The following is a 144,179-nucleotide window of genomic DNA, read 5'->3' on the forward strand; positions in this document are numbered from 1 at the left end:
GGATGCTATCAGCCTGTGGCACTGATGAGGTATTATGGAAGACCAGGATGCTTCATTACCGGCCTTCAGCAGTTCTGCATTGTTTGGTCTCATGTCTCTCATCCTTCTCTTGGCAATGCCCCATAGATTCTCTATGGGGTCAGGTCAGGCGAGTTTGCTGGCCAATCAAGCACAGTACACTGTATACTTTTCAGAGGTCCGATATTGTTCTTTTCTACAATCCTTGTCTTCTTGGTTCCATGTAATATTCTAATTTTCTGAGATTGTGGATTTGGGGTTTTCATGAGCTGTACGCCATGATCATCACAATTATAACAAATTAAGGCTTGACTTATCTCGCTTTGCATGTAATGCGTCTGTCTCATATATCAGTTTCACCTTTTAATTTGCATTACTGAAATTAATGGACTTTTGCACGATATTCTAATTTTCCAAGTTTCACCTGTATGCTTTGCTCATGTTTCACCATGCTCGTTGATGTTAGAAATTCAGAATATTCTTCCTATATTTTTAAAGGGGGTTGTCTTAAATTCAGAGTTGTCTTCTATTCAGATAAAGCCGGTATGTTTACACATACATAATCCAACAGAAGCCTGAGCTCAAATCTGTGAGTCAAGTTCAGGTATCTATATGTTGTGCAGCTCCTTCAGTTATCTGGATCAAGGCCCCAGTATATCTGTGGTCATTTGGATCACCAGTGATCTGTCCATGGAGTCCTTGACACAACTTGGAACCTAATCTGCACCTCATGCAATCTAATCTAGTACAGTTTGATGACTATCTCTAATCTAATTCTGCTCTGCCCAAAGACACAGAAGCTTCTCATTCAGGAAACTAGACATGATTACGGTCTCTGCTAAAGAGTGTGTTAGACTCAACATGCATTAAGCAAATTAAGACACTGGAGTGCAAATAAAAATACAACTCTCCCAGTACCTTTTGGCTTTTGCACCCCAGCCTTTGCTCTCCCTTGTCCTTTTTCTTAACAAACCATCTGAAGAAGAGTTCCAGAGAACAAAATGCAGGCATGCAACATAGTGACATGGTAGCCAATTTGCATTACTCTAGTACTACCTTGGGATTTTTTTTTCCAACCATGTGTGTCAGCTGGTCCTGTATGGAAGGATGGGAACCACCTGCAGCATTTGATGATCCTGCACCATGTACACTAACACTCGTGCGTACACACACACACACACACACACACACACACACACACACACACACACAGAGCAAAATCCATAACTGGTGGATCACCTGTTGTCAGCGGCGGCCGGGGGTGTGTGTGTCAGTTTTTTAGCTCCCAGCTTCTAGGCCATGAATTCCCAACTGGAGGTACTCCAGATGTTGATGAACTACAACTCCCATTACCCCCAGCCACAATAAATTATAGCTGGGGATGACGGGAGTTGTAGTTCATCAACATCTGGAGTACTACCCGTTAGGAACCCTTGTTGTAGGTGATCAGAGCTGCCAAAGCCTGTTTGGGAAAGAAGTGAGAGGAAGAGAACATGCAAGAAGTGAGAGGAAGAGAACATGCAAGCATGAACATGGTGGGTGGATTCTGATGACTGCCAGCCAGGCTATAAGCCAGTAACAACTTGGTAAATTGTTGAGACACAAAAACACCAACTCCTGGAGGATATGGCATCTGAACTCAGCCAAATCTGATTGCTGTGGTTTCCACTTGACATTTTGCAGAGATTCTCCAGCAGACTTCCAGATCTGGATGTCAGTAAAATGTTGGGTGGAAAATCTTGGAAACTAGATTGGGGCAGGCTCAGACGTTCCGCCCACAGAGATGTTAAAGGCTGCCAGCCGGCAGTTGTCTGAATCCGCCCTGTATGTTACAAAATGCAGAATGACAATTAAGTACCAAAACTTAAATTATAATTTAAATATTATTGGCAAACACTGGTGGGGGGGGGAGGAATAAGATTACACAGTTTTAGCACAATGCTCAAGTTCAGCTTCTCAGCCACAAAACAGCACTGAAGTCCCAGCTCTCTGCTATTTATAGTTCTGAATAAATTCTTTAAATCCACATTTACAGTATACTGCAAGAACTGACAATTCTGTGTTCTTGCAAGGTTCTTTCCAGTGAGTTCTTTTACAAGTGTTCCCTCTATGGCGCAGTAGGACAGTGCCATTTAAACAACTTGTGGGAAAACGTGCTGTGCTTCTCCTGCTAAAAATACCGGAAGTCTAAAACAGGAAGCATTTTTAAAATTCTCATTGTTTATACAGTTACTAGATAAAGATATAGCTGCATCTGCTAAGCCGGCTTTCGCTAATACTAGAAGCTGATCTTAGCAGATCAAAAAGGAACCAGGACTGGGCTCTGATATGGTTTGGTTTTTTGTCACACAGTTGACACATTTGGCTGCGACCATTAGAACAAGTATGATGATTTTCTATATGTGCATATGTGATCCAGCCACCTAATGGTGCAGAGGGGAAATGACTTGATTATCAAGCCAGAGGTTGCCAGTTCGAATCCCCGCTGGTATGTTTCTGAGACTATGGGAAACACCTATATCGGGCAGCAGTGATATAGGAAGATGCTGAAAGGCATCATCTCATACTGAGTGGGAGGAGGCAATGGGAAACCCCTCCTGTATTCTACCAAAGACAATCACAGGGATCTGTGGTTGCCAGGAGTCGAAATCGACTTGATGGCACACTTTACCTTTATATGGTGTTGGACTAGGATCAGAGAGAATCGGACTAGGATCAGGGAGACAGGAGTTCAAATCCCCATTCAGCCATGAAATTCACTGGGTGATTCTGGCCAGTCGCATATCTCTTAGCCTAACCTACCTCACAGGGTTGTTGTGAGGACAAACATAATCATGTACATGGCTCTGGACTCGTTGGAGGAAGAGCAGGATATAAATGTTTTTTTAAAAAAAGAAGATAGACAGACAGACAGACAGACACACACACGAAAGTGCTGAGTTGCCTACACATGTTGCTTGGCTTCCCTCTTTTGTAGCCCTAGTGGTCTAGTAGTCCTTTGCAGCTAGAAAGGTGAGTAAACTGCCACTTTAGTGCTCACCCAGGGGAAATGGCTATACTCAGTGCAAAGGAGCAGGTGAATTGCAAATTACAAGCCAGTTATTACAGATTCTCAAGATATGGCATAGTTGTATTAGTAGACAGAACTATTCTCAAGATCAGTTCGGAGATACATCCAACGGTCCCCTCCATCACATGAGGTACAGCATGTGTGCAAGGACCTGGTGTGATGTCCCATTGCCACATAATCATGTGTGTGGGACAAGGTCTGAACTGCTCCTCACAGTATGATTTAAATGCTACCTAAATCCCACTGTGAAGGATGCCTTGGATAATCCCCTGAGATTTCCTCCCTGGATATAAGAATTGCTGAATAGTGTCTCACTTTGGTGGATATTGTGAACTAGCCTTTCATATAGTTTTTATTTTGGATAGAAGCCACTGAAGAAGGCTGCAATATGCCAAAATGTGTCTGGCAATCAAGCGCTGTGGCGATGTAGTGAATATAGAAATTCCTTGGAAGACCTTCATCTTTGCTAGTCCCTGCAGAATGCATCAACAGACTGCTTGGGAAACAACAGTGAGGTCATTCACACAATTGAAAACTGGGTAGAGCAAGTGTCCTATCCAGGTTTGGGAGCTGTGTGTGCTCCCAATTTTCGGTTGTGTGGAAGCAAACAACTAGGTAGGAGGATGGAAAAGAAATTGTGTTGGAGATAGCAGCTGGGTAGGACAGCTTTTCCTCCTACCTTGGTCAAATGCTGGTTATGAAAGCTGGGTAGGACAGTGCAGATTCTCCTCCTACCTTGAGCTTCCACACCATCAAAAATCTGGAGCACACACAGCTCCCAAACTTGGGTAGGACATTTGCCTTACCCTGTTTTCAGTTGTGTGAACAGCCTTAGTGAATACTATTTTCAGCGTGTTGTATATTAAGACTTTTTGACCACTCTTTGGATATAGATCAGTTCTTGAGAACAGAATCTTGTGTATCCAGTGGGCATATCGAAGTCTATGACTGTATAATGAATAAGTTACTGATTGCATTTATTGGGTTATTTGTATTCATCTTTACTTATATTAATATACATTTGTAATTTTACAAACTGAAGGTTTTTTGGATTTTGTTTTGATTGAGAACAACCTAGATATAAGTCTTTTTCTGGTTCATTGTATACCCCATTCCCACAAAAACACTTATGTGACAGTGGGACATAGTGCCAGATGCTCCTCCCCATGATTCATGCTCCTCCCCATGATTCGGTGGGTTGGTCTAGTGGTAATTTTTGCATCGGCCCTCATGTTACAGCAGCAACCTGTGCAAGGCAGATGGGATAAATGCACTGTTCTATACTGCTTGTCAATTATGATTAGAGCCCCAGTGGACAGGTTGGATCCCATTGTATTGTATTGTATTTATTGTATTGTATCGTATCGTATCGTATTTATATCATGCTCTTCCTATGAGGAGCTGCGAGTGATGTACATATTTTTATTTTTATCCTCACAACAACTCTGTGAGGTAGGCAGGCTAAGAGATAAGTGACTGGTCAGTTATTCAGTGAGTTTCATGGCTGAACAGACATTTGAATTTGGGTCTCCCCAGTTAGTATGGCTGCCTTCGGACATAATGTTAAACTGGAGGCAACCGTGCCAGAGGTTCAAGATGTTGGTCATCTGAATATGTGAACCCATGGTTTTGTCACTGAACCACAGGTCAGTTTTAGCCCCCAAACCTGAATCTGAACCTTTGGTTGCAATTTGGTTTCTCTGCCGAAACCTCGGGTCCAAAAGTCACATTGTGTCATCTGAATGCTGCCAGTGGGGCCTTTAGTTTGTGCAAGCTGCACAAACCAGAGTTGAGGGTAGGAAGTTTCTCCCTCCCTCCTACTCGATTGACTGCCATGACTTTCCTTCAAAAGAAGGAGGAAACCCGCACAGCCAGTGCCTCCCTCTTTGCATTCTCCCAGACTGTAGACCGGGATCATCTGGGAGTACGCGGGGCTGGGGGATGGAGGCAAACTGTTGGACCTTCAGCTTGCCGTTATGTCTGATGGCGGCTTTTGTGTGTTCCTGTGCCTGGAACTGTGGTTGCCAAAATGACACCATGAGGTTTCATTCCCAGTTCTTAACCTTCTTAAGAACATAAGAACAGCCCTGCTGGACCAGGCCCAAGACCCATCTAGTCCAGCATCCTCTTTCACACAGTGGCCCACCAGATGCCGCTGGAAGCCTACAGCAGGAGTTGAGGGCATGCCCTCTCTCCTGCTGTTACTCCCCTGCAACTCCTACTCAGAGGCATCTTAGAGCATCTCTGTAGCAAACTATGGTTATTTTTTGCAGCACAGGATTGTACTGTGGGTGCAATAGCACAGCCCCAAATGTCAGGTTCTGATCTGACCCAATCGGACGAGACAACAAGACTAGTGGGAGGTGCTACATTGGCCGCTCCCAACGGTTGTGTTGTCTCTGTTGGGTTGGGGTTGATCAAAGTCTTTATATGTTTGATGGAAACCCCCACCCCACCCCACTGCTTTCTTCTTCCCCTTTACCTGGGACCTAGCTGGGGATAAGAAATAGATCCTGAACCTTCTCTTCACTCCATATATAGAGCACTCAGCCAGCTGCTCTGCTTTCTGGCACAGTGTCTGTTAAAAAAAGCACTTTTGTTGGTCCTTAAAATCCCTTTTAGGTCCTTGAGTGGTGTGGGTGAGGGGTTTAGGTCCCTTGGGGTTTGTAGTATTGTCTGAGGACGACTGACCCAAAGCCATGGCTGAATGGAGGAGATTTTAATCCCTAACATTCAATTTTTAAAAATACCAAGTAGTCAGTGGCCATACTGAAAATATCTGAATTAACTGGTGGTCTCTAACAGTGCATCCTTCTCTCCAGTGGAATCCTACAGCCCAGGGCTTTTCACACTTGCATCCCCATATGTTGTTGAGCTAAAACTGTCCCATCATCCCCAGCCACTGGGGCAGCGGATGATGGGAGTTGTAGTCCAGCAACATCTGAGGGCCCAAGTTTGAGAACCCCTGCAAGCAATCAGTCTTGTCTTCATCAGTTCTCATGCTAATGTCCCATTTTCAACACACTCTTGTCATCTTTACAACCTTTCAAACACCACATTTTTGTCATACCAAGTACCAAAACGTTGAAGAGGCATCTTGGATTCCCCCCACCCCACCCCCAGCTGTATTTTTCACACAGGAGAAAAACAGCATGAAAGACGAGGCAAGTCCAACCAAGTGAAAGGAGAAAGAAAGAAGAGTAAGACTCTAGTTTCAAAAGATAAAAGGAAACTGATTCTTGGAGCATTCTCTTTTGACTCAAACTCTGGGCAGCAAGAATGTTGAATCCTCTTGAGGACAATGTGAGAGGCGCTGTGTCACTGAAGAACGCCTTAATACTACCGACTGGCAATTTCTATGGCTTTTAGCTGCACTCCAGAACCATAAAGTGGCTTAAAATTATACCAGTGCCTGTATTGTTTTTAGATTTTACATCTAACCTCTGTAGTCTAACATGGTTTCTCAGATATTAGACAACACCCTTTTTGCTTGGTAATATAGCTGACTTCAAAATGAAGGACTCCATAGATGTATCTCAGAACATTTCTCTTGTGTTTTAAAAATCCACAGCCACAGTCAAAGGTATTGGAACACAGCCCAAATCAGATTACCTTCTCATCACACTTGCTTGGCAAGAAACTCCACTGAGTGCAGTGGGGGTTTAGTCCCAAGTAAATGTGTTAAGGGTTGAGGTGACAAATAGCTTAAAGCCCGACACTTTAACTCAGGGGTTTTCAAACATGATCTGGCCATTGTGGCTGGGGATGATGGGAGTTGTAGTCTGGGGGCCCAGGTTTGAGAACCCCTCCTTTAATTGAACTGGGTTGTGAGTTAAGTTCTATACTCTCAGACCACTGTCAATTAATTAAAAGAGGATTTATTATTATGTCCAATGCATGCATGCATGCATATTTGTTGTTTGTTTGTTTGTTGTTGCTGATCAGTGAAGGAGATGAGGGTGAAGGGGATTTTCCACTTTGTGGGGGTGTATTGATATTGATCTAAAAGCCACAATGGGGGTAATAACTTATAATTTGAGCAGGACCAACAGATATTCCAAAAACTAATGTGCAAGGTTTTGATTTTTCCAGAACTCTTCTTCAGACTAGGTGCTAAGCAAACAAGGGAGTAGAGAGAGACAGAAAGCTAAAGCATTATGTTGAAGCCCCAAGTCTGCAGCTTATAACTGTCTTATTATGGACTAAAGGAGCTGTTATGTAGACTTGACTCCATCTAGTATTTCCTCTCCACACCATATCCAATCTGAAGAAGAGTTACATTAGAGCATAGGAACAGCCCTGCTGGATCAGGCCTAAGGTCCATCTAGTCCAGCAAACTCTTTCACACAGTGGCCCACCAGATGCTGCTGGGAAGCCCACAAGCAAGAGGTGAGGCATGCCCTCCTGCTGTTACTCCCCTGTAACTGGTATTTAGAGGCATCTTGCATCTGAGGCTGGAGGTGGCCTTAGACTAGTAGCCATTGACAGACCTGTCTTCCATGAATGTATCTAAACCATCCTTAAAGTCATCCTGGTTGTTGGCTATCACCACATCTTGTGGCAGATAATTCCATAGGTTAATTATGAGTTGCGTGAAAAAGTACTTCCTTTTGTTGGTCTTAAATTTCTTAGCAATCAGTTTCATGGGATGACCTCTAGTTCTAAAGCAAGCTTTTGTGTTCTGGTGAACTCAAAAGCTTGCTCACTACTTTGGGACAATTTAGCCACTCTAATCAGAAGTGGCTAAACGTAGCTTTGTTGATTTATTTTGAATGGACACAACTTGGCTACCTAGAATTCTTATTGATCTTGATGTTTCTTATAGGCTGAAGGATGCTTCATTCTTGAATCAAACCTCCTGAAAAGGCATAATAAACTTTTAAAAATAACTACAGGCAATATTGTAGGAGTTTTAATTTTCTGTTTTAATTTTCAATAAGTTCCTATTATGTAGAATAAAACAGAAACACTCTTTGGGCTTCCCAGCCTCACCCTATAATACTGTCAGTGGCTGATTAACACATGAATATCAATATACACATTTTTGCTAAACTTGAAACAAGTAATTTGGTACAAATTTGGTAAGCAATAATCTGCTTCTCATACAGTATTACATTTTTAAAAAGCAAATAAATACTTCCTTATCTTGGAAAGGGTGTGTTTGGTACTAAATCTGTTCTCATGGCTCTTTTAAATGAGTTTTTATGAGGCATTCTCAGAACAGGTATTCTGATTCCCTCTGACAGTTACCTGTAAACGATACCGGCTAAAATCTGGAAAGGTGACCTAATTTTATCAAGAGATGGTCAGGAAACAAGAAACTGGGTGATATATGAACTAGAAAGCCATGATCTATTTGTTTCTTCTTATGCAACTACTGTTCTTCACCTTAGCCTTCCTTCCCCTTTATGTTCGATGCACCAAGTTGATTCACAAGCTGTTTTTAACCTCAGTACAAACAAAACAGGTTTGGGATTTCTGCATGAAGCAATCAGTGCTCAGAAATTTGCCTAGCTTAAAAAAAAAATGCAAACGGTTACCTTCCAACACTATATCTGGATAAACACGAGCCTGTTTCCTGGTTACTTATAAAGCTATGGAAGAGGGAGAGAAGAAGGGATGATTTTACCACTCATTTCAATTTGCATCATGGAAATGTTCAATTAATCTTGATACAAATGCATCCAAGGTCTTGGTTGCTCCAATATGGGATTACAAGAATGGACCGGCAACGGAACGGTGCAGTATATCCGCGGTGTGCAAGTGTTACCTGACCTTTGCCCGTGCATGGTAAACACACACACAAGTTAGCAACAAAGACAGGAGCACCTGCTGTAACTTAGGTCTTCCTTCATATGCAACTTGGTACCGTCCCCCTCCTCGCCCACTGTTTTGCTGGTGTTTTTTGTGGGGGCAGGGAGAAACTGGTGCTCTGTTCCCAGCTCCTTTTCAAATTGTTTCAAATTGTTTTTTAAATAGTGAAATTATTTTACAATTGTTTTAATAGCTGTTTGGGGTGTGTGTGTGTATTTATTTGCCCTGAACCGCCTAGAGCCTTTGGAGTCAGGCACTATATAAATTAAATGAATAAATAAATAACATTTAAAAAACCTCTTTCCCCTCAGAAACACAAAGCAGTGAAATAGCTGGTGAGAAAACAAGAGTTTTCCACACTTTCCCCCTCACAAGCAGTCACAAGCGTGACTGTCTTGAGGCAGTATTATTCAGACTGAGAAATTCCTTACTCTTTCTTGTTCAAGCCCTCCTTCTCCCCATGTCACAGAGTGCCATGACCTCTGTCCACCTGCTTGTCTGATGACTGTTAACTGTCTGAGCTCAAGAACATTCCATCCCATTGACTAACATGGGATGGAGTGTGTGTGTGTGTGTGTGTGTGTGTGTGTGTGTGTGTGTGTGTGTTTTGGTCCCATTCGGTTTTTTCCCTTCAGATTTTTTGAACACTGGCATATCTGCAGGTCACCCCAAGGCTGGTACCTCCCCCTTGCCTACATGTACTCCACTTATCCATCCATTAGGATCCTAAATTTCAACATTTTAAGAAATAGTATATTCAGATGATCAGACTCTGGTTATATGAAATATACAGAAATCTAGCAGTTGTTTGTAAAAATGCATTTTCAACTTGAGCTACAGTCTTTGTTTCAGTAGACTACACCGTCACACTGGTGCAGATGTACTAGAGCGGTGTATAGTTTTATCAGCGCTGAAGAAATAGAAACAATCCCATCCCTGCCCAGCAGTCATAACTCATGGACTGGATTGTACTGTAAGTCTTTGCAAGTACACTTTTCTTGTGTTAGCTAACTAGCTTGGGAACACTATCTAGCTTGTCTCAATAAGGACTGAACATTCCTTATTGCCTAGAATAAACATGGACACACCCCATATTCCACAAACACATGAAGAACTTTAGTGTGCACAACAGCAAAGCTAATCCAAATCTTTCACAAGCTTTCCCCTTAACTATAAAGGATCTCTTTTGCACAGTTCTGTGAGAAACTATTTGCTCAGTCATGGGCAGCATACATCATGCATTGTGGTGTAAAGAATGTGCGTGTAATCACAAACTTAGCTGTATACCTAGTTCATTTGGTCCTAGACCAAGTAAAGCTATGGAGAAAATAAAGTTCCAGTATTTCACACACAAGACACCTAAAGGCACAGTGGGGAAATGCTTGACTAACAAGCCTAAGGTGGCTGGTTCGGATCCCCGCTGGTACTATATTGGGCAGCAATGATATAGGAAGCTGCTGAAAGGCATCATCTCATACTGTGTGGGAGGAGGCAATGGTAAACCCCTCCTGTATTCTACCAAAAGAAAACCACAGGGTTCTGTGGGCACCAGGAGTTGAAATCGACTTGACGGCACACTTTACCTATTACACACACACACACACTCTAACCTCAGTAAGATAAGGATTTCATCTTGGCCTGGAAAAAACCAATGAGGCTATTCACACGACTGCATCAGGGAAGGCTTTGCCAGCTTACCTCCCCCCCAGACAATCAACTGAAAGCTGCTGGGAGCGCGACTCGTCCTTCTGCTCCCGAACGATCCACGCTGCTCCAAGCAGCATGCATCTCCAGAGGCCGACACAATGCGTCCCGGGCTCTGGATATCCCACAATGCACTGCGCAATAAGCACAATGCATTGGTGGACTTCCCCAGGTGTTGGGCGCTCTAAGTACCTGACTCTGTGTGTGCTCTGGCTGCATGCACCCACATGACCCTGGCGCTGCGGTTAAGGGCACCCTTTAGCACCCTGGCTAAAGAGTGGGGTTAAAAGTAGGGCTAGACAGGCAGCCCGTGCTGGGATCCAAGCAGATCCACTGCACACAAGCAGGCTAACCCAGGCTGGTCTGCCCTAACCTGGGTTAGGCTACTTGTGAGAATAGGCTTTAGGTGTTACATGAAGGGTATGACTATACTTCTGTGCTCCTCCCCTCCAGTAAATAGCATGGCGGAGGGGGGGGCATTAATCCTAAAGGGAGACTCTTCCTAAAACATATTGGGATTATTATTATAATATTTTATTTTATTACATTTATACCCCACTCTTCCTCCTAGAAGCCCATAGGTACATGGTTATGTTTATGTGTATCCTCACAACAACCCTGTGAGGTAGGTTAGGCTGAGAGATATGTGACTGGCCCAGAGTCACCTAGTGCATTTCATGGCTGAATGGGGATTTCAACTCAGGTCTCCGTGGTCCTAGTCCAACACTCTAACCAATACACCACCCTGGCCAGCATTTAATCCCTGCACACCACTGTGGTGCCAATCCAGATCAGGGACCCTATGGCTATTGTTTCCCTAAGGGAGGAAAGCTTCCATTGGTGCCATTAAATAAACTCATATCATCTGTAGACTCTGATATCCAGTTCCCCTGCTGAGCAAAGAGGCACCTTTTAAAATGGGGGAACTTTTGTCTTTTTGTTTCTTGGATTGTGAGCCCTTTTAGGACAGAGAACCATTTTCTTATACTGCTTGCTATGTAAGCTGCTCTAAAAACTGTTGTCATTCAAGAACAGTACAGCAATATTTTATAGAAGGATGATAATTCATGAGGATGTTGAGCATATTCTGTCCAATACTGACAGCAATTTCATTTTGGAATGCTTGTTTTTTGGTGAATTAATCTGCTATATTATCTTTCTGAACAGAACAACAGAGCAGCAGGAGAATAGTGTATGGGTGCTGAGCCTGGGATGATTACCAAAGTTCAGAATCTTTTGCTTTTTATGTTTTTAAAACACAATGTTTTTAAAAGCTTTCCAGTCCTTTTTAACCCAATACACTGGCAGGAAAACATTTTGACCAAAAGAGATTCTTTCTCAACACCTTCTTTGCGTTGGGCTCCACTGTGATACGCAAATAAGGAAGCTGACCTGAAGTGATTCAAATCAGTGAAGAGCAGAGAACACGTGATAATAATTAAACCTAGAGTAGAATAAAGCATTTATTGTAATGGGCAGAGCAGAATCAAGCATAGGATCGCTTCATCCTTGTGATGTGGGTAGCCTGATTGTGGGGGGGGGGAGGGGAGAGACTTCCCCCTGCACCTGACATGAAAAATGTACATGTTTTGTAAGAGGCACAAGTGATGCACATGAATTTGAAAAGAAGCAGTCCAGGAGCAATTTTCATCTATCTTCACATTCCTTAGTAGCCCACCATGACTCCAGAAAAATATGTCCCCGAGGGCTGTGCTCACGGTTCTCAGGGACATATGTCTGGGAGTCACAGTTGGCTTTAGAGGGAAGGGGAGAGCAATGAAATTGCCCCTTCTTTGTAGCAACAGCACAGTACTTCATTAGTCTGCATGTTGGCCCCTAATTCCAAAAGCAAAAAAGCAACCTGCTATGGGCTGGATGCACTGGGCAATACTTGGCTCCTGAACCACTGTGGTTGTACACAATGGGAGTTGTACTCCAACAATATCTGGGGACTCCACACAGCCTCCCCCTCTGCGCAACCACCCATGTGCATAGCCTTAGCATCTGCACACTTCCTACATGGGGTCAATGAGGCGGGGTTGGTATGCTGGGTGTGTGGATAGGGGAGGCACACTCACACTGATGAACTGAATTAGGGGTGAAATTTTGTTCAGTCTGACCGATAAGCTATAGGATAAACCAGTAGGAGAGGGTGCGGCGGGGTGGGGAGAGAGATGCAGTAGTTAGAGCTGAAGTTAGACCAATGAGAGGCAGATATGAATCTCTGTTCTGCCTTGAAGCTCGTAATGATGAACCAATCTCTGCCTAATCTACCTCACAGAGTTGTTGTAAAGATAGCCTGGCTACAGTCACCCATGCTCTGGTAACGTCTGATGACTGCAATGCACTGTTTGTGGAGCTGCCCTTGAAGACGGTACAAAAACTGCAATTAGATCAGAATATGGTGGCTAGGATACTAACTGGGACTAGGCACACAGAGTTATATCTTCCTAGTGTTAACACAACTTCATTCATCTCCATTTCCTGTCCCATTTCAAGGTCCTGGTTCTCTTGGGACCAGGTGCTTCAAGGACTGACTCCCTCCATAGCAACCTGCCTGGACCTTAATATCAGCCTCAGATGCCCTCCTCTGTGTTCTCACCCCATCTAAAGCTGTGTCACGTGAGGATCTGATAGAGAGCCTGTACACATTTTGGTGCCCTGTGAAAAACTTTTCAATGTATTGTGTTTTTATTTGTCCTTGTTTTTATGCTGCTGAGTTTACTTCTTAAATTATTGTGTTTAGATTGATTAGAGGTGTGCACAGAGCGTGATTTGAAATACATCCCTGGTACCTTTAAATCGGGAGAAGAGCAGGTGCATACCTGCTCCTCCACCACTCACTCACTGCCTTTTCCTGTATTGGCTCTCCACCCCAGCTATCACCGCCAGCGGTGCTCTCCCCAGCTGCTCTCGCAAGATGGCGGGACGCACATGGCTTCCGTGCATGTGGTCAATGCTGACCATGCGAATGGCCATCATGCATGCATGGAGGCCATATGCATGCCGGCATCATGCGGGAGCAGCTGGGAAGAGTGCTGCCAGCATACGGTGATACAGGAAGTGGCAGTAAGCAGCATTTTAAAGGTGCCAGGGAAGTGTTTCGAATCGTGCCGCGGATCGCGATCGGTGCACATCCCAAAGACTGTTATGTTTATTGTTGTTGTGTGATGTGATTATTGTTGGGAAACATGCCTGAAAGGTGGGACAGAAATCCCATTGGCTTCCAATTAATTAATTAAGTTACTGTGCACAACATCCTGAACTCTTTGGAGGATGTACAGTATATGGTCCAATTGTCTCTATTTTTACCAGGGACAAATTTTTGTCCCTAATATTGCCTTTTGGGAATGCCTTGTTAACATGTTGCTCGTGTTGCCATTCTTCAGGGTTCACCTCCCACTCCAGGGTCTCTGAGACATCTTGTCTCCAGCACACATCCAAGCCGCATAAGCATGTGTGTGGTGCAATAGGCACCATGCAATGAACAGCCTGCCATTTAACATCATGCTGAGGTACATTCTGAACTGCTGGTAACCTAAGGTCAAACTGTGTGTCTTTAATCATGTCATTAGCCCTGCCATGCTTCCTTCATTTCGATAAACAGCACACCTGGAGAGAGGTAGATCTGGATTGGGACCATGCAGGAGGGTAGGGACTTTACCCCTATTCTCTGCCACACTCCTAATCCAGATTGAGCTCACCATGCATGCTACTGATCTGGGGCGAAAGCTACCATTATAACCAGTGTTCCCTAAGGCATGCGCGCGTGCACGCACTCACACATTTTTTAATGTCCGCTCAGTCAATTATAGTTCCTACTCAGGTTGAATCAGAAAGGTCTCAGTCTTAATGCATATGTGCACACACTGCCTTGATACTGCTGCCCAGAACAAAACTCATTCCCCTCACAAATGAAAAAAAATTAGAGAGAACACTAATTACAACCACTGGAAGCTTTTTTGCAGAGCAAATATTGCACATGTGGTAGGAGCGGGAGGAAACTGGATTGGCACTGCAACAGAGTGAGGAGGAGGCATCGACCCTACTCTCTGCTTCTGTACAGAATACAAACAGTACAACGTGTGCCATTATTGATTTATTTACAATATTTATACCCCAACTGGCCCTCCAGTACACCACTACTTGGGGAGGCTCATTACATTAATAAAATAGATACCATATAAAACAATAAAAATTAATAAAGTTTAAAAATTTAAAGGTCCAAGCTAAAGCCACATGTAACCCTATTTGATAACTAAAAAGATAGAGCTTAAAAAGCAGTTACTGTGCCATTTGCAGATGGCTGAAGAATGCAAGGACCCGAGTCTCTCTCACCAGAGTTTCTGTACATGTAATCATGTGAGTACATTAGTCAAATCAGCTACCACATCAAGACTACCAAACTGTCTGCATAGCAAGCACTTCCTGTAAACATACTACTGTGTATACAGAAGTCAACTGATATGTGTGCTTGAATTTACTTGTACTGCTTGCTGTTGACCGAACAATGAAAAAGTCCTAAATATTCCAGTTTTCCCAGGCATCTGAGAACTAGAGAAAGGAGATCAGAGAAGGAAGCACTTGAGAAAGAAGATCAGAAGAAGATGAAAGGAAAACCTCATTTTACCTGGTGGATTTTAAAACACAAGTTTTAATCCAAACAGAATAAACATGTTCATATCTTCTGGCCATAATTATAAACAGCTGAGATTAAACACATCTAAAATGCAAGACCATGAAAATTCTTGGCTCAGATTCCATTGTTTTGAGTGGGATTGCAGAATCTTGAACAGTACTTTTTCTGGGACTGAGATCTTCCAGAATAAGAAGTGTAGATTCACAATAATACTACTTTTAAAAATAGAGCACACACAGACACACAGCACAATCACATAGTTTGACATCTAGTGTTCATATATTAAGGGTCATACAATCTGTCACATAGGAGATCCATGACTGGGTTGCCCATTTAATGCTTCTTCTCCCAGAACCAGCTGTATGTGCGTGTGGGTCCAATTTAGATTGGGGATGCAGCACTGAGAGAGAGGTAGCAGGGAGTTCCACATTCTGGAACTCCCACATCTCCCTGCCATCAGAACTTCTGCAGACAGAGGGACACACAAAGTAGCCAAATCAAATGGCAAATGGGTAGATTCGTATGGGATGAGATGGTCCTGTTGGTATTCTGACCACATGCAGTTTAGGGCTTTAAAGGTGAGGCCAATGTGGTGCAGTCATTAGAGGGTTGGACTAGGAGTGGGGGAGACCCAAGTTCAAATCAGCCATGAAATTTACTGGGCGACTCTGGGCCAGTCACTCACTCAACCATGAAATTTACTGGGCGACTCTGGGCCAGTCACTTCTCTCTCTCAACCTAACCTACCTTACAGGGTTGTTGTGACAAAAACCATAACCATGTATACCACTCTGGGCTCCTTGGAAGATGAATATGTCCCTCCTTGGGGATATAAATGCAAACAAACAAATGAATAAATAACCAGCATTTTGAACTGAGCTTGGAAATTCATCAGTCACCAATGCAGTTGGTACAAGGAACAGGTGAACTACATGATCAGAAACAGGCCTAGTCTATTCCAAGCAAGAGAATGGGGTGGTACAATGCTGAGGCTTTACAATGGATTGCACCACTTCAGACTGTGTGGATTCTAGCAAAGTAAAACCTCTACAAGCAGGAAACCAGCACAGCAGTAAGAAAAATTCTGTCCCAGCTTTTTGCCTGCCGTGCTGTTTTTAACATGGGGGGAACAATTTAAAAATGCAACCACCCACCCGCAGTCTAAAGTGGTACAGTCCATGTTACCACCTCGGCATTCTACCACTGCATTCCACTGCAGGGGTAAATCAGGCCACACAGTTATATATACCTGTTTCAGAAGTTTCGCTCTGGGGCATTAGCTGCCTCAGAACCTCCATAAAACCAACACTTTAAAGGTTTTCTGCTTTTTCTTAAGGACAGCAGTAATATTATGTAAGCTCATTTTAAATGGCCTCAAGCCCACACTATTTAAGAGCAAATTGGATGAGGAGTCAGGGCGAAAACAAATATTACTCAACCACAATGAAGGGCTGTCCTTGAATCACAAACTTCATCATCTGTTGACTTACAATTTAGGCTTATCCTGAAGGAAAAAAAAACCCTTTAGTCTCATTGGTCTTTTGCTGTGGGCACTCTAAAAACAGATACATTACAAGACAATTTACAAATTATAAGAAAAACATGGTAAAGTACAAGATCTTTATGCTTGTACCAAAGTTGTTAGTGAACCACTGTATCTCTTTAGAACATCCACATCAAAAAGCATTTCTTTAGGAGACCCATGAAAATGCCCTGTAATTTAATCTTTTTGGAAATATGTCATTGTCAAAATTAATTGGATCTTGTCTTTAAACCTAAATCTCTCATTCAACCAGCTCATTTTGAGATACATTTCTGTGATTTGGAAATTTCCAAAAACTGCCATATGCTGGAGTCAGCTTCACTGGTAGGAAGCATATTATTTTGCAGTTTGGTAAATCTCATTCTGCACCTATAATTGAAAATTGGATTTAAGACCTTTGAAATTTGTCAATTAAAGAACAAATGTTGTATTACAGGAGAGAGAAACTAGGAACAATTTATGCATTCTGACAACCTTTACAGAAATGTTCTCTATTTCTATGTGCAAACCCCCCTTTTCCCTCTTTTCTTTTTCTCATCTATGCATTTCTCATCCTGAGTTAAAATCCTCATTATTCTTTTCAAAATCATTTCATTGGGTGATATTTGCTAATTTAGGAGATATGAAATCTCTTTCTAATGGTGAATATTTTTGTTAATATTTTGTTAATATTTAAAATGTTAACAAGAATGAGTTATTGCTGAAAGTTATACAAATTATTGGGAATTTAATGGCACATTAATATTAGATCTTGTTTTTATTTTAAGTGGTTATCATCAAAGATCATGTCCTTGCCATCAATTTATTAAAAACATTTTGTTAACTGCAAATACGTTAGTGGTTTCACAACAGAAGTTCTCACAGATCCTATCACTCAAGGAACAACGTAATAAACTCTGAAATCATACTAACATGATCAGGTAGAAATACCTCAAAAAATTTCAATTTGTACCAAACAGATGCATTGATCAGATATTAGTTTAGACCCTAATCCATGACCAGATCCCACTAAAATCAGTTAAACAAGTTAGGACTTGTTACCACACATAGGAGTTAAACAAGTTACCACAACTAAATTAAATTCCATTTAATCAAAGTTCCAATTTAATTTGCCGTAACTATATTTAGCTGGATTGGGACCTTAAAGAATTTGATATAGGTTTGCTTTGAAGATGTCCCTGAGAGACACCATCTGGAATCTGCCCGAGAGGTAAGAGTGGAACTACTGCAAAGCAGTGCCTCCCGCTCCCAGGCACCTCAGACATTCTAGAAGGATACTATGGTCAATAGTATCAAAAGCAGCCAAGAGTTCCAAAGGGACCAACAGAGTCACACTTCCTCTGTCAATTCCCAATTGGAGATCATCTGTCAGGCCGACCAAGGCAGTCTCCACCCTGTAGCCCACCCAAAAGCCGGTCTGAAACGGGTCTAGATAATCAGTTTCATCCAAGACTGCCTGGAGTTGGGAGGCCACCACCCTCTCAATTACCTTGCCCAGCCACGGAAGGTTGGAGACAGGCCTATAATTGCTCAACTCTGAGGAATCCAAGGCAGGCTTCTTCAGAAGTGGTCTAATAATTGCCTCCTTAAGATAAGGAAGCATCCTGCCCTCCCTCAGAGAAGCATTTATGAACTCTACTAGGCCTTCTACAACAGCCTCCCTGCCAGATACTATTAGCCATGTTGGGCAAGGGGCAAGAGAACAGCTGGTAGGCCGCATCACTCCAAGCAGCTTGTCCATATCCTCACGAGTCACAAACTGAAACTGAACCAGCCTAACCACATAAGAGGACTCGCTGGACACCTCTGATTCGGACACTGCAGTAATTGTGGGGTTTAAATCCAAGTCGGCCTGAATATGAGATATTTTATCCACAAATCAATCATTAAAGACATCACAGTGGGTAATAGATGGTTCCAAATTCTGATTCAAGGGAGGAGGGGCACTCATTAACCCTCTCCCAACCCTGAATAACTTCTCCGGACATCAACTTGCGGATGCAATAAGGGCAGAAAAGAATCGCTTCTTTGCCGCCCATATTGCCAGAGCATAGATCTTGAAATGTGATCTATGTTCTAATCTGTCAGATTCAAGTCAAGTCTTCCTCCACTTGCGCTCCAGTCATCAACCTTGCTGCTTCTGCCCCCGTAGTTCTTCTGTATACCAAGGGGCGAATTTTAAACGGGTTGGAGAGGACGCTTAGGTGCAATCATGCCTACTGGTCATTTGTTTACTGCCAGTTGCAGCTAATTGCATAGTGAACAAAGTAAGGGTGCACTTACTTCTTGTGTCAGGAATGTGTAACAGTGCACATTAGATACCACTGCATACTTGAATTAAGCTTTCTGTGGATGCACTCCCACATTTTCAGTCATTTTTTCCATTGTGACTGACAAAAGGAACATTTTACTTCCTTTTGTCGGTCCTAGATTTCTTGGCAATCAATGGTGGACATACTTCCGCATCTAGAATGTAAGACTAAGAGTATATTTTCATGGAAGTAAGAGCCTATCTAGACATTATGGGTTTATACCCAGGTCTTGCAGGTTGCAATTAATAGCTAGCTATAAGATAGCTAGCACAGGGGCCGACTTATTGCAGAGAAACTTATTGCAGAGAAACTTATTGCAGAGAAACTGGGCTGCTGACCCCTTCCCTGTCTGTTGATTTTCCCTGCAACTCTTTCCCCAACCTGCTTTACAGCTGATCAGTATGGCCTGCATTCTGTGGACCAAACGTGATGAAATGAGAAATGCATCACTGCATATCCATATTTTTGAGCTTTGAAAGAGAATTCTAGCCCGTCTGGATCAGAACCGTGAGGCCGTTTAACTCCTTTCCCAAGGACAGTTTTTCCAACGAAAATCGCCTCTCTGTTCCTCCTGTTTGCTCTGGGCAAAAATGTCTAAGTTTTATGCTGTAATGTCTAGTCAGGTTCTTTATTTCTATGCAAATACTCTCCGAGTCTTGGGTTACTAGTTGGTCCCATAAGAGAAGAAATAAACACAGCTGGAGGAGGGGGATTACTGGGAAAGGGGTTTCACCCACTGGTTTTAAACAGTAGCGCCTATTCTTTACATTGCTTCTTCCGAACACCCATCTTGCCACTTTCCAGCTGTTCTAATCAATTTAAATGGAACCTTTTACTTCTAAATGTTTAGGATAGGGGTGTACATCTATCTTTGGCCCTCCAGCTGTTGTTGAACTACAACTCCCATCAATCCTAACTATAGGACACTGTGGCTGGGGACGATGGGAGTTATAGTCCCACAACAGCTGGAGAGCTGAAGTTCTGTAGTCCTGGCTTAGGAGTACAGACCTATCCAATGGGTGTTTACAGACACAGCTGTTCCAACAGCATTTGCATTCTTGTAAGTAGCCAGACAGATGGTGCCAGACAAACCCTGTGCCCTGTGAGATCAGTGCTGCATTGGTACAAGAGGTTCCCTGGTTATATAGACAGAATTGCACAGAGTGTCACTTCACTCCCCCATCCTATCCCATCCAGGCTCCCCTCTCTGCCAGTATCTAACCCTTGCAAAGCCTTGCATAGCACAATTAGACTGTCCTTAATTGCTTCATGGATGCAACACGTTGAGGAGATTCTCACGATCAGCAAAAAGCGGGCTAAGGGAGCCTAGCCTGCTTTTTGCCGATCTCGTCTGCTGCCAAGGGAGCCCCCGCAGCTCTCGGCAGCAAACCTCCCACAGTACCTCTCCCCTTAGCCCAGGTTAATGGAGCGAGCGTTCCGTTAACCTCCTCTTTCTGATTGTGTATTGCTGCAGGATGGCTCCGCGCCGTGGCAACACATGAGGAGACCCCCGCCGGGAGGCTGAAACAAGCCTCCTGGCCCCGAGGGTCTCTCCAGAATGCCCCGCGCACTCGCACGGGGCATCCTGGAACATCCGGGGGCCATGTGGGCCCTGATCCCCGCAGCCCCCGCCAGCTCCGTAACGGAGCCAGCAGTCGTGTGGGCAGCCGATCCAGCCACCCAGGGCTGCCGGAGTGCTCGTCTGTGGGGAGAGCCGGCTAAGCCCACTCTCCCCGCTAACCCCATTCAGGCGAGTCTCACCGATCGTGAGACTTGCCTCTCTCAGTGTTTTGGTGTCTGCAAACAGAGGTGCACCTTGGTAATTTTGGAGCCTAGACCTAAAGGCTTTTGGAGAGCCCCCCACCCCCAGTATTTTTAACACATTTCTAATGCCACCACACCATCCAGAACAGACTTAAAATGATTTGGGGGGTCCCCCAGGGGGTGTGGAGGCCCTGGACTTTCTTACCCCGAAAGGCCAGGGGTAAGAGCACCTCTGTCTGCAAAATATCTGCAACCAATCAAGTCATTTTATATACATCAGTATCCAAGTACCAAATGAATGAATATGCTGTCACCATGGGGGAAGTCACAATGCAAACATTCCAGAAACCAGGAAATGTGTCACCCCCTTCCCAAAATAGGTGCTAAACATCCAGATTGTAATTGTTTCCTAGATGGATGCCCAAGTAGTGAATTAATGAGCCCCTTTTCACGAGCTGTAAGAAATGGCAAGAAGGCTAGTGGGGAGGAAGCCTTAAAAAGCTTACCGCCCCGCAGACGATCCGGTTCTTTCCTTTGTTGGGCGGATTGCCCGCCCAGATCATGACCGGCTGCTGCCAATAACAACTAGTGTCAGGGTGCTGGATGCATCGCCCCTCATCACCCCTCAGAGCTCCCATAATGCACCGCAAGAGTGCACAATGAATTATGGGGATCCCCTCTCCCCTCCCCAAAGCCGACCAGGAGCCGTGCAGTTGGCCAGCCCTGGCTGCTTGACTATCACAGAAACGGGGTTAGGAGAGCACTTGCTCTCCTAAACTCATTTTGGAGGGTCTGTCCATAGGCGGGTTTGCTGCTGTGGCACTGCTGGGATCGGGCCCGCTCCTGGCGGTACACACACATGTGCAAAACTGGGATGGGCTTCCTTGGCCCGTTTTTGCACACTCGTGTGAATAGCTTCCATGAATATGCCTTAACTGTGGGAAAGATAACCAGTGATGTAGTTGCAAATTCAGAAGTGCAGGGGCTCTCCATGACAGCCCTCCTAGCCATACACACCCTGACAGCCACACCCCCATGGCCACACCCATCCCAATGGCCACACCCCTCACTTAGATAGATGCAATAATTTGGAGGGCTCTGTTACAAGAAATCAAGAATCATGTAGACTCTTGGGAATGTACTAGAATGAATGACAGGGAAGCAATTCCCACGAGAAGAGCTTCTTCCGGGTCTGTGGGAAGAGCGGGGACCCTGCAAATGATCAAAGGGCAGCCCTGGGCAGCCAGATGGGTCACCCACACAGCTGCCGGCTCCATCACAGAGCTGGTGGGGGCTGCGGGGATCGGGGGCTGTGTGGCCCCCAGAAGTTCCAGGATGTCCCGTGCGAGTGCGTGGGGCATCCTGGAGAGACCCCCCCCCCAAGCCCAGGAGGCTGCTTGCAGCCTCCCAGTCAGGGGTCTACTCGTGTGTTGCTGCATGCCGTGGCGACACACGAGCAAAAAAATTTGGTTAACGGAGCGCTCATTATGTTATCCTTACTTAAGGGGAGGGGGAATTAGGCTCACCTGTGAGCCTGGTGGTTCCCACAATCCCTTAGCCCATTTTCCAGGGATTGTGGGAATAGCCTCAGGGAATGCCCACTGAAATGCACTGGTTCCTTCCAAATGGCCATAGAAATGCCATAGGAATGGCCATTTGGAAATTCAATGCATTTCATAGCTATTTGGAAGGAACCAGTTCATTTCAGTGGGCATTCCCTGACATTCATTTTAGGATGTCCCGACACTAGTCCAGCATAGGATTTGCATATGACGGTCCCTGATTCAATCCCTGGCAGCCTATCCCGGAGGGGTTGGAAAGACTTGTATGAAACCATGGAGAGCCACGGCCAGAATAGTGGCAGACAATAGTGTAGACAACACTGAGCTAGATGACCCAAGGGTCTGACTGAGTATAAGGCAGCTTCCTATGTTCAGGAAGAATGGTAATAAATGGTTGGAATAGCAAAGTAAAGGTAAAGTTGTGCTGTCGAGTCAGTGTTGACTCCTGGCGACGACAGAACAATGTGGTTTACCATTGCCATCTCCCGCTCAGTATGAGATGATGCCTTTCAGTGAGGGTTAAGTGGGGAGAATGGGCTTAGCCCACTCTCCCCGCAGATGAGCACCCGCAGAGCCGTCCGGATTGGCTGCCCACACGATTGCAAGCTCCATCATGGAGCCGGTGGGGGCTGCGGGCATCAGGGGCCGTGCAGCCCCCGGAAGTTCCAGCATGCCCTGCATGAGTACACAGGGCATGCTGGAGAGACCCCCGAGCTAGGAGGCTGCTTTTTAGCCTCCCAGTTGGGGGTCTACTCGTGAGTTGCTGCGGTGCGAAGCTGCGCCACAGCAACACACGATCCAAAAGCCCAGGTTACTGGAGTGCTTGCTCCACTAACCTGGGCTTAGGGGAGGGTAACTTTAGTGGGTTACCTGCTTTGGTGAGACTGGGCTCAGCTGCGAGCCTTGTGGTTCTCATGTGCGGGCAAAATCGGGCTAGGCTCCCTTAGCCCAATTTCGCCCGATCGTGAGAATTGCCTCAGCATCTTCCTATACTGTTGCTGCCTTATATGGGTGTTTCCCATAGTCTGGGAAACATACCAGAGGGGATTCGAACCAGCAACCTCTTCCTTCCTAGGCAAGTTACTTCCCCACTGTGCCATTAGGTGGCACTGGAATAGCAAGAGCACCACATTATTTCCATGTGGAAAGTTGAAGGCTTTGTATCCCTGCTGAGACCCTGGAGGGGAAAAAACACCAGGACTGTGTCCTGTCCCGTCCCTGCAGCACTACACCACTGGTAACAATACCAAACATTCAAAACCAACGAAAAATGCTACCTCCTCTCCAAAATACATACTTAAATTCAGATTTTAAACTGTTTAAATAATATTATGATTTGCATTTAATTGTTAACCATATCTTTCTTCAAGCAGGAATGCTTAACTCCTGATGTCTTTTTAAAATGAAAGCCAAGGATCTAAGAGCTGGCGCTTGAAGGAAGAAGACTGATTAAATCCTATGCACCCTTCTCTGGGAGCCCATCCCATTGAATTCAGCGGGAGTGACTTCTGAGTAAACATAATTAGGATTGCTCTACAGGATTCATAGTAGAATCGTGGGGTTTGACATGGAAATTACATTTCCTTCCTGTTGACCACTGTGTGGGAACAGCACCTGAGAGCAGAAGATGACCTTCCCAAACTGGGTTTTAATCCCCAATTTACAAAATATTCCACTGGCATAATAATATTAATTGCAGAATTCAGTTATACTAGACTTTGCTCGTCAACAAAATTATGGATGTCTGTGAGTTCTGAGCCCATACAAAAGTCCACAATCATAAACAAGCTTTCCATGGTGCAATCTGCAGTACGCCCAGCCACAACATTGACAAAGAATCATTCTGTAGCTTCTGGACTCTGCCTCAACTCATGTTTACTGTTGCTTCTTAACCTCCAAAAGGAAAACCATGCAGTGTTTGGTTGTTACTAGCTACATTGATGGTGCTATGACAAACTGTATTTGCTGGAACACTGTGGAAATTACTGCATAGCAGTTTCAAGAGTGATTGCTGTGCTGGTTTCAAAGCTCAGGATACAAAATGGTTCTTTTCTTATCAGGTCACAGGGACTCATCTAAAGCCCCAGCCGGTATCCTGCAAAGCTTCCCACCCATGCATGAGTACCATGGGTCCAAGGCATTCTTCCTAAGTTCCAGAAGAAAACCAGCTGAAGTGGAACATGGCTATCTATCTATATAATAGCTTTCCCCAGCAACCTCTCTTTTTCATGCTCTTATCAGCCCAAGTCACACTGTAGCATTACACCAAGGAAGAAGGTTGCCAGATTATTGATTTGGAATCTTCCGGCCAGAGACTCAAAAGCTTTGTCCTATATTTATTTATCGTATTTATATACCGCCTGATATGTACATCTCTAGGTGGTGTGCAATTTAAATAAACAAAAAAAACCAAAACCCACAGATTAAAATACACATGACACAATAAAAGTATACAACAGTTATTAAAACAAATTATTAAAATTATTAAAATTAATTCTAATTAAAAGTTTGCAAGAACAGAAGAGTCTTGAGGGTCTTCCTGAAAACAGAGGGAGATGCTCTTATTTCAACAGGAGGCATATTCCAAAGCCCTGGGGCAGCCACAGGGAAAGCCCAGTCTTGAGTTGCCACCAAATGAGCCGGTGGCAACCGTAACCAGACCTCTCCAGAAGATCGTAGCAGGCAGCAGGATTCATGACAAAGGAGGCACTCTCTTAAATAGCCTGGACTTAAGCAGTTAAGGGTTTTATAGGTAATAACCAGCACTTTGTATTTCACCCAGAAACTTATTGAGGTCATTCACACAATCGAAAACTCTGTTCTACCCTGGTTTGGGATCTGTGTGTACTCCCAATTTTGGATTGTGTGGAAGCAAGGTTAGAGGAAAACCTGGGTAGAAGTGATTGTGTGGAAGCAAGGTAGGAGAAAAAGCTACCCAGGTTTTCCTCTAACCTTGCTTCCACACTATCACTTCTACCCAGGTTTCCCTCTAACCTTGCTTCCACACAATCAAAAATTGGGAGTACACACAATTCCCAAATCCAGGTAAAACACAGTTTTCAATTGTGTGAATGACCTCATTGGCAGTCAGTGCAGTTCTTTCAAAACCAGTGTTATATGGTCCCTTCGTGTTTTCCAGGAGACCAATCTGGCTGCCACATTCTGTACCAATTGTAGTTTCTGGACTATGTACAAAGGCAGCCCCATGTAGAGAGCATTACAGTAGTCAAGTCTGGAGGTTACCAGCATATGTACAACTGTTTTAAGGTCATTTATATTCAGAACCTTCTTGCAAGGGAAGGGGAGAGAGAAACTCCAACCTTTGCTTCCTCCTGCAGCTCTCTCCTTCCTCTTCCTCTTAAAAAGCAGTGGGTTTTTTTTTTAACGTTTCAGCTGCTCCTGTCATCTAAAGTACTTTAAGGCATTGTGGGGTTGCCCCCACTTTCTTCTGCGCACCTTCTCCCTTGCAAAACACTTTAAGACTTTTGCACTCCATTCAGCACTGCTTAAAATCCTGGAAGACAAACTGCATGAAGAGAAAGGACAAGATTTCTCCTTTCCCACACTCTGCAGCTGTAGAAGATTCCCTGGTCACTGAAAGCTCTCCATCTTTTTTGGGAGAGTTGATTAGCATCTGCTAGGAGCAGGTATGTTTAGGCGGTGACCCCAGAACATTATATTGCCCACCGCTGAATCTATCTTCTTCCCTAAGCTACAGCAGGTAAGGCAGGTAAAGACAATTTTATTCTGCTAAGACCTTGAGCCTTAGCATTTTAGAGATTTTGTTTCTTGCTGTTTAAATTTGTTTAAGCTGAATCCTGATTCTGTATGAACTTTTAAAGGAGGTTATTAACTGATGCTCATTTTGATTCAGATCAAAAGTGGGGATTAACACTTTGCCCTGAGCCATTTCCTCTGTTTGAATCAATTCCACTCCTGAAACTGCTACTTGCCCAACAGGGAAAACCTCCAGTTGCAGAAGCCCATGTAACGTGTAGTTTGATTTTTAGAAACAGAACTTAGACTAGGGATTTGCAGGTGAAAAGGTGGAGCTATGGTTCCTTTGAATTTTGTGGTATAAAATGGGCTTTAATACAGGATTCAGTCAAGGGAGCAGAAAAACCTCACTACCCCAACAGTGACTTTGAATGTACCCTCTCTCCCATTTAAATGAATGGCTGGCATTCATTTATTGCTGGGGGGGGGGATTATGCATTTGGGAACAACAATGCAGTACAGAAAAAGTATGTCCCAACCACCCACCTAGCAACAGTGGTTTGGCTTGCTCTGACAGAGACCTTCATGAGCGCAATGTGTCTGTGTATGTAGAATGCAGAAGTGCTTTGCAACACACCCACCCACACACTTCTGCCACACAGAGGCATTCTCTCCAGGGTAGGGAATGTGTACCCTCATTTGTAATTGCATTGTGGGCTGGCCCAGTGGCTATTATCATCTAATCCATCCAGCTCCTTGGGTCTTCTCAAATCACATCCAGCTTTGAGATCAGAGGCCATTAAGTCATAAGCAAGATGTCTGCTATACTTCTTCTGTTTCATCCCCAACACAGGCAGAAAAGTGTCATTATTCTATTCTAAAACAAAGTGTTGCTATGATTTACAGAACCTCATGAATATGAAACATGGGGTGGGAGGTGCTATAGCTCTCCAGAAATGCTCAAATGCTATTTGTTTAGCTCCCCTTAAAAACTACTAGCCCAGGTTGTTGATCAAAACAAAGCAATTTCTATTTTTTCAGGTCTGCAGAATGCTGAAGTGCTTTGTGCCCATATTTTTCTGAACTGTGTACAAAGGAAGAAAAAGAAACAAAATATAACTTACTCTAAGTTTTTTCATTGTTTAAGGAAGAGATGTAAACACACATGCATCTAGACATACACTGGAAGAGTTCTCTCAGAATGCACATAGGAGTATAAAGAAATAACTCAAGTGATGTTAATAGCTCCCTATTCCAAAGCTACATTAAAGGCTATCACTTTAATTCCCAGAAATACTGGGTCCCTTTTCACATCCATTGGGAATACAGTAGCTCAGGTTCTATGAAACTCAGTCTAATCTTAATGGCAGGCATTAGACAAGGGTTTCTTAACTTTGGGTCCCCAGATGTTGTTGGACTACAACTCCTATCATCCCCAGCCATGGCCTTTGTGGCTGGGGATGCTGGGGGTTGTAGTCCAACAACATCTGGGGATCCAAGGTTAAGAAACCCTGCATTAGACACCAGTTAACTCTTAAATGGTCTGCTCTATCCCAATGCTTAAAGTATCTGAGTGGAAAATATAACTTTCACCACCACAGTTGCTACCATTATTTCTCATTGTTTCTTCAGGCCCCTCATTCTCTTCCACTGCTTTAAAAAACAAACAACCCCCCAAAACCTTCCCTATTCCTATCTCCACCTTTCTTCAAAATTCTTGGGTAGCCCCTTTAGTCTGGGAATGGGTAGTCTTTTGTGTCCCTTCTCTGATGCCTCTTAATCTAATTCCTGCTTCACTTGCTCTGGATCTGATGAAGTGAGCTCTAGTCCACAAAAGCTTATGCTCTTAGATATGTGAGTTGTTAAGGTATCACAAGCCTTGTTTTTGCTGCGCCAGACTAAATTGCTATCCATCTGGGAAGCTGGTACCCTCTTGTTCCACTAACTCCAGCATCACCCTCTATTCCAGAGTACTTTTTAGCACCCATTGTCAATCTTGTCAGCTCATTGGCCCTTTTGTGATTTGGGGTAGATTATTATTATTCCTGGTGGCGCATTATTATTCCTGGTGGCGCCCCTGGTGGCGCAGTGGTAAAACTGCCGCCCTGTAACCAGAAGGTTACAAGTTCGATCCTGACCAGGGGCTCAAGGTTGACTCAGTCTTCCATCCTTCCGAGGTCGGTCAAATGAGTACCCAGAATGTTGGGGGCAATATGCTAAATCATTGTAAACCGCTTAGAGAGCTTCCAGCTATAGAGCGGTATATAAATGTAAGTGCTATTGCTATTGCTATTATTACATTTATATCCTGCTCTTCCTCCAAGGAGCCCAGAGCGGTGTACTACATACTTGAGTTTCTCTTTCACAACAACCCTGTGAAGTAGGTTAGGCTGAGAGAGAAGTGACTGGCCCAGAGTCACCCAGCTAGTTTCATGGCTGAATGGGGATTTGAACTCGGGTCTCCCCGGTCCTAGTCCAGCACTCTACCCACTATACCACACTGGCTCCTGACTGATAGGTGAGAAGTGGAAGTGGGGAGCTCCTTCCCTGTTCCAAATTGTTCCACTCAACTTTAAAAACAATAATGCCATCAGTAGCCGGGAGTGCCTTTTTCAAGCTTTGGCTGGTGCACCAGCTGCAACCTTATCTAGAAAAAGCAGACCCCACCTCAGTCATCCATGCCTTGCTCACATTTGGATTACACCTAAGCTCTATATGGAATGCTTTTGAAGATGCTTCATCTGGTTCTGTGAGGGTGCTTGAAGGAGTACTGCATCCTATTAGTGTGACACCTATTTTGCACCAATTAATAATAATAACAATAATCGTTATTTTATTATTATTTTAGTATACAACACTGGTTACTGGTGCACTTCCAAGCTCAGTTAAAAGTGCTGGTATCAACCTTTAAAGCCCTACATAGTCCAGGACCAGTGTATCTGGAGGATTGCCTGTCTGGACAATCATATGAAGCTGTCTGGACATTATGATCAATTTCATAAGTCCTGCTTCCTGGCCTGCCGAAGTCACACTCTTGGTTGGTGATAATTAGAAGCAGGGCCTTTTCTGTTATGGCACCAAAACTGTGGAAAGCTCTCTCTAGGGAGATTCGGCAGGCTACCTCACTGGCAATATTTAAGAAGGCCATCAAGACCCTCTTCTCTAAGTCCTTTAACTGAAACTTTCTAACAATTGCAGGTTTTATTTGCTGCTATTATCATTTTAAGGCTTTACTGTAGTGCAGTTTGATGTTTTAAGCTCTGTGTTTGGCTGTATTTTATTATGACACTCTGTCACTTTTGAGGTCTTTGTACTTAAAAGCGGGAGATATCAAATCCCTTTAATAAATCATATAATAAATAATTACAATGTGAAACAAGTGTGAGCTAGAATATCCAAGTGCAAATCTCATTTCAGCGATGTTTTTAGGCAAGCTTCTATAGCTCCTTCACTGGCAATTTGGAGATAACACTGACCTACCTTTCAGGGCTGTTGTAAGGATTATTCAATAATATAAGCAACACATTTCAAACGCTCCCAAAAAAGTGCTCTACAAATGTTATTTGTGTGTGTCGGACAGTCAGGGGAGCAGAAAGCGTGGAGAATGTGGGTTCAGCTCCCCTCTCGATGCAATAAGCAACCCACACCCAGCCACTTGCTCCCTCTAACTTCTCTCACAAGGTTATTTGTGAGGCAATAATGGAACAAAGCCATGTATACCCCTGCCAGCTCCTTGGAGGAAGGACCAGATGCAAATGTGAACAAAACAGCCAGTCAATCAATAGAAATGGATTGAGACCAACTACCATCAAATCTTCTGCTTATCCCTCAAAGCTAAGCCCTTGCTGAAGCAGAAAGCCCCTACCTTGGCCCCAGAACTATCTCATCTGCTTCCCTGTTTCTCATTCCACTTTCCATGCCTGAAACCCATCCTCCCCACAACCCCCCCCCCGTTCCTTTGGGGAGAGACCGAAAGAGAGACCGAAAAAGACGGTCATCAACCTTACGTCAGGACTTTCAAAAATATTATTATTATTATTTACATTTTATATCCCGCTCTTCCTCCAAGGAGCCCAGAGCGGTGTACTACATACTTAAGTTTCTCCTCACAACAACCCTGTGAAGTAGGTTAGGCTGAGAGAGAAGTGACTGGCCCAGAGTCACCCAGCAAGTACCATGACTCAATGGGGATTTGAACTCGGGTCTCTCCGGTCCTAGTCCAGCATTCTAACCACTGCACCACGCTGGCTCTTTTTAAATGGACTTTCTTTAAATGATTCTTTTAAAATGAGCTCTTTGTAACGCACTGAAGCCCCCACTGACTGTACCAATGACACCCCCCCCTCCGCCCCTTATGACCAGGTACACCACCCCAGCGCCTCCTATCCCACCATTTTGACCCCATCATGTTCCCGGGCATGTTTCCAACGCAGCGACGACCACCCCCGCCCCCCGCCCCATAGAGATGTATATATCGGCTTCGGCTTTTCTGGTTCCCGCCTCTAGGCTGTTGCTGGAGCGCCGTGAAGCGGCGGGGCAGGCGGAGAGGGAGGAGCCCCGCGGGGCAGAGAAGGAGGGACAGGGCAGGGGGCACAGGAGGGCAGGCCGGGCGGCGGCAGCAGCAGGAGCTGCGTGGGAACCATCTTGGCCCCCTTGGACCCGCCTCCTCCCATCCCTCATGGCGGCAAGTTGCTCCCCAGGTAGGGCAAGCTCTTCTGGAGGGGGCTGCTTAGAGGCACAGGGAAGTCTCCCCTAGAGGCAGGAGAAAGGGAATGTATGGAAATGTGTGTGCTGTTGCCCTCCTTGGGGGGCGCGGTTTCTGGAGGGCGGGGAGTGAGCCTCTGCCCCCCAGAATGAGGGTATTTCTTATGCCTTCCTTCTGGAGCTGGCATAAAGGTGGGGGGAGGCTGTGGGGGCAAACAATAGCCCCCCTCCCCAGCACCGAGGGCATGGAGGAGTCCTAAGCACACTCCGAGGGGGTGCGGGCTCGGTCCCCCTCCTCCTTTTCTGGGATGATCCTTCTTCTTGTGGCTTTATCATCCCACTTCCTTTTCTCTCCCCCCCCCCGCAAAGAGTGCCTTGAGGAGGTATTGCTGCCTTTTGGTAAACAGTGGGGGTGGGGAGGCGTGGAAGAGAGGTTGCCTCACACTCTTCAGTGGGTCCCGGCCAGAGGAGGGGGAGAGAGTGACTCCGAGAACGCACCCAGCGCCCTCCGTGTGCATGCCATGCAAGCGGGCAGGTCCCTGCCCCAAGAAGCTTGCAGCCTCAAAACAGACAATGGAGGAGTGGGAAACGAGACGGGAGGGGCGAATGCGAACCAATGCACGGATACTTGGAAATCGGTTGTGAAGGGGCCCTGATCCCACCCTGAAGTTGGGGAGGGGGCGGCCCTTGGGGACACACGTGTGTGTGTGGGGGGGGGGCATCCTGTTGTTTTATGCTCCTATTCCTAGTTGTTATTGTTTTGATACTTTTGTAAGTTGCCTTGGAAACTCTTTCCCAGTGTCTGTGTGCGTGTTTTAATATTAAAAAAGCGGGGCAGAAATTACTTGCAATAAATAAAACGTTGACTGGATCGACCCTCTCAGGCCCACCCCCAGTAAAAAGAATAGACAGGTGTGTGTACTTGTGTGTACAGAAGGGACATATTACACCTCCCCTGTTCAAAATGAATCGCCTTTCGTGCCCCCATCATAGCATCCCTGTGTGTTCTTTTTGGTTGGGGACTTATTGGGAAATGCCCTTGTCTTCCTTCCATCCAAATCCTCCCCCCGCACACCCCCGTGTAAGGAGGAGAGGAGCGAAAAGGATCAGGTGTGTCTGTGTGTGGCAGTAGCTCACGCAACCGGCCTCAAAAACTCCCCACAGCCCTCCTCCTCCCTCCTCCTTCCTCCCCCTCCCTTAAGAATCCCTCCTCCCTCTTTTCTTCTCTTCTTTCTCATTCAAACGAAGCAACTCCTGTTGTGTCAGTTTTATCTTCTTCCTCTCCACCACTAACCACCACCGAGCCATGGCAGAGGAGGATCAGCAGCAGGTAAAGAACCCCTTTGCACAATATCCCCTCTCTTTACGGAGCCCTGCTTAATGCTAGATTTTTTTTCCCCCCTCCGCCTCCAAAAAAAAAAAAAAGAAAGAAAGAAAAAAGGGGGAGGAAGATAGATGAGGAAGACCAAGGTTAGCTTCTCTGTTTCCTCTAAACTTCTTGCTGTGTGTGTGATTTCTGCCTGCAGCCTCGCTCCCTCCCCTTTCCCTGCCATCCAAGGAGATGTTTGAAACTTCCATTATAGACGGAGGTATTTAGCTTAAATATTCAATATGTTGATTTTGGTTGGGGAGGAGGGAAGGATTTCTTTGTGAGTCAGGGATGTTCCTGGAAGAAAGGTTTGTAATGTTATGTTGGGCTAGAACGGGCTGGTGAGGATGCGGGCGGGGGGGGGCTGGATTTGATAATGAAAAGTTTATTGATCTATTTTTGTCAGTTTCATTTTGAGTGTTTTTAATGCGGAAATTAATCTGCCCCCGAGCGTTTGTTGTGTTAGTTTAAAAAAAATCAAAAAAATCTATAAAGCCACTAGAGGTTGGGGGGGGGGGGCGAGAGCTCTTTAAAAATAAACATCCTCCTTGGTTCTTGGAACAACAATAGACCTTGCTAGGAGAGGGGCCAGAATAAAAATTCACAAGTGTGTTTGGCGATGTGATTTTTCACTTCCGTATGCTGATACCTCACCTATATATGGAGAGACATTAATTCTTAGCTAATCGGCTTCACTTAGGGGGAGTGTTTAGTTTTTGTTTATTTCAGCTGCAGAAATCCTATCGCCAAAAGCAGCCTTCCTAATGCAATCTCGTGAGCCCACCCCCACCTCCCTATAATGTGCTGTGTGTGAATTCCCTTGTGAGTTGCTGAATTGAAGTGTAAGAGTTTTTGAAGTAGTGGCCAGCAAAAATTCTGTGCTGAACTGCTTGCCGAAGGGCGTCTGGATTTGAAAACAACTTAGGTTTGGTTGTTCAGAAGGACTATTTAAAAGGGTTGGGGGTGGGGAGGGACAAGTGTAGGTGTTTGGATTTTTTAAAAGTCCCTTTTAAAATGACCTTGAAAGCTCTCAAATGTACACCATTTCTGCTGATCGGTGGGGGCGGGGGCGTGTGTTTGCAAGGAGAAGAAAGAATCTAGTGCAAAGTGAAAAGCAGAAATAGGAACTTGAGTGTATAGATAAAGTGAAATGTTTTAGAGAAGAATGTGAAAAAAGGAAGTTTCTATATCAGAAGGAAATAACGCACTTTCAGAAATGCAAGGGGGGGGGAGGGAAACGTGGAAGAGTCGTATCATTCTTCACAATGTATTAAGGCCTTGAAAAGCTTCACTGATATTGTCAGGAAGGCAGAGAAATAAAATGCTTAACTACAAATTGAATAGCAAGCATTGACTTGCTGACCACTGCTTACATGGTTTTGTGTCTGCAAAGGTATCTGAGCACAGTGCTTATAACAATGGCTTGCAAATGTTTTCTCGCCATGTTCTATTACACTTCAGGGGGTCTTCTGTAGATTTGGAACTTGAAATCCTTTTTTTAAAAAAGTGCAACTGTGCTCATGATTAGATGTTTTCTTGGACAACATAAAAGGACTAGCTCAAATAAGTAGGTTAAACTGCTTTCTTTGGAGATGGGGGAGGGCAAGTGGGTGGAGTTTGATTCTTCCCCCATTAGTTTTGTGTGAAATGATGAGTCAGTATGTAAGATCTGCAATAGGAATGCCAGTTTATGATGGGTCATCAGTTACTACTTATTAATTTTAAGAACTTTGTCCCATGCCAAATAATTTTAAAATGTGTGTATTACATGTTAAGGTGGTTTTATTTGGTGCTGTTGTAGGGGGGTCGTGGGTGGGGGGAGTGTTCCCTTACCTTTCTTGAAATGATGTGTCTCCAGAGACTTTATTTCAAGTTATGAATTGGCATAACACACAATTGTAGTTGAGAAGATCTTATAGTACACTATTGATTAGTCAAATCACTCATCATATGCAGTTCTAAACAGTCCAAGAGTTGTTTATTTCAGTTTCTGGCAATGTGTGTGTTTTTGTTGGAGGAGGAGGATAGTCTTAGCTTGTTTGGAAAAATTAATGTGTGTATTATGAACACACATTTAAGAATAGTAGATGTGATTTCTTTCTTCTTTTTTTGTATAAGGTTGATTCAATTATGTCTTCATCGCTTTGGAGCTGGTTGAATGACTTGACACGAGATTAGGTGCAACAAAAGAGAAGGCAGGGGAACAACAGCTGCCTTCCAGTTTTGAGGCACTATTGCTCTTAGCAGGAAGGCATTTTATCTTTTAGTGCCGCGTTGTCAGGTTTAAATGTTAAATACTTATATTCCTGTGAAAGGTAGTTCGATTATTCTTGTGTACAAAAATATCAAAACAAAGCCAGAAATCCTAGTATTTAGATCCTGTTAACACACATTTCTATCTTTATCACTGCCTTTTAAAGATTTAATGTGAAAATACTGAATTATCCTAACTCTTATCTCTCCTGCTTTCTTGTCTGAAAAGAGCTACCACTAGTTTGTACTTGCTTGGTTGCTGTGTGGTAAGAACTTTTTAAGGTGTGGCTTTAATGGCAGCTGACGATTCTTGCTGAGAAAGAAGTCTTATTTTAGGTACGTGTCTTGCTTGGAAATTCTGTGTGAAACAAAATTACAACATTGGGTGTCCCCTTTAAACAAAGAATTGACTGTAAGTACATGATTGAGAAGGTTTCCCTCCCCCCTTCCCTGAACTTTATCCATACTATCTGAATGGAAATTCAGATCATAACTAAATAGTTTTCCCCAAACCCTGTGTATATATAGCATGTGTATTTTAAACCAGGGGTGTCTTTTTTTAATGTAGGTTAAATCTGAATAACGTCCTTGTGACCTGTATGTGTTGGCCTTTTCAAAAAACCACAGTTAATTTCTTATAGTGGTAAAACATCTTAGTTGGTGAGGAGCCATTTCCTGGATTTGTTATAATTAAGCACTCTTGTTTATAAACTTGTTTGCCTTTTTAAAATAGTATTATTGCAAAGTGTCTGTAATAAATATAGGAGTTTCAAGAAGATGTCTACTGACTTTCAACAGGAATTGCATTAGATTCCAGATGGAGCGTTATGGATGGCTTGGGATATCTCCTTTGTTTTGGTGGGAAATTGATAGGCGTGGGGGGTGGGGATAATGCTGGAAAGAGGAAGGTATCTGCTACCATTTTCACTGGCTTGTTTCATTTGGGGCTTCTTTATCAACCTTGCATACACAGATCTGCAGTTCTGAGAAGTCTTGCTATACCTTGTGTCCAGTAGTTATAATGCTTCAGGATTTATTTCTTGTACAAGATCAAAGTGAAAAGCATGTCCCTGATCCTAATTGCATTACTTGTAAGTAAGTCCCACTGAAATTAGTGTGGCATGTTCCCAAGTAATATGTTCAGGACCAAGGTGTAAATTGTAGCATAGCAGCCTGAGGTGGGGGGAACAATTGAAAAGGGAATTGAAGATCTCATTTGGTTTTCAGTTTGGTAATAGTTGCATATAAACTGTGACTTGGTAATTAAGGAACTTTGTAGGCCAAGGATGTATTGGCAAATGTAGTCCAAATTATTTGAAAAATATTTAATACCTTTGCTAAATGTGAAAAAATGTTTTACATGCAACTAAAAAAACAAAAAGCTCATTGCAGCCACATATGGGAGGCAGAGGCTTCCCCTTACCCTTAACTATAGGTAAAATGACTAAGCTTTCCTATCTTTAGGCAGATCTGAAAAAGAGGTTTGACCTTTGAGTTTTACTTGCTTCCACAGATATTCAGGTGATTAAATAACTAAGGCTATTGCCATTGACTTATTTATCTCATGTCATCAAGCCAGTCCAACCTTCTATTTAAAATGTAGAAAATCAGCAAAATTTCTGCCACAGCAGGACTGCCATTACTGGGCTTACAAGCTCTCCTTTATTCTCAGACTCTTGATTAGAACATCAGGAGTCCAATACAATTGGTCTCCCCCCACCTACCCCCCACCCCCCAACTTCACATAATTACATTTGACATGCTTTTGGCATAAAAGATATTTACTCATAATGAACACTTTAAAGAAGTATTTTTAATGACACTCCAGTGTTGTACAGCAAATACAAATGAGCACTGGAATAAGTGAGAAAAAGTGTTTAAATAAGAGTGTATGATCTCTCTCAGATATTTTATTTGCTTACCCAATCAACACTTTAAAATGTTTGTGGAAATATGCTTGTAGAGTTTGGGGACCTCAGAACTGGGGCAGGCGATCAGTACAATGCTGTGTGTGCAAGTGTGGCTTAACAGTTGTAAACTGAGGTTTGCTAGCCCATATTGAGCTTGCAGGACTTCTCCCATTTTGTCCACCCACCACCCACCCCAGTCTAGGGCACTGTTTTAAAACTCTGTTTTGTAGTAGGTCAACTCAGCAGGCAGTTGGATTTTTAGATTACACTTTTAAACTAAATTGGTTCATAATGAAGTTAAAGAACATTTTGCACCAAACAAGGCACATTGGGGTCTGTCCAAGGATGGGAAGAATTCCAAGAGTAGAAAATGCCCATTTTTCAACCTGGTTGATATGATTCATAACAACCATATCAGCTGCTTGAGTTTAGCATCCTTGGATGACATGGTAATAAGAGAGGCCAGTGAATCGTATTTAGAGAGGGTATTCTCACGCTCACTGGAAAGCGGGCTAAGGGAGCTTAGCCCGCTTTCCAGTCATTGTGAGAACCAGTGGGCTTGCAGGCAAGCCCAGTTCTTCCCTGGTGGTGAGCCCGCCAAAGTAGCCCTCCCCTTAGCACAGGTTAGTGGAGCGAGTGCTCCGCTAACCCAGGCTGTCTGATCGTGTATTCCTGTGGCTGCCCCTGATCCCCACAGCCCCTGCCTGCTCCATGACAGAGCTGGCAGTCGTGTGGGTGGCTGATTTGGCGGCCCGGGCTGCTGCCTTGATCGTCTGTGTGGAGAGCGGGCTAAGCTCTCCACACAATGAGACTCGCCTCAGTGTGTGGTGTGAGACTCGCCTCAGTGTGTGGTGTGTGTGAGAGAAAACTGGAATAACCTTTTCTAACATGGACTTCTGTTTGTTTGCATTTGGCCATATCGGTATTCTGCTTTTCAGGAAACAATTCCTAATACTTTGAATAATATGACAAACCCCTTTTTGCCAGATAAATCTTTCAGCCAGCTGTGGTGATCAAAAGGCTTCATTTGCCACCCCCGGATAAGAACAGACTGGGTTTTGAAATTTTGCAGTAAAGACATGTTTAGGACACTTAATGTGTCTTCTGGTTTTGCTTCATATATGTTGCCCCGGTACTCTTCAACTTTCTTCTTTAATCATGAGGGTTAGAAGCTTCTAACAATCTAAGCGTAGGATTGGCTTAGAAAAATGGCAATCCTAAAGAAAGCAGAGATCCTCCCTGAGGCTGTAGACTGCACAGAAAACATCTGGGGAAGGGCCTTGATGGCAGCTTGTGAATTCTTTTGTATTACTTCTTCTCAGCCCTAGATAAAAAGGAGAAAATATAACTTAGCTCTTATTGATTGTTAAATTATGTAAACTTCTACTTAAGAATGCAAATCAGCACCTTACTGGCTTGTCTAATGGTGAACACATTTTGCTTGTAGATGTCATAAAGACAATTCTGGAAAAAGAACTTGGAACAAAACCAGATTGATTGCAACAATAGTATCCTTCTGGAGTGTCTGAGGGGATTGGGAGTGGGGGGCACTGCTTTGCGGTGGTTCCGCTCCTACCTTTCGGGCAGGTTCCAGCTGGTGTCCCTTGGAGACTGTTGTTCTTCAAAATCTGAACTTTCATATGGTGTCCCTCAGGGCTCCGTATTGTCTCTGATGTTGTTTAACATCTACATGAGACCGCTGGGAGAGATCATCAGGAGATTTGGTACAGGGTGCTATCAGTATGCTGATAACACCCAAATCTATTTCTCCATGCCAACCTCATCAGGAGAAGGCATAACTTCCCTAATTGCCTGCCTGGAGGCAGTAACTGAAACTGAATCGGAGACTGAATCCAAATAAGACAGAGGTACCTATTGTGAATGGTCAAAACTTGGAAGATGATTTTGATCTGCCTGTTCCGGATGGGGTCACACTTCTCCGGAAGTTACACAGTCTGGGAGTGCTTCTGGATCCGAGCCTCCCCTTGTGTCCCAGGTTGAGGTGGTGTCCGATAGTGCCTTTTATCAGCTTCGGCTAATACGCCAGCTGTGTCCGTTTCTTGAAATAAACGACCTCAGGACAGTGGTACATATGCTGGTAACCTCCAGACTGGATTACTGCAATGTGTTCTATGTGGGGCTGCCTTTGTATGTAGTGTGGAAACTACAACTGGTTCAAAATGCGGCAGCCAGCTTGGTCTCCGGGTCATCTCGGAGAGACCATATTACTCCTGTATTGAAAGAGCTACACTGGCTGCCGATAAGTTTCCGGGCAAAATACAAGGTGCTGGTTATAACCTATAAAGCCCTAAATGGCTTGAGCCCTGCATATTTAATAGAATGTCTTCTTCGTCATGGACCCCACTGCCCATTGATATCCTCTGGTGACGTCTGTCTGCAGTTGCCACCGGCTCGTCTGGTGGATACTCAGGGATGGGCCTTCTCAGCTGCTGCTCCGACGCTTTGGAATATGCTCTCTGCTGCATTTGTTCACCCAGGCTTTTAATTAAATACCATTTTAATAGTTTTAACTTCATTTTAAAATATTGTTATAAGGTTTTAAATTGTTGTAATGTGTTAACTTTTGCTGTCGTTTATTTTAACTAATGTTTTAATTTCTTTGTTGTCATTTATCTGTTTTAACTAATGTTTTAACTTCTGTGTTTTTGTTGTAAGCTGCCCAGAGACGTAAGTTTTGGGCGGTGTAAAAATATGTTTAACAACAAAGTTTCACGTGATGCTTGAACATATTTGGACATACATCTATACAGTGCAGTAAATCTTTATATCCACTAGGAAATCTTGGGCCCTTGGTTTCAAGGATGATTGGGCTTCTGAACTACACAGATGCCTTGAATATCATGTTCTTGGTTGTTTAACCAATTACACTTTTTGTACTTGTCAAGGTTCAGTGACTATAACTGTATGGCTTGAAAGCTGTTGGTTGGTAAATTGCTTTAAGTGTATATGTTAGGAAAGGAGTAGAGGAGGAGTGACAGTTTTAATGAACATAGGTTGTATGAAGGTATTGGCACATACACTTTCTGAGCAGAATGTCAATACAAGAATGTCTTTTGTATTTTGCTTCATATATTTGATGTTTTGGTGGACCAGCCACATCAGTCCCACCAAAGGACAAAGCAGCCAAATTGCATAATTCTAGTTGCACTGCAGTTCTGCATAGCTGCAAGTAGCCCTTCTTAGTGAAACTGGTGCAACAGCTTTTGTTCCTTTGCAATACCCCTTTTTTAACAGACCAGAAATTGTGGCTGCTGCTTAGATACCATTCCTGAAGGATACCAGGGAGTATCCATTAACTTTATCCAATGCTGCTTTCTAACAAAATAGGCATATAAAGCCCCCCTCTGCCCCATTATTCTGCCCATCCAATCAAAATAGTGGCTGACATTCAGACTAATGTAATGTGTGTTGAATAATGTTTCACACTTGTGACAGGAAAGGGCAATCCCCCCACTCCTGCCTTTTCTCTTATTTTTGGGACCTATTTTTGGGTGGCACAGAAGACTGCGGAGGAAATGTTCACATTGGTGACAATCGTCCCTGCCTCATTGCACCTGGGAACATTATTTGGCATGTAAAACGTTAGTCTGAATGTGAGTCAGTGGTGGTGTCTTTTAGAGTGCTGTAGAAAGTATCTGTTATATTAATTCTCCTGGGTGTGCCTTGGAATCCCGGCGCCCAGCTGATTGGCTGAGGCGCACCCCGGAGAATTGGCTGGCGGGCGCCCGCGGAGGCGGTGGTGGGCCTGGCTGTGGCGGCGGTTGCAGCAGATCCGGCCACTGAGGTGAGGCGCGGCAGCGGGCCTGGCCGCAGATGCGAGGTGGAGGTGGCGGCACCTCAGCCCTGCAGCCTGGGTCCGGCACTCAGCCCGGCCGGAGACTGGGGCAGGTGGGGCGGGGGGTAGCCGGCCCCAAAGAGCGCACAGATGCTCTTTGGGGGTCGGCTGGTTAACTTGTGTTGTGAGTTTCCAGAGAGATGTGTTCCACAATATTCTAACTTCTTGATCGATCTCTCTGTTTGTGAATAGTGTCTTGGAAGTTTTTGCTTGCAACTGCAAGGGTATGCATCTTGATTTTTGTAGTGACAATTCTTCTTTTCTGGTTGCATTCTACAGTCAGTATGCAATGGTAGAAACTCCCAGTTGTCCCTTAGATACTGTGGAAAGTTAGCCAGAATAGAAACACACAATCAGGATTGGGCGCATAGCATTAGTTTCGTGACTGCAAGAGGAGAAATCTTTATTTGGATGCTTCTTCCAAACTTGCTGATGTTTGAACTTGCAGGGAGTTTTTAGACAGGTGAAGCATTCACATTCTTGGTATTCCCCACTTAGAATCTTAAGCGGTAAAGTTGAGCAGCAGCTTTTTTATGTGGGTTAGCTAATAACTTGACATTTGTCTGTCAGCCCTATTTTAGATTTGATAGAGAGCCAGTCTATCATTTTATTTAAAAATGTGTATTTTGCCCCTCTGGTGAGATACTGCTCGGAGTGGCTCATAGACAGAATAAAACAGATAAACAATATAAATATAAAATTAATAATATTCAGTTAAAAACTAGGCCCAGTTAAAACCAGATTTACAGATTAAAAACCCATTGGTGACCAGTATATTCTAAGTGGTATGGAACTTTTGGGTTGTCAATTTTGAATTGCATATTGATTGCACCCCCCAACTCCTTGTACTGGGTGGGGGGGGGAGCCTAGATTCCTCACTCTGACATGCTAGTTTGCCATGAATAATGAGACTGTGTTGCAGATGAACATTTGAACATGTAATATATCGCCTGCAAATTTAAAATTGTATCATCTCAGTAACTTTATATCACATGATCTCTGTATGTATTGCATTTCTAAAACCATCCTTCAAAATAAAAACAAGTTGTTCTAGTAAGAACTAATCAGCCTACTTTCCTTTCACTGTCTCTACATCTGGACTAAATTTGGTGCAAATTGAGGTCCACAAGTTAGATATCTTGTGCCTCAGATGTTCATGTGTCCACCATTTTGAAATGGGGTGGATGTAATCATTACAAACTGCACCATTGAGGTGTCCCTGTGTGTCACTCACTACAGCTGTTCCAAATTGGGTTCAAATTGGTTAGACAGTCCTCAAGTTAGTGCATTTGTACCTCAAACATTTATGCATTCACCATATTGGATCGGGGTGGATGACATAATCACAAACTTCACCATTGATGCATCCCTATGTGCCCATTCAGCTGTAGCAAATTTGGTTCAAATGGGTTAGGCAGTCCACAAATTAGCCCACTTGCACCACAGATATTCATGCAGCTGTCATTTTGAATTGGAGTGGATGACATCACACACCATGCCATTAGGGCATCCCTATGTGTTCCTACAGATGTAGCAAATTTGGTTCAAATCAGTTAAGTGGTTCACAAGTTAGCCCACTTGTGCCTCAGAAGCTTACATGTTCACCATCTTGAATTGGTGTAAATGACATTATCACAAACTGTGCTGTTGAGGTGTCCCTACAACTGTACCCGATTTGGTTCATATTGGTCCAGGCGTCGTGAAGTTGATGGGCGGGGGGCACTTGGACAGAGAATGCTGGGTGATCTCATAAGCCTACTGGAAATTAGGCTAAAAACTCAAAGAACTTCAGGGCAGTGTACTGAACTCCAGGGCGTTTGCCACCACCACAATGTTTTTTTAAAAAACCATAACCATCTGCATTGCATAAATGGACTCAGTGTTGTGTTTTGCCAAACAGTGCTTTATATAGCAGCACTATTATAATATTAAGGCACTCTTGCTACCTGTTTTTCACTTTGGAGGGAGTTGCAGCACATGGCTTTAGATAGCAATAACAGTAGGAGGAGGATTCTTTGCTGCAGTAGTACACACAGTATTGGAAAGAAACAAGATACAGCACTGCCTGTGGGTTTTGGGTTTCTTAAAGTTAATGAACAGCGAGAGGCTTGAAGCCTGGATGGTATCATAAAAAGGACCCTCTGGAATGGATGAACAGAAATACTTTTTAGTGCTTAAGGTGCTGCTTCCTGGTCATGCTGCTCAAAGCGATGGATAGTGTATAATAACTGTATCAGCACACTGGTACTTGATCACATCATCCCTCATGATGGGAGTTAAGAAAATTTGATCACAGTGCTCCTTTTAAAGAGGAAGGAGATCATGAGTCTTGTTTGTAACAAACTAGGAAAGGAGATTTGAAAACGTGTGTGTGTGTGTGACGGGGTGGGAGGGAGAGAACTTTCTGAGATATAAATTTTGAAGTGCATAAATCTTGAAGAATTTTTAAGAGTGCATTTTCCTGCATAGTGTGTATATCTATCTATCTATCTATCTATCTATCTATCTATCTATCTCAAATGCAGAACCAAGTTTTCTTGTCTCTGATTTTCTGTAATGCATGCGAAACTTTGAGAAGCTAATCCATACCTTCTTATTTAGATGCAGAAAGAGAGAAGGGATGTCTCAGCTATTTCTTTGCTTTAGCTCAAGCTGCCTAGACTAATTGGTCCCTACTCTGCTAGAATGTCCAGTGCTAGTTAGAATGCTGGTAGCATTTCATTCAAAACTGCACACAGGCAAACTCCATCCCGAAGGTCTTTCAGTGTGACCATATTATTCTCTCTCCAAATTGAAACAAACACAAGGAGATCTTAGAATTGTAATATTAAAGATGTTTTTATTACAGCCTGGTGGGTTTTTAATTATAATTGTCTGTTTTTATTCTACATTGTGTGTGATTTGTTCTATTGTGTTAACTTTTATATTACTTTTATTGTTGTGAGCTGCCCAAGCAGTATTGTACTGGAGGGGTGAGGTATAAGTATTTTTGTAAATAATAATAATATTAAAGACTTGAGGCTTTCTGTTGACTTCTAAAATATTACATGTCATGAATATCTTTCAGGTTCCAGTATCAAATTGTTGAACTAGAGATCTTCAGCAAATTCAGTTTGAACTTCATCAAAACTGGATTGCTTTTCTGCTACAGGTGTGAAGTAGCATTACACAGTCTTTCTTGCAGTCACAGTGACTACTTTTCTGATTGGGTTGTTCAGTTCTTGTATGTATTGGGTACTACTTAGAAGTACAGTATCAGACCCACTGTTGCTTGCATTTTTGTGACGTTTGGATCCAGTGTTTAAAGAAACAGAAATCTTCCTGTATATTGTGCATGTATCTTGTCAACTATATTTAGTTGAGTGCCACCTTGAGTTTAGGAAAGTCTGATAGTTTTCTAAGTTAAAAAAATTATAATTTGCCAGCTGAGGACAACACTTGATCATTTGATAAGATTGGCTTTCATGAAATTCATGAATGCTTCTGCAACAGTAAATCTGTTACAGCAGAGCCCAAGACGAACATGGCTTCCTCTCTAGATTATATGTATGTATGTAAAAATGGAAACCAATGAGGCTGTTCTCACACACAGTGGAAACAGGGCTAAGGGAGTCCAGCCCGTTTTCCACTGCGTGTGAGAACTGCCGGGAGTCACGTGGCTCCTGATGGCGGCAAACCTTCATGGGTAGCCCACTGCTTGACCTGGGTTTTGGGCACAAGAGCATCCGAAAAGCGGGTTAGAGGATCGTGTGTTGCCGCACCGACTCATGAGTAGCCCCCCAACCGGGCGACTACAACAAGCTTTCTGGCGTCGGAGGGGTGCCACAAAAGGCACCGTGCACTTGTGTGGTGCTTTATGGGACTTGCAGGGGCTAGGAAGCCCCCTAACCCTGCTCTTCCAACTGGCTCCATGATGGAGCAGGTAATCATCTGGGCGGCCAATCCAGGGAAGGCTGCCTGATCATCTGTGGGGAGACCAGGTCAAACCCCCACTTCACGCAGACCCCGTTTTGACTCGACACATGGATCGTGTGTAGAGCCAAAACAGGGTCAGCGAGGAGAGCAGGTTTGACCCAGGGTCTGCTCTACATATGGGTCATGTGTAGAGCCTTATTCAGTTGTCTGTGCACTTGGTCCTTTAAAAAGAGTCCTGGATCCACCATACCCAAGAAAAAGAATCATGTAACTTCTAATGGAGGCTTACAGACATATGAAAACAAAATGTAAATTTCTCTCATAGGATGTAGCCAATAGTGACTTTAAAACTTGTGCTTGTAGTGAGCTTTGGGTTAGTTGAGGGTCTAAGGAGTTCTTACAACTATTTCTTCTCAAATCCTTCTGAAACTAAAATCAAGAAGCTTTTAGAAATATTTGCATGGGGCTTGCAGCAGGGTTGATTTGGTTTAAATCGAATCGAATTTATGTAAATCACTTCACAGAAATACTTGCTTTTAATGATTTAAATCGCCAACCAGGAAAATCATCATTCTCCCTCGAAGTAGGAGGTCACGGCTCACAATGGGTAATCTTCTGCTCCTTGCTCCAGATAGACAGGAAGTCTCAGGTGTTTCAGAGAGGTGATGATCCGTCCCCTTCTCCCAGCATGCACACATGCCTGTCTTACCCACAGAAACTTGGTTCAATATTCCCAAATTATTTATTATTTATTTTATTATTTATTGAATTTATATACCACCTAGTATAGAAATCTCTAGGCGGTGTACAGAATTAAAACATAATATAAAACATTTAAAATTCATAAAAGGATAAAAATCATTATTAATAAAAAGACACATTAAAAATTTAAAATTTGATCTCAGTTGAAGGCCTGAGAAAATAGGTATGACTTCAGGGTCCTGCTAAAAACAAGCCAGGAGATGCTTTTATGTCAGCAGGGAGCATGTTCCAAAGCCCTGGGGAAGCCACAGAGAAGGTCCGGCCCCAGGTTACCACCAAACGAGTCGGTGGCAACCTCAGCTGGGTGTCTCCTTTGGCACAGACGCAAATGGGGTCTGCTTTACAACCTGGACATGATAGGTGTTTGTTTTCCTTCTACAATGGAAGATACACTCCAAAAAAAGTTTCCTCAGGACTGCATGAATATGTTTTGTTCACTCTTGGTTTCATTTTCTATTTTCTATTCCATTCCTCTTCCCATCCCACCCATGTGCATTTATAGCCAGACTCCTCCTCCTTGCTCAGATCTGCTTCATCCCACCAAATCCTCCATTCACTGGTCTTTGTCTTTGCACTTTTTTGGGGGGAGGGGAAAGCAAGTGCTTCAGTGTGAGTGTGTGTGTGTGCTGCATGTACACCACCTGCAGAATAGAAACCCCTGCTAACTGAGCAAAGAGGCACCTTTTAAAGTGGTTTTCTTATATTTAGCAGAGGGAGAGCAACTGGCCGTCTCCAACGCCTGTTATCACTCATCTCCATATACTCCTCTTAACATGTTCATAGAATATAATGAGAAATTGTGATTAATATTCATGGTGATATCTCTGACTTAGGTGGTTGTTTATGAATTTAAAAAAATCCAATTGTAATTTTTTTTTTAAAGTCTTTATCAGCCTTGTTTGGAGTGGGGGTATATGCCCAAACGTTGAAATTATGTTGATATCTTCTGCAGCTAAAATGATGATATACAACTTCATTCCTTCTCAAAGTAGTGATGATAGCTTTTGTAGTCCCGTGAGTGTTTGTTTTGTGTTTTTTTTTTAAGAAATAGGTATTATCGAAGTGTGCTTTTTAGTATCTTATGGGAATGTAGATGGTTCTGAAAATTAGGCAGCACACATTCAATACAGAATGGATAATCTACAATACTGTACATGATGTCACAACTTCATTTCCCCACTCCTAGACACATTGGCTTCTGAATATGAAATACTACCTGGAAAACTTGCATCTGTGCATATCATTTTCCAAGTAGATATTTTGAAAAAAGATTAGTGTTTGTTGAACCCTTGAAGGTTTAAACTTTGTTTATGAATTTCTGCTCAAAGCAGTTATTTAAAAAATCCTCTGATACTGGCTCACCATTGCCCAAATATGGACATTTGACCAAACTTTATGAGGACTCCTAGTTTATCTTCTCAATAGGGATCCAATATGATTACTTATGTGGGCTTGAAAATGGTGTTATTTGTTTGCATTTGTTACCTAATTTGGAGACTACTAAGAATTTTGCTCAGCGGGGAAATAACTTGTGTAGCGAGCAAGAAGTTGCCGGTTTGAATCCCTGCTGATATGTTTCCCAGACTATGAGAAACACCTATACCGGGCAGCAGCGATATAGGAAGATGCTGAAAGGCATCATTTCACACTGCACAGGAGATGGTAATGGTAAGCCCCTCTTGTATTCTACCAAAGACAACCGCATGACTCTGTAGTCTCCAGGAGTCGACACTGACTCGATGGTGCAACTTTACTTTATTTGCTGTGTAAAGTGCTTCTAAAGATAAAGTGTGCCATCAAGTGGATTTCGACTCCTGGCGCCCACAGAGCCCTGTGGTTTTCTTTGGTAGAATACAGGAGGGGTTTGCCATTGCCTCCTCCTGTGCAGTGTGAGATGATGCCTTTCAGCATCTTCCTATATCACTGCTGCCCAATATAGTACCAGTGGGGATTCGAACAAGCAACCCCTCCTGTATTCTACCAAAGACAATCACAGGGCTCTGCGGTCGCCAGGAGACAAAACCGACTCAAGGGCAGACTTAAAGTGCTTCTGTTAGCTTTTTATAAATGGCTTTCTTAATTGTTGGAGTTGGGTTTAATAAGGATGCACCTTATTACAAATACACAGCAGAGTTTAAGTAAAGGAAAGGTAAAGTGTGCCATCGAATGGTGTTGACTCCTGGCGACCTCAGAGCCCCATGGTTGTCTTTGGTAGAATACAGGAGGAGTTTACCCATTGCCATCCATGTGGAGATGATACCTTTCAGCATCTTCCTATATCGCTGCTGCCTGATATAGGTGTTTCCCATAGTCTGGGATACATAGCAGTGGGGATACGAACCGAAAACCATACTGGCTTAATATGCAGCCCCATTACTGGCCCTAACCAACCCCAGCACAGCATTCTTCTAGTGACTGTTGCTGCTGTCTATTTCTTTTTTGATTGTGAACCCTTTGGGGACAGGGATCCATCTTCTTTATTTTTATTTATCTGTGTAAACCGCTTAATGAACTTTCTTTGAAATGCGGTATATAAATATTCATAGTAGTAGTAATATGATGTGTTAGTGAATTCCAGACTAAAATTCTGAATTCAGCCTATTTCTACATTCACATGATAGCCTTTTAATGAGGCATGGTGTGTACAGAAGTCTCCTAGAACTCACAGTGACTGATGTTGCCTAAAGGAAAAGTGTGCCGTCAAGTGGATTTTGACATTTGGTGCCCACAGAGCCCCGTGGTTTTCTTGGGTAGAATACAGGAGGGGTTTACCATTGCCTCCTCCCACGCAGTATGAGATGATGCCTTTCAGCATCTTCCTACATCGCTGCTGCCCAATATAGTACCAGCAGGGATTAGTCAAGCATTTCCCTGCAACGCCATTTCTTGAGGAGAGGAATAAGGAAGTCTCTCTCCAGCTGTTTTTCTCTCAAGTCAGCTGTTCTGATGCAGTTAGCAAGGGGAAGAGCATGGAAAAACTGCAGATGCCAGAAAAAAAACAAGAACCAGGGAGTAATTTCCTTGTTCCTCTTTGCATGAAACGTGAGGGAGATTCTGCCAGAAGGTCAGTGGACCATGTTAGTTCTCTTTATGTCCAGGGCATAGGAGAGGACAAGGGCTGTAAGGGTGCTCTTTAGCTGAAGATTCCTAGATTAGCAGCCACTACAGGTTCTGGGAGGCTTCTGTAATGTGCTACCCTGCTAAAAGGCTAATGTGTGAGCATCAGGGCTGCCAGTTCCAGAACTGTAGAAATGCATGTGTTTTTAAATCCCCCAGTACAGTGGGAGGAAAGGCAGCTGTGGTTCCTGCATGTTCCTTTCCTGGACTTGTCATCCACCCCCTTCCCATAGTGCTGCTGTTCCCCTTGGTGGGCAAAACTGCCTCTGGACCTTTATCTTCAGTTGTTGGGAGGATCCAGCACCATGAAAGCAGTACCCACTTGGTCTCTGTGCAGCGGCCACAGCCAACAGAGAAATTACAAAAGGTGAAGTGGTGGGCAGGGTGGATGGCAGGGAAGGGAAAAGGCTGGGGTAGCCACAGTTAAGCTTTTTCTCGTGCTGCATCAGTGGACTTAAAGGCAGGGGGTCCCCCCACTGTTTGGAACCTGGCAGCCTTACTGATGTGCAAAGCTCTTCTTAAATCTTAAACTGAATTATTATCATTGAACTTGGATCAACATGTAAAACGTCTCTTGGTTTATTAAACCATGAGGTGGGTCTCATGATCACAGAGACCCGCCTGGGGAGGGAGAGCGGGCTTAGCCTGCTCTCCCTGTACACGAGCAGCAGCCTGCTCTGGGCGGCCAAAGCGGCCGCCCACACGACTGCCGGCTCCATTACGGAGTCGGTGGGTGCTGGAGGAGCGGGGGCCGATTGGCCCCCGAAGCTTCAACATGCCCTGTGTGAATGCGCAGGGCATGCTGGAGAGACCCCCAGAGCCGGGAGGCGGCTTTTTACCCCCCCCCCGGGTCTACTTGTGAGTAGCCACAGCGCGGAGCCACGCGGCAACTCACGATTGCTAAAACCGGGTTTGCAGAGCACTCGCTCCACAAACCTGGTTTAAGCACTGGGCTACAGAAGCGGGTGACCCGCTTAGGAACCACCGGGCTCACAGCCGAGCCTGGTGGTTCTCACGGGCTGCAAAAATCGGGCTAGGCTCCCTTAGCCTGATTTTTGCAGATGGTGTGAATAGCCCCCAGGTCTTCCTTGCAGAGCTGTGTTGTAGTTTAGGCTAAAGCAAGCACTTCAGGTTGCCCCTTAAACTAAGCAGGGAAGCTCTCTAGGCTGTGTAATGCTAGGTCAAACTCTAGAGAGGGTTGCCAGGTCAGAAATTAAGCAACATTCGGGAAGTGCCGTCTGTTCTGCAGAACTCACTGAAATAGTTATGTTCTGCAATAAGAGACATCCGTTGTGTTCTGTGGAGCTGATGCATACTGGGAAGGTCCTGTTCACTTTAAAATAAAGGACACTTGGCAATTGTCAATAGAGATACGAATACGACAGATATTTATATAGTGCTTTTCAAAGGTTTTCCAAAGCGGTTTACCTAGATAGATAACAGGCTCCCTGTCCCCAAAGGACTCACAATCTAAAAAAGAAACATGAGACAGACACCAGCAGCCGCCACTGGAGGGTTGTTGTGCTGGGGAGGACTGCACAGAGTGAAGTGTGTGTAAAGTAGCTAACATTGCAGTCCATTTTAAATTACAGCTTTTTGAAAATCTGACTCTTCACAAGAAATTCAGGTTCCTTCATCTCACTCAAAGTTGGAAAATGTATTCTCATGTGTGGTAACATTCAGTAATCAATGAAGGAGGGGTGGAAAGACAGTGAATGTTTAACTGGTAACCTTTTATTTCCCCACTCGTTTCCTCTCCCACTTCTGTCCCACAGATGATGGCACTAGGTTATGCAGAGAACTTTCAAGGCCTTAGTGCTCGGTAGAAAGAAAGCTAAATACTATGTTGGAGAAGGATATAGCTTTGTATCTGGTTTTTAGATTCAAGAGCCTATTAAGAACGATTTCTGTTTCCCCTCTATGCTTTTTGCTAACAAGGACTGCAGATTGGTTCAGCCCTTTAAGTACTTCATAATTAAACATTTCAAGTTGTACTAAACATTCATTGTCCTTTGAGGATAGAGTAATAAAGGAAGAATTGATTCTTTTCCACCCAGGATGGTAGTAAGTTATTTTTATTTTTATTTTTGGATGAGGAGTCTAATATATGATGATAATAGGATGAACATGCATTCATTTTGAGTAAGTGTTTTGGTTGCACATGAAGCCAAGGGAATGACAAGGAAACCTTTGGAACAAAAATTGTCCATCTGACACAATCATCTTTGACATTTTTATCTAACTACTGCTATAAGAGAAAGAATAAGTTTTCTGGGGTCCTGAAAAAAGACAGATTGAACGATTGGTTAAACAGCTCCTTAAGGGGTGTGTGTGTGTGTGTGTGTGTGTGTGTGTGTGTGTGTGTGTGTGTGTGAATACAAAATGTCATATGTAAGAAATATGTAGAAATTTAATGTCCATAACTTGACTCCCTGTCCCATCGATGTGTACATATAAAGGGGGTTAGCAAAGTTAGGAGTGTGGAGCCCTGCAGCTTTTAAGTTTGGGCACCATCCACAGAAAGTTAGGCCTGCTAAGATGTTCAATCCTGGCAACCTCCGCGATTCTGAAGTCCTCTCTATTATTAGCATGGAAAAAGATTGTTCAAATATGTCAAAGGGCTTCTGAGTTCGGATTCACAACCCTAGTTGCAGATCTTTAAGGGGAAGTACTCTGCTCTGGATGTTGGCAAATAGATCCCTTTCCCTGGATTCTTGTGTGTTGCAGAGAACTTGAGGGTAGGTGGATTCTGTTGTTCTCCCAAGATGGTCATGAAGTGAAAGGCAAGACCTCTCCCCTTCTGCAAGCCAACAATGAGGCGGTTCTCACAACTGCCAAAAAGCAGGCTAAGGGAGCCTGGCCCGCTTTTTGGCAGTCGTGTGCTGCCACGGGAGCCGAGCGGCTCCCGGCAACCAACCGCCCTAAGTACCCCTCCCCTTAGCCCAGGTTAGCGGAGCGAGTGCTCCACTAACCGGGGTTAACAGATCGTGTGCTGCCGTGGCGTGGCTCCGTGCTGTGGCAACTCACGACGAGACCCCCGACCAGGAGAGTGAAAAGCAGCCTCCCAGCCCGGGGGTCTCTCCATCATTCTCTGCACGCTCATGCAGAGCATGCTGGAACTTCCGGGGGCCGTATGGTCCCTGAACTCCCAAGGTCCCGCCGTCTCCGTAACGGAGCCGGCAGTCATGTAGGTGGCCGATCTTGCCGCCTAGGGCACACTGGAGGATTGTCTGTGGGGAGAGCCAGCTAAGCCCGCTCTCCCTGCATAACCCCATCTGGCGGTTCCCGCTGATCGTGGGAACCACCTCAATATGTGAAAAGAGAGCTGCTATTAAAGCAAAGTAGGTCTTAACAAAACTAAAATTCTGTGTACCCAGATGGAACTAGAAGTAGAAGGATAACTAACCGGGAAAATGCATCTGTCATTTGCTAGATTGCTTTTAAGGGGTATCAAGCACATGCTCCAAGACCTCCCACCCCTGCATCACCCGCGGACAGTCATTACCTATTTGTAATAATAGTGCAGACATGGATTTGACTTTCTTTGTTATCAGAATAATTAGGCAGTAACAAACAGCTTGGACAAAACTGCATGAGGAGGATGGATTCAAAAGCATACAGAAGTTTTAAACGATCTAGGATATCATTTCGCCTGTCCCTGGGGCTGATACGATATAACCTGGAGGTTTAGGTTATGTCCTAATGGCGCAGTGGGGAAATGTCTCGATTATCAAGCCAGAGGTTGGCAGTTCGAAACCCCACTGGTATGTTTCCCAGACTATGGGGAATGCCTGTATCGGGCAGCAGCGATATAGGAAGATGCTGAAAGGTATCATCTCATACTGCGCGGGAGGAGGCAATGGTAAGCCCCTCCTGTATTCTACCAAAGACAACCACCGGGCTCTGTGGTCGCCAGGCATCAAAACCGACTTGACGGCACACTTTACCTTTACTCCCCACCTCGGGTGCACACATGCACACAGTCAAGTTGGTGGACTGGTGGCAGAGTTTGGGTCCAAATGGCAGCTAGCAAGTTTGCTTTTTCAGCCCATGTCAAGGATTGTGTGTGTACCAAGATTCTGTAGGAGTGCAGAATGTGGCAGCTGGCACAACATTCAGCTTCCTGAGGATCTTTGATCTAAGATGAAAGTTGCTAGCCTTTATGGCTAAAAATGTATGGGCAATGCATGCTGAAACTTTAGAAGCTGTTGGATCGCTGGGAGCAGAACAGAGCCTTTATCTCTCACATCATTAATGCCACCAGAATAAATTCTGTGCTTTATTCAATGTGCATAATATAGTGTGCATAATTCTTCTTGGTGCAGAATTTATTTTGCCTCATTGCACATCATCTTCTTTATATATAATTCTCTAAGACATACCCATGGCTAATCCCATGTGTGGCAGCTCTCGCGAGAGTGGCCTGCTGGCCAGAAAGCAGTGGCGGGCAGGAGAAAAAGCTGGCGGGAGAGAGAGAGCCTGCACCTACCTGGCTGACCAAAAAGAGGGGCGGGTGGGTGAGAAGCTGGCCGGTCAGCCAGAAAACAGTGGTGGGGTTTGTGTGCGCACAGAACGGAGAAGAAGCCGGCACCTGGCCAGCCAGAAAGCGGCAGGCAGGCAAGAAACCGGCTACTGGCCAGCCAGAAATTGGGGCGGGGGTGGGAGAAGAAGCCCGCCTGCCAGAAAGTGGGGCGGGGGGGAGGCGGGAGACGAAGCCGCCGTCCAGCCAGCCAGAAAGTGGCAAGGTGGGGGGGGGAGAAAAAGGCGGTGGGAGGGCAGGCTGGGGAAGAAGGCGCTGCGTGGGTGGGCCTCCGGCCAGAAGCACACATACTCTACACCCGACCCAGCTAGTTGTTATTATTTTAGCACGGAGTATGTACAATCAGCTGCGGTGGCGCAGCGAGGAAGCAGCTTGCTTAGGGAGCAAGAGGCTGTTAGTTCGAATCCCCGCCAGTATGCTTCCCAAACTGTGCCTAGTAAATATGTATTTGTCGTCACCTATATTGGGTAGCAGCGATATAGGAAGGTGCTGGAGGCGGATGCTCACTTCAGTGATAACGGCAAAAGCATCATCTCAGACTGTGCAGGAGGTAGGCAATGGTAAACCCCTCCTTTATTCTACCAAGAAAACCACATGGCTCTGTGGTCCACCTTAAGTGGTGCAGTGGGGAAATGCCTGACTAACAAGCAGAAGGTTGCCAGTTCGAATCCCCGCTGGTACTATATTGGGCAGCAGTGATATAGGAAGATTGCTGAAAGGCATCATCTCATACTGTGCGGGAGGAGGCAATGGTAAACCCTTGCTGTATTCTACCAAAGACAACCACAGGGCTCTGTGGGCACCAGGAGTTAAAATTGACTTGACGGCACACTTTACTTTACTGTGGCCGCCAGGAGTCAACACCGACTTGATGGCACAATCTTTTCTTTTTTATGTACAATGCTGGGTATACCTGTGTGTCTTGTTTCATTTAAACTGTTCCATTTCCACCTTAGTTTTAGTTATTGTTATAATAGAAGGGTGGTTACTGTTTGCTTGTGTTGGACACTGGATCCTGAAGCTAAAATAAATCCTCATGTTAATTTATTGCCTTTCCTCAGTCTTTAGAGGAGTCTGATGTACTTGGGTGTCATTTTCACATAAAAAGCTCAGCTTCTGCTCCTAAAAGCTTCCTGTCTGGGAAGTGTGGAAGAGAGTCTGGGGTCACTGTGTGATCATTTCAATCTTTGTATCTTCCCCTTTAAGATAGTTGTCATCTGCTATGTGTTAAAACGAAGCCATCCGAGTTCTAACTACTAATGGAGTGTGTGTTCACTCCTTAGCTTTTGGAAGCTAAAACTTGATTTTAAGGGGCTTTAACTTGTCATACTGACCTTCTTGTGTTGAAGAATGAAACTTCTAAACCCTGAACTTAGCATGCACCCTAGTTGGAAAATCTGATTTAGGATTTCTAAAGGAGCCTATGTATGTGTTTGGCTGTAACCTTTGGGTTTCAGACCACTAGGAATTTATTATGCTTGTGTGAATGTGGCAGGCTCACCTGAGATTTAGAACCAAGCATGCACGGGCAATGATACACGTTACATATTTTTAAAAACTAATAGTTAACATACTTTTCTATATAAAAATATACTTAAGCTGTCTAACAATTATATCAATTTTTTAAAAATCAGCAAAATAAAACTACAGTTGCAGTACAGTTAAAAAGAGATAGCACCTGAAAATACCTGCTGAAGAGGTAGATACTCTGCTGTTTACCTTTTAAGCAATTAATTATGGGGCTGGGTGAGCTTCCCTGGGCTGGGCTGTCCACTGTCTTGGTGCCACCACAACGCCATATTTTTTTGTACCTACCAGCAGACTTCCAAAGTGGGGGCAGGCATTAGTAGTTGACCTTATGGGTCAGTTTCATGACTGGAGCAATTCTTAAGATAATTCTTGTCTAATCATAGTTTTACATCCTGGGTTGAGGAGTGCTGATGTCCAACCAGAGGCGTATCTAGGGAAAATAGCGCCTAGGGCAAGCACTGAAATTGCACCCCCTGTCCAAACATCTGACACAAATCTTTCAGATAACTTTACCATAATATCAGCTCAAAAATACAAGTCAAGCTCGTTAATCTTTTAATATTTCAAAAACTATTTAGCAGTGGACATAGTCAGACCAAAAAATGCTGGAAAACTACAAATTTCAGTATGCTGGGGCTCATGAAATACCCAAATACTTTGTGGAAGTATACTTGGAAAATTAAACAGAAGTGCCTGTCTAATTCTCTACTGTGCATTGTAGCATCACTATTACATAAGTTTTAAAAATCAATGGAGAATTTGACTTTTCCCAGATACTGTGAAAATAATTAAAGGATATGCAGAGTAAACTGTGTCACTGCTTGGAATATGTTATTCCAGAAAGACAGTTAAAATTAGAGAAAGAGAGCAAAAAACTCCCAGTGGGCCTTAATACTAAGGATTTCACACTGATTCAAAGACAAACTCACCATGCAGCTCCGTATTCACAAGCCCTGATTCTCTGTACATAGTGCCAAACTGAATATGTGTACAGTGACTTATATTATATTAAATGGGGGGAAAGTGCCTGTAGGGGGCTTCCTAAAGGCCATGGGGGGGATCTGCAAAGGTTCCCGCTCCCACTGCCAGCCTCTTAATTCACTGCCGCAGTCCCTCTCAGGCTGACTTTCGGGCCTGCAAAGATCCGTGTGGTGGCCATTTTGGAGGCCGCCATGTATGCTCAAATGGCCTCTTTGAGGCCTGGCATGGCCTAGGGCCTTGCAGAGCCATTTGAGCATGTGCGGTGGCCATTTTGTTTTTGGCAGCAATTAAAAAATAATAATTTTAAAGTGGCGCCCCCCTTCAAGTGGCTCCCAGGGCACGTGCCCTGCCTGCCCCACCCTAGATACACCCCTGCATCCAACCCTGCAGAAGAAATTAATGCTTTAGGACTAGGGAATATTACTTATTATTATTTATTTAAAATATTTATACCCTGTCCCTCCAGTGCAATGCTGCTCAGTGCGGCTTACAACAATAACATAGACACAGATACAAGTTAAAAAAAATTTTTTAAGTCAGATTAAAAACAATTATTAGGTTCAAATTAAAACTGAAAATTATAAAAAACTAAAGAACCTACCAGATATAACAAAATAATATTTAAAAGCCTCCTTTAAAAAGGTGTGTTCTAAGATGTTTTTTAAAAACACTGAAGGAGGGTGTAGAGGAGGGACTGAGCAGTCTGCTATGTTGATTAACACCCCCCCCCCCACACACAAACTTTTTTGCATCCAGCCCCTTATCCACATGTGACTCTTCCCCCCAGTGCAGTGTCTAGCTTTTTGTAGTGTCCCAAGAACCTGGGAGGGGTTATTTCTATAGCTGAGGTAACCCAGATTGAGAAATACAGGCAAACCTCGTTACCCGCGGATCCTATATTCGCATATCCATGGTGGGGTAATTGACACCCAGCCTCAGCATAAAGGGAAAGCAAACGGTCAGTTTTCACGTATCCGTGGTTTGCAGATGGCCGGAAATTATCTTGGAGGTCATTTCCAGCCGCCATTTTGTAAAAAAGACTCATTTTGTAGCTCATTTCGTTGGTTTTTTTTAAAAAATATGTTTTCTCCATGAAAAATTGCAGAATAGAAGAATTTGGACTTCTGGGTAGCTGGAGGCCTGCAGAGTAGGGCACTTCACTTTCACTCCCCATTTTTGCCTATTCTTACCACACTTTCCTAGCCTCCAGGAGCCTGAACACAAGCCCCCCACCCCACTGACCCAGTGCTCTGTTGTCCATGGTTATACACAAGAATGGAAACCCCATGAATAACTGGGTCCACCTGTAGTGATATGCCTCAAACCTTTGTGTGACTTGTGAGCAGTGAAAGTGCTTGTATCCTAGTCTCCTACATTCAAGCAGTTTGCCACACTAGCCCTTGTTTGGACTGCAGTTATATCAGCACAGCCAGCTTGTTCATTGCTAGTAACAGGCAGTCGACATATAGAATACTGAACTTCCTGAATGGAGCAGAGACCAAACCAAGCCTTTGGAGTTGGACATGGAGGCAATCTTTGGTTTAAGTGTGTGTTCAGATGGATATAATTTGTTGTTTCCCCACCCCCTCCCATCTTGCTGTGGTGCAATGTGTAGGGAGTTTGAGAATAGAGGTGGAAAAGTGATAGCTGAATGAACAGGCTGCATAATGCGACTAAAATTGAAATATAGCATTTCAGATGATACTACTTAATTGGATTGGAAATGCTGCCTTGTGAGAAAGCTGTCACAACAAGAAACAATACTAGGCAGGTATAGAAGGAGAAATCTGAACTAGGTATAAGGACGTGAAGGAAGGTGCACAAACTAGAGTGAAGTTGGTACCTGTTAGGATGTATGTGGTGGCTAAGAAATGGCTACAAATGGAGCAGTGCCTAGTCTGAATTTTGCCATGAATTTGACAGGTGAACTTAGGCAAGATGCTTTCAATGTTGGCCGTTCTCATCTACAATGTGGGGATAGTAATACTACCTACAGGTCCACCTTATGTAGCACAGTGGGGAAATGCTTGACTAACAGGATACCTCCCTGCTGCCCTTTCCCCACTTTCGCTATGAAAAGCTCCCAGGAGTCTACTGCGCGTGCGCACAACATGCGCGCGTGCAGAGGACTCCTGGGAGCTTTTCATAGCGAAAGCAGGGAAGGGGCGGCAGGGAGGTAAACCCTCCCCCCGCTCTTAAAGCTAACCCCCCCCCCCCCCGAACTGAACCACCGAGGTCTGGACCATTCTGGAGGCCTTTAGAATGGCCTCCGGACTGGTCCAGGCACATCCCTATATAGGACGATGCTGAAAGGCATCATCTCATATTGAGCGGGAGGAGGCAATGGTAAACTCCTCCAGTATTCTACCAAAGAAAACCACAGGGCTCTGTGGGCGCCAGGAGTTGACACCGACTCAACAGCACACTTTACCTTTTTTTTATTTTGCTAAAATTTAGACCTTGCATGTTAATGCCTTATTTAGCTTTTCCTCCCACACCCCATCAGAAAGGATAACTGATTTCAAGGTGCACAATCAATTCTGCTGTTTTATTAGTTCTGCTGGAGTAATAAACATAGAATAATTTTGATTTTACTTGTTTCATTCTCATAGGCCTGAGCTGATGATGGATGACATAAGCATAACAAGTCATGTATTAAGGGTGTCCTGGACTCAATAATTTGTCTCTACATCTGACAGGCCTGTGAATGATGTGCTGTTAAGTAATCAAAAGGATAGAAACTCCATTTTCAACATTGGCTGGCTGTTGAGCTAGCATTGTAACTTCAAAATGGCTGCCAGATGGGCACTATCTATAGCAGATGTTGCATATTGTTACTAAGAAATACTTGTTAAGAGTGAGTAAAGCCTTGACAGAAGTTTGACTTGTTTTTTATGAGACAAAACTTGTATAAAACAACCCAAATTGTCATTCTTGAAGTAAGACAGGAGTATCTTTTATCGGATTTTGCTTCATTTGACTTCTTGGCCAGAATACATATGTATGATCTCATATTTTAGGGAAGAAAGAACCCCTAAGTTTATTAGATTACTTTCAATGAGGCAGTTTATTGAGTATAAAAGATAAACTAAGCTTTACATTAACTCCCTAAGGCAGCTTCCTTGCAGAAATTAGTAACTTCCTTTGCTAGTTGCATCACTTAAAAATAAATATGCAATGAAATCTGTATTCTGTAGCCATATTACACATGGATTACATAGGAACACTTGTTTTAAAGTGTCTGGCGCCGTGTGTGTGTGTGTGTGTGTGTGTGTGTGTGTGTGTGTGTGTGTGTGTTTATAAAGCCTTCATAGAATCCAGGGAAGAACAATGTAGATTACACTGTCTATAAGTACATGTGGTTTGGAAAAATCTAAAGGCTGCCTACTTTCTAACTCTATTTGAATTATTGGAGGCACCCTCCTGAAGAAATTTAAACATTGTATCTGATAGCATCATAAAATGTGTATCCTTATGGGAGATTTCTCAGACAAGTATATTTATTTATATCCATTTTGTTTCCTTAATTAATGATGCCCCCCTCCCCTTTGTTTAGCTTTCCCCCCTTAGGTGGTGAAGTTCCTGAAGCTACTGAGCCATCCCCATAGGCTCAAGAAGATCTGAAGTATTACATGTGGAGATATACATGAACTAGCTTTTTCTGAAGGCATGTTAAATGAACTGAAAAGAAATAGCATAGCAATCCTATACCTTCACTCGGAGAACTGATGGACACTTTTATAAATAGTTCGTATCGCATGTGGATAGCCTCACCTACAGATGAGAGGAAACATTCAACGGACTTTTCTCTTCAAGTAATCAGTTGGACTCAAACTTTTGCAAGTAAACAGGTGAGAAACGATTGAAGTGGCCTTATTCCCAGCACACAAGATCTCTTCATTTTCATCATCAAACATGCCGACTCAGCCTCTCTTAGCGTATATGGATGGGCCAGATGGTATCGCCAGTACTGTTGGTTCACGTATGGAGAACAATGATGCCACAATGCCAATCAAAGGGGCCAACACAATTTCATACAAGAACTTGCAAGACAAATTCTTAATGCAAGGTGAAGGATGCGTGCCTTTGGACTGCATGTTCTGTGATCAGACTTTCAAGCATCCGGAAGATCTTGGTAAGCACGTCTTAACGCAGCACAGGCCAACCCTTTGCGAGCCAGCTGTTCTGCGAGTTGAAGCAGAATATCTTAGCCATTTTGATAAAGGACAAGTGAGAGCAGATTTCAAGTCCTCAGAAGTGAATGAAAAAGAGAACCAAGATTTCAGCTGTGAAGTTTGTGGGCAGACATTTGATGAGTCTTTTGATGTTGAGGCCCACATGAGGAAGCATAAGGACTCTTTCACTTACTGGTGCAGCGTGTGTGGAAGGCGATTTAAGGAGCCCTGGTTTCTCAAAAATCACATGAGAACTCATACTGGTAAGCCTGGCTCTAGAAGCAAGACACCCCAAGAATCTGAGACTCCTATAACAATAAATGAGGTTGTGCAGGACCATGTAACTGAAAGCATTACATCGCCTTATAAAATCTGCATGGTTTGTGGCTTCCTATTTCAAAATAAGGAGAGTCTAATTGAGCACAGTAAAGTACATACCAAAGATTCAGTTGCTGGCAGTGATGGCTCAGAAGCCGATAGAAGTGGGAAAGGAAATAGATCGCCCAGAGAGGAGTTTTTGCAGTTCTTAAACTTGAAACCACGCTTGCCTCCTAGCAGTAGCAAAGTAGAAAAGCCCGTGAAATGGATAGTGGAATTGGATCCATTCAGTACCTATCAGGCATGGCAACTGGCTACCAAAGGTAAAATTGCCACTAGTCACGGACAAATAAAAGAACCAGGGCAAGAAGGAAGTACAGATAACGATGATTCATCTTCTGATAAAGAGGAGCTTGGGGAAATTTGGAAAGCAAACAAAGTGAACCAGACTGAAAGCATAGGGAAGACTAAGACAAGCAAAAGTGGAAGTTATGCAGGGATTGGTAACGTATCACAAAATACATTCAAATATCCCTGTCGTGAAGTGCCTTCTATGGAGATAAATTCTAAGTCCCATAACAAAGATAAGCCCACCCATTGTTCGGAGTGTGGCAAAGCCTTTCGAACTTACCACCAGCTAGTCCTTCATTCAAGAGTACATAAGAGAGACCGAAAGAATGATTTGGAAGTGAGTTCTGTTGAAGGAAAGCAGCCTAGAGCATGTCTTACGGATGTAGTGACTCTGGATGAGAACGGAGCAGGAGAACGTGTGGATGGAGGCTCTGAAGATGGGTCTGAGGATGGACTCATTGAGACTTTAGGTAAGAAGTAAGGCATACTTTAAGGCGAATGAATTTCCTTTTGCTCATTTTGTTTGACTCACAGCTTGAATTGATACTTATTTGTTTATTGAAAGATTTAATAAACACTGCCCAATCCACAGATTCGGGGCGGTGTACAAACAAGAACAATATCTGAAATTTTAAAAAGTAAAATAAATAAAGAGCAAATGCCTGGTGGAAAAGAAATGTCTTCAGTAAGGTTTTAAAGGCTGAAAGGGAGGAGGCAGACCGAATCTGGGGGTGGGGGGAGATTATTCCAAAGTGAAGGGGCAGCAACAGATAAAGCCCTTCTACGAGCCCTAGTACTATGGACCTCTCTGAGACCAGAGACTGAAAGAAAATATGGATTACTGTACTGTGATCATCATGATTAACTGATGATTAATACAACTTTTTGTGAGTGTTAACAGCAGAGAGGGCTGTTTATAGGTAAATGTTAACCTTATTTCTAGATGCATGACTTTGGCATTTTGCTGTCCAAGAATCATGGCATCATTTCTTTCTTGTATCTGCATTTAAGGGAAGGATGCTTGCATAATCCTTGGTACAGGCACAGTGTACAACATGTTCTGTGTATCCAAGCTTACATATTGCCCTTTCTCGCCAAGTGTAGACCAGTTGTTCTAGCAAAGTATAAACCAGTTGTTCAGGCTGTTGTAAGGGAACAATAGCCATTTTGTTGATGTGTGATGTATTTGTTGCTTTGATGCCATACAATCAGTTGTGTCTCAGCTGGAGGTAGTTCTGTTCATTCTACATCATGTGGTACTCAGACAGAAGCATTGGCAAAACCGTCAACATGTCCGAGTTATTCCCCCCCCCCTCAAAAAAAAAAACCTTATTGGCAGTAGAAGTGCATTACTTCTTCACTCTGCTCCTAATGTCGTTTATGGAATTACAATTGGAATTGGGATATGGGGACCATAGCTCAGAGGTAGAGCCTCTTTTTTCTTTCTTTCTTTTTTTCATACAGAAGGTTCCCAGTTCAGTTCTTGGCGTTTCCAGGTAGAAAAATTCCTGTCTGAAACTTTGGACAGCCACTGTTAGTCAGTATGGACAATACTGAGCTCAGTGGGCTGACTGACTAAGACAGTTTTCTATGTTGCCATGCCATCACCAGATGTAGTGATAGCCAAAGGGGCAGATGGCTTTACAAGCCAGTTTAGACACATTCATGAAGGACAGGGCCGTTAATGGCTAGGGGTGTGCAGGGACCAATCCTAGTAGTTCAGTTTGAATTCGATCTGAACTGCCGGCCCCCGAACCGGTTTACAAGTCAATTTAGACACATTTGTGAAGGGTGCTGGTCTGTGAACATGTTTGATGGTTTGAGGGGTGATGTTCCCTCTAAAGTTTGCCCATGCTCACACATTTTTTCATATCCGCTCAGTTGATTTTGGATCTCGTTCAAGTTTAATCAGGAAGTTCCCACTCTGAATGCATGTGTGCCCACACTGCCTTGATACTGCTGCCCAGAAGAAAACTCATTCTGCACACAGTTGGAAAAAAAATAGAGAGATCACAATTGAGGGGTTGTGCTTGTAAAAGGGAATCCTGGCTTTAATAAGGCTTCTAAAGGGTGGCCGCGGAGGGGGGGAGGCAGTGGGAGGGCACCTTTAAAAGTAGATGGAAGGTGCTTACTGGTCCTTCACTTCTTTTACATATAGGTTCATAACTGCGTTAAATGGCTGTCTTGGCAGCATCTGGCTAATGGTATTTAATGTCCTGAGATCTCTGCCAAAGCCAAATTCAGCAGCAACCTTTTATGAAGTGACCAGTTATAGTTTCTGTACATGTTTTCTGTTTACAGTCTTAGTAGTAACCATAACTGGTAGTCAGTCTTAGAAGTACTGTTGGCAAATTGCCTGAAGCATCCTCCTTGAGTATAATACTGTGCTTGCTGCCCTCTAGTGGCAAATCTTGGTACTCGTGTAAGAATTGGAATGAAAAACTGTTCAAAGGTTTTTGGCTGTTCTGAAGGGAGAAGGTGGTCAGAGTTGTCACCCGAACAACTAAACTTCCATACAGTATGGAAGCATGGACCTTCTGTTTATGAGAACAGAAAGCAAGGCTGCCCCTTCTCTGCGCTATCCCAAGTATATAACCTCTTGCTCATAGAAAAGCATGCAGTTGATAGAATGAATTTTTTCTTACACAGATACTATTTTTTTTTAAACTAGGGATTTTATTGTTCCAAAACGATGAAGTATTTACATAGTACAAGGAAATGAAATCTGAAGGCATCCCATGCTCACATTACAGTATTAATGATGTTAATAAAAAGAAATTTTTAAAATGAGCTAAAATATTTGCTTTGGGGATGTAATGACAGATACTATCCACCTCCACAAAGCAGGTGAAATGGACTTGCTTCAACTTGTTCAGTGCAGTCAGTTAGGTTTGTAGCGCTTAGAAGCCTAGCTTCACACTGTTTTGCCTGTAGTTCTGTTGTCCTAGTTACAACTGGGAATGAAGGTCTAACGAAATAGACTACACTTGATCTTAGCCAAAAGGCCGAGAAGTCAAAAGGCTATGTGCCATGAGAGGGCCTGGAGTGTCTTGAAAAGCGAAGCCCACCGTATTGGAGGCATCTGACTGGGAGGCCCCATGTGGCAATGATCCCCCCCCCACCGCCCCGGCCCCACTGCAGCACTATCCTGAGGGAAGAAAGACAGATGCAACCACAGCTTTCCTGGAAAACTCTGATTAGACATTTTTCCTCTGCAGATTTCCCTCATTTGCTTAAAATTTGCATTAATTTTTTTCTTAACAATTACAGTACAGATTTTCTTGATGCCCTAAATAGATTATGATCTGTCTTGTCACGTTTGGTCTATTTATACAGTGTAAAAACAAAAAAAAACCCTCAAACCTTTCACCATATTTATTTCCCATACTGTATCTCGAATGTGTTTCAAATAGCCAAGTAGTTGAACTAAAGTATGTAATAATCAATAAAAGACACTTCATGTGATTTAATTGTTCTGAAACAAATTAAAAGCTTTATGTGGAAAGAAATTCTTTTATTGGAACACTCAAATCAGTAAAACATACGTCATGCACACTTCCTAGGTACAATCACCTGAAAAACATCAATTACAACTTTGAAATTGCTGAGCTTGCCTAATACTGCATTGACATCCATTCATTGTTACAAATGAATGTTATGAAACGATACTGGAAGTCCAGACTATCACTGTGCATGTGCAGCAATGTGAGCTGCAGACTACCGCTGTGCTGTTGCTTAAGCAGGGGAAGGGGTGACTTTTGCCAGTCTTTCTTCAGTCATGCCCTTTGTGCGTGACCAGAATATGTCCCCGAAGGTCGCACAGTAGTCTGGAACTCACAGTGTTGCACATGCGCCATGCTAATTTGGATGTCTGCCAATGAAATTTTAGAAATGGAGAGATTTCCACTGGAAGAATAAAGTACAGGAGAACCTCAGTATTTGTGGGGGTTCCATTCTCTGCTGCTACCATGGATACAGAAACCATGAATACTGGGTTATTGGTGTAATGGGATCATGGGGGTTAGGTTCCAGGAGAGGAATATTGGCCAAATGTCGCCATTTTGGAGGCCATTTTTCTTTAATAGTGTGGTTTTGTTTTATTTTTTTAGGTTGAGACAGGTATGTCTATCCACGAGGAAGAAGCTGTTCTGCATATATCAAAATTTTGGAAAGACTGTTGTAAACCTAAGCCACTACAATCTGTGTAGTGTTATCTGTTAGCTGTGAATTGACCTTAATTTTTTTTAATGTCTTGTTCTTTTTAAGACTTGAGGCTGAGAAATCCTCTAAAAGCAAATGTAAAATACAAATACATTTTTTAAAAAAAAGATGTTTAAAAGCCAAAACCCCACTATATAATTACTTACATACGTTTTACTGGTGTAATCCTTGGCCATCAGATGTCAGCCCAGACAAGTCTTGTACTGTTAGGGGAAAATACGTGAAATTTGGCAAACCTCAGGGGGAATGGGTTGCATAGTTGTGGGGCAGCCATCAATACAGTCTCTCTATGTGCTCTTATAGTTTGCATTCTCAGGATTGGTTTTCTTGCTGTTAGAACATGCTGTTGACATCATACATAGTTCAGTTTATGTAGTGGTTGTCAAGGGCTGTAGGGAAGGAGCAGGGTGGATAAAATATGCATGCTATACTTATGTGTCTGGTGGTAGCCACAATAGTACATGCTGTTTCTATTAGGGGTACAACACATGCATGAATCTCTTATTCACATTTATACTTCTGAATATAAATTTTATCTTGATGTTTTCCCTATGTAAAGATAAAAATGAAGACGGAATGGAAAGAGGAAAAGTTAAAAACCTTGGGACCTCCAGAGAATGCAGCTATTGTGGGAAATATTTCCGCTCAAACTATTACCTCAATATTCATCTCAGAACTCACACAGGTAAATTAGAATTGAACTCTTTGAAAGTTGGAATTTGAAGGGAGGGAGTTTTATTATTCATGTATCTACTGTAGACTTCAAGACTGACCACATTATCAGTACAAACACTGCAAGAATACCATAAAGTATAAATGAGCCATAATAAAATTAGTTTTTGCAAAAAAACCCACAGTAAGATTGAGAAAGATTACAGGAAAAACCACCCTGCTACCACCCCCACCCCCACCCCCCGCAGGGGAAAGAATAGTAGATGAGTGCAGAAATTTTTTTAATTTTTTTTAAAAATCCCAGTGCTTTTGAGATGCATGCTCTTCTTAATGGTGGAAAAAAATCATCATGATAAAGCAAGAACTGTCTTTTTTGGAACTCGCTTGATTCTTTGTCCCTGATGAAGAGCACATGGCTTGAAACTCTGGAATTTTGTGCAGCAAGACATGGGTGACGGTGGTTAGTTCTGCCCCTTTTTAAGGGAAGGGCTGCAGCTGGCACACAAGTCAAAGCTCTGAAAGCATGGCCATGGAAGTGAGCAAGCAGTGTCAGATCCAGGAGCCTACTCAAATTGCACAACTGTTCTTTCAGTGGGAGAACAGCCCCATCCAGATTCCCCCTCACTCTCTCTGGCTCTCCTGCAGTCCAACAGCACCTGTGTCTCCTTGGGATTTAACCATCGCTTCTTCACCCACATCCAGTCCGACACGGTCTCCATGGCTGAGCATATGTTTGTCAACTCCCTAGTGACGTGGAGCTTGGTGTTGCCAGCATAGTGATGGCACTGCTGCCCAACTCCCCGAGCAGCCTCCCCCCAGTTGTTCAGTGTTGTCAGTCTGCCTTGGGTTGTGATTCACTTTCAGGAAGCAACTTACTGCATGCTGAGGAAATGTGACAGTTCCTCTCTTGGTAGTTGAGATTTCCAGGCAGATGAGATGGCTAAGAGCCATGCTACTGCTGACCACAAATCTTCACAGTCATGCGTTGCCTCTTTTGAACAATGAAGCTGCCTTGGAAATTACACAACTGAAGAATGCAATAAAGACCATTTTTCAGCATTTCTTCAGGAAAAACTTTCCCCTTAGTTTTTGGGTTTTTTTTAGAAAAGATTATTTATAATTGGAGTTCAGTTGCTGGAAATTCAGTATGTGTGTTGTAGGGAGCGGGAAGGAGGCTGGACCTTAGTTATGAAACAAGCATGTGGCATCTTCCCTACCCCAAACTATTGACTCGAAGAATGCGCCCCTCCCACTGATGTTTGGTCAGTGAGATGCGTGCAAGGCCGTGGGGGAGTTGCACTGCTTTGCCACCTGTGTGGATATTAGGCCTCTAAGGAGCCAGACCACTCCTTATGCCTGTTCCTGGAGGATGTGGATACAGTTCCTTAGTGTTTGGCTACTGGTCCTTGTAGGGATGTAAAAGCCTGGAGAATAAATTGCCCACGCCCAGGAAAAAAAGAAAACACACACACACCCCGGCCTTCACATCTCTAGGAACACATCTCTGATGTCTTGGAACAGACATCAGGCTAGCTATAACACTTGTGTGTACACAAGACACAAATCATCATTATTGAATACACTACTTTTCAACAAAGTTCTCAAAGCATTTTTCACAGAAAAAGAAATGGGAGATAAGATGATTCTGCTGGGATGGTTCTATTGAAAGCATGGGTGGCTAACAGGAGGATTTGGGACTTTAGGCAGCAGCGTGTACTTTATTGTCCATCCTTACTCTTTTTCCAGGTCATGCTTAAATGCCTGAATTTTTTTTAAAAAAATCTTATTCTAGATGTCATGGTAGCTAATACAGAGCTAGTTCCAGCATTTGGGGCGGGAGTGGGGCGGACATTGATCTTCCTAGAATGTGAGTGAATGAAGAAGAGAAGAGCATAAAGATCCTTCTTGCCTTGTGATTTCCAAAAGGATTTCAAAGCTTTTTAACAGTGTTGTAAGAGAGGAAATGATGACAGTTCTGACTTTCGCTTCACAATTCTTTCAGGTGAAAAACCATACAAATGTGAATTTTGCGAGTATGCTGCAGCTCAGAAGACATCTTTGCGCTATCATTTAGAAAGACATCACAAGGACAAACATGTAGAAACTGCAGCTGATATGAAAAGCGACGGTAAAGGTTTGTTACTTTCTCAGGAGGTGGGGTTCTTGCCAGGCACCACTAGTGCTCCAGAAACCAAAAATCTGAAAAGGCTCCTTGAAGATGCCAAAGATGCTAAAGGAAGCCCACCTGTAAAACAGCAGAAAGAGATGTTTCCCTCCTTTCAGAGCACATCGAAAAGTGTAACTCAGGACACACACAAAGGTACAGACTGTAATGGCTTGGATGAGGACGCATCAGTTTCCTGCCTTGAAAAATTAAAATTGGAAAAAAATGCATTAGAACCTCAGGAAAACAACCATGCTGACAGGACTGAGAAAAGGAATTGTGCATCGCCAGAAAGTATGCTTTATACTGGTGCTTTGAAAGGCAGAACAAATACGAAATTTCCAAGTGGAATGACAGAAAATTCTAAAGAAAGCCCCTTAAATTTATCTACTGCTTCTTCCCAGGATGTTTCATTAATATCTCTCTCTCGAGGCTCCTTAGCAACCAGCACCTGTCCCTTTTGTACTTACCGTACACTCTATCCAGAAGTTCTAATAATGCACCAGCGACTGATGCATAAATACAATCCCAATACTGTTAATAAAAATGGCATCAGAAATAGGGCAGATATTAAAGCCAGGCGTACTGGATGCCCACCATATCTTTTGGGCAAGGATGTGCCCCCTCTGCCTCTTAACCCTGGGAAAACCAAGCCCTCCCCATCTGGCCAGTCGAAATCCCTGCATGTGGAGAAGGTGAAACAGTGTCCTGGTCTACAGAGCAAAGTGCCCACTCTTTCAGGGTTGAATTCCAGCAACATGGCACCAAATAACTTGAAATCATGCAAACAGCAAATGGCTGGAGCGCAAGTGAATATTTATAGGCAACAGCATGAAATACACCACGGCCTTGGTACCGCTCAAGCACAGGACAGAGGGAAGAGGCTGGATCCTAAAGCAAGAGTTCTGGCTTCTCAGTCGGGCGCAGTGAGTAGCAACATCAATGGCTCTCACGAGACTCCTCCGCATGAAGTTGTTTGGTCAAGTAATCAAGGAATAGGGTTTTTAAGTAGCAGACCTGCAGGGAATATAAACTTGGAAATTGATGGACTGCCTTCCAAAAGAGCAAGGCCGAATCACTTGGCTCCAGAACAGATGGGCGCTGCTCTGTATCGGAGAGGGAGCGATGCAGGCAGATTACATATTTCGGGCAGATATGCCAATCTGCTACCTCAGGAATGTTCACACGCCAAACCTGCATCCTCTTTCCTGCCTGCCAAACAAGGGCTCAAGAGCACTGCAGTAGATGCTATAAATCCAGTGACTATTCTAAAGCCATATGAAACATACGGCCCTGGACCATTTTACAGTTCCTTTGGCTCAAGCAGCATTCAAGTCCCCAGCTCTTCAAAAGAAGGTACAGCTGCTCTTTCGAAACTTACAATCAATTGTGACGTTCTCTAAAGCAAAACGGTGCTCTGAATTGGATGGTGATGTGTGTTAAGCCGTTGCATTGGCCACAGGAGTATTCTGTTCGCCTCAGTATGTTGTAAGATATTTCAAAAACTGCCCTATGGTTGGTGTCCTCATTAAATCCTGCCCTGGTCCTGTTTCATGTAATGGGCGGTATTAGTGTAGGAGTTCCCAACCTTGGGTCGTCAGGGGTGTTTGGGCTACAACTCCAGTCATGGAGTTAGCCATTGTGGCTGGGGTTAATGGCTCAACAACTTATGGGGACAGAAGGTTGGGAATCCCCTTCCGCATTAGGGTAATAGACAATGAGGTGATCCTCACAATCGCCCAAAACCGGGCTAAGGGTGCCTAGCCCACTTTTGGGCAATCATGTGCTGCAACGGGAGCCGTGTGGAGGGGCTGCTGCCTGTAAGCAGCCTCCCCTGCTCAGGGATCACTCCAGAATGCCCCGTGTGTTCGTGCAGGGCATTCTGGAACTTCAGAAGGCCGCGTGGCCCCCAATCCCCGCAGTGCCCGCCAGCTCTGTGACAGAGCCAGCAGGTGTGTGGGCGGCCGATCCGGCCGTCCAGGGCTGCCAGCTTGATCGTCTGTGTGGAGAGCGTGCTAAGCCCACTGTCCACGCAAAACCCCCCTTCCAGCGAGTCTCACTGATCGTGAGACCCGCCTCAATAATTAGTAGGGAGCATATAGGTACACCTCTTCTTTCTTCTTCTTCTTCTTTCTTCTTCTTCCCTGGACCAGTTTCTCAATCTTATTTACCCCGTTGTATACCAAAACTTTATTTGAAAGTTAAGCATTTTGTATAGGCAAGCCTCATTACTCCCGGGGTTTCTGTTCTTCTCCTACTACCGCAAATAATGGAACCACAAGTAATGAGGCATTATGGCGATGGGGAAAATGGGATTAGGTTTCTGGGCAAAAAAAGTCAAAAAAGGTGAGAAAGAAGCAACTCCCAAGTGCTCTGTGGGGTCATCTCCTGCCCTCCATGTGCCCAGCAATACCCCCCAAATGGTGAAATGCCCCCCAAACAGCTAAAATAGAGGGGAAGTGGGCAAAAAACCAACTGTACCATACTCTCCAGGGTCTCCGTGTCCACTTTGTGCCCAGCAATGTCCCCCCCCAAGCAGCGCAATGCCTCCCCAAAGTCAAAAATCATGGGGAAATGCCTGTTTTAAATATAAATGAGCCCTAAATGGTTCCTGCTTACATGGTCCTTAGGAAGGCATAAAAATGATGTCCAGAAGTGACCTCACGGTCACTTCCGTCCCTCTAGGAATGGCGGATACATGGGTTTTAACCCCTTAGTTTCCATGGATAATGAAATCAGGTGTCATATAGACACCTGTAGAAATGCAAAAACATGGATGGTGAGTCTGCAAATAGCGAGGTTTCCTTGTACCGCTTCTCCTACCATGTTGAAAACCTATACTTTTGCTTTCAGATACAAAATGCCCATGCTTTCTAGTGTGTCATAACAAACTCAACTCCTGCACAGTAGAATGCTCACTTTCCAAACTCTATTTCTAGCTAAACTTTTAAGATTTTCCCATTGAGAAAAAATTGCTGTTCTTTTCTAGTCATTCCGGTGAGTCGCTATCACTGTTTAAAACGGCTGTTCTGTTCTGTTAAGAAAAGCTCAAGGTATTAGACTCCCAGTGGTCTGCCAGCCAGCCAGCCTAGATACACCTGAGCCATATAATTTATTGTATGTATTTTATTGTTCAGTGTTTATACTGCCTTTCATAAAACATCCCAAGGCTGTTTACAAAAGCTGAAATACAATACAATTCCATAAAAATAATTTAAAACCTTAACATCAGTTAAACAGTATAAACCATAAAGCACCAAAAACAAACAAAAACACCAAACCCCACCATAAAAAAAAGACAATAGAAGCAGGAGAGTTGAGAAGCCTGGCAGCCCCAGGGGCGTAAACGCCTGAACAAATAAAAAGGCCTTTAGTTGTCTTTTAAAAGCAGCCACACATGTCAAAAGAGTGGACATTCACGGGGAGAACATTCCCGAGCCTGAGGGCAACAACAGAGAAGGCCCTGTCCAATGTGCTCGACAGTTTAGCCCCTCTCAGTGTTGGCACATGGAGCAAAGGCCCCTCTGACAACCTTGTTGGGCGGGCAGAAACCCTTGGGATCAGGTGGTCCTTTAGGTATCCAGGGCCTAAACAGTTAAGGGCTTTAACATAAATAAGCAGCACCTTGAATTGTATCTGGAAACATTGGCAGCCAGTCCAGCTCCTTCAAAATGGGTGCAGAGAAGAGATGTGGTCTTTTGGTAGCAAACATAAATTATCCCCCTTTGCTAAGCAGGGTCCACCCTGGCTTCCTTTAAATGGGAGACATGGGTTAGCACTGTCAGATATTATCCTGAGGGGATGAGGCCACTCTGGGAAGAGCATCTGCATGCTTGAGGTTCCAAGTTCCCTCCCTGGCATTTCCAAGATAGGGCTGAGAGAGATTCTTGCCTGCAAGCTTGGAGAAGCTGCTGCCAGTCTGTGTGGACAATACTGAGCTAGATGGACCAATGGTCTGACTCGGTATAAGACAGCTTTCTGTGTTCTACATGCAACCTACTCCGAGTGAGCAGTTCCAGAGAGAACCCTGGCAGCTGCATTCTGCACCAACAGAAGTTTCCGACCATTCTTCAAGGGCAGCCCCATGTAAAGCACATTGCAGTAATCCAGCCGTGTCGCAACTAAGGTGTGGGTGACCGTGGCCAGATCTGCCCTCTCGTAGAAAAGATATAAGAATCATACCTATTCTTCCATCCATACAATGAACTTGTTTAGCTTCAGTGCCATCAAGGCACCAAGTGCTCCTTGACCATTAATCAAGAATATAAGACAGCAGGGACTGGTTGCTCCCCTACTGTTTTGCTTTCCTGAGGGCTTCCACAGGACACGAAGTCCCAGAAACTATGAGATTAGGTGCTGTGCTATGTTTCCACAGCAATTGTAGCCTTAGTCGCTGCTTTCTGCCTGGCATTGTGCATGGTTTTGTGCAGCCTGTGAAATGTGCCGTTGCTTCTGCATTCAGCTGCCAGCACACCCCAAGGAGAAAGCGGTGCAAGTTATATGGGCAGCTACGAGCTCTAGGGAGGGCCCTTCATTACACAGCACTGTCTTGTGGCGGCTGTGAAGGGCTGCCTGTCTCCCTGTCTAAACGTAAAAAGCCAGTTTCTCTTTCAAGCTAGAAAGGGCGATCCTCAGAAGAAGAAGAATTAATGACTGTAAAAAATAAAAATCCTATGTAGACGTTTGAAGTACCTGGGGGCGGGTGGGTTGTGGAGTTGTACCCTACATCACATGTTCCTATGTAGAAAAAGATGTCCGCACAGGGGCTTACAGTGTAGTCCGGAATCACGTGATCACAGAACCACATGACCTCTGTGGTCGCATGATCAGTGCGCCACATGACATATGTCCAGGCAGCGCTATAGCCCCATCCAGACAGCACTCACGGTGACGACTCGGAAAGTGGGGAGGACGTTCCGCCCCGCTGCTGTCAGCCAGCCCCTCCTGCCAGGCACTCTCACATATAACGCCATTTGTGTGAAGGTGGAAGCACTGTAATCCTGATAGCTGGAACTTCTGTGAGTGGCAACCTGGATCGGCCAAGGTTCCCGCTCATGTGCCTGCACAGTTGCGGTGCTTCACACAAATGGTGCCATAAGTGAGTGCCCGGCAGCAGTGTGGACGTAATTCCCACTTTCCGAGCCTTAACCTTGAGCGCTGCTGCGCTCAATAGTCTGAATGGGGCTTATGGCAGCTGCATATGTGGGATTCAGCAGGGACTCCTTATATAAAAGGGGGAGGTAATTTCTGATCTAACTTCACCTTAAGTGGCGCAGCAGGGAAATGCTTGACTAACAAGCAGAAGGTTGCCAATGCAAATCCCCCCTGGTACTACATGGGGCAGCAGTGATATAGGAAGCTGCTGAAAGGCATCATCTCATACTGCGCGGGAGATGGCAATGGCAAACCCCTCCTGTATTCTACCAAAAGAAAACCACAGGGCTCTCTGAGTGCCAGGAGTTTAAATCGACTTGACGGCACACTTTACTTACTTTAATTTCTGATCTCCCATGGCTTCATCCTACTACTATGACGACTACTATTTATATTCTGCTTCTCAACAGAAGTTTCCAAAGTGGTTTATTTTATTGATTGATAAATTTATATACTGCCTTTCGTTAAAACAATCCCAATGCGGTTTGCACAAAATTTTAAAAAGGACTGTAAAACTTGCACAATTAAAATATTTACATAGAAAAATACATTATACGTGGCTTCCTGTTATGAGCTCCAAAGGGCTCATAATCTAGAAAGTGAGTAGATGAAGTAGACCCCAGCCTATGGAGGCATACTGTACAGAGGCTGGATAGGGCCTGTTGCCCCCCCCCCCCGCTAAATATAAGAGAATTGCCACCTTAACAGGTGTGTCTTTGCTCAGATAGCAGGGGTGACTCTCTCAGATCCTACAGTGTTCCAGTATTGTAGGAAACCGCATGAATAGGGATAGCGTGGGAACTAGTAGGTTGACACATACACCACCATATAGCTTCTGATGCTGATGAAGCTTTTCCATATGCTCTCATCTCTTCCACATGGTTTGTTCATTCCTGCGTGCCAAAGTGGTTTGAATTCCATTGTTGTATATTTGGGTTTTGGTGGTTTCTTTGGTGCATATTAGGGAGTTGTGTATTTTGGGCAAACATCTGCTCGAGGTGCTTTGCTGCCTTTGGCCAGGGCTTGGTTTAAGTGATTTTCTGGGTCCAGTCCAAATCTACAAGCCTGTGCAGATGCTTCTTGGTTTGTAGTAAGGCTGGATTTCTAGGATGATTCTCTCCAGCCTAAGGGGATTGTTGTGTTTGCAGTTGCCTTGCAATGGAAGAATCACAGATTCTGCATAGAATTTAGCAAATCTGTTCATTTTTGGAAATGCAGAAATTGTTAACTTTATTTATTTTATTTATTATTAAAACTTTTATACCGCCCTTCCAAAAGGCTCAGGGCGGTTTACATTAAAACACCTTAAAATCAGTTAATAATTAAAATAGAAATTATAAAAATTAAAAATAATTAAAATAAAAACTTGCTACTGAAGCTCAGATCTAAATCACTGTTCAGACTCCGGCAAAGCACTTGTGCTAGCCTGATTGGGTCATGTGTAGTGTGGCCATTAGGATGACCAGCCCTTCCCCGCATCCCCACCCCACAATAAAGGAGCACACTGGGAGGGTGTTGAGACATCTGCAGAAAATGTCATAATGGGCATGCTCTTGGCACATCCCCCTTTTTAATTGTGCGGACTGGAAAAGTGTCATCTGAACCAGCCCATCATGTACTTGAATGGTGGTGGATGAAAGGTGCTGTATTTCTTCCACCAAGTTCTTGGGATGAAGTTTGACTATGTCTCGCTTAATTCCTAATGCCTCCCAATATTTATTTTTACCAGGGAAAAGGCCAGTGTCGTATCAACACTTGTCTAGCACCATGCTACAAAAGCGAAGTTATGAGAGTCTTATTGGCAATACGCATAATCGATCGAATGAGAAGAGAACATGATTTGACTGCACTGAATGGTAAACCACACTTAAACACCACCAGTTTTTTGGCAATTCTAGCACTGACCGTAAATGAGGAATGCTTAAAAATGCTTTGCCACTTTTTTTTCATGGGGAGGGGGAAGACCCAACATTCTATGCTTCTGTGGTCAATTTTTTTTTTTTTTAAGGCATATCTAGTAAGTCAAGAAGATTGTCATGTTAGAAAGACACAACTGACTCTCTTCTGTCAGCCTGCTGCCGTTTTACTTTCTGAAAGGTTTCAAAACAGCATGAGGTGAGTCTCACGATCAGTGAGACTTGCCTGAATGGGGTTTGCGTGTAGATTATCATTCCTGCAGCCCTGGGCGGCTGGCTTGGCCTCCCACACGACTGCCGGCTCCGTCATGGAGCCGGCGGGGGCTGCAGGGATTGGGGGCTGCGTGGCCCCCGGAAGTTCCAGGATGCCTCGCACAAGTGTGTGGGGCATCCTGGAGAGACCCTCAGGGCTGGGAGGCTTGTTTCAGCCTCCCGGCAGGGGTCTCCTCATACGTGGCCATGGTGCGGAGCTGCACCGCGGCAATGCAGATCAAATAGACAGGGTTAGTGGAGCGCTCGCTCTGCTAAGCTCGTCGAAGGGGAAGGGGAATTGGGAGGGTTTGCTGCTGGGAGCCACGTGGCACTCATGGCAGCACACAATCCTCCGAAAGCAGGCTAGGCTACCTTAGCCCGTATTTGGTGGATTGGGAGAATCTCCTCCATATCTTAATGCAAGGAACAGAATCTCTGTTCTTTAACAGCTTTGGCATTCATTAGTAATTTGTATACTGGAGAAGGCCGATAGTGTTTAATAAGGGGTGAGCTATACACGTTTATGTTAAAAACACATAGAGCTTTTTCTCACGACTGGTGAAAGAGGGCTTGACAGGGTGAGGGTAGGAAGCCTGCCCTGCAGACGATCCCTTGGTCTTTGCTGGGCGTGTGGATCACATGCCCTGACTATGAGGGTTGGGGGCCAGGACGAGTCACCCTGGGCCCCAGAAGTCCCATAATGCACCATGCAAGTGCGTGGTGCATTGTGGGGATCCCCCCAGTGATGGGCAGGCACCCATCAGCGTTGCAGCATTGGTTGAAGGCTGCTGACACTGCCACACAATTAACAAAATGGGGCTAAGGGAGCACTTGTTTCCTTAAGCTTGTTTAAGCAGCTCTCTGCCTAGGTGGGTTTGCCGGGATCAGGCAGGATCCCGGCTGTTCCTACGTGCAGGCAAGACTGGGATTGGCTTCTTCAATCCGGTTTCCCCTGTGTGTGAGAACAGCCTCATCGTTTGGCCGTGTGTGTGTTCACACACAGGATCATAGCATTGGGTAAAGCCCTCCTCCCATGTCAGGGTCTTGGTCTTGATTCACACCAACTCCTGCACTTGCTGTTTGGGGAGATGCACACACTGCACGCTGGTAACACAACGAGGGTATTCTCACGATCACTGAAAAGCGGGCTAACGGAGCTTAGCCCGCTTTCCAGTCCTCGTGAGAACCAGCGGGCTCGCAGGCGAGCCTGGCGGCTAGCCCACCAAAGTCGCCCTCCCCTTAGCCCAGGTTAGTGGAGCAAGGGCTCTGCTAACCCGGGCTTCCTGATCGTGTATTGCCGCGGTGTGGCTCTGTGCTGCGGAAACACATGAGGCCCCCAGCCGGGAGTCTGCAAGCAGCCTCCCGGGCTTGGGAGTCTCTCCAGCATGCCCTGCGATCAGCATCACTTGGCCATCGGCAATGTTTGACTGTTGATGCTGTGTATCTAATAGCATTTGGTGTTCTGTATAGGTTATGGTTTGCTTTAAGATTTTCCCCCCAAGAATGTTTCATTTTTTAGTTTTCTCAGTGTATGTCCCTCACTTAGCCTTTATGACTGTGTAACACAACCTATTCATCACTTGTTAACAGCAGCTATGGGAATGGCTTTGTGGTTAAGGCTTATTAAAAAGACCCTGGGATTTTGGTCTGCATACAACACCTAATATCTGTCCCCTTCATCAGGTCCTGGCATTGGGAAGGGTGGGGAGAAACCTGTAATAATGTAATGTCACTGGATGTTACAAATGAGAACATTCCATAGGATGCTGCTCACCGTGGCAGCCCATGATGCAGAATGTCAGCCTGGCTCTGAAAAGAGGTTGGTTTCTGGCCCATACTTCAGCAGGACCACACAGTAGGGCAGTCCACATGATCTGCATTAGAGTGGGAGAAGCTTTCCACCCCAATTCAGGAGCGCTGTAAAACTCCCGGTTTCTGATAGTGTGTCAGATAAAAACAAGGTCAGAGGCAGGGAGCTTGATTGTGAGCTAAGCCCCAGCTGGGTAGGACAAGCACGCCCTATCTAGATTCCTCACCAGCTTTGGAATGAGGACGTAAGAAAAATTATCACCCGGATAGCACTTAGTTCACGCTCCTCATCTCTGACCTTCGTTTTTAACTGATACGCTATCAGAAGTCGGGAGTGCACAGAGCTCCTGCATGGGGGGGGGGGAGGCTTTGCCTACCCTAATGTTGATCATGTGAACAGCCCTAGCGTCTTTTTTCATATTCTTGTAGTACCATTTTAAGAAGATAAATAGGCTCTCTTGGAAATGATCGTCTTTTATAAACATGTCCAGCTGTGATGTTTTGCTTCTGTAGTGAGTCATTGCCTCTTGCTTGTGTGTTCCAGGTATGAGGATGCAAATTTTGAATTCCCTTGCAGTTGGTCCCATGAGAATAATGAATGATGAAAGCTACCAAACTAAGCTGTGATTGTACTGTGTATAGAGAAAAACACTACAGTTGTGTAATGGAAGGTCTGATCCCATTTGTACCGTGTGGACGTAAACGTTGTCTAAAGCTGGATTGCAAAGGACTGTCAAATGTGTGTATCAGTTCCTGATCTTGAATGATATTTTTTCCCCTTAGGATTACCATAGACCAAATGTTCAACATAAAGTATATTTTTGCATACGTACGTGCTGCTGAGAAGAAATCAATTTTTGAAGCTGTTTATAACCCTTGCGCCTCAGGTAAATCTGTGCATTGAATTTGGTTCAAATACTAGGAGGATTTTTGTATAAGGGTAGCAGTTTGTCAGATTTTGCTGTGTGCTAAACAATGTACATTAAAAAAAATCATCCAGAACTACATAGTTTGTGTTCATGTGCACAGTTCAAACACTCCCTCAGAGTAAAGCAAGAGCAATCTATAATCTGTTCAAAGAAAACTTGTACTACTTCAAACCGATGCCATTTCCTGAACATTGAAGGTGAGATGTATTTATTTTACTTCCTGTCAATAAAGGAGTAAGCCTTGTCACAATCCTTTCCTTACAATGTGAGTAGAAGGCCTTCAGCTAATGCCTTCTGACCTTCCAGTGGTTGCTGGAGAAACTTGCATATATGAGAGAGAGAGTTAACTTATTCCGTTCCTTTCTAAATGTTCAGCTTTAAACATATGTTAAATGAATTTTCCTATATGTCCAGAACAGAAAATAGTGTAACCCTTCAACACTGATGCAACCATAACTATACTAGGTGCCCTAAGGAGTTGCCTCATTTGCTAAAGTGGCAACTCCCAAAAGTCCAGCAAACGACACTATCCATCCCCTCGCACTTCAACTCATGGGAGAGGATTCCGGTAGGATACTGGGCAGCCACTGCCTCCTTAACTCAGCAAGTCTTGGTCAGGGTATAATGCGCATCTAGTCAGTACCTTCACTGGGAGGCTTCACTGGGGCTATATGTACAAGCCACTCACATGAGCATTCCCCTTATGAAGGTAATGGCTGGCCCATTTCAGTGGGCCCATTGTTTTCACTCAAGCCAAGAGTGGCGGGCAGGGGTAGGCATTCACTGCTGTCTGATGAAGTTCCTGTCCCACACTTGCAGATCTCCGGGGTGTGTGTGTGTGTGTGTGTGCGCGCGCCCAGCCCAGCCCCAAGCTGGTTTGATAAGTTCATCAAGGAGCTGTTTGTGTGAATTTAAGCATGTTTCCATTGCACATGATTGAATGGGGGTGGGAGGGGTTGTCTGTTCCCAACAGAACAGTGGTGCATATTGATGGTGGTTCCAAGCAGCTATTGAAGCCTCTAAGGACCACTTTACAAGAATATATTTTTTTGACTTACAAATGGTTCCAGGACAAAATGGTTTCAAGCATATTTTTTGCACTCTTGAATACGTGTTTCTTTGTATCGGATGTAAAATGGCAAAACAGACGTTCTTGGAGATTTCTCTATCCCTCCTCCCCATATGCAGCTTGCAGACATTTTAAATGTATGTCCTACTTCCTATGTATTATGGAATATGTAATTTTGATGTCTCTGTAAAACTGGCAATGTAATGAAGTGCTGTGTATCAGGAAATTGTACGCAATTTACCCTTTTCCTGTTCATAAGCTGAGCCATATGTACATAAAATCTAGATTTGTTTTCCTAGTTTTGCACTTTTATAGCCTATTTTTTGAAGATGAATACACTTGGAAGATGGTTAATCTATTTTTGCTTGATCCTTCAATGTGTACTATAAGTTGTCTGTCTCTCTCTCCTTTTTAAATAACAGATCTTAAGAAATAGACAAAGACCAGGGCTGTGCTTAATTACCACTTTTAAAAGAATCCTGTCTTATGTTGGTGCAGTTTTTTCTGAAGCGTTAGGTCCCCTTCCCCCTTCAATTTGGGACGTTACAAAGATGAATGGGTTTTTTTGGCTTTTGAATTTGGAGTTCATGGTTTCCACATCTGACTCAAGATGTCCCTTCAACGTTATCTTTTATAGCATGGTAAATGCTAAGCTTGAGCTCCTTTCAGTTCTGCAAAAATAACATTGGAAGCCCCTCCATATTGATGGTGTGTTTCCAGGAGGGGTGATCCTTGTGGGGATTTTCCCTGCAGGGCCTGAGGCTTCTGATCTTACTTTTTTTGCACAGGAAGAAATAGCTCCCACACCATGAACATGAATGCAGGAAGCGACTTTAGCTGCAGTCTATCAATCACATCTGCATAAGAGCGCCATAAAAGAATTTGCAGTACCAGGGCTTTCTAGATTGCACCTCTGGTCTCCAAAGTAGGTTTTGCCCATCAGTATTAACTATGGGATACTACTGTTTGGGGTGCCCCCCCCTTTTGGTCGGCAATAACAATGAGTATGCAGGTACAAGTTGATTTGTTATATTTATTTCCTTTTGATTTATTTTAATTGTGAAACCTTTAAGCTGTAGACACCATACAAGTCATTTAATTTATGATGTGTTTTCAGTTTAGCAAAATATGTTGTTACATGTGGATGTAAATATAGACTTGGTGTTTTTGCAAATACCTCGTTGTCCTTCATTTTTGTCTTCTGAACACATTTAAATATATGTGAGACAGACAAAATGTTGCTTTGTGGTTGTGATTTGAGGGTGTTAGTGTCATTTCCGTCTTAATTGCTGGTTGCATATAAAGTTTCAAGGATTAAAGCAGCATCTCACAAGTGGATTAGAGAAAGGGAATTCTTAGATGTCTTTTAGAATAAATAGATGTAGTGGAAAGAAATGGGATACACTTCATAATAAGCTAATGTTCACGTCAGTTGTTCTCAAAAGAGAAATCATTTTGGGAAAATTCTTAGGGTAAAGGGCAAGGGTTAGAATTGGCTGGGTTGGCTCATAGTATTTATGCTGGGTTGTCCCCCTGCCCAAAAACTGCTACAACTTCAGATCAAGTAGATGTTCTTTGACAGTATCCAGTTCTCTGGAATTGGAATGAGGGGGGTGGAAGAGCATGGAGTGAGGGGGGTGGAAGAGCATCTGCTTTGCATGCAGAAGGTCCCAGGTTCAATCGATGGCATCTCCAGGTTGGGCTGGCAGAAGGTCCTGCCTGGAAACCTGGAGAGCCACTGCCAGTCAGTGTCAACAGTCATGAGCTAGATGGACCAATGTATAAGGCAGCTTCCTATGTTGGATAGAAAGAGAGGGAGTAAGGAGATGCTGACAATTGATTAATTTGCTATAGGGGTTGAGATTAACTAGTTTAATTGCAGTGTTTAATTGCAGTGAAGCCTCTCTTCAGAATCATGTCAAAACCATACCACATTTCACCTCATTCCTCGGTGGAGCCATTGTTATCTGATTGTGGGTCTTTCCTGGATACTTTGAGAAAAGGTATGGGGTGCGGGTACTGTTTGAACTTGAAATTTAGAATTCTATCCTGAATATGTACACCAACTCTCATTACACAATCTTCAGAGCAGATATTAAATTGCAATGCAATATGCTAATAGAAATTTCCTTTTTTCCTGATAGAAAGTGGGTGTAAAGTGCAGTCGGGTATATGCACATTAAATGTCTAATTGCAGGCCGTTAGCATAAGCAGGATTTTTCTTGTGGAGGTAAGCCTAACTACCCCTCCCCTTTTACTATCTTCTAAGCACATATTGACAATTCTAGTGCTGATTCTGTCCTAACTCGTACCCTAGGGCTGTCTGTCTTTAAAGAAAATAAAGTGCCAATTGTACACTTTATACAGTGTGAAAATTTGTTTGGTACCTTGAAGAAAACACACACATGATGATTTAATAATAATAATAATAATAATATTCAATTTCTATACCATCCTTCCAAAAATGGCTCAGGGCGGTTTACACAGAAATAAATAAATAAGATGGATCCCTGTCCCCAAAGGGCTCACAATCTAAAAAGAAACATAAGATAGACACCAGCAACAGTCACTGGAGGTACTGTGCTGGAGGTGGATAGGACCAGTTACTTGAAGAAATAATGAGAAATGGTCTTCACCTCTGGAACCAGAGGTAGGATTTTGATACTGCACTTGTAAGCCAATAACTGCTGTGCATAGCTGGCTTCCATCTGAAGTCTGGACAGCCAATTTCCCCTGAGCTAAATTCTGGAAAGGAATGGGTATATCTTCACACACACACATGTTTTTTTTTTTTAAAGGATGTTCTGCAGAACAGTAGACTATTAGAAACCAGAATACATATCTTAAGAACATAAGAACAGCCCTGCTGGATCAGGCCCAAGGCCCATCTAGTCCAGCATCCTGTTTCACACTGGCCCACCAGATGCCTCTGGGGAGCCCACGGGCAGAAGGTATGTGCATACCCTCTCTCCTGCTGTTGCTCGCCTGCAACTGGTATTAAGAGGCATCTTGTCTCTAAGGCTGGAGATGGCCCACAGCCACCAGACTAGTTGCCATTGATAGACCTGTCCACCATGAATCTCTAAGCCTGTTTTAAAGCCATCCAAGCCGGTGGCCATCATCACACCCCATGGCAAACAATTCCATAGATAAATTATGTGCTGTGTGAAAAAGTACTTCCTCTTGTCGGTACTAAATTTCCCAACCTTCAGTTTTATGGAATGACCCCTGGTTCTAGTGTTGTGAGAGAGGGAGGAAAATTTCTCTCTGTCTACCCTCTCCACTCCATGCATAACTTTATACACTTTGATCATGTCTCCCCTTAGTCGCCTCTTTTCCGAGGTATGCTGTAGCCTAGCCTCATAAGTAAGGTGCTCCAGGCCTGATCATTTTGGTTGCCCTCTTCTGCACCTTTTCCAGTTCTACAATATCCTTCTTAAGATACGGTGACCAAAGCTGTACACAGTACTCCAGATGTGGCCTCACCATAGATTTGTATAAGGGCATTATAATATTAGCATTTTTATTTTCAATCCCCTTCCTAATGATTCCTAGCATGGAATTAGCCTTTTTTACAGCTGCTGTGCACTGAGACGACACTTTCAATGAGCTGTCCACCACGACCCCAGGCTCTCTCTCCTGGTCAGTCACCGACAGCTCAGATCCCACCAGCGTATATGTGAAGTTGGTGGTTTTTTGCCCCAGTGTGCATCACTTTACAATTGCCAACACTGAACCACATTTGCCATTTTGTTGCCCAGTCTGGAGAGATCTTTTTGGAATTCCTAACAATCTGTTGTGGATTTCACTACCCTAAATAGTTTAGTGTCATCTGCGAATTTGGCCACTTCACTGGTCACCCCAACTTCTAGATCGTTTATGAGCAAGTTAAAGAGCACTGGTCCTAGTACTGATCCTACCGACCTCCATTTTGAAAACTGTCCATTTATTCCTACTCTGTTTCCTGTCCTTCAACCAGTTACCGATCCACACATCAACCTGTCCCCTTATTCCATGACTGCTAAGTTTACTCAAGAGCCTTTGGTGGGGAACTTTTCAAAAGCTTTTTGGAAGTCCAAGTATACTATGTCAACTGGATCACCTTTATCCACATGCCTGTTGACCGATTCTTCCATAAAAGTGGTTGGCTGACATCCTGTCACCAGGGTTTCCAGCAAAGCGCTGCTGCAGGGGCGTAGCAAAGTTGGAGTAGGCCCAGAGACAAGATTTTAAAATGCCCCCACTCACTGAAGCTCAGCTCATGAAGTAAAGAAATCTTAAATGAGTATGAATAGTGGTAACAAAAAACATAGGTTTTATATATATGTATAAAAATTTTACTATGTGCCACAATAGAACATCATCCTAAATTATTGTTTAAAAGGTTTTGTAAATTGTGTCATTTCATGGTACTAGAGAAAGACATGCTGTTCTGGTAGCTCCAGGTCTTAACACTCACATCAGTTTCAGAGGATGAATACAACTGAACGAAGCCCAGATGGGCCCCCAGACAACTGTCTCCCCTTGCCCTATTATAGTTATGCCCCTGCGCTGCTGCTATGCAGATGCTCTTGTTGCACTCCAGACCTAACACAGCACATCCATGGATATTGGTGACATTTGCAAGAAGCACTCCCTGTGACTTGAAAGTAGGTCCCTGTGGGTCATGCAGCCCTTGGGGACCTGCTTCCAGGGGCAGGGGAGATGGGTGAAAATCTTCCTTCCCTTGTGAACATTGGAACTGTGCAGTCGCACCAATGCTTCATGAAAAGTACTGGCACTTCTTTAGGATGCCAGCTGCTGTCCCCCAGATTAGGGCCATTACATCAAAAACTGCATCCCCAGAACTATTTTGAAGATAATTCCAAAGATGGTATTCCAAAGAACTCCAGGCAAAAGGGGTGGATTGTTCAGAGTGGTCCCCAACCCCCAGTCCCTCGTGAGTTCAATCAAGGTCTTAACAGACACCAGCATCTCTGCTTGACTTGAGTTTCTGATGCGTTCCTCTATGTGACAGGCACTCTCTCAAAGGCAGGTAAGCTGCTGTGGAGAGTAGATGTTAACTCGAGAAGCAAAATGGAATGAAATCTTTTGAGGCTGATACTTCCACTGAAGTTGGTTACACAATTTTTTCTTTCCAGGTGAAGAAGTCGTGTTGCAGCTGTTTGGATTGCTGCCAAAAGGAAACCCTGAGGACTAATGTTCCTACTCTAGATCTACATCAAGAGCTGCTTCATACAAGTAGTTTTACACACATTATAAGTGTACACATAATTACAAGGCTCCTCTCTCTCTCTCTTTTTACAGTAGTTGCTGCTGTGAGCACTGACTGTCTGACACAAGGTCTCTGTTTCTCTTGTCACGTCACTTTTATAATAAAAGGGGCTTTCCCCTACAGCATTCAAGGGACATTTATACCCTATTCCTCCAGTACACTACTGCTTGGGGTGGTTCACAACACTAATGAACTGGATACAAGGTAAAATAAGACTTCTGAACTTTAAACCACATTTAAAATTACATTTTTTTAAAAGTTTCAAATAAAGTTATTAATAAAAAGCTTTTAAAAAATCCCATCAGTTCGCGGATCAGGCCCAAGGCCCATCTAATCCAGCATCCTGTTTCACACAGTGGCCCACCAGATGCCTTTGAGAAGCCCACAGGCAAGAGGTGAGGGCATGCCCTCTCGCTGCTGCTCACTTACAATTGATATTTAAAGGCATCTTGCCTTGGAGGCTGGAGGTGGCCTACAGCCACCAGCCACTGATAGACCTCCATGAATTTGTCTAAGCCCCTTTTAAAGCCATTCAAGCTAGTGGCCATCACCACATCCCCTGGCAGATAATTCCATAGATTGATTGTTGGCCCTAAATTTCCTGGCCATTAATTCCATGGGATTACTCCTGGTTCTAGTGTTGTGAGAGGGGGAGAAATATTTCTCTCTCTCTTCTCCATTCATAATTTTATACACCTATATCATGTTTCCCATAGTTGACGCTTTTCCAGAATAAAATGCTCCAGATTCTGTAGCCTTGCCTCATAAGCAAGGTGCTACAGGCCTCTGATCATCTTGGTTGCCCTCTTCTGTACCTTTTCCAGTTCTACAATGTCCTCCTTAAAATACAGTGACAACTGTACAGAGTACTCCAAATGTGGCCACATTGTAGATATGCACAAGAACATTATAATACTGGCATCTTTATTTTCAGTCCCCTTCCTAATGATCCTTACACGGAATTGGCCTTTTTCATGGCTGCCGCTCACTGAGACTACACTTTCAATGAGTCGTCTATCACAACCCCAAGATCCCTCTCCTGGTCAGACACCGACAGCTCAGAACCCATCAGTGTGTATGTTAAGTTGAGGGTCCCCCCCCCCCCAGTATGCATCACTTTACCCTTGTTTACACTGAACTTTATTTGCCATTTTGTCACCCACCTGCCACTTTGTCACCCAATTTGGAGATATCCTTTTGGAGCTCCTCACAATCTGTTCTGGATTTCACTAAATAGTTTAGTGTCATCTGGAAATTTGGCCACTCTGCTGATTACTCCAATTTCTGGATCATTTATAAACAAGTTAGAGCACTAAGAGTACAGATTGCAGGGGAAAGGGGTTTAGCTATAATTGAGGATGGGTTCAAAGAACCCGTCCCCCCAACTTCTGAGGGCCCCCCCATATCCACCCCTCCCTATTTTCTTTATTATCTATCTCTTTTACTCTGTGGGCCTGTTTCCCACAGTGGCTTCTCAGATGCCTCTGAGAAGCCCACAAGCAGGGGCATAGCTAGGGGAGAGAGGGCCTGTATTCACCCCCTCTCTCTGGAGGCCCCTCTGAGAGAAAGAGATAATGAAGAAAATAGGGAGGGTGGAGCTGTGAGGCCCTCAGGATCTGGGGGCATGGGTTCTTTAAACCCTTTTGCTCAATTATAGCTACACCCTTTCCCACAAGCAAGTGGTGAGGGCATGCTTTCTCTCCTGTTGTTGCTCTCCTGCAACTGGTATTCTTGTTATGTTCAATGCACATACAGTACGTACTACAGTTCCTGGCTGACATACAGTGCAAAGCTAACATTGTACGCATGTGTTGGGCAAAAGACGTTACACAAGCATAAACTTATTGGAAAAATAGGCTTACTCATGGAATATATGCACATTTTGTGTGCATGCGATGTTACTGAGCTGACATACCCTATATAGACAGGTCAGTCCCGATCTATAGTCTTCATTTAAGGGATTTATTTATTTATATTTATTTATTGTTAAATTTATATACCACCTTTTATTAAAACAATCCCAAGGCGTTTTACAGAAAAATTTAAAAAACAAGATTGTAAAAAAGACACAATTAAAAGAAATTTATACCCAGGTCCACCTTTAAAACTGAAATACGTACTGTGCAACCATTCACTTAAAAACTTGTACAGTAATCTATACACACATAATGTCTGAATAGGGCTTCTGACACTAGCTGTTCCTCAAGGTTTCCCCCACCCCCACATATTCACAATATCAAGCCATTAGAATTTCCCAGATTTCTTTCAACATAAAATATTGGTGTTGATTGGTGCTGGACAGTCGCGTTGATTCCTGGAGGCTTGGCCACCCTGTTATCAACAGCTGTGGAGCCTGAGTTCAGTAGTCAAGTTTCAATCAACAATTCTAACCGATAAGATTTCCAACGGTCCAGAAAAGAAACAAGATAGCTTTCTGCTTTGGGGCCAGCTGCAAGAAGAGCAAGGGGCTGGACTCTTTCCCCCACCCACACTTCTACTATTTTCTTTGGTTCGGTGTGGTTTGGTTTAGTTGTACACCAGAGGCATATGGACTGCTGTTGCACTGGGTGCATTGTCCAGACCTCCCAAGAATCTCTGGTCTGTGGTGATAGACTGCACTCTTTGATTTCAAGAGGCAACATATCTTCTAACAGGAGGAGAACAAACTATTGTGTAACATCGTAAAGCAAAATGGGGCAGAATAAACTATGCAAAACATTGCTTAAGCTATACAAGTGGCCGGATACAGCTGTGCAGAATCTCAGGCCCTATGCAGTTTTGACTTTGGTTTTTAAGAGTTCACACAATACAAACCTAATTGCTGAATGAATGAATGAATGAATGAATAACTTTATTACTGTCAAAGATCAGCAACAATGCAAACTACATAAACTATACAGAGTCTAGTTACTAAGGCCAAATTCATACGTAAACTGAAATTGGAAGTAGACAAACCTGGTATTCCCAGCTATGTGACCATAATAAAACTTCAGCAGAACCTTGGATCACGGGCCAAACACTTGACAGCAGAGGGGCACATCCTCATTTATTTTATTTTATTTTATTAAGAGATTTAATATACCGCCCAGTCCACAGACTCAGGGTGGTGTACAGACAAGAACAGCATCCAAGATTTAAAATTGAAAGAGAGAGAGAGAGGGCGAAAAAGAAACATCTTCAATAAGATCTTAAAGGCTGAAAGGGAGGAGGCAGACCGAATCTGGGGAAATGGGGAGAGAATTCCAGAGTGAAGGGGCGGCAACAGAGAAAGCCTTTCCACAGACCTCTCTGAGACCAGGGACCAAAAGAAGGGCAACCTGAGAAGATCTCACAGGACAGGACAGAACTGGTCGGGAGAGGCGGTCCTGAAGGTAAGCAGCTGCTAAGCCCTGAAGGGTTTTAAAGGTGAGAACCAGCACTTTGAATTGGACCCAGAAGCAAATAAGTAACCAATGCAAGGACCGCAAGAGAGGTGTCCCACTATCATATCTCCTAGCACCCATAAGCAGGCGGGCTGCTGCATTCTGGACCAACTGAAGCTTTCAGGTCGAAGCTGGACAAAGGTACCTCTGGCCACGGCCTCCACCTGCTGCTCGAGCAGGAGCTGCGATTCCAAGAGGACTCCCAAGTCGCGGACCACCTCCTTTAGGGGCAACGCAATCTCGTCCAGGGAGAGACTCGCACTCGGCAATTGGCCAAATCAAGGAGTAATCAAATGCAACTCAGTCTTGAAGGGATTAAGTCCGAGCCTGTTTTGGCCCATCCAGTCCCTGACAGCCTCCAGACACTGGGCAAGCACAGATATGGCATCTCCGGAGTGGCCTGGGGTGACAATATACAATTATCATCAGCAAATTGATGGATTCTCACCCCAAACCAACAGATGACCTGCCCCAGCAGTTTCATGTAGATGTTAAAAAGAATGGGTGCGAGAACTGAGCCCTGAGGCACCCCACAAAGGAGTGGCCACAGGGCAGAGCACTCGCCACCAATACACACCGACTGAAAGCACCCATTAAGGAAGGAATGGAACTACTGCAAAACAGTGCTCCTCCCAATACCTAACCCACGCTGGCTCTCCAGAAGGATACCATGACCGATGGTATCGAAAGCCACTGAGAGATCTAAAAGGACCAAGAGAGGGGCACTAACCTCATCAAGGTCGCAATACAAGTCATCAACCAGAGCAACCAATGCTATTTCTGTGCTATGCCGTGGCCTGAAACCTGACTGACAAGGAGCTAGAAAATCAGCTTCATCCAGGGCTCTCCCAAGCTGGACACATACAACCTTCTCCAAAACCTCGCAAGGAAAGGAAGGTTGGCGATAATTATCAAGGACCTCAGGATCGAGAGAAGTTTTATTCAAAAGAAGGTGCACCACAGCCTCTTTTAAGGCTGCTGGCACAGACCCCTCACGAAGAGAAGAATTCACCAACTCCTGAAACCAGGATCTTACATTCCCGTCGGCTACTCTAATAAGCCAGGAGTGGCAAGGGTCCAGGCTACAGGTCGCAGCACCCATACCAGAGAGAATCCTGTCCACGTCCTCAGCCTCAACAGGCTCTAATGAATCCCAGATGACATCACAAGATGATGTCTCCATCATCTCATCGGATCCTGTGTAATTGGAGTCCAACTCCCACTGAAGGCAAGCGACTTCATCAGTGAAGAATCTAGCAAACATGTCACAGTATCTGGATGGAACCTCCATTGGATCCGCGTCCCCAACCAGGGAATGGGTAATCCAGAATAAGGCTGCTGGACGAGAGTCAGCTGAGGCAATAAGAGCGGAAAAGTGAGCAGACTTCGCAGCCCTTATCGCCACGGTATACTCCCAAAGATAAGAGAGTAACTGTGCTTGGTTGGCTTTGGCATTAGTTTTCCTCCAGCAGCACTCCAGGTGTCTCTTAAGGCGCTTCATCTCCCTAAGCTCCTGAGTAAACCAAGGCAGCTGTGATCCACAAATCTTGAGAGGTCACTTAGGGGCAATCTCATCCAGAGCCCCCGTGATCTCGATGTTCCAGGCGGCTGCCAATTCCAAGTCATTCCCCTGCAGGATCTCAGACGCAAGCAGGGAACACTGGCTGTCTTCCTTGAAGAGGTGGGTCAGGGACAGTGATTGCAGGTCTCCTATCTGGGTCTCATTGTTGTCATCACCTGACTTTATGGCATAGAGGCCAGATTGGAGGGGATGTCCAGCAGGATCCACGAACTGGACAATCACGGGTTCTCTGTGGCCCATGGCATCCCTGGAAGTTTCCCCTACCCTTGGCACTCCTGCCTGTTGTTGGGTGGCTGAGGTGGGCATGAGAGGCCAGGGAAGACAGAGCTTGTGGACACCTCCACTGCCCTGGAGAGTGTGGTGCACATGTGGGGCTGTCAGGGCATGGCAGTTGCTGCCACTGGACCACCAGGCTGGGCAGAGGAAGATGCAGTCCCAAAAGAAGAGATGGTGTGCTGCTGTCACCCTGGGACCCAGGTGGAGCTAGGGCCTTCCATGGCAAGAGGTGCAAAGGTGGTCCTGGCCACACAAGGCACCATGGATGTGCCCTCTGTGAGTGCAGGGGCAGGGGTGGTGGAGGCGGTGATGCTGGGTAAGTGGTTGTGGCAGCTGGTTGTTCAGCAGACCTGCTTACCCACTGCACGGCTGTAAGGGTGGACGACTGGCTGGCCCTTGGCCTCCTCCCTGGAATCAGGTGCCCAGTCCCCGCTGTTGCTCCCTGGGTGATGTCCCTCCTTTCCAGCAGGATAGATGCCAGCATATTGGAGTGGGCCATTGTCCTGCTCTCCACTGCAGAGAGCTTGTTATGTGTGGTCACATCTTTGAATTTTTTCTTGAGGGGTTGCAGCTTCTCTTTGCACTGGTTTTCAGTGCACTCGTATCCTCAGAGAGTCATCTGGTTGAAGATCCAGCCATAGGCAGCCTCATTGCGGAACTGGTTCTGCAGTTGGTCTGCACTCCCTTGCTTGTCCAGAGTTCCACAAAGGCCTCTGTCTCCACATCTGTCCAGAGCGTCGCTCAGACCTTTCTGGAGGCAACCCCAGCTACCACTACTCCCTGTGGCACTGGCAGTGCCACCAGTTGATGATGTGGCAGCAGAAGATTGCTGGGACTGCATGGCATCCGTGCAAAACCAAAGGTCGTAGGCCACCAAATTCTTGGGGTCATGTGATTGGCAATCAGGATGGGTGTATGCAAGGGCTGTCTGCTGCATGCACGCTCATGCAGGACTGGACATGTGTGGGTGTGGCCAGGCAACTAGTTCACCCATAGCGGGATAGGGTCAGGTGCATGGACATTGCCCTCATGCCCTCAAGGGCCCATCAAGAGTATCTACTGCAGACATTCCCCAATAGCACAGCACAGTAGAGTGCATCAAACAAAGGGGCAGCTGAAGGCAGTAGATACCACCAAGGACAACCAGGGTGGGAATCAATGGCAGAGTCATTGAGTGCTGGTAGGGAACAAGGAACAAGATAGGGGAGCAAACATGGCTAAGAGTGGCCTTGGAGGGCCCCTGGCTACACATCTGTGCCCTGTTCTTGGAGCAGAAGTTTTCTTTTGTGCAACAACCACTTCTCCAAGCATCCCCACTGGTTCTGAAGTTAATAAACAACCTTCTTAACAATAGAAAGGCACATGAATGGGGAAGACAATGGAAGGTGCGGCAGCTGGGTGAAGGGGGCCTCCTCCCCCATCCCAGTCTTAACACCCATGCCCAGATACACTGCCATGTAGAGTGAACTGTGCATTGGGGTTCAGCTGTGCACCCCCAGGGAGGCAGTCTGCTGGGATTCAGCCGCCTCACTTTGGCCAGGTGGCATTTAGACAACAAAAAACTAATTTGGAGATGCTGAAGGGGGAGCACAGCAAGGGCCATTAGTGCCCCTGGCTTTGAACAGCAGCCACATCTTTTGTTCTGCTTCTGGAGAAGAGAGTCCTTGCTGTGGGTGCATTTGTACCCCACGCCCACCACCATCCATCTGCCCAGGACGGTGACTGCTGTTGGAGCACACCTGTGCAGCAGGCAACACCTTTCCTATCCCAGGCTGCTTGTGCAGGGTGTGTTGATAGTGCTGTAATCTGACCCCTTCTCTTTTCATTTTTTAATATTTCCTCATTGGCCACTAGCCTGGATAAGCCAGAGTTTCATGCTCCAATATTGGCAGGTATCCAGGTCCCCCTTTTGCTTTATTTGGACGATACTGTGGTAATTTTGAGCACATCAATTAGCCTGAAAAGAGCTCTTAGGAGCATTGTACAGTATTGTTTGGAAAATCAACTGAAGATTAATGACCAGAAAATGAAAGTTCTGATATTCACCAAAGGACGTCAGACAATCAGTTGGTCAGTCGGGAGTAACAAAATCAAACAGCTGTGGAGCTTTAGATATTTGGGGGTAGTTCTTAGTGCTACGGGCCCTTGGAAGCCCCACATCAGCAGTGCCATGAGGTCAGCTCAGAGGAGCTCCGCAGCTATATTAAGATGCTTCTATGGCTAAGGAGGGGAATTGGTACCAGCTGCTCTGAAGCTGTTTGAGGCCAAGTCATTGGCCCAAATTTTGTATGGTGCACAACTAGGAATTTACATCAAGCATAAGGAGACAGAGCAGCTCTGAAGTTGGAGAAGAAAGTAGTAATGATCAAGGAGACCCTCCTCGGGAGGATTTGTGGGGAGAGAGGGCTTAGCTTGCTAGATGGCGGGGGCTGGGGGGATCGGGGGCCATGCGGCCACCAGAAGCTCCAGCATGCCCTGAGGAAGTGCGCAGGGCATGCTGGAGAGACCCCCAAGCCGGGAGGCTGCTTTTGAGCCTCCCAGCTGGGGGTCTACTCGTGAGTTGCCATAGCGTGGAGCACACACGATTAGAAAAACTGGGTTTGCGGAGTGCTCGTGGGTGACCCGCTTAAGAACCACCGGGTTCGCAGCCGAGCCCGATGGTTCTCACGATGGGAGAAAATTGGGATTTTCTCCCATTGTGTGAATAGCCTCAGAGACTGTCCAAACTAAATTCCTGTGGGCAATCCTTGGCATGCCTAGATGTGTGCCCAATGTAAGTTTGAGGTTGGAGATGGATTCTAAGAGTGGCGACAACGGCATGGAAGCTGATGGGTAACTATTGGTTGAAGCTCAAATTGTGCCCTGTGGGTTTGGCCCCTCTGGTGCTCGCTGACAATTATAAATCGGGTTGGGAGACATCACTTTGGAAGAAATTTTTGTCCTATGGACTGTCCCCTGAGTACCTGCTATCCTTGGGCATTGTCCAGGCCCAGAGGGTATTTGTGCAGAGACTAGAGGATGTAGAACACCAAAAGGATCTCAGTATGATCTCTGACCTCAATCAAGAGTATTATGTAAATATCAGCTGTTCTCCAGCAAACTACCTGTCATTAAGTAAAGCATTCTTCAGAGCCAGATTTGATGTGCTCCCCTTTGTGGGGCGTGCGCTCGTCTCTGCTGCTGGCACACACGCGCAGCATGACATATGCGGCGTGCGCGCACCAGTGGCGGAGATGAGTGCGTGTGCCACGAAGGGCGCATGCACGCCGCCAGCTCTTCGTAGTTTAAGGCTTAGAGAGACAATGATGGGGGCAGGGGCAGCAGGGAGGAACTCTGCCGCCCCAAGAACATTTTTAGAAGCACCAGCACCGGAGGGGGAAGAGTGGCGGGGGGGGGGGTAAGTACTACCGCCCCCCCTTAAAGAGACACTTCCCTGCCCTTCTGAACCGCCGGAATTCCGGACCAGTCCGGAGGCCTTTTCTATGGCCCTGGACCAGTCCGTGCACACCACTCCAGTTTGTCCTGCGAGGGGCATGGTTGTGTTAGGGACAAAAGCACAAAGGAATTTTTGTGGAGCGCTGTGATCGATTATAGGGGGCCTTACTGGCGTGCAATTCTGCAGTGCAACACTGTGTTTTACGCACCTGTGTTTCTGCATGGACAGCCTCCCATTTGGGTGGAAAGGTGAGACATGGGCAGCTGTGAAAGGGACTACCTCCCCACTGTTCACTTCCCTGGCTTTCTCTCCCCACAACTCTGGCGGGTGGGGTGGTGGTGGTTGGCGGCGGTGCTCAGTCACCCAGCCCCACTTGACAGCCACAGAAAGCAGGGAATAGCCCAAAGGGTAGTGTTTCCTTAAATACTCCATATGTGTCACTGTTGCCAGGCAGAATGGGGAAGAAAATGAATGGTGGCGGGGGTGTGGCACTTTGGTTAAGAGGTAGCCATCAAGAGCCACAGCATACATAGAGCTACCATGTCCCATATCTGGTCCACCCTCCCTATGATTGGGGTTATAAAATTGGCACGAAAGTACGGTTATGGCGGCATCCAGGTTCAGACATAACGCTTTGGCGGCCAAACCTCAGGTCTCAGTGGTAAACCTTAATGCAAACCACAGGTTCAAACTGGAGTTTGGCAAGGCAAACCACAGGTTGCTTTTGGCTCGAAACTGTGACTTGATGAATTCGGACATGATGGATTTCCAACCTCTGCCCTGTTTAACTCCAGTTTGTGTGACGTCCGAATTTGGCCTGACAATAGATTATCATCCACTTTGTAGTAGCTGGTACCACACCAGGGTTTCTTAACCTGGGACCCCCCAGATAATGTTGTACTACAACTCCCAGAGGATGACAGCTACAAACATATATACAGTGACGGGCAGTCTTTCGGGACAGTAAACAAGCATCAGGTGAGGCTCATTCACATCCCTCTTACCCCATCCTGGCTTCCTTACTCTCTCTTGCTGAACCCAGTCACAGCGATAACTCCTTGCTTGCAGGCTGGTCACGTGCTCCGTTTCCCAACTTGGAGAATGACCAGCCTGTGAGCAAAGGGTTAATGCTGTGGCCAGGTACAGCCAGGGAGAGCATGGCTGCCAGCCCACCCACCCCACTCCCTGAGCTGCCCATACTGGCCACTGCATTTATATATTGCTTTTCAAGAGAAGTGCGCAAAGTGTTTTACATAGAAACATAAATAAGATGGTTCCCTGTCTGAAAGAGGGGAAAGGGGAAGCTGGTGGATTGTCCTTAGAGGCATAGTTAATTCACTGTTCCTGAATACACGAGGAAGAGACAAGGTCCTGTGTGGGACATCAGCCATCCCACTCCCTGATCACAGGAAGTGATCAGGAAATGATCACAGGCCCTGCCTTCTTCTATTTTATGAGACCTATACACTTTGGTTGGGTGTCTAGTAGCATTTGGAAGCCCTTGAATTCCAAAATGTGTATGAGTCTTATGACCACAAGGTGGCAATATGAGCACATGGTAAGTACCCAACACATACATTAAATGAAGGATGGATTCAGAAAGGAAACAAGCTAATCTTATGTATCGTAAGGTAGAAAAGCTAGCTTGTGGTTGGCTTCTAATAGCAGCATCCTCTATACACACAGAATGGACTGCTGTCTCTTAAAATATGGGTCCTTGATGGAGCCCATGTAGAGCTTGGTGTGTTGGAGATCTGAGGTTCCACTTCTGGCATCTTCAGTTAAAAGCAATTTATTTTATTTATTTAACACATTTTTATACCACCCCGTACACAAGTCCCTGGGCAGTTCACAATGTAAAAACACAACAATTAAAACATTAACACAATTGAAATAGTTTAAAATACAGATAAAAACCTCTAGAACTTAAAAATTAAAATTAAAAGCCTGACTAAAGAGGTCTGTTTTCAGGTCCTTCTTAAAACCATCCAGAGAAGGGGAGGCTCTAATTTTGTTAGGAAGTCCTGGGCCAACCCTAGAAAAGGCCTGGTCTCTAGTTGCCACCAACCGAGCCAGTGGCAACTGCAGCCGGACCTCCCCAGATGAGTGGCAGGGTTCATGAAGAAGGTGGCGATCTCTTAAATACTGGACTCATGCTGTCATCTTAGATGAATAAGATTAATTTAAGACTCAGAACAAATAAATATTGGGCTAGATTGACCCATGGCACAATGGGGAAATGGCTTGCCTAGTGAGCAAGAGGTTGCTGGTTCAAATCCCCGCTAGTATGTTTCCCAGAATATGAGAAACACCTATATTGGGCAGCAGTGATATAGGAAGGTGCTGAAAGGCATCATTTCACATTGTGCGGTAGGAGGCAATGGCAAACCCCTCCGGTATTCTACTAAAGAAATCCAGATGGCCAGAGTGCCAGGAGTCGACACCAACTTGTGCTTTACTTTAGATTGGCCCATGTCCTCATTTGGTATTTCATAAGTAGCTTTCACCATTTACCAGTTAAAGAACTATGGGAAACCCAATCTAATATTAACCTTTGCCATAATCCTGCTGGTAATCTATATATATATATGTAATTATCTAAGGCATACCTATGGCTAATCCCATGTGTGGCAGCTCTCGCAAGAATTCGCGAGCAGAAGCACCGTGGTGATTGGGCAGTGGAGATTCCATATACAGGTAGAGAGGAGGAGCCTGTGAGAGCAGAAGTACCATAGTGATTGGGCAGTGGGGATTCCATATGCATATAGAGAGGAGGATCCTGTGATGGTTAAGATCAGTTGGAATGCAACTGTTACTGGTTGGAAGATGTTCTTGAGTGTAGAGGAGAGGAATATATAGAGAGAAAGTGGGGGGAGGTAGTGGGCAGGAGTCTGCAAGGAGAGGGCTCATGAGGGAGGAAAGAACTCCTTCAGGAGAAGGAGGCTGCTGTTGTGCGAATTAGATGAGGAAACAAGATGAACAAGATCGGGAAGGGAGAGAGAGAGGGAAGGGGAAAAAATAAAGACAGAGGGGAAGAGTGAGTGGAGGAGAGAGAAAAAGAAGGGGGCTGGAACAGAGAAAGAAGGAAGGGCGAGGGATGGGCCAAAGCCTGTCAGAGGCCTGAGGGGAATGAGTGGCCATGGTGGCACCTATTGGCAGCAAGGAAGGGCCCAGTCAACTACTGCTGCTGTTTGGGGCTACCGAGGCCATTGGCGGAGGGAGGGAGGCAGGCAATGACAGGCCCAGGCCTGTCAGTGGCCGGAGGGGAACAAGTGGCCATGGTGGTAAACCACAGCTGCTGCTGCTGCTGCTGCTGCTGCTCCTGTGGAAGGGAGCGGGGCTCGGGTGAGGGTGGGGAGTTCTTTGGAGATAGGGGGCCAATAGGCACCAACAATGCTGCAGCCGCAACCAAGGGGGGTGAGGGGGATGGAAGAAACTGGATGGAGGAAGAGGAGCAGGAGTGCGGCTCAGGTGAGGGTGGAGAGATCTCCGAGGTGAGGGGGGCTGTGGGAGGGGGTGAGGGGAGCAATCAAGTACTAGCACACAGATGTTCTGTGTGGTTTAAGCTAGTTTAATATAAATTGAGGTATGCCACTTCTGAATAATGTTCGTATATTGACAGCTCCTAGCCAATTTTTATTTCTGATTGCCAGATATGTTCTTTATTAATGGAATTACATGTGTGTGTGAATTTACCATGAATCATTTGTGGATAAATAAGATGTGGCTGCATTTGAAGTGTGACATGTTTCTGTGTAAGATGACCAGGAAAAGACTGTGGTGCACTGTGATGGAAAGAAGTTTTCTTTTCAGTTAATAAGCTCAGGGAGTGGTCTGGGGTGTATTGGTTTATACACTATACTAAGATTATACTAAGGTTACTGGTTTATTGTTAAAGCAAAATAGGACTCAGACCTTACAGTATCTGGAGGGGGAGGCTACCTGCGAACCAAAGGATGAATGTAGTGAAAGGAGTGGGCTGTATTATCTAATAATTAAGCAATCTGCATAGTTAATTAGGTTTTCATTCCTAAAGCAAGTATCCAAAGTCTGACAGGGTTTAATGCATTCTTTTCCATTCCTCACTTCTCCAAGCAACAGGAAATTCCAGGTGTACCTTCTTATGTTCCTAATTACTAAAGACTTTTAATAATACTTTTGATAATACTTTTAATAATATCCCACCCTAAGCCTTTCCCTGGCCATCATACATACAAAAAATATCACTTTTCAGTGCAACCAGATCTTATTCATGTCAGTATCATTGCAAGGAGAAAATCCTGGATTCTTTGAATGCAGTTGTGCATCATGTTTAGCAGTGAGCTTGTTGCAGAAGCACCCTCACTGGATTCTGGGCCCCCTCTCCCCCGGACTGCATTCAGTCGAAGACCATTCTGCTGAAGAAGCCATTTTTGCACTGGGCTGATTGGGCCAACTCCCAACTCAGCCCCAAAGCTCTCTAGGGAACCTTACCCTGGGCCCAGTCATGTTCTCTCAGCCTAACCTACCTCACAGGGCTGTTGTGAGGATGAAAGTGGAAGAGCCATGTAAGATGTCCTGAGCTCCTTGGACAGGCGACATACAAATATTTATTTAATTTTTAATTTTTGTTTATTTAACATATTTGTATACAGCCCAAAACGCAAGTCTCTAAATCAAGGGTTCTAAATCAAGGGTTCCCAGCCTTGGTTCCCCAGATGATGTTGGTCTACAATGCCCATCATCCCTAGTCACAATGGTCAGAGTTGTAGTCCAACAACAGTGTAGTGGGAGTTGTAGTCCAACAACAGCTGTTCAGAGGATGATGGGAATTGTAGTCCAACAATATCCAAGTCCGGGAACCTCTGTCATAAATGAATAAATAAAGAAATATGTTCTGTAGTGATCTATGTTTTACTCATATTGCTAATCCTGCATGGAATTGGGTTGGGCAAGATTGACACTGGTGGGCAACGGCTGAGGTTCTAGTGCCCCTGCTGACCCCTGACTTGCCACTACCCAGCAGCAGAAACCTTTGCTGCTTGCCCTCTTTCCGGGTGATGGATACACAGGGCTCCCCTGCAAGGAATGGGCCTTCTCCCCCCCGGGGGCCATACCATTGCTTTGGTGGCGGATAGCTTTAGCGTGGTATAGGACTGCCAATATCCCACTGCCTGAATAAGGGACACGAGGCAGGGAGTATGGAGCAGTCCTTGGGAGTCTGAGAGCTGTATCTGTTGTTACCATTTCCAACTTAAACGACAGCGTAAGTTATAGCTTAGATTGCTTCTCCTCTGCCTATTGCTATAACCATGTAGCGGCAGAGCAAGACTGCCGGAGGCCCATGTGCGGCCTCAGCGGCTGCCCCCTGCACCTGACGTCAGACGCGGGGCTAACCATGCCCCCGCGTTTGACGTCAGTCATGGGGTGGGGCGGGGTCTGGCTCCCAAACGGAGCCTTGAGGCTCCATTCAGGAGTTGGAGTTTAACTCCCGAAGGGGCCATGTGGCCCCTTCGGGAGTCAAACTAAGGCTGCTGTTGTTTTCGCAGCGCAGCCTTTTAACTCCGAAGGGGCCACGTGGCTGGCGCTGCATTCACAGCACAGCCAGAACCAGCACTTCCCTGCCTTAGCAGGGGGGCATGTCAGGGCCACAAAGTGTGGCCCCTGATTGGGCGTGGCCCGGGTTCTTTGAACCTGTTTGCCCAATGATAGCTCTGCCCCTGTAACCATGGTTAGCCAAACTGGGTGTGATGTAATTTTGTTTTCTAGAAAGAGAAGCCTTGCTAGCAAGTAAAAATAGGGTGGTTGTTTTTAAAAGCACTGAAGCTCTCCACACAAGCGGTGTGGAGAGCCTAACCAGGCTTTGTGGGGAGAGCAGGCTTAGCCCACTCTCCCTGCAGATGAGCAGGGAGCCATCCCTGGGTGGCCGGATCGGCCACTGACACAATTACCAGCTCTGTCATGGAGCCAGCAGGGGCAGTGGGGATCAGGGGCCACCTGGCCCCTGGAAGTCACAAGATGCCACGCACAAGTGCATGGGGCATCCTGGGGAGACCCCTGAGGCTGGGAGGCTTGTTTCAGTCTCCTGGCGGACATCTCATGAGTTGCTGTGGCATGGAGCTGCACTGCAGCATCTCATTATCAGGTAAACAGGGTTAGTGGAGCACGCGGTCCACTAACCTTGTTGGGGTGGTGGGTATTTTTGGAGGTTTGCTTCCAGAAGCCGCCCAGCTCCCATTGCAGCACACAGCCGGGAGAAACGGGCTGGGCTCCCTTAGCCTGATTTATCCTGGTTGTGGGAATAGCCTCCCTGTCTAGTAGTCATTGCTTGCATGATTTCCATGATCCTCCTGGTACCTGGTAGTCCAGGGTGGCCAGAACCTCAGGGGTAGACTCATGAGTCAAATGGGCTGTAACACAAAATTTGGCTTTAAAAAAGTCAAATCTGGCAACAGAGCCTGGTACCAATCATTGATGGCTGTTAATGTCCCTATTATAGGACTGCTGGCAACCCTGAGCCTGCAGCCAATCAGAACCATACTGCACTCTGGTAGGGATGGAGGCCCCTGGACGTTCCATGACACCCCGCGCGAGTGTGCGGGGCATGCTGGAAAGACCCCCAAGCCTGGGAGGCTGCTTTTAGCCTCCCAGCGGGGGGTCTCCTCGTGTGTTGCCGCAGTGCGGAGCCACACCATGGCAACACACGATCGTAGAGCCCAGGTTAGCAGAGCACTCGCTCTGCTAACCTGGGCTTAGGGGAGAGCTCCGTAAGTGGGTTACCTGCTTGAGAGCAACTGGGATCACCTGAGAGCCCGGTGGTTCTCATTGTCTCCAGAAAGTGGGCTAGGCTCCCTTAGCTCGCTTTTGCGATCATGAGAATCGCCTCACAGTCTAAGCAGAAACACAAAGTAGATACGAGCGGCAACCACAGGAGGGATGCTGTGCTGGGGTTGGATAGGGCCCATTGCTCTCCCTGTGCTAAATTTAAAATCATCACTGCTTCAAAAGGGGCCTCTTTGTTCAGTTAGCAGGATCTCCCTTAGCTGAGCTTGGTGGCTCATTGTTTGTGGAGTGTTCTGTCTGCAGTGAGGTAGGGAGAAAGAGGGAAGGAGACAAGCTGTAGAAGGCCTGGAATACTTCAGTAGGGATGTGCATGGACCGGTTCAGTTATCTATTCCTAGAATGCTGAACCGGTTTGGAAACCCCGTGTTTGAACCGGTTCAAATGTGGGGGGTCGCTTTAAGACGCGGAGAGGGTGACCTTACCTCCCCCACTGCACTTCCCCCTCTGCTGCTACTTCAAAAACCACTGGTGTGGGATGGCTGTATACTCTCTTGCCTCCCCGGTCAGTGTAAAACTGGAAGTGGAGTGCATGCGTGCGTGGACGTGTGCCTGCCACTTCTGTTTTCACGCTGTCCAGGGTGGCCAGGAGGGATGTGCAAACCGGTTCGAATTTGAACCAGGGTGGTTTGAAGGTTCAAATTTGAACCGAACCAGCCATCAGGTTCGAGCTGCAGGTTCGAATTCGAACTGAACCAGGGGGTGGTTTGATTCGAACTGGTTTGAACTGGTTCTAACTTGTTTGGAAATCCAAAAATTGGTTGGATCGTAGCTGACACGCAGGGGTACCTGCCACCCAAAGCCCAAAGCAATCGGACACTCGTACAATTTTTAATGAATTTTTGAAAATTATTTTTATTTTTTCTCATAGGGTATAATGGGACTTGAACCAGCCCATTATACCTTATTGTGGAGCACTCATGAGTGCCAACAACCACCCAAATCCTGAAGCAATCGGACAGTCCTACAATTTTTTTATGACTATTTGAAATATTTTCAATTATTTTTCTCATAGAGTATAATGGGACCAGAACCAGCCCATATCCCTTATTTTGGAGCACCTAGGGGCACAAAGGTGGGGTGGGTGGTAGACATACAGGGATGCCTACCACCCACAAAACCCCAAGGAAATTGGACACTCCTCTGATTATTGGTGATTTTTAAAAGTATTTTTGAATTCCTCATAGGGAATAATTAGGATTGCAGCAAATGTATAGCTTCACGTCGGGGAGAAAGGTGTCATTATTCCTCATTATTCTCTATGAGGAATTCCAAAATAATTTTAAAATTCACCAATAATCAGAGGAGTGTCCGATTGCCTTGGAACTTTGTGGATAGTAGGCACCCCTGGTTGTCTACCACCCACCCCACTTTTGTGCCCCTAGGTGCTCCATAATAGGGGATATGGGCTGGTTCTGGTCCCATTATACCGTATGAGAAAAATAATTAAAAATATTTCAAATATTCTTAAAAAATCACAGGGGTGTCCATTTGCTTCGGGGTTTGCATGGTTGTTGGCACCCATGGGTGCTGCACAATAAGGAATAATGGGCTGGTTCAAGTCCCATTATACCCTATGAGAAAACAATAAAAATAATTTTCAAAAATTGATAAAAAATCATACGAGTGTCCTATTGCTTTGGGGTTTGGGTGGCAGGTACCCCTGGGTGTCAGCTACCATCCTACCAATTTTTGGATGTCTGAACTGGTTAGAACCAGTCCGAACCGGTTCAAACTGGTTCAAATTCGAACCGAACCAGGGGGAGGTTCGAGCAAAACCAAAACCGAACCATCCCCTCCTGGTTCGAACCTGGTTCAAATTCGAACCGAACTGGGCAAACTGGTTTTGTGCACATCCCTAGTGGCCAGAGGGTATACAGCCGCCCTGCGCCAGTGGTTTTTGATGCAGTGTGGGAGGAGGAAGTGCAGCGGGGGGGCACCCTCCCCATACCTTAAAATGACCCCCCACCTCCTGGGCGTGCATGGGGGTGGTTCTATGCATAGACTTCAGAGAGATCCCAGCACTGGAGCTGGAAAGCACTGGCAGCAAGGCAGCCAATCATTGAGAGGTGGCTCTGGGCCCTTTTTCATGGGCATTGCTGGGAAAGACTGGAAACTGTAGTATTTATTTATTTATATTTATATGTTTCATATTTATATCCTGTTCTTCTTCCAAGGAGCAACCTACCTTGTGAGGTAGGTTAGGCTGAGAGAGATGTGATTGGCCCAGAGTCACCCAGCAAGTCTCATGGCTGAATGGGGATTTGAATTCGGGTCTCCCCGGTCCTAGTCCAACACTCTAACCACCACACCACACCGGTTCAGGTAGTAGGGCCTGATTTGCTAGCAGTCTCTTGGCAACACTGATCAGCTATCCATGGAGGGGCACCGAAGGCACTCCTTGCCCAGGGTGTGATTTCTCCTAGGGCCAGCCCTGAACCTGAGGAGGGAGAGGGGAGGAACAGGAGGGGGAACCATTGCCCCAGGTGGTGGCAATGTGCCCCACTGGGTGGTAGAAACAGAAGAAGCTGCCTTATACCGAGTCAGACCATTGGTCCACCATGTCCACACTGGCTGGCAGTGGCTCCAAGGTTTCAGGCAGGAGTTTTTCCCAGCCATACTTAGAGATGCTGCCACTGCCAGGGACTGAACCTGGGACCTTCTGCTTGCAAAGCAGATGCTCTACCACTGATCTGTGGCCCCATCCCCAAAGGTGGCATATATGGGTCTCCTATCTAGGCAGTGGCCACACCAAGACCTGCTTAGCCTCTTCAAGGTGGCTGAATTGTGTTCCTTAGACCAGGGGTTCTCAATGTTGGGTCTCCAGATGTTATTGGACTTAAGCTCCCATAGTCCCCAACCAAAGGGCACTGGGGCTGGGGATTATGGGAGTTGAAGTCCAATAGCATCTGGGGACCCAACATTGAGAATCCCTGCCTTAGACCATGCTCTGGGGCCCCATCTTTCCAAATCTGCCCCCGCCGCCCGCCAAACCTGGAGCTGGCCCTGGGGCTAAAGTGTAACTTCTTTATGTCTCCAAACTCTGAAGGATTCTAAGGAAATCATGAGGAAAATAATGAATTGTGGGACAATCTGATTTTGAAACATGTGATGCCTGAACCTCTCTAGGAGAATGGTGTTGATGGTAAAGAAGAAGAAAGGGAATTTCCATTGCATTGCAGCAGGCAAGAGAGTATAACATTTACAAACATGACCTTGGCTTCTTCCCTGAAAAACGGTATTTGTTTGTTCACCTTCTGCACAAAGCCGAGAGGAACAAGGAGAGGGAGCAAACACAAAGGCAGGAAAAATGGGTTTGTATTAAAATCTCCTCTGCACTTAGGGCAGTAAATTACCAACGGATTCAAAATGGGCCATAAATTGAGTATTTTAGTGTAAGTGAAGTGGGTTCCAGTGCTCTAAAGTGAGTTTAAAGTGTATTTTCCCTTTCGTACCTCTTAATCATCTGGCTTTTCCGAAAAGCATTTTATCTGCCTGATGGCATAATGCTGTTGGAGGGTACAAATTGTTGTTTTCTTTTTAAAGAAGGAGTGAGACTCCTTTTTTAAGAAACGGAGCTGTGTTGCTAGAAGATGCTGCTCCTGTGCAGCCATTTTCAAAATATGGTTAATTGCAGATTGGCAGAGACCGAAGCGAGCAAAATGGCACTTAGTGAAACATCTGTGCTCAAAGGGAGCATAGAGTCTTTCTCCATCACATTACTATTCCACTCTTGCTTCAAGGAACTCTGGGTGGCATACATGGAATGATCCCATTGATGCCCTCATGATGACAGCCAGGTAGTGCTGGTTCACATGTACCTTCAGCCATTGTGGCTGGGGATGGTGGGAGTTGTGGTCTGACACTATCTGGGGACCCAAGTTCGAGAACCCCTGAATAAGCCCCCTCTCCCAACATAGGAAGTTGCCTTATATTGAGTCAACCATTGATCCATCTAGCTCAGTATTGTCTACACCAGGCCTGTTCAACTCCCCCCCCAGCAGTTTTTGGACTACAATTCCCATAATCCCCAGCCACAGTGGCCAATCTCCAGGGATTATGGGAGTTGTAGGCCAACATCTGAAGGAAGGCACAGGTTGAGTAGCCCTGGTCTACAATGACTGGCAGCGACTTCTCCAGGGTTTCAGGCAGGAGTCTCTCTCAGCCGTATCTGGTGATGCCAGGGAGGGAGCTTGGAACCTTCTGCATGCAAGCACGTAGGTGCTCTTCCCAGAGTGGCCCCAGCCCCTAAGGGGAATATCCTCACATGTAGTCTCCAGTGTTCCCTCTAACAGAGATTCCCCGTTGTTGTTGACAATAAGTCCCAGAATCCTCAGCTGCAATGGCTTTTGCTTGGGGATTATGGGAGCTGTAGTCAACAACATCTGAGAATCTCTGTTAGAGGGAACACTGGTAGTCTCCCATTCAAATGCAAGCCAGGTTGGACCCTGCTTAGCAAAAGGCACACTCCATGCTTGCTACTACAAGACCAGCTCTCCCAGTGCCCTGGTCCTCATCCAAACGCTCCCCCCTACTGCTTTTGCTTTTTGCACAAATTTCACGGGATGGAATAGCATCTACTACACCATGAGCCAGCATGGTGCAGTGGTTAGAATGCTGGACTAGGACTGGGGAGTTCAAATCCCCCTAAAGCCATGAAACTCACTGATTGACTCTGGGCCAGTCACTTATCTCACAGTCACATACTTCAGAGGGCTGTTGTGAGGATAAACATGACCAAGTGCACCACCCTGGTCTCCTTGGAGGAAGAGCAGGATATAAAAGAAAAGAAACACATTCCCATTCATGGATATATGGCATCTCATCTGCTTTTGCACTCGGGATGGTCTTAGATGCCATACTGATATCCCACATCGAAGCAACATGGCTTATGTTCCTGCCAGAGCCATTCCAGAAACTGCTTCCCTCAAGTTGATGTCGTTTATAGACTGAGCTATGAATCAGGATGACTTCAGGCAGACTCTCACTTCTTCTATGAACTCACTTGATGGCCTTCGAGAAGCCCTTTAGTCTCAGCCTTCCCATCTGCAATATGGGGATCCTCATACTCACTTACTTTGCAGGCTTGCTGTAATGTTTGCAACAGGGCTACTCAGCTGCAGCCCTCCAACCGTTTTTGGACTACAGCTCCCCCAGCCACATTGGTCAATAGTCAGGGATGATGGGAAATTAAAGGCCAACATCTGCAGGGCGCTTTCCAGACTAGACCCTACAATGGGGTCAAGACAGATCACGGAAGCCTGCTTCCACACTTCCTGTGTCGTGACACTGCAGTCCCTACGCGGACAGCAGCCATTCACATTTGCAATGCCTTTTTGCAAATTTAATTGCTGCGATATAGAGCAAGGACGTCATCTATCCAGTGTGGAAAAGTTGCTGTTTCTTCGGGTTGTTAGTTGCTGTGAGACTGCTCTGCCTACTGGTTTATTATTATTATTTTACACAGTCAGACAGGTGTTATTGACTGGTTTGTTTTATCCAGACATCGAGTCCTTCCCAAGGACCTGGGATGCCAGAATTTTATTGTCAATTGTTATACAGTAGATATCGTCGCAGAATATAGGCTGTTCCCAGTAAAGCTGCTTTTTGTAATTGGCTGATGGTGATTTCTGTGGCCCCTATGGTGTTGAGGTGCTCTTCAAGGTCTTTTGGAACTGCACCCAGGGCGCCAATGACCACTGGGATTATTTTGGTCTTTTTCTGCCACAGCCTTTCAATTTCAATTTGTAGATCTTTGTATTTTGTGATTTTTTCTATTTCTTTTTCTTCTATTCTGCTATCCCCTGGTATTGCTATGTCGATTATTTTAACTTGTTTCTCTTTCTTCTCGACTACAGTTATATCTGGTGTATTGTGTGGCAGATGTTTGTCTGTTTGTAGTCGGAAGTCCCATAATATTTTTACATCTTCATTTTCTTCAACTTTTTCAATTTTATGGTCCCACCAATGTTTGGCTACAGGTAGCTTGTATTTTTTGCAGATGTTCCAGTGTATCATCCCTGCTACCTTGTCATGCCTTTGTTTGTAGTCAGTCTGTGCGATCTTTTGACTACAGCTGATTAGGTGGTCCACTGTTTCATCTGCTTCTTTACAAAGGCGGCACTTGCTGTTTGTTGTTGACTTTTCTACTTTTGCTCTTATTGCATTTGTTCTTAGTGCCTGTTCTTGCACAGCCAGTATTAAACCCTCTGTTTCTTTCTTCAAGTTGCCATTCTTAAGCCATTGCCAGGTCTTGGTGATGTCTGATTTTCCACTTATATTGTGCAAGTATTGACCATGCAGTGGCTTATTTTTCCATTTTTCTGCTCGGTACTTGACTTGTTATTTCTTGTAGGCCTGCTTTCTTTCATTGGTGTTGAATAGTTTCATGTTATTGATCATTTGAAGTGCATCTTCTTCACTGTCCTTGATATATTCTTCAAGGCCTCTTTTCTCCTCCTCTACTGTTTGATGGACTTGTAGCATTCCTCTTCCACCTGAGCTGCGAGGGAGGTATAGCCTATCGGCATCACTGCGGGAGTGCAGAGCATGATTGATGGTCATGATTTTCCTGGTCTTACGATCCAGCGTCTCTAGCTCTGCCTGGGTCCAGTCTATTATTCCTGCAGTGTATCTGATAACAGGTATAGCCCAGGTGTTGATGGCTTGTATGGTGTTCCCGCCACTGAATTTGGACTTGAGGATTTTTCTAACTCTCCTGATGTATTCACTTCCCATTTTTCTTTTAACTTCAGTGTGTGCGATGTTATCAGCCTGGAGAAGGCCAAGTATTTGTAATGTTCTTTCTCTTCCAGGTTCTTGATCTTGCTTCCATTGGGCAGTTCTATTCCTTCTTTTTTTGTTGTTATTTTCCCTCTGTTCATTATTAATGCAGCACACTTGTCTAGTCCAAACTCCATTGCTATATCGCTACTGAATATACGGACAGTGTTTAGCAGTGATTCGATTTCTGACTGGGACTTTCCATACAGCTTCAGATCGTCCATGTACAGCAGATGGTTAATTTTACTTGATTGTTTTAGATGTTTGGTATCCGAGGCCTGTTTTGTTGAGTATTTGTGAAAGTGGGTTCATGGCGATTACAAACAACAGAGGGGATAGTGAGTCCCCTTGGAAAATGCCTCTTCTAATGCTAACCTGTCCAAGTGTGTTGCCATTGATTGTTAACTGTGTACTCCATATGCTCATTGCTTTTTAAATAAATATCTGAATGTTTTTGCTGACACCAGTTGTTTCCAAACATTTTAGTATCCATGTGTGAGGCAATGAATAGAAGGCTTTCTTGTAGTCAATCCATGCAACACTTAGGATTGTTTTTCTTCTCTTGCAATTTTCTAAAATAATTTTGTCAATCAGCAGCTGGTCTTTTGTGCCTCTGGTGTTCGGGCAATTTCCTTTCTGTTCAACTGGAAGCTGTTTGTTAGTTAATAAGTGTTGCATCACTTCATCTGCTATTATTCCAGTTAATAATTTGAACATGGTTGGAAGGCAGGTTATCGGTCTATAATTACTTGGAAGTGCACCTTTTGCTGGGTCTTTCATGATGAGATGAGTTTTCCCAGTTGTTAGCCATTGTTCAATATCACCTCCTTGCAAAATGTGATTGAACTGTTTTGATAGTTGTTTATGAAGGCTTGTTAGGTGTTTAAGCCAAAAGCCATGCAGTTCATCATTGCCTGGAGCAGTCCAATTTTTAATTTTCTTTGCTCTTTCACTTATTAGTTCTGGTGTTATTATTAGATCTTGCATTTGTTGGTTACATTTTTTGACCTCTTTCATCCAGCCTGCTTTTTTATTATAATCTATTGGATTGTCCCATAATTTCCCCCAGAATTGCACTGTTTCTTTTTTATTTGGTGTTTCTAGGTTTCTTGCAGTTTCTCCTTCTATGCTTTGGTAGAAACGTCTCTGATGTGACTGGAATTGGAGATTCTGCCTGTGTTGTGTAATTCTGGCTTCATACCTGCTAATCTTCTTTGACACTGCTGTTATTTGCTGCTTTATTATTTCCAGGACTTCTCTAATTTTATTATTATTATTATTATTATTATTATTATTATTATTATTATTACTTTTATACCGCCCTTCCAAAAGGTTTACGTTCCAAATGCAACTTGCCCGAATGGAGGCATTTTGCTGCTGATGAGCAGCTAGTCTGGAAAGTGCCCAGGAGGGCCGAAACTGAGTAGCCCTGGGTTACAACAATATTTGCAAAGTGGAACATAGGAACATAGGAAGCTGCCATATACTGAGTCAGACCATTGGTCTATCTAGCTCAGTATTGTCTTCACAGACTGGCAGCGGCTTCTCCAAGGCTGCAGGCAGGAATCTCTCTCAGCCCTGTCTTGGATATGCTGCCAGGGAGGGAACTTGGAACCTGCTGCTCTTCCCAGAGTGGCTCCATCCCCTGAGGAGAATATCTTGCAGTGCTCACACATCAAGTCTCCTATTAATATGCAACCAGGGTGGACCCTGCTTAGCTAAGGGGACAAGTAATGCTTGCTACCACAAGACCACCTCTCCTCCTTAAGTGCTTTGAACACTTAAGAGTGCTGGACAAATACTAAGTAGAGAAGTAACAGCAATACAGTCTGAGCTCCCCACTGATCTGGAGGGCAGTATATTTTCCCTGCCTCTCCCCTAGTATGTGTCAATTGTAAGTCACAATTGGTTTGGTCTTATTCAGTAGGGTTCTTCTTTGGGATGAGATGGAGGCTAAGACAGGGTGGCTTGACTAAGATGGCGTGGCTGAGGTAAGTTGTGGACATGGGACTTTTGCAGGCCATGGCTATTCCCTTGAGGAGGTGGGGCACTCTCTTAACCAGCATGCTACACTGAAGGTACATCAACAACTTATGCTGGTTGTATACCTGTTTAACTGTGTGGTGGTTTCTCTCGAAGACTCCTGGGAATGGTCCCTGAATCCTGGACATGCCCCACCCTAAACCAACATAGGCTACATAGAGGATAGGGATGTGCATGGAACCGGTTCGGAGACCCTTTATGGGCCTTAAGCAGAAGCAACCCCAGTTTGCATTTAGATGGGTGACTACATGTGAGTGCTCTTGGCTGTGAGATATTCCCCTAAGGGGGTGGGGCACTCACTCAGTGGTAGAGCATCTGCTCGCATACAGAAGGTCCCAGGTTCAGTCGCTGGCAGCAACTCCAGGCAGGGATGGGGAAAGACTCCTGCCTGAAACCTTGGAGAAGCTGCTGCCAGTCAGTGTAAACTAGGCCTCCTCAACTTGGGCCCTCCTGCAGATGTTGGCCTACAACTCCCATAATCCCTGGCTATTGGCTGCTGTGGCTGGGGATTATGGGAGTTGTAGTCCAAAAATAGATTGTGGGGGACAAAGTTGAGCAGGCCTGGTGTAGACAATACTAAGCTAGATGGACCAGTGGTCTTGACTCAGTATAAAGCAGCTTCCTATGCTCCTATATGGGTGCTCTGTGGGGCAGCGAGTGTGGGCACTTTACGCTGCCCCCCCACAGGCCCACTGCCACAGTGGCTCATCCTCTCTGCTGCCCCTCCTCCCTGCTTTTTCCTGGGCCACGCCATGCCTGTCTGCTTGTGGCTTCTCCCACCAACTGGCCCGGTATCCATTGCTGCTGCCACCACTCCTACACCTTCTCCACCGCTGCTAGTCCTGCAGTAGCGACTGGCTTCTTTGGCTTTGTTGCTCTGCATCCCTTCCCAGCAGTCTTCCCTCCAACATGGATTCCCAGATGTTGTTGACGACAACTCCCAGAATCCCCAAGCAAAAGCCATTGCAGCTGGGGATTCTGGGACTTGTCGTCAACAACATCTGGGAATCCCTGTTAGAGGGAACACTGCTTCCTAGCCTGCACATGTCTTCACCGTTCACCTGTTCCAGGAGGAGATGAAGCTGCAAGAGCTGGTTGCTACTGCAGGATCAGCAGGGATTTGTGAGTGCAGGCAGGAGCCACTGGGAATTATTGCAGAAGCAGCAGTGGTGACGGTCGTCATAGTGGTGGCACTGGCCAGGTGGGTAGACAGAGCATATACCAGAGGGGGCGGGGAGAAGGGAAAGAGCAGGGCAGCACGAGTGGCATCTGGCCGGGGGGGGGGGTGGGGCTCCCCCTGATGGGGGTGCCAGTGAGGCGAGGTTACATTTGCACCTTGCATCGGGCCTCAGATACCTTGTGCTGCCCTACTGTTATCTTTGGTTCTGTATTTATTAGCACGCTGCATGCCTAGACCAGGAGGTTTTCCCACAGGGAAATGGCCAGATCCCCATAAAAGTTAAGTTGTGCTGTCGAGTTGGTGTCGACTTCTGGCAACCACAGAGCCATGTGGTTTTCTTTGTCCCCATAGCTGGGTTTAATTCAAGCAAGCTAAACAAAACTTTGGGGACAGGCTCTTGAGGAAAGTATCCTCCTCAGCAGTCTATGAAATGGGTGATCTAATGGTTATTTATCTTAATCTTAAACTTTCTATGATTCATTTGTTATTCTGAGTTCTCTCTCTCTCTCTCTCTCTCTCTCTCTCTCTCTCTCTCTCTCTCTCTCTCTCTCTCCTTTCACTGTCCCACACACACACTTTATTTTACCCAAGAGAGACTTTGTGAAATATTCACAGTCATATTCCTCTAAAATGCTCACTCCAAAAACCTGGGGCCATATAAATACAATACAAAGTTTCCCCAACTGATTAGGGGATTACTAATCACCACTACACATCATTGACAATGACAGATGCCTCCCTGACCAGATTTTTGTGTTTGTTGATGTAGTTGAGCACTACATCATGATGGAAAAGACGACTCGTATAGTTTGGGGTGGTGCCTGGTGGCCTGGGTTCAGTGACAGAGCACACATACCTCGCATACAGAAGGTCCCAGGTTTGATCCTTGGTGCCTCCCCCAAAGGTACATACAGTAGACAGCTGGCACTAGGCAGTGTCCCCAAGGGGCAGAAAAGGCCCCCACTTGCCAGAGGGGGCAAAGGTATGACTCAGGAACTCTGCACTGCATATCCAGGGTGAGTGACCACCCTTAGAAGGGCAAACTACATGTGCTCAGTTGACTGTCTGCATGGTGTGACGCGTACCCATATATAACTGGAGGTGCTTAGGACTCACCCCCCTGTATTCAGGCATCTTGCTTTTAAAGGATTCTAGACTGTGTGCAGAGAGCCTTATGCAGGGACATTTGTACACATATAAGCCTGATCCTGTCGTTATAAAACCACACCGCTGTAGCCATGGATCAATCCAGCCTCGCAATCACAGACGCGGCCTGCCATCACACTTAGAGCTCTCCTTGCTTCAGACAAGTAATCACCGAAGCAGCACTCACCATAATGGGCAGGCTTCTTCCCTCTTTAGACAAGCCCCACTGTAAGCATCAAGGGCAGGGCACGAGGGCCTTTCTCCCCTTCACTTGGCTATAGAGGTGTGATTTTAGAACGTCTTAATCAGGTTGTCATGTGTGCTGTATTCAAGCACAGTGAGTTAACTGTTCACTGGCCCAATGAGGACAACCCGGCCTCTCGGCTTCCTCCTCCATCCCCCTACCAGCAAGAGAAACCCCATTGCAAGCTTGCATCCACCCCCAGCACTGTACTTCCAGTGACTGTTGCTGGTGTCTATCTATGTTTCTTTTTAGACAGTGAGCCCTTTGGGTACAGGGAGCCATCTTATTTATTTATTATTTCTCTATGTAAACTGCTTTGGAAACTTTTGTTGAAAAGCAGCATATACATATTTGTTGTTGTTGTTATGATGCCCAATCTTTCTTTTGATGGGGGCCTGGATTTGGGGACCACATACGAGGTCTTCAAGTGGTCTCACACGTACCAGTAACACTGTACTGTTCCCACCAGCACTCTGGTCCCCTGAAGGTACCTTACATGGCATCACTTGGAAGATCCTGTGACAATGGAGCATGGGCAGACATCAGGTTCAGGTCCCTCCTGCCCAGATGTGCAAACCGCTGAATGGCACAGAGCTCTTCATAGTGTCCGTCTGTCACTTCCATTTGGGGAGACTTAAACAGTTTGCGATAAACTCACTGACTTGCAGTATGTGAGGTAAAGCACGTTTTGGTGAGCAAAACTGTGAGTTTACACTCTTCCGGATTGTGCATCTTGACACTGGCTATTAAATATGATTTTCCTGAAGATTTGCTGCATTTCTGCCCCTGTATCTAGGCCTAAGGAAGCCATTTCTAAAAATATATATTTGTATCAATTATTTTTGGTGGGCAGGGGGGATGCATGCATATGCTTACCTTACTCAATCAGAAGATTTGCAAGTCCCAAGAGAGGGGGTTCTTTTATTCAGTGACTCCTGGAGCATTTCCAGACAGCAGGTTTTACTGTGGGTTTACTATGAGGGTTTGAATTTGCCCAAGAAACTCAATGCAAAAAGTGGAATTTTTTATTATTATTTTTACTATGCTCTAACAGGCAATGAAAATGAAAAACCGGAATTGTGTGTGAAGTGCTTCCCGATAGCTCTCAGGGACTTGGGGGGAAATCTGGCCAATATAAGAATGTACCCCCTCCATTCTGGAGGAGATGCGAGCTAAAAGCCCCATCGGGAAATACTCCTGGCAATCTTGGTGTTGGCCATTTCAGGGCAGCCAGAAACCATCCTAATGGTTCCTGAAGCCCGGCTCCCGATACATTGTAACATACTATATCTGTATGCAGTGCTGGTTACGTTGGTTGGTTATGCTTCAGGAGATTTCCATATGGAGATAATCTAACAGTGATTCTGTAGCCCTGTTCACGGGTCATACTCCTGGACACAGATACTTGGACATGGCCGGGAGTAGGGCGGTGACTGGCTTTGTCCCAACCTGTATCTGTTGAGCAAAAGGCTGAACAGAGCCCTTTCTGTGTGCAGCCGCGCATGCTTAAGCTGCCTCTAGGCAACTGGGAACCCTTCAAGAAGCAGAGTGTGGCACATATGGAGCCTACAGAATGTAGTGCTACTCATGTACAGCTCTGTTCAGACCCTCTGCTGAAGGCACAGAGGGCAGGGTCAGGACAGTAGCAGTGACTTGTCCCATCATGTGAACCAGCCTCTAGCTTCCTCCTGATGAGGAAGGGATTTGCTGAGCAGAGATTGGAGCTTGAAGCAAGGAATCCCATGTTCCCAGCCCTACACAGCCATGGCACTTACCTTGGGCAGCTGCCTATGGAGCAAGCTTGTGGTGGAGAATAGATAACCGGGGAGAATCCAGGCTGCACAGCAGATCTATTTATTACCTTTAGATCCCTCCAGCATGGCCCTATCCATCCCCAGCACAGTACCTCCAGTGACTGTTGCTGGTGTCTATCTGATGTTTCTTTTTAGATTGTGAGCCCTTTGGGGACACGGGTCCATCTTATTTATCTGTTATTTCTCTGTGTAAACCGTCCTGAGCCATTTTTGGAAGGGCGGTATAGAAATCAATCAATCAATCAATCAATCAATCAACCAAATACATACATACATACATACATACATACATACATACATACATACTCAAGGTCTAGTGTTTTCAGGTGATGACCCATCCAGGCACTAAGCAGACCCAGACCTGCTTAACTTCAGCAAGGTGGCTGCATTATAACTGCTTAGACCATGCCCTGTATTCCATGGACCAGCCAGCATAGCATAGCGGTTAGAGTGTTGGACTAGGACCGGGAAGACCAGAGTTTGAATTCCCATTCAGCCATGAAACTCAATGGGTGACTCTGGGCCAGTCATGTATCTCTCAGCCTAACCTATCTCACAGGGTTGCTGTGAGGATTAAAAAAAAAAATAACCAGTTCCTCTGAGCTCCTCAGAGGAAGAACGGCATATAAGTGTAAAATAAAATAAATAAATAAAAAGTAAACCATCAAGTTGAATGTAGTCCACCAGGCAATGTACTGGACCCAGCCAGGTGTTTGGCTACTTGCCCTGATTTTGCAGTCCCAGGCAGGTGGTAAAAACAGGTCGCTCCCAGCGGGCTGCCAGTCACGGCCAACCAACGCATTTGACTTGGTGGGCCACGAGTTGTGTTTTTGTGATTCTCTGCGGTATCCCTCGAAGGAAGGACAGATGGAAAGAAATTCAGCCTCCCTTCTAATTTAACAAATCTCTGGCCTTTCTGCAGCTGCAGTCCATCTGCAGTTAAGGAAAAGGGGGAGGGGAAAAAAGCTAAATTATTCCTTCAGAGTATTGGCTTCTCTTTCCGAATTCCAGGACGTGAAGCATCACCCAATACTCTGAGAACATTAAGGGGAACGAGGGAGTGCTTAGGGAAACTAAGTGTTAAACAGGGCCATCCGTCTGAGGTAGAGCAGGGGAGAGGAGAGCACTTGGTGTCTCAATCATGGCTGCTTTATGGCCTGCAATCCTTGAATTTGTGTGACAGCAATCCAGTGCCTTACATAGATTGCATCATAAATAACCCAAGTCCGCAGTGGTCAGAGAATCTAAATGAAAGAAAGGCAAGAGATGTAGAAACAAACAGAGAGTAGCAGAGCCTCTTCCTCTCTCTTGTTGTGGGGGCGGGGGGAGAGTTACCTTGAGTATTTCTTAAAATAAAGAAACAAAGTGGTGCTTGGAAAAGAGTCAATTCCACATGAGCCACTTTTGCAAATGATATTGATAAAGTCCCTAACTCTTTTGATTGTTTTTGAGTCGGTGAATATGGTTACTTACTGCAGCAGATCACATGGGGAAAATTCATTTGTATGAGAAGGTTCTCAAAGGATGCTTATTTCACATTCTCCCGTGGCTTTATTTACCAGGGATTGTCCCAGTATTCTGGCTGCTGTCCCTGGTAAATGGTAGTCTAAGTTTTGCCTTTTTGCACTACATTGGGCCAGTTCTGATGATCACCGGCTTTGTCATATGACCAGGATGGTGTCACACCAAGACCACACCAATCCTGATGTTGCTGCAGGACATTCCTATGCACTGTTGGGGTATCCTTTATTTGCAGGAGAGGGGTGTTCATCTGAATCTGAAAACACAGAGACTTGTGTTTTGGGTGGTGCATATATGTGTTATATAGATAAAATAAGTAAATCCACTCTACATGCAATAAAAAGATGTTCCGATAGCATGTCTGGAAATCCTGCAGAAATGGACATGCTTTTGGTACAGCCCCATCCTGGTCACATGATGAAGCCGGTGTCTGTCAAAACCAGCCCCTTGATACAATATTACTAGTGTTAAGGGTTACCATTCTTCTAGATCCAGCTGCCTCTCAAGAGTTTCTAGAATTTGTGTCTCAAAATAATGGATGGAGACCACAGCGTGAAGGTAGGAGATGTTTAGCCCTTCACATCTGCATTGTTTTCTCCCATTGAACTTTCCCCTGAAGCTGCTATGGGACCCTGAAGATGCTATTGCAGCAAATGGCACCTTTGGGCCCTCTGCACTGCTTTGCAGGGGATTTTGAGCTGCAAAATGGTGCAGAGGTGAAGGGCTAAATATCCCCTATCTCTGTGACATGGGCCTGATCTGCGGGCAGCTGCTATTTTAAACAATTTTAAAACTATTCAAAAATAACTCAGGGGTTGCCAACCTTGGGTCCCCAGATGTTGGGGAGGGAACCCAATAACACCTCGGGACAACAAATGGGGGCCCTAACAACATCTGGGGACCCCAGGTTGGCCATGCCTGAACTAGACTATGATGTGTCTGATATCACATCTAATTTGGCCCTGAGTTTGACCCTGAATGGATGCATCTTGTCTCTGGTGCACAGGCACAGAACTGCATGCACATGGGCAGTAATGCAGTGTGCAGCCTGCTATTTCTGGTGCCACATTTGCCAAAGTCTGTTTTGAACTGTTGATGACATGTGCTAAAACCAGCTTGTTTTGCTAATAGGTTTAACCCAAAGAACAAGCCCTCTTGTCTTTTAGATTAGTGCAGGGCGGGCTGCTTATAGGGAGTCAAGGAATACTGCTTTCAGCAAGCAGAACGGAACTTTCAGCAGGGAGTCATAGTTGGGGTGAGGGCAGGCTGAGTCAGTGGTCCTGGGCCCAAGAATAGGAAGGTCACAAGCTGGTTTCCATTGTCATCTGTGAAATAGCAGAGGCTGTGCTGTTTAAGGTGAAGATTCGGAGATGTTGTTTCGATGAGGAGCCTTTCAAGCTAGGTCAGAGATCTCAATGCATTCAGATGCACAGGGACACTTTCCAGCCTAGCTGCTCAACAGCAGCAAAATGCCTCCATTCAGTCAAGTCACATTGAAAATGTAAACAGCAGGGGGAGCAATCTTGCAGAAACTAACAACCCCGCAAACCAGCAACATCCTTACGCTGGATATACGACGTCCTAGCTCTATATCGCAGCGATTAAATTCAAGACAAGCCATTGGCAATGTGAACGGCACCCATGTGAACGGCACCCTGCTGTATGCATTGGGACTGTGGTGTCACAACACAGGAAGTGTAGAAGCACACTTCTGGGATCTGCCGTGACCCTGTTGCAGGGTCTCATCTGGAAAGTGTCAGGCACCCTCCTGTTGACAAGGGCTGCTCCCATTCATTTCACAAGAATGAGTCTCACATCAGGGGGTGCCACCAGGATTTTATCTATGCGAATTGGGCCCCCTCCCCACAATGTATTGGCAATGGTGTGGTGGGCTGCTGCCCCCCTTTTAGATTGCAAAGTGTGCTGAGCATTTCACCCTGCCACTCCCCATCTCTCTGCCTCAGTCCTCTTTCCGAAGCCATGAGGCACTCAAAGCACACCAAGCAGCTATTTCCACCACACACAGACAGATTGTCTGCATGCCCACCTGCCCTCCCTCCCTCTTTCCCTCCCTCCCCTCCCTCCCCTCCCTTCAGGGGCATAGCTATAATAGGGCAAGGGGAGACAGTTGTCTGGGGGCCCACTGCCTTGGCCCCCCCAGAAGTAAGTCACATGACTGACTCCCCAGCCACGCACCCACCTGGGCTTCCTTCAGTTGTATTCATCCTCCAAAATTGATGTGAGTGTTAAGACCTGGAGCGACCAGAACAGCATGTCTTTCTCTAGGACCATTAAATGACTTGCATCGTCCACAATTTACAAAACCTTTTAAAAAACAATTTAGGATGATGTTCTATTGTGGCACATAGGAGATATTTACTATGCTTTTTGTTACCACTATTCAGCCTCATTTAAAATTTCTTTACTTCATGAGCTGAGCTTCAGAGAGGGGGCCCATTTAAAAATCTTGTCTCTGGGTCCACTCCAACCTTGCTACGCCCCTGCCTCCCTTCCCAGTGTAGACCTACCTTCTCCGGCACTGTCTACCCCAGTCTTACTCTCTTCTGAAAAGGAGTGCTGGAGGGGCAGTGTATTCCAGCCATGGCCAACAGATAGGAGACATTCAAGACCACCATTCTTCTGGCCACCTTGCCGCAGTGATGGTGAGGAGGAAGGGCAGCAGGAGGCAGGAACAAGGGCAGCTCCAGAGGAGGGGTGGGAGGAGAAAGCGCCCCCTCAGGCAAGTAGTTTGTCTCCCCACCTGCCCCCCATTTCTGTTTCAGAAATCTAATGGGTGGGACACAGCTCATCCACCCATAAATGCACTTTGCCCCTTCTGTGCCCCTTCAGGTTCCCCCCCTCCCGGTGATGCCACTGGGCAGGAAAGGGCAGGAGGTGGGTGACACCTCCACTTCTGGGCTCCCTGCTGCCTCTAGACTTGACACAGGAGGCTCTGTTCCCCTCTCCTGTTGGTGGCTCTGCATGTTCCTTTGCAGGAGCAGATAATTCCTTTCTTGCAATGAACAGGAAGCTCTTGCTGGTGAGGGAGCTCTGTGTATACCATGAGAAGTCTACCTGTATTACCCACATTTCTATCTTGCCCTTTCTCCAAGGACCTGAGGGTGATTTTAATAGGTTACTTTCCCCCCTCATACACAACAACCCTGTGAGGTTGGTTGGGCAGAGGGATAGTGACTGACCCAAGGTCAGCCAGTGAGCTTTCTTACTCACAAGACTGAAGACATAGGAACATAGGAAATTGCCATATACTGAGTCAGACCATTGGTCTATCTAGCTCAGCATTGTCTTCAGAGACTGGCAGCGGCTTCTCCAAGGTTGCAAGCAGGAATCTCTCTCAGCCCTATCTTGGAGAAGCCAGGGAGGGAACTTGAAACCTTCTGCTCTTCCCAGAGCGGCTTCATCCCCTGAGGGGAAGATCTTGCAGTGCTCACACATCAAGTCTCCCATTCAGATGCAACCAGGGCAGACACTGCTTAGCTACGGGGACAAGTCATGCTTGCTACCACAAGACCAGCTCTCCTCTCCGACATGGGCCCACATACTGTACAGCATCAGCATTTTGTGCACCATGGGCACTGCTGCAGCATCCAAGTGCAAGTCGCACAAGTGCAAGTCACACATGAGCGCGCTTTCACAAATTGTGCAAGGGAGTTGCACCTTCTCATGGCCATTAATTCCAGTGGCCATGTGAGCACACAACTCTCTTGCATGATTTTGGCATTTGCACAAGGGGGCTCTCGTGCAACTTGCATTTGGTCCACGGGATGCTGTGCATGATGTGAGCCAGTAATTCTGAAGATGCTTGACTGCCATTTTTACCAGGGAGAAAAACTGATCTGGGCTCCCCTTTGGGGGGGGGGTATCATCCCTTCTTGTGTTAGAAAATAGTGGTGCAGGTGTTTCTAAGAGCACAAAACTGCTGCAAACATTTGAACAGACCTGTCACCACATGTGACCTGCGTGATGTCTGATGTCACTGAACAAATGCGGGAAATTGAAAAAAAGAACAATTTGAGTCTCTCACAGAAGCAGCCACAGCCTCTGGATTTATTTCCTCTTGAGGTCAGATTTTTTCCCTCTGTCTCTAATGGAAAAAAACACACGCACACACAGGGAGAAATCAATCCATCAAATGTCATTACAGATTTATTAAGCCTGATGTAGAAAGACTTTTAACATCTTCAGAAAGCATAAAAAGAGCACTTCTGTTCAGTCTTGTGCTTTGAAAATCTAAATATATTTTTATCATATAAATAATTCTTTTCATGTTTTTAAGTGCATCTGGTTTTTTTTTAATTATTATTCCTTCTTCAAATTTCCATTTTACAATTGGCCAAAACTGACGTCTGCGATGACTGGAATGAAGCTATTTGCAAAGCTAATGATGTTGTGAAGCATGTCTATGTTGAACCGTATCAGCTAGATTTCAGAAAGGTAGTTCAATGAGGAAGGCATTAAAATGAGGGACAGCCTCCAGCAAAATCATAATTGAACACACCCAAGCCCTTAATGCCTGCAGTTGGGTTTCCTGATGCAAATTATGATAACATTTCAGATGGGAACGGTTGCTTTCCAATAACTGCGGTGAGAAAGAATCTCTCTCTCTCTCTCAATCTCTTTTTTCTGTCACAGAGCAGAGAATAGCCATGTTTCCTTTAAAAAATGTAAATAATATATGTATGGGAATCTTTTCTAATGGAAATGAGGCATTCAAGATTATATGCATAGTATGTGAATTACCTCTTTTTCCTCCATCTGAACACAACAAATGAAGACAGGGCTGGCTACAGGCTTCAGGGCCCCTTTGGCAAACTGCCCTCTGTGGATACCCTCCTACCTGGGTGGGCCCTAAGAGAATCACTCTGCCTCTGCCACAAGAAGGCTGTGGGCCCAGAGGTGGTTTCGGGGATCAGGAGTGTAGGGTTGCCATATTCAAGCCTCCCAAATCTGTGTGGCCTATTTTGCATATTATGTAAATTATGTGGCAACTTATTTGCATTTTATTTGTTTATCTATTTGACAGATTTGTATACTTTCCCCTCCTTCTCTGTCTTCCCATGTGATGGGATCCAGAGTAAAATCCGGGCAATCCGGGCAGCGCATTTGAAATCCATGTAAATCCCGGGTGAAATTTAGCAGCCAGGTGGAGGGGCCAAAAGCTGGGGCTACTCTAAATTCCGGGGGACATGGCAACCCTAGGAGTGGGCCCTCCTGCGGGCCCAGCAGGGGTGCAGCAGAAGGAAAGTTTGGGGAGTAACCCCTCACTTAATTTTTGGGGGGGGGGGAATGAGAGGAAACTCCTCAAATACTTATGGGGGATCAGTACCCCTGGGGCTCCCAAAGCTGTCCTGTGATTCTGGCCCCTGAGGCCAGCCCTGGTTAAAGATGTATGACCAGCCTGTTATTTTGGACTTGAATTACTACTGTGAAGCTTGAACAGTTTTATTTTCAAAGTATGTGGCAGTTTTATTTTCAAAGTATAAGGGGGAGGGGGAGAACCACAGTGTGCGATAAAAATTATGTTTGGTGACACAAGTCAAGAGCTTTATCCACCTCTAATTTAACTTTTTAATTTAAGAGCCAGCGTGGTGTAGTGGTTAGAGTGCTGGACTAGGACCGGGGACACACAAGTTCAAATCTCCATTCAGCCCTGAAACTAGCTGGGTGACTCTGGGCCAGTCACTTCTCTCTCAGCCTAACCTACTTCACAGCGTTGTTGTGAAAGAGAAACTCAAGTATGTAGTACACTGCTCTGGGTTCCTTGGAGGAAGAGCGGGATATAAATGTAATAATAATAATAATAATAAATAACTGCGGTTGCAAAGCTATTGCAGATTATAATCTCTATAGATCAGTAAATGGAAATCATACACAGGTTCTTTAAAAAATTCAAGTCAGATTTTTGTTTTAACTGAAAAGGTTATCTGACAAATAGGTAGCCTAAATTTGGACCTGATTTATGGACACAGATGAGAATTTGTTATGAGGAAAGACAAAACCATTGAAGCTATAATGTTTAGGAATGTATCTAGCAACCAAGTCCAAAATAAAGCCTGTATTACATGTCCTGTGTGTTCCATGTTGCTTCAGTCCTTCATACAATATGGTGGTCCCATGAATCCAATGAAGCTTACTCTGGAGCAAGTGTGTGGAAGCTAATGGATTGCCATAGTTGAAAACCTTTTAAATCCTGAAAGGCAGAAATATCTTTTATATTGGGAAGATACATATCTGTGATGGCTTTTCACGCCACTAGGTGGTGATATGATTCCTAAATGTAACTGCCTTCTGGTTTAATTGTCCTTTTTTTAAAAAAAGATTTTATTTTAACTGTAAGGACCATTCATAATCATCAAAACCAAGTGAAACATGGTTTTGATTAAAACAGCCTGTTGGCTCAATAATCTTAGTAATTTTAAAAACATCCTTAATGTGGAAGAACAGTACCACAATGTCAGCTATGGCCTTGGGGCCCATTAGAACAGCAACAAAATAAATAAGAAGGAGAAATGTGAGGTCATGAAAACAAAATTAAGCTAATGTTTCAGACTTTGACAATTACGAATTGTTCTTCGGAGAAGGCTCCCCCCTCCTTGTTTTTCTTTAAAGAAAAAAAAATCAGGCACTATTAGATAAAATACAAAGAGGGTAATTGTACATGTATGGGTTTTCCCATGGGGGTTAAGCATGCCTTCAAAGCAAAAGTTGGATGTCATTTTATTCCTCGCCCCACCCCCACCCCCATCTCCAGAACTGGGCAGGTCAAATGCAAACACAGACTTGTTTTCTCCATTGTTCCTCTGTAAACTCAATTTTAATTCCTCGCAGCGGAATTAAGAGATGATGGGCAAAGAAAACAATGGCAGCAGCAGCAGCAACAACAAAAAGAGCAAGCATCATGGACCAGGGCTTGTGGGGCAATTTTTTTTTTTTTTGGAGGAAACAGAAACAAGCAAATATAAACACCCCCCGATCTGTGTTCATTAACATGGCAATATAGTTAATTGTATACAAATATGTACAGTATAAAAAAATGCATCAAAGGCTTCAGTTTCCATCTGTTCAAGCTGCAGTGCCCACAGAAAAGTAGCTTGCTTTTCCTCTCCCCACCCCATGTCCCCCTCCCTCCCATCCCATCCACCCTCAACCCTTTGCCCCAAGTATACAGGCAATATAATCTATACAGCATGCAACTTGTTACAAAAGTAGTGCAGATGCACCAAAACATTCTTACAGATACACTGGGTGTAATTTCTCATGGGGGCGCGGGAACGGAGTCTTGGATGGTTCATTTGTACAGCTTCTTTTTGAAAAGAGGCGTCTGTGTGTGGCAGGGCGGGGGGAGAGGGAGGATAGCATGATGCAGACATTATGCTGTATGAGTGTACAGATGTCTGTGCATTCGTTCACGTGTTTGTGCGAATGACTGTACCTGTGTTCATTTTCAAAGTGAACCTGGATACAGGCCCTTCAAATGCATGGCACAGATAGAAAGTGTACTTCTGTACCTGCATTCAACATAACATGTGAATGACTGTACCTATGTATGGGTCTATACCTGTGTACACAGCACACTCGTTATAATGTGTGAATAAGCCTAGTGTCCCAGGTTTGTACAAAGAGTGCACTTTTGAGAACTTGTTCTTCCCAGGTGATCTACAACCACAGCCAGTGGGTCATAGAAAATGTCCTAAAGATGCTGCTAAGGACACACTGATGGAAAGTACCACAGGCTTTTTGTGTAGAGCCAGAAAGAGATGACCATTTTCACGGGGCTCACCACTGAGGCTCTATTATTTTAAACCAGGAAAAGGATCTCTATAGAACATGCTGAGATATTTAAGGCAGGCAGGAAGAAGAAGAAGAAGAACAGAAGGAGGGGGAGGAGGAGGAGGAGGAGGAGGAGGAATAAATTTATGAGTGACACTCATGCACCTCACAAGAGTGCATTGTGCCAGAGTTACAGGACAGCAGGGATGAACATACCCCTCAAGAGCCCCTAGGCCTGGCATCTCCCAGCACTGCTCAGTCCAACAAACATCACACTGCATTCCCTTGCAGTCTGAATGTCCAGTGAATGGACAGTGAATGTCCCGCATCAGAGAGACCAAGCCTATGGGTAGAGTTGGCCATCAGGGCCTCTGGTGCTCCCCAGAGCATTGTACTCCTAGGCTTGTGCCACTTAGGAAACCCATCTATGCATTAGGGTGAGGAACGTAGGAAGCCGCCTTATACCAAGTCAGAGACCATTTAACCATTTAGCACAGTCTTGTCTACCCCGACTGACAGTGGCTCTCCATGATGTTGGTCTGGAGTCTTTCCCAGCCCTACCTGGAGAATTCAGGGATTGAACATGGGACCTTCTGCATGGAAAGCAGATGCTATGCTAGTGAACTATGGCTCCATCACATCAACTTGGTTACTTTTTTATGTATGCTGGGCTAAATGAAAAACTGTTCAGCTTGTCACTTTTTGCTTCTGTGTTGTAGGGTTCTACAATATAGGACCCTACAATGCTGTAGGGTTCTACAGCATTCTGAAACCAAATGCTGTAGTGTAAACCAGGGCTGGAGAACTTTGGCCCTCAAGCTATTGTTGGACTACAACTCCCATCATCTCCAGCCACCATGAACAATAGTCAGGGATGATGGGACTTGCAGTCCAACAACTGAGGCAGGGCCAAGGTTTTTCAGCCCTGGTGTGAACAGGATCAGGGATTGCTTTATTGGGCAACTCCTGCATCCTCAGGCAACTACATCATTCTTTAAACGTGTTTCCCAGTCTTAGGACCCTAGATGTTGAGACCCCAGATGACTACAGTGAAACAAATCTCCTTCACCTAACATGGACGGAGCGGGGGAAGGCAAGGAATCTGTTCCTTACAAGTAAAACTGGGCATTTCTTTTTATCACACCGAAACTAAAATTTGGTAAGGCCACTGGGGCTCTGCTTAAAGGTCTTTATGGGCTGGATTCTGCCCATGGACTATCCATTGGCCAAGCTTAGTATCGGGCAAAACATTTATACTTCTGCTACAGTTTTATATGGATGTATTTCAAGGTAATACAAGACACTGTTAATTCATAAGTAACTCCCAGCTTGTCATATGGATCATTTAGTGAGTGAAAACATTTCCATGTAGGACTTTCAGACTGGAGATATAACCAAGCAGCAGCATCTCAGCTAAGCATTAAACCCTTTGCTTTCCCCCCACAGAAGTTTGATTTCCCCCCCCACAGAAGTTTGATTCCCCCCCACATTAATTAAGTCACCATGTTATAAATGATGGGGATTTTTGAAAGGATGTACAGTGGTCCCTCGACTTACGAACTACTCGACATAAGTATTTTTCGAGTTACAAACGGCAGTTTTAGATCCAGTTTTAGATGCGGTTTTTTCGACTTACAAATTTTTAGATGGGGTTTCCTCGACTTACGAATTTTACATGCGGTTTCCTTGACTTGCCTGCCTGTTTACTGCCTGTTTATTCTTGAAAAGAAATGTTCCTGTGCAGTTTGCAAGTCTTACTGGGGGTCTGGGTCTTTTTTCTAGGCTCCGGAACGCATTAATCCGTTCCCAATGCATTCCTATGGGAAACCGCTTTTCGACTTACGAACTTTTCGACTTACAAATGTGCATTCGGAACGGATTAATTTCGTAAGTAGAGGGACCACTGTATTTCTGTTCCTGAGTAATGAATATTTGTCCTTTTTGTGGGCAGGGGGAGGGTCAAAATTTCTATTGGGAATTGCTAGAAGTTATGAGGGGGTGGATTGTCATCTTTACACAATTTATATGACTTGTGCAACTAAGTATTTAAGCAGAAGCAGGACTAGGAAATGTGTTTTTCCCATACAAAGCACCTGTATACACCCTAGCTAATGTTTCCCAAAACAAGATGAACCCATGACTTGACTTTGTTATTTTCCACTGAGACCAGTTGGAAAGCTACGTTGCCAACCAAAAGAGATTTCATAGGAACAGACTGGGCAGTGCTTGGTGTGAAAAGCATTAGCTTCTGTACAGTCTCATCTATACTGGGGGTGTCTTCATGAAACATTTTTTAAAATGATACATTAAGACTATTCAACTGTTTGAGCGACTTATTGGCATTCAAAGGGAGATTTAGGGTACTGAATTGTGGAAAAGAATGAAGTTGGGATTATGTGGACATAAAGTATATTCTTCATGATATACAGAGTGATTATAGCATTCTGTAGCAATGTCCCAATCCTGGAATCTTATACATGAACCAACATGCACTCAGAATTCACACAGGCTTCTGCTTTAATTTTGGTAAAGGAGGCAGTCCCACATAAGCAAAGCAATAAAAGGTACAATGAAATCCAGTGGCAGCCAGTGTGGTTTGATGCCATATATATCCCTCTTCTGCTGATAGTCAAGGAGGTGAACACATGTCCTTACCATTAAACTAGGAGATGGCTTAGCTTAATGAATGTGTGCAGCTGTAAAGTCCTTGCAATTGTTTCCTGCCTGTAAGGATGTGCATTCTTCTCTCCCCTTCTTTAGATACCCCTCAGCAGCGATGGATGATACCCAGCAGTAAACTGCCTCACTGGCCACTCCTGATGACATCAAACACAACAGGAACTTGAAACCCTTGTGCAAAACTCCCATCGGTTGTAGTATATTTGAACTGAGAAAGATACTGGGGCTATTCTCACGACCAACAAAAATCAGGCTAGCAGAGGCTAGCCCGATTTCTGTTGGTCGTCAGAACCACCAGGCTCGCAGCCGAGCCCGGTGGTTCTGGAGCGGCTAACCCGCTCCTGTGGCCCACCCCTTAGCCTGGGTTTGCAGAGCGAGCGCTTTGCAAACCCGGGCTATCTACTCATGAGTAGCTGCGGCGTGGCTCAGCACCACGGCTACTCGCGAATAGACCCCTGGCTGGGAGGCTTAAAAGCAGCCTCCTGGTTTGGGGGTCTCCCCAGTATGCCCTGCGCACTTGCGCAGGGCATACTGGGGCTTCCGGGGGCCACATGGCCCCCGAGCTCCCCAGCCCCCGCCAGCACCGTCTCAGAGCTGGACATCGTGTGGGCGGCTGATCTGGCTGCCCAGGGCTCCCTTCCCGCCCACTTCCCAAAACCGGGTCTCACGGATCGTGAGACCCGGTCCACTGACTGATGGCCACAGAAAAGTATTCATGAGCAGAACCATAGAACTTATTGATACAAGTTAGTCATGATGAATCTGTTCTATTAATCTGAGTGGATTACTCATGAGTAAGGTAGGCTGGGTGGCTGTCAACCATTGACATTTCACTTTTTGAATCTTCTGTCACTAGTCTCTTCCCCCACAGGAACGCTACAAAAATGGGTCAAAACCAATTGCACTAGATAAAAAACAAACAAACCATAGCAGATATTTCAATTTCATTTCAATACAGAATCACTTCAGTATTTCATGTCTGAAAATTCTGATGTAAATATAAAGCCCCTGCCCTTGCAGGATCAGGATCTAAAGGCTGCATGGTCCTCAGGGACATAGTTATGTGTTGCACAGAGGGCTTCCTGCAGAAGTGCAGATTGGCAAAAATTGCCCTCTGTGCAGGACCTGTGCTTGAGAAGTGGGGCTGTAATTGCTCCAGATGTGAATCTTTTTGGCATCTTTAACCAGTGGTGTTAGTTAAGCTGTCAGCTTGTTGATACTAAATACTGATGAGTGGGGAAGCCCTTGATGTTCTGTAACTCCACATGAGCTCTGGAGACCACAACTGTAACCAAAATGAACTAGCTATGCTTCAACAGGTCCTACAATACATAGGAAGCTAAGTTGCACTGAGTCTGCCCATTGGTCCATCTAGCTCAGAATTATTTTCGCTGTCTGGCAGCAGCTCCCAGAAAGAAGGTGGGCTTCTGGGTTGCCTTTATGGCACAGGTAATTCACTGTGCTGAATACAGCACATCCTTAGGAACACAGAGAAGCTATTTCCACGACCAGGAGAAATTGGGCTAAGGGAGGATAGTCTGATTTCCCCTGGTTGTCTGCTGCCATGGGAGCCACATGGCTCCTGGTAGCAAACTATGAAACTATCCCTCCCCTTAAACGAGGTTAGCGGAGTGAGCACTCCGCTAACCCCGTTTAGTTGCTCGTGTGCTGCCGCGGCAACACATAGGGAGACCCCCGCCGGGAGGCGAAAACAAGCTTCCTGACCCCGGGGGGTCTCTCCACAATGCTCCCCACACTCGTGTGGGGCATCCTGGAACTTCTGGGGGCCAGAGGGCACCCGATCCCCAGAGCCCTCACCGGCTCTGTGACGGAACCGGTAGTCAAGTGGGCGGCCAATCCAGCTGCCCAGGACTTGAGGGCTGCTCCTGTGCAGGGAGAGTTGGCTAAGCCCATTCTCCCCACACAACCCCCCATCCCGGCACTTCACATGGGTCATGTGAAGCATCTCAGGAAGTTGCCTTATACCAAGTCAGACCATTGATCCATCTCGCTCCGTACTATCTACACCAGGGGAAGGCAACCTTTGGCACTGCAACTGTTGGTGAACTACAGTTCCCATCATTCCCAGCCAAAAATTGTTGCTGGGGATGGATGGGAGTTGAAGTTCAACAACTGCTGAAGTGCCAAGGGCTGCCTACCCTAGTCTACATTGTCTGGCAGTAGCTCTCCAGGGTTTCAGACTCGGGTCTTTCCTAGTCCTATCTGGAGATACCAGGGATCAAAGCTGGGGCCTTCTGCTTGTGGAACAGATAACACCTCCACTGAGCTACAGTCCTTTCCATACTAATGCTGCATGCTCTAATCTAGGAGTTCTCAGACTTGTCCATAGTGGGCCTCCTTAAGTTACATTTTTAAAAACCCTTATTTGAAAATCCTGTTTTGTATTTAAGAAACTTAAACCTTCAGTATCATATTTTTACAGCCAAGACCTTGGGAAAGTCATGTAGCTTGCTAGATTTCACACTGCTTTCTGCAAATATCATTCTCTTGATTTAGTGTAAGCTTGGAAGATAATTTTTGTTAAAAAAAAATAGCTCTAAAAATAACGTTAATGGTCATTTTAATCATTCTTCGTGATTTTTATTAATGTCAGTTCTCCTGTTGTCAGAAAATTACAGCTTTTAAGATTTCTCTCTCAGTCTTTTTATCTACTGAAACTTTCACAGTTCTGGGAAATGAGGAGGTCATACAAAAATGATTTAATGGCAGTGGAGGTTGGAATTTAAAAAGGTAAAAGGTTTATTAGTATGCTAAAATGCAAATTGTCAACATTGGGTGTCAAAATATGCAGATAACCTTAAATCAATGCATCATATGTATTTTTACCCTTCTGTTTTAAAGAAGAGAAGTAAGTTTTAAAGCCGTTTTTATGACTTTACTTATGTATACATTTTTCTTGTTGATGAAATTTTTTTATCCATTTGTGTGGGAAGGTGAAATTAACATTTGCTGTAGAAGTCTAATTCTGCTTAGTGTATTTATATCCCAGTGCATATGGTGCTTTATTTATTGTTAAGTAATAAAGAAAAAAGATCGTCCTCTTTCATTTCTATTGCTAGAAATATCTTTGACTAACAGTGTTCTCCTGTAAATGCTTTTGGGGAGGCATTAATATGTAATTTATTGATTTCCAGGCCGTCTTTTAATATCCTTTTAGATTTCAAAGGAAGTGAGATAAGTTAATCTTGAACACCGTTTTAAAGTAATAAACACAATTCCACATGAACAGGACTTCCTGTACTCTGCAATAGCACTATGCAAGTGTAGAAACTCTTACAAGATAGAAAATTTAACATATTGAAGGAAAAAGCGATGAGTTGTTGAAAATATGTAGATAATGCTTGGTGAAGCTCTTGGCGGGTATCAGAGCAAAATATCCAGTGGTTATGGGATGGGGATCCTCTCTGTGACTTGCACAATAAGAATAAATAATCCAAAGATTGGATTGTTTCATATTTCTATATGTAGTATTCCATGTATCTATATTTCATGTATCTATCTATCTATCTATCTATCTATCTATCTATCTATAAAAAAAAATTATTGTTAAATTTATATACCGCCTTTCATTAAAACAATCCCAAGGCAGTTAAGTCATATATTAGGTCTGTGTATGGATGAAATTATCGGATCAGATCGGATTTCAATCTGATGCAAGATCGAATTGGTCACCTAATTGTACCAGCCCAGATCAAATCATTTAATGCATTGTCCCATTGGATATAGCAGCCTCTAAGAAATAATGAGAAACGCCCCACAAAAAGTCTATTTAGATATTATGGTAGGTCAGAATGGGGCTAAACTTTCAGGCATCACAGACCTTTAATGGGCCCTTGTTAGGCCTGGATACCACCCCAATTTCCATTTCATGCAGAAGTGCCAGGGTTTCAGAGAAGCAAGCAAACTCCCCCCTCCCACTTATCACATTTTGCTTTGAATATATACACTCAGATGAGGTCAACAACATTCAGTTTCAGCCTCCTGTGGCAAGCAGTACTTTCCCAACACTCCTCTAAAGTTGCTTGCAGAAGGGTGGAGTTCTGGCTCAGATATCTTGCAATATGAAATTCTACCTCCCTCCCCTCAAGCAGTGTGATTGGAAGGCAGATGAACCAATTGCAGCATAATTGGAACAGCTGTAAGCCTGAGGCATTGAAGCAGAGCTGTCAATCACATCACTGCTCTCTTCCCCCCCCCAACGTTTTCCATATATGGCACATCACCAGCTTCAATGACAAACAAGTGTTTCGACAGCAGCAATAGAGAAAAACATAAAAAAAACCCATCTGATCATTGGATGAACTTTGATAGAGTCTGATATGATATGGAGAATATTGCATCGGACAGTGTTGATATAGTGATTTTGCATCAAAATGATATGATGCAAAACATTGCCAATAGGGGCTGTATCAAATTGGATCAAATTATTGTTCTGATTTGAATCTGATTCCAGACTAATGCTGTGCTCCTGTTAGAACACTTTGTGCATGCAATGTTTTCTGGCAATCCCCTCCTTTTTTCCTGCTATTCCAAATGCACCTCCAAAATATGTCCCTGATGGCTGTGGACCCTCGGATACATATATCAGGGCAGCAGAAGTGTGGGAAGTGGATTGGCAAAAATGGTTGTGAACATAAAACATTCTAACACTCACTGGGGTTGGGCCTGGGGAGGTAGGATATTATCTACCTTTCCCCACACAATCCAGAGGCCAACAACAGCTCCGACACTCACACTCTTATACAAGCATCAGGGCAGTGACTGTCCCAAGATGAAGGGGTAATGACACCCTGATCTGCATACCAGGGGCTCTCAAGGTGAACTGGTCATGACCCCTGACTCTGACTGGGAGGACTCACCTGACTGGGCAAGCTTCTACAGGTCCTCAACTCCACCAATGGAAATGCCAACACCTGCTGAACCCTCAACACACCCTGACCTGTGTCCTCTGAATCAGAGGTCGAACCATAAGCACTCCAATCCCCACCCCATAGCCAACCAGCTATGCTTCAGCCAGCACTTAAGAAATAGGGTGCAGCCCCTTTAAAACACTCCAGATTTGGGTGAGGCTGCAGAGCTGGGTCTGCATTGCAGGCCTCATTTTGCCTCCACGATTTTCTGAAGCAACTTTGTTGTGGATGTGTGCTACCTTGGCTCTGCTCCTGCTCTTGGTTTCTCTGGCTTCTGACCCTTGGCTTGTTTTTGGACTTTGACTCTGCCTGCCCCTACTGGCCTGATATTTGCCTCCTGACTTCCTGCGTGTTTGACTTTGCCTTGCCTGCTCCCACAGTCTGCTATCTGCTATGCCCAGGTATGACAGTGAATAGTGCAGTGAATGAGCAGGAGCAAACGCCTGGCTGCCAGATATCCCACAATGCACTGTGCAAGAAGTGGGGTGCATTGGGATATCTCCTGGCTCGTGGGCCACTCTCTCCCCTCCCAGCTCTATGGTGTATATGGCTGCTGGCAGCCCCAAAGGGGCTGCAGGTAGCCTGCTCGCTGACATGACAGGGCAGTGGAGGCATGGATGTGTCCTACCTCACTTTTAACCCAGATTTCAAACCCGGACTACCTGCTGGAGGAGTATTGGGATCAGGCGTGATCCCAGTTGTTCTATCAGGTCTTGGTCAGCCTAATAGATGACCTTCACGAGGGAACTGATAGAAGGAGTGTGATTCTGCTGGTTCTTTTGGATCTCTCAGCGGCTTTTGATATCTTGATACCTTGATATCTTGATAGTAGCTTTTGGCATCTTTCTGGATCGCCTGAGGGATTTGTGTATAGGAGGCACTGTTTTACCATGGGTCCACTCCTATGTCTTGGGTAGATTTTTAGATGGTGGTGCTTGGTGACAGTTGCTCTTCTAAATGGGAGCTACTATATGGAGTCCCTCAGGGCTCCATTCTGTCAACAATGCTTTTTAACACCTACATAAACTGCTGGGTGAGGTCATCAGAGGATTTGATGCTGGGTGTTATCAATATGCTGATGACATTCAAATCTATTTCTCCTTGTCATCGATATCAGGAAATGGCATTAGCCCCTTAAATGCCTGCCTACAGGCAGCAATGGGATGGATGAGGGATAATAAACTGAAGCTGAAACCAAGCAAGACAGAGGTGCTCATTTTTGCGGGGTGTAATCTGCAAAATGGGATAGAACAGGTTTGTAGCCTGGGAGTGCTTTGGGATGCAGGTCTCACCCTTATGCCTCTGGTTGAGGCTGTGGCCAGAAGCGTTTTTACCAGCTGCGATTGATTTGACAACTCCACCCATTCCTTGAGGAGAATGACCAGAAAACAGTGGTACACCAGCTGGTAATCTCCAGGTTGAACTACTACAATGAGCTCTATGTAGGGCTGCCTTAGTATGTTGTTCAGAAACTTCAGTTAGTTCAAAATGCAACAGCCAGATTGGTCTCTGGGGCATCCCAGAGGGACAATGTTATGCCTGTTCTTAAACAGTTGCACTAGTCGCTGTTATGTTTCTGCACAAAGTGCTGGTTATTACCTTTAAAGCCCTGAATGGCTTAGGTCTGAGTTACCTGAGAGAGTGCCTTTCTCTACATGATCCCCACTGCTCATTGAGATCACCAGGAGGGGTCCGTCTTTGGGTGCCACTGGCTCATCTGTTGGCGACCTGGGATTGAGCCTTCTCCATTGTTGCCCCTAAGTTGTGGAATGTGCTCCCCATGGATATAAGATTATCTTCCTTGGAGGCCTTCAGAAGAGCCTTAAAGACCCATCTTTTAAGCCTGGCTTTTAATGATGCCTAGTTTTGATTTTAATTCTGGTTTAAATCTGTTTTGATTTTAATTCTGGTTTAAATCTGTTTTGATTTTAATTGTTTTATTATGTGTTTCTTATTTTAATATAAAGAACCCTGAGCCCCTTTAGGAACTCTGGCAAAGGAATTAGAGAAATAAATAAATAAATAAAAATAACAACCAGCCCTACCTGAGTAGGGCTGGTCGCCAGAACTCTCTCCTGATCTACTTATTTCAGTGGGCCTAGGGGAGAATAGGCAAGTTGACTTTGGAGTTGTTTCTTGCTAATGTTTCTCTTCTATGTTCTGCTGTTCTTAGTCTTGTTTTTATGATTACATCTGTTTTATACTGTTTTTATACTGTTATGAGCTGCTTTAGGTGTCATTCTGTTCAAAAACTGGGATAAAAATATTCTAATTTACATAATTTGCATAATCTATGTTGCAGAAAGGAGCTTTCTTCCATGCAGAATAAAAAATTGAAGACAGGCGCACATCACAGTGGGTTCTTCACCTGTTGTGTGAGCCTGCCTTCCTCCCAGCAAAAGCTGTGTCAGTCACCAGCCTCATAATTCAGGTAGGCTGTCCACCTTCTTGTGGTTTTCCCCAAGTGTCACATGCATATTTACCTATTTTATATGTTTGATTTTCTCACTTATTAGAAAATGACATGAAAAAATACCTAAGCAGTTTTAAATGGCTCCAGCTATTAGGTGGATAGTATCTTGATGGAATAGGTGCTAACCAATTGGCACCTCCACAGCTGGCTTTTGTACAGTCTTTATTATTCACCAACTTTCCTTAAAGAAAATAAGCTTATGAGATCACCCATCCATGTGTGTGTCCATGTGTGCCGTGCCCCCCTCCAACTTCACAATGCCTGTACCAATATGAACCAAATTGGTTACAGTTGTAGGGACACCTCAATGGTGTCGTTTTGTGGTGATATCATCCAACCCAATTCAAGATGGCGGACATACCTTTGAGGTGCAAGTGGGCTAACTTGTGGACTGTATAACCGATTTGAATCAAATTAGCTACAGCTGTAAGGACACATGGGACATCTCAAGGGCAAAGTTTGTAATGAAGTCATCCACCCCAATTCAAGATGACAGATGTGTGAACGTTTGAGGTGCAAGTGGGAATTCATTTGAATCAAATTTGGTACAGTTATGACACATAGGGACACCTCAAGAGCATAGTTTGTGATGATGACGTCTACCCTGATTCAAGATGATGGCTGTGTGAATGTTTAAGGCTGAAGTAGGCTTATGTGTGGATGGTAATGATCAATTAAGATTAAAGTGAAAGGAAAGTAGGCAGATTAGTAGAACAACTTACTTTTCTAGAGCTTGACCATGGAGAGAAAAAGGTATGTATGGATTCAACACAGTGAGGTCCCCTGCAAAACAGCCCAACTGCATTATGGAAGGAGAGCAACTGCGGGAGAGAGGGCATGCACATACCTCTTGCCTATGGGCTCCCCAGGGGCATCTGGTGGGCCACTGTGTGAAACAGGATGCTGGACTAGATGGGCTTTGTGCCTGATCCAGCAGGGCTGTTCTTATGTTCTTAAGTTACATCTGCCTTCAGACCAAATAACCATAGCTTTTAAAAATTTATATATACACAAGCTGACATATTGCAGAGTCTACTGTTGTTCTTGGCAAAATACCTGCATGTTGCTGCATACTACTCTGTGGCTCCTAAGCACACTGTAGTGATGACACGGTGCTTGGGACTCATGGAGGCTCTGCATGCTTGCAAGCAACAGTGGCGTGCTCTTGAGTAGAATGGAGGAGCATGTGGACATCTGACTTAGAATGACAATGAACTGCGTGGTATGTAAGCAGGTATATGCAGATGTACATTTATGGTTACATTGACATATGGTTACACTACATACTGATTATGTAAGTCAGCTGACTTTGGTCAGCTGACTATGAACCAAATCCAGTTGGCTTTGCCTGAGCGAAGAGTTGCCTTTTTAAAAGTGGTGGCTCTGTTATATTTAGCAGGAGAGCAACTGTCCCTTTTCAACCCCAGCACAGCATCCCACAGTGGCTGTTGTTGTCAACCTTATATTTCATTTTAGATTGAGCCCTTTTGGGACAGGGAGCCATCTTATTTATTTAGTGTTTGTTTTTCTATAACAAACCGCTTTGCGCGCTTCTGTTGAGAAGTGGTATATACATAGTAGCAGCAGCATTAATAAATAATAATAATAATAATAATAATAATAATAATAATAGGTCTTGGACCAATGTAGCTATAATAGCATCTTTACTGCCCAAAGTAAGTCCATTTTACCAATCTGGGGCATAGAGGAGACATTGTGTGATGAGAAAAAGGGACCTAATCCAGAAGTTATTAAACTTGGGTCCCAGATGTTGGACTACAACTCTCATCATCCCCAGCTGCAATGGTCCAGCAGTGGGGACCCAAATTTGAGAACCCCTGACTTAATCTACATCTTTCCATCCCCACCTTCTTCTTTTATACCCTGGCAGTTTTTAAAAAAATTTGTCATGTTTCGGAGTGAATCTTTTCAAGCTTGAGGTGATGGTGACAATTCTTTCTGCTTTATTGCAGTGTGTGCGCATAAGCAGCTTGGATATACAGTGTATCAATATGCCACTTGTTAATAAGCAGGGAAGCAAATAATAAATATTCAGCTGTTTGATCAACAGTTTTTTTAATTAATGTTTTGATGATCTCCAATAAGAATAAAGTCAGGATGATAATATTTAGTAGAGGTGACAGAGAATTTTTCTGTGTTCCCTGATTTATGTGACAGATAAACTATCATCTCTTCTAGGTTTATAAGAAAGGAAGTGAGAGAGGGGAAGGTAAGATTTCCCCCCTCAAAATCATATTGTTTTAAACAAGACCACTTAATTCAACGGTATATCTCAGAAGTTCCCAAAGGAGAACAATGCAGGCAAAATTATCAGGGCTTAGTATCATATATTGTGATTTGTAGACAGCTTTTCAAAAATTCACATTGAGAGCTTGATGCTATCTATACCTCTTGTGTTAAAAAGTAAATCAGGAACTCCAGGATTCTTCCTTTGTCCTACTGTGAGGGTGGATTTGAAACAGCTGAAGCTGTCAAGCTCCCAGCAAGGTGATTCATTGGCATGCAGCCATAAGGGCATGCGGCTGTAGCTCAGTCATAGAGCATCTGCTTGGCATGTAGAAGTTCCCAGGTTCAATCCCTGGTGTCTCCAGGTAGGGCTGGGAAAGACTCCTGCCTGAAACCTTGGAGAAGTCACTGCCCAGTCAGTACTGACAATACTGAGCTAGAGAGATAGCTGTAGGTCCAATGCAGAGGAAGACAGCTTCATATGTTTCTATGGCCATGTTCTGACAACCAGAACTACCATGGTTAAAGAGTTAACTATGATTGGACAACCTCACATGCTCCCATGAAGCATGTCATGAAAAACTGGCATTTCCAGGCAATCCCAGTTAAATTGCTGCAATTAATCAGCATTTTACTGGGATTGTCTAGAAAATTCTGGGTTCTCAAAACATGTTCCATGGGAGCATGTGGGGTCAGCAGATTTAACTTTTTAACCATGATCTCTCTGGTTGTGAGGATGCGACCATAAGTGCTCTGACATACCAGAAATGAGAGAACCTTACTGCCGCATTTCAAAACTTTCCCAGTCGTTGGGAAACTGATCTGGAGCTAGCGGACTGTTGCAGTTAGAATATTATACAGTGTACTAGGATTTTGGAGCTGGTCAGTCACTTTCTCTTTCAGCCTAAACTATCACATAAAGGTTGTTGTGAGGGCAAAATGGGGAGTAACCATGCACAGTGCCCGGAGTACTTTGGAGCACAGAGAAGGTTAAAAGTTTTAAAAATCTTCTAATGGAGTGTGCTAGAACATTCAAATTCTTTGGGGAAAAATCACTCTGTTGTAACATCATCCCTTCAGTTTTTTGCCTAATGTTACATGAAATGAGGATTACATAGGAAGCTGCCATATCCCAAGTCAGACTACTGGTCCATCTAGCTCAGTATTGTCTAGCCAGACTGGCAGTAGCTTCTCCAAGATTACAAGCAGAAGTCTTTCAGTCCTATCTGGACCTGCCAAGACAGGAACTTGGAACCTTCTGCATGCAGATGCTGTTCCCAGAGCAGCCCCAACCCCTGAGGGAAATATCTTACCGTGCTCACATGTAGACTCCCCTTCAAATGCAAACCAAGGTGGACCCTGTTTAGCAAAGGGGAAAAGTCATGCTTGCTACCACAAGACCAGCTCTCCTGTCAGAATATTGGACCTCCATCCAGCTTAGTATTGTCTGTACTGATTGGAAGCAGTTGTCCTGGACTTCTCACAGGGGTCTTCCCCGGTCCTACTTGGAGATGCCCGGAGTTGAACCTGGGTCCTTTGGCATGCAAAATGATCTGCCACTGAGGTATGGCCCCTTCCCAAGTGCCTCATGAAGAATGGCTCTTGTTAGTTGCATTGGCTTGCACAACTAGTGACCCACCATGCCAAACGTAGCCCATCAGCTACATATGGTGGCCTAACCAACCATTACACTTGACAATACATATGGGATTGCAAAAATGGAGTGGTGGTCAACAGGCTACAATACGTTGCTGAGTTTGATGGGTCACAAATTGTACAGTGTGGTAAAAGGGATGAACTGATCAAGGTCAGGGGTAGGCAAACTTGGCCCTCCAGCTATTGTTGAAGTACAACGTCCATCATCCCCAGCCTTGTGGCTGGGGATGATGGGAGTTGTAATTCAACAGCAGCTAGAGGGCCATGTTTGCCCACCCCTGATCTAGAAACACTAATAATAATACCTGGCATTCCTTCAGTGCTGAACGGCACAGTTTCCTAACCTTGGGTCCTCAGATGTTATTAGACCACAACTTGCACCATCCCCTGCCCCAATGGCCAAACACCCTTGTAGCTGTTGCAGATGATGGGAGTTGTAGTCCAACAACATCTGGGGATCTGGGGTTTGGAACCCCTGCTTTAGGGTGCTCAGAATGCTTCATGTATGTTACCTCAGCAATTCTGTGAAACAGATCACTGTTGATGGGAAGGCTGAAAGCCCATAGCTTGGCTATGGCCACCACCTGAGTTCATGGCAGATGTGAGAGCAGATGTGAGATTTGAACTCCTGGTTCACAGGTCAGCATCTTGGGTTGCAATCCCATGCACACTTTCCTAGGAGAATGCATCACTGAACACTTAATTACAATGAATACGAATACAAGTTCAAGTGTTCAATGGCATGGAGTACACTAGTGGGACTTAATTCTGAGTAAACATGCACATGATTGTGGTGTAAACCACTCTAAGTTAAGTGGGTGGTAATGTGACGGTTCTTCTGTTGCATGTACTCTATGCTGTTATTCAAAATTTCCAACATATTCACCAAACATATCCACATTTCAGGTTCATAAACAAAATATTACCCATTTCCGTGTGTTCATTCTTGGCCTGTCTATCCTCTTTCAAAGCTTTGGATTCAGCAGGAACTTGGAACATGTTGGAATACATGAGCTGTTAGGAACAATGCTGCAGTGCTTCCCATGTTCCTGTTGTCCTATGTGAATGGGGCTTGTGTGATTTCTAAGCCATTACTAGATATTGCTCCCATGTTTTTGGAACCACAAGGACTACCAACTTGATTTTTTTTTTAAAAAAAGGTTGCCTTTCTTAGGATGCCAGAGAGTGCACTATATACAGAGCCTAGTATGCTATGATCACTTTTTGTGTTACAAACCAATATGATTTTCTCTGTTTCATTTTTGTTTACAATACAAAAGGTGGGCGTAATCTCTGAAAGAGCCCTGAAGGCCGTTTTCACGACCCACACTTACCCAGCTTGGGGAGGGCTGGAAGGGGGAGGCAGGAGCTTCCCATCATCACGTGCCCACATGAGGCGTGGGTGATGGCTCCTGGTACAGCAAGGGGGCAGGGGGAAAGCAGGCTGTGGCTTCCCACTTCCCACAATGCACTGCATGAAGAGCACTGTGCATTGGGGCATCTGCCTGCTGCCGGGTGCTCTAGCCACCCAGCTTTGTGGCTGCTCAGCAGCCACACAATTGGGGACTGGGGGTGGAAGGACACACTTGCACCCTTCTACCTCAGTAAAAGCCCGGGGATAAAATTCAGGCTACCCGGCAGGGCAGCGCTGGGATCGGGTCTGATCCTGGTGCTCCATACAAGCTGGGTAGGGCTGCTCGTGCAAACAGCCACATTGTTTAGTAGCACTAGAACTGCGGGCTCTAATCTCTATGGAGAACCTATAATTTTTTTGGGGGGAGGCAATGATGTCATCCCAACAGATTTAAAAAACAAAAACAAAATACAATTCAACTCCTAGATTACATCCAAAGCTTGCCAAGATCCCCCTTTCCAGCGTTTTGCATCAGGTTTCAACTTCCCCTGAAATTTATGTCAGTCTGTGGAATGGTTCACACCCACCAGAAGCACTCTGGGAGTTCTGCCCAAGAGGAATTGGTTGCATAGCTCTGACCACACTGCTAATGAGCGGATCTGGTGCAGTTATCAGACACCTGGATGAATGGTTATAACATTCCAGCTGAGGCTGAACACAATTAGATTCATCAAGTTAAGCACAGAACGCATGCACAATTTGCATATTCAGGGTATTATCCACTGGGATGTTCTCTCATATGTGCTCCACTGAAATTATTGGGAGCTGAGCAAGAGCACACTAGTAGATAATACTTAGCATTTATATGGAGCTTTAGACTGTTCGAAGCACAGTATCTGGCAGTAATCCTTACAATAAACCTGTAAGGTATGTCAGTATTCTCATACTGGGAGTAGGTGGACGGGGCTAAGACTTGCCTAAGGCTACGAAGTGAGCTTGGAGCAGAGGTGAGATTTGAACTGGAAACACTGACCGTTTCTTAAGCATGATACTACATGAAGTCTCTACAATGGCATCACACCAGCACTCTTGCGCATATCAAATTCACTTCTATTGGGGCTTATTAAGCCAGAACGTCCCACAGGATCGCACCTTCATTCTGTTTGCAGTACACCCGGGCAGAATAATGCTGCTTATGGAATTCTGGATTTGGATGACGAGCCATAAACCCGGTCCAAGTTTTGGATGCTGTTCAAAGATCATAGTGCTTGCAAATCTATTTGTGGCTGCACAATGGAATGCTATAGAAAAGCAAAAAGGTCTTCTGCACTGAAAATGCATCTCCCCAAAGGGGGAAAAAGAGGGCTTCCTCCCTCCCTCCCCACTCCACACACACCCCTTCGACTCAGGCTGCAGGGCCACTGTGTTTACGTAACTTCATTTCCTAATCCCCAGACTGGGCCTGGTGCAATTTAACAGCTTCAGAGGAGCCCAATGCTAATGCATTGATTTGGCTTTAATAGAATTTTGTCGTCTATGGCCAGTGGCTCGCCGCAGAGCTTCAGTCTTAACCCATCCGAAGGCTCTGTTCGTTTCCAGTTGAGCTCCGTTTGTTTCCAGTTGAATAGGTTAAGCAAAGACAGACCTCACTGTTCTCAATTCACTTTATGATCCTCCCATCATAAAAAATAATATCAGCACCTTGCTTTTCATGTCAGAACTACATTTGAGCTGCTATTCCCTATGCCCATGAGTAAATCCCATAAAAGCTGCCCCGTTGTACTGTCGCTATTTTTCCTTGTGGATGATTGATTGATGGATGAGTGCTGACACTTCAATGAAGCTATTTCGACTGCCATCTCAATCCGATGATGTGAGGGGTATATTTTCTGTCCATGCCTCATTACTTCAGAATGACATTCCTGGAACTTCATTTACTTTTCCCCTCCTTCCCTCAAGCGCCATATTTTTTCCCATCTAGGTTATGCATGCCATAAAAAAAGCAATTTGCTATTATATGTGGCATAAGGGCAACACTTTCCCTAGGAGGTAAATAGGATGGGGAGGGGTTTTTTTCTCTCTCTCTCCTCCATGCTGAGTTTAGGGATCATGTCAAAATTCTCAGGCATTCATTCCTGATGCAGAACTCTTTTTTTTTGTTTTTGAAAACTGGTATGTGTGTAGGGGGGAGATATATCTATCTATCTATCCGTGTGCGTATGTGTGTGTATGTGTGTAGGTTTAAATTTTATTTTAGCCTTACCTTGGATTATATTTGTTCTTTTAAGCATTCTACCTCTTCACCAAATATTTTCAGTTTTATGCCTCGCTTACATTCTGCATTTTCTAGTTGCAGTTTATGACTTCATCCAGTCTTATGTCTCCTTTAAGGATAAGAAAACCGATACTTTAAAAGTACAGATGGATTGTCTCTTACAGGCTGACTTTGTTGTCCAGAAAATGCTTAGATGGAGAAAATGCTTAGCTTAGGCTGTGCCTGTATTTAACTCCTACAAACAATGCACTGTGTGATGGGAAATGTTCACCATTAAAATGTCTTGGAAGCTTTTCTAAGTTGACTTAGAACCTGATTTTAATCTGTGTAATACAGTATTCCCGTTAATAATAACATATAATTAAGACATCCGTTAAAAATCCATAACGTTAATTTAATGGAGAAAATCTAATACAGTTCTATTGGAATTTTTACGTTAAATTAACTTTAACGGGCTTTTAATGGATGTCTTAATTAGATCTCATTATTAACGTGAATATTCCACAAATTAAAATTGGGACCTCAAAAGTTTTAATGAGGGGAAAAAAGTTAAAAGAGCCATTTTTAAAACAGAGAGCCTCCTTCTGCCCCTTTCTTAAGACAGTTTAGTTCCTTTTGGAACTGAGCTGGAACTAAAAACTAGATAGAAAGTGGTAGTGATTCTAATGTCCTTTATGTTGCTAAGGATCTAGAAGAACTCACTTGACAATAAGGGAAATACTTGTTGTACTGATCCAAGTGGAAAATGTTTTAGCTCTTATTATACACTTTTTAAAAAACCCACCACAATTGGGGTTTCTTTTCGCTGAAAAGTCACTCCGTTGCATACATCTTGAAATACATAGCCGTGGAGATTTTAAATTAAAAAAAGAAAAGAAAAGAAAACACAGCATGAGTAATAGATGTGAAAACAATCCATTTTCAACAAATCTTTGGCAGTAACATGGTTAACCATAACTATTTGAACAACTTGCTGGGAAGATTAACGCTGTTTCGAGTTTTTTTGGCTCAGAATCTGTTTTAACTTAATAATTCTTCTACTTACTGTGATGTATTGATCCCCAGTGCAATGACTGGATTGGGCAACCCAGGTGCATCAGTAATAGCTGCACTGAGTTGAAACATTTCCTTTAGACAAACTATCCCAAAGGAGTTATAAATAGGAAATGGACATTACCATGAAAAGCAAAGCTTCCAGTGTGACTGCATCTTGTGGAACACACTTGGACATTAAACTATGAAGAATTATACTTTTTTTTGCCTGTCGAGTGTTACAAATGGACAAAATAAGTACATCAATGTTCTCAGACATTATCCTACTTCAGTGGTACTTTGTTTTAGTGACAGCAAAAAGGGACAGTGGAGAGCAGACAGCCTCGGTGCAGTTTATCAATGAAAATCTAATATCGTCCATAAGCAGGAGAGTGGAAATCAATACTTCATTACCAAATTGTTAGTGAGGATGAAGAAGAATAGCTGGAGATTTTTATTATTCTTTTGGCGGTCTTCTCAGTCCGGGTTGTTGGAAGTTCAATGTCAGAAGTGGTACGGCGTGCGAAGGTGGGCTCAGGGCAGGCGATCAGGGTAGGAGAGCTGGGGTTAAGGCATCTGTCCTGCAATCAGAAATAATAAGAATAACAATGCAAAGAACACAATAATCGCACTGGCATTTTGTTTTTAAATGTCATTCTTTGAGCTGATGTGTTTTCAGATGTGCCAGTTTCAGAGGGATCCTAGATGTAGACCTACAGCTGGCAGGGGGCGAGGGTTGACCCACTTCCCCTAAATCGTTCTCTGCCTCCCCCCTAGTTTTACAAACAAATAATGTTTAAACTGCTATATTGTGATGTAAAGGAGGGCAATTAAGGTGAGGAAACCTGCCCCCCTTCTTTTTTGTGTGCCCCCCAACCTTTGGGCCAGCTGTGGGGCTGCCGAGATGAGACAACATGAATTTAGACAGACAAACAGGTTCTTATTGACTTCCAAGATCAATTCAAGGTGCCTGTGATGATTTATGAAGACATATGCAAACTGGCCAGGATACCTGAGGGATTGCTTCTCCCACACCACGCTCCACCGAGATCCTTAAGGACACTCTCTTAAATACACTATCGATGTGCCTAACTAGGCCTCCAAGTGAGTTACAGAAGAGTGCACTCAGAGGTGATCTTGGTGGCAGGCTCTCCACTTTGGAATTCCCTTCCCCTGAAAACTCTTCAAAGCCTGTGCAGTTTCCAGAAGTGGTTCAAGGCAGTCCTCCATCCCACCCACCCCAACTGGATTTTAGTTAGAGAATTTATTACAGTCCCAAACCAGCACACAAACTGGTGGCCAAAGCTAGAGAGGGATAGGGTAGAATAATTAGTATACTGTTAGTCAGCCTGAAGCCACCTAATGACACAGAGAGGGTGCAACCTGCCTAGGGAGCAAGAGGTTGCTGGTTCGAATCCCTGCTGGTATGTTTCCCAGATGAGAAACTCCTATATCGGGCAGCAGCGATATAGGAAGGTGCTGAAAGGCATCATCTCATACTGCACGGCAGAAGGTAATGGTAAACCCCTCCTGTATCCCACCAAGAAAACCACATGGCTCTGTGGTCACCACAAGTCGATACTGACTCAACGACACAATCTTTCCTTTTCCCTTTTACTCAGCCTGATCCCTTGGGAAGGGCAGTCTATTGGACCAATAATTAAAGGAATTAATAGAAGCACTGAAGGTGATATGACAGACTCAATGTTGCTCGCGGTGTACACACATTCATTTCTTTTGTCTCAACTGGTTTTTGAAGCATTATGAAAACTTTCAAAACCCATAAGTAGGGCAAGAGTGGAATACGTTTGCACCCCATGAGCAATGATAGCTCTAGCGTAGCTGATGCATGCTACATGCATGTAGATTATAACCTATAAACACGCACCCAGCACAGACAGGGCAATAGTCTGTGGGGGAGGTAAGGTTTTACAGCCTTCCTGCCCGCACGCCCCAAACCCCTTTTCATGGATTGTGAGAAAGGGCTCAATGTTTTCTTTGCTATGGAACCCATTGAGATAATCTGGAGAGGTCTGTCTGCAGTTGCCACCAGTTTGTCTGGTGGTTGCTCAGGGATGGGCCATCCCCATGGCCACCCCAAGGCTCTGGAATGCACCCCCCTCCTCTCGGAAAACTTTTAAAAAGTCTCTAAAGATGCATTTATTCACTCAAGCTTTTAAACGACAATTGTGGTTTTACACTGTTTTAATTGGTTTTATGTAGTTGTAAACCACCCAGAGATGTAAGGTTGTACAAATATAATGAATTAATACGTGCAGCAAAAAGAACACGTGTGGCGGATGTACTCCCACTTCTGAAACTTAGCTGCATGCATCTGGGGGAGGAGTTTTTGCTGATCTCCCCTTTGCCCAGAAATGCTCTATGCAATGTGCAATTATGTTCCCCACATTTTCACAACCCTTGCACAGAGTGCTTCTGGGGAAAGGGGAAGTTGGTGAAAATGCTCCCCCCGACACACACATACACTACAAATGTGTACCTGAGTTTCAGAAGTGCTGTGCATGTGCTTCTTTTGGCTGCATACATGCAGTGTTGGGATGTCAGGTATCTTTTCCAGCTTCCTGGAAAAAGGCGGTCTACCTCCATGCACTGAGGCTGAAGAAAGTTTATGAAGAGGCCACATTACCTAAGTTGTCAGGACTTCTCTGTTGATTCCAGCAATGATTCACTTTTGCATACTGATTGACTTGGAGTGCTGAATTGTTGGCCTTAACACTAGATGGCTGCCCAGAGCAGCATTTTCTAGGAGACGGAAGACCTGGTGCAACTTCAGATGGAAGGGATTGCTAATGCTGACCTGGTAGAGACGCAGCATTCTTGTGAAGTTTAAACAGGGGTTCTGATGCCAGAAGCAACTGTAGAGACAAAATCCTCACCCATTTCTCTCTTACGATCTATTCTTTCCTTTGTTCCTGGGTTCCCTCTAGCCACAGTTTGCGATGGCATCTGAATCAAACAGCTGCAGTTAGCACTGACCTCCAGTTGATTGCTGCATTCACATGCAATGCAGAATCGAGGATCCAATCAATCTATGGTTCTGTCTTCCCCCCACTGCACGGTTACCTGTCTGCATTCAGATGTAACCCCCAAGACCTGAACTGAGATAACTGGCTGTGCGAGCAGGGGAACTGGCTATGTGGGCTTCCTTCTGGAATGAAGGACAGCCTCAGTAGCCAATCACAGCTGGAGCGAGGGAGGAGCTTCCTCCATCAACTCCAGTTAGTGCTTGCTTTTAGCATTTGGATGTAATGACCCCCAAATGAAACCTCAGGTAGGAGCAGCAAAAGGATGGGTAGGGAAACCTCAGGTTGCCTTTGTGTCCAAATTGCGGTTGTACATATTCACATGTACAATAAATTCAACCTCAGGCCCCTTCAACTCCGATTTCCCATCATGTGAAAATAGGGCCTATGGCCTGAAAAGCACTTCAAACCATGGTTTCAAAGCATAATTTGATACTTAGCATCAACCACAGTTTACCCACTTTGGATGTTAGGCAAACTATAGTTAGAAGAAACCCATGTTCCTAGCCCTCCCAAACCATGGTATGGATGATTGAAGCATAGCATCTGAACTGGGCCAAACAGATTGTAGTACTAGATTTGTAAAATTTCTCCTCACTGTGCCCAGTGTGCTGAAAATCAGAATTTCACATGTGCTGCTTAAAGAATTTTTAAAGCTTCTCTCCCTCTACTGGAGCAGCCACCTAATGGTGCAGAGGGGAAATGACTTGACTAGCAAGATAGAGGTTGCCGGTTCGAATCCACGCTGGCATGTTTCCCAGACTATGGGAAACACCTATATTGGGCAGCAGCGATATAGCAAGATGCTGAAAGGCATCATCTCATACTGTGAAGAAGATGGCAATGGGAAACCCTGCCTGTATTCTACCAAATTTCATCCACAGGGCTCTGTGGTCACCAGGAGTCAACACCAACTCGATGGCACACTTTACCTTTTACCCTCTATTGGAGTGAACGTTTGAAAGAACTGCAGTTTTAAATGCATTGCCATCTAGAGAGGTGGCGTCACAATTGCATTTCCATTTCCTGGCCTTTGTTGTGTCTTC

The 144,179-nt window shown here is 44.8% G+C and overlaps 2 protein-coding genes across 6 annotated transcripts in view; one reads left to right on the forward strand and one right to left on the reverse strand.

The window, feature by feature from the left end:
• The first annotated feature begins 25,994 nt into the window (after window positions 1-25,994).
• Window positions 25,995-79,286, forward strand: ZNF217 (zinc finger protein 217). Of its 5 annotated transcripts, none has more exons than XM_053249931.1 (6): window positions 25,995-26,147; window positions 58,637-60,394; window positions 64,705-64,830; window positions 66,820-68,337; window positions 73,865-73,991; window positions 76,657-79,286. In XM_053249931.1, the coding sequence occupies exons 2-5, from the start codon at window positions 58,996-58,998 to the stop codon at window positions 73,972-73,974; spliced, it is 3,153 nt and encodes a 1,050-aa protein (XP_053105906.1). In that variant the 5' UTR covers window positions 25,995-26,147; window positions 58,637-58,995; the 3' UTR covers window positions 73,975-73,991; window positions 76,657-79,286. The 5 variants fall into 5 exon arrangements, with proteins under 5 accessions (XP_053105906.1, XP_053105905.1, XP_053105903.1 ...); XM_053249930.1 differs by having other exon boundaries at window positions 26,038-26,156; XM_053249928.1 differs by lacking the exon at window positions 25,995-26,147 and adding an exon at window positions 30,665-30,843.
• Window positions 79,287-139,766: 60,480 nt separating this feature from the next.
• TSHZ2 (teashirt zinc finger homeobox 2) overlaps window positions 139,767-144,179 on the reverse strand; it is a 488,874-nt gene continuing 484,461 nt past the window's right edge. Inside the window, exon 3 of the mRNA XM_053246963.1 lies at window positions 139,767-140,670. The gene's annotated coding sequence lies outside the window, so the exon portion shown is untranslated. The remainder of the gene's footprint in view (window positions 140,671-144,179) is intronic.

The sequence above is a fragment of the Hemicordylus capensis genome, chromosome 4 (assembly GCF_027244095.1).
Source record: "Hemicordylus capensis ecotype Gifberg chromosome 4, rHemCap1.1.pri, whole genome shotgun sequence".
Taxonomy (NCBI): Eukaryota; Metazoa; Chordata; class Lepidosauria; order Squamata; family Cordylidae; genus Hemicordylus; species Hemicordylus capensis.

Coding starts and splice junctions, on each gene's coding strand:
- ZNF217 (XM_053249931.1), top strand. CDS start 58,996: ATGCCGACTCAGCCTCTCTTAGCGTATATGGATGGGCCAGATGGTATC. Junction 60,395..64,704: donor TGGACTCATTGAGACTTTAG/GTAAGAAGTAAG, acceptor CCCTATGTAAAG/ATAAAAATGAAGACGGAATG. Junction 64,831..66,819: donor TCATCTCAGAACTCACACAG/GTAAATTAGAAT, acceptor CAATTCTTTCAG/GTGAAAAACCATACAAATGT.